General features: G+C 39.5%; 2 protein-coding genes and 1 non-coding gene across 5 annotated transcripts; all 3 read right to left on the bottom strand.

Annotated features, from left to right (window-relative positions):
* Positions 1-54,586: 54,586 nt before the first annotated feature.
* Positions 54,587-85,462, bottom strand: LOC138905946 (uncharacterized). The gene is made up of 5 exons (XM_070194460.1): positions 85,150-85,462; positions 84,766-84,946; positions 84,366-84,465; positions 56,060-56,245; positions 54,587-55,051 (listed from the first exon to the last, which is right to left on the bottom strand). Exons 1-5 carry the CDS (start codon positions 85,460-85,462, stop codon positions 54,587-54,589), a joined length of 1,245 nt encoding a protein of 414 aa, XP_070050561.1.
* A 4,773-nt stretch (positions 85,463-90,235) lies between these two features.
* On the bottom strand, positions 90,236-109,808 carry LOC104118747 (cation-chloride cotransporter 1). 3 transcript variants are annotated; one of them, XM_009630083.4, is made up of 13 exons: positions 109,405-109,808; positions 107,162-107,308; positions 106,639-106,717; positions 105,262-105,353; positions 104,543-104,657; positions 104,289-104,389; positions 104,112-104,173; positions 103,588-103,815; positions 99,013-99,127; positions 98,624-98,818; positions 97,247-97,647; positions 95,454-95,615; positions 90,236-91,509 (listed from the first exon to the last, which is right to left on the bottom strand). In XM_009630083.4, exons 1-13 carry the CDS (start codon positions 109,590-109,592, stop codon positions 90,431-90,433), a joined length of 2,964 nt encoding a protein of 987 aa, XP_009628378.1. In that variant the 5' UTR covers positions 109,593-109,808; the 3' UTR covers positions 90,236-90,430. The 3 variants fall into 3 exon arrangements, with proteins under 3 accessions (XP_009628378.1, XP_009628379.1, XP_009628380.1); XM_009630084.4 differs by lacking the exon at positions 109,405-109,808 and having other exon boundaries at positions 107,155-107,295; XM_009630085.4 differs by lacking the exons at positions 107,162-107,308; positions 109,405-109,808 and having other exon boundaries at positions 106,627-106,709.
* On the bottom strand, positions 94,240-94,342 carry LOC117273077 (U6 spliceosomal RNA). The gene has a single exon (XR_004503038.1). It is a non-coding gene; the product is annotated as a U6 spliceosomal RNA (small nuclear RNA).
* Positions 109,809-144,179: the final 34,371 nt, after the last annotated feature.

The raw sequence follows: 144,179 nt of genomic DNA, 5'->3' as shown, positions 1-144,179 counted from the left end.
CACATTTGGAACACATAACCACCCTTGGTACCGTAGTGTACCATCATCCAAGCCGAGAGAAAAAGACAGTCTTATGTTTGTGAATACCCTCTTTCAACTGTGCTGACAATGGATCATTGTATTGCTTCTCTTTGACTTCCACAACAAGCGATGATTCAACCCTATTTTACACAATTACCCCTCCTTCACTAGAGTCTGCAAGACGAACTCCTAAACTAGCCAATCGGTGATTTTCCATGGCCAATGGCCTTTGGTATGCCTCCAAGTGTGCTAAGCTACCCATAGATTTTCGGGTAAGAGCATGCGCCACAACATTGGCTTCCCCGGAGGATATAGAATATTGATATCGTAATCATTACGTAACTCATGACATCTTCTCTACCTTAGATTCAATTTCTACTATTTATAAATATATTGAAGGATCTTTTGGTCCGTGAATATGTCCACCTGGACCCCATACAATTAATGATGCCAAACCTTTAATGTATAAATCACAGCCGCAAGTCCTAAGTCATGTGTTGGATTATTTTTCTCATGACTCTTGAGTTTACTTGAGGTATAAATGATCATCTTGCCATATTTCATCATTAGTGGAACATCTATATCAGATTTCTCTTTCCTATGACCTCCTAGAAATTGAGTTCTACAAAAATTTCCTTGATATGGTTACGATCTTATTAGTACTTGCAACTTATTTTTCCAAATATTTTTCAACAAAAGACATTACTAGGCCAGTTTTCTTATGGGACCATCTGTTTCAAATGAATAACATCTACTAGCTTGCACGCACACCCTGATAACATCAACCTGCATGGCATTGCCTCAATATGTGAAGTAACATCATGCTCGGACCTTTCTTAGCCATCCTCTTTCCTCATTATAAGTCTTATAGGATTTTAAGAAACCACTATACTTCCCTGATGAACATTCTCACGATTCCTCTTTACTGCTAAACATTTCCCAAAATACATATCGATACCCTTCATATATATTTAACCCGAACAGGGCCTTTTCTGAAACTTGAGATCCTCCTAAATTCTTCAATTTTGACTTCTTATTTTCCTTATAAGTGTAGGACTTAGTCCACCTGATTCCATCCTCGATGAGTAACTCACCTTATTCCCCATATTGTAGTTACCAATAGTGTTTCCTGGTATTGCAGCCTAAGAGCTATCATGTTAAACATGTTTAGTTTGTAACAAGTGTTCATCCTCTCTTAATCTGTTTCAAACATTTCCCATTTGGTCTAGACAATATGTTGATACTATATTTCCTTTGTGACTAGAGCATTTACTCCCATCCCATTTTGCCCTTAATTCATAGTTGACAACCTTATTGTGCCACACACTTGTTTACCTCCCATGAACTCGTAGTATCAATGTGTCTGGTTTGTTGAGTTTATCACACCACCACTTCATCACCAGTAGTCTCACTTTCCAATGTAATATATAGACATGAACTCCCTTTATATCTTTTAGTTGATATTTGGCGTCACTCAAGTCGGCTGCATTACAGTTGATCCTTTATATCTTCTATTAACACTTGTGCTCTAGGCGAATCCACCATTCTGATATGAACTATTTTGCAATAACCATGACCATCTCAATTTATAGATTTTCTTCCAATTTTGCTCGCCTCATTCTCCCTAGTTATTGAATAGCTATGCGCCCTTCCATACGTTACGTGGTCTTTTCCCTTAGTTGGGAATTCATCTTGCTCGCCTCTCAACACTTATTGGGATATCCGTGGGAAAGTGTGTTCATCCGTGTATCACTTTATTATCGCGCAGTGCTAGTGTAAATGGTAGGGTGCTTATTTATGTGTTGTGACAATGAATGATTCAGGAGGAGGATTATTTGGCTCATGATTAGGAAGTTTGGTATTCATTCCAGCACTAGAAGGGAAACTGGTCTATGAATGCTCAGGTTTTGGTTGACGAAATAGCGAGATTTGATATTTCCAACTTGGTGGAATTCTCGTTTCTGATGTGATGTCGTTGTCCTTGTTGGAATGAATTTAAGGCTCATCGTTGTTATGGTCTCCTTTGAATTTCCTTTGGGGAAGGGTGTTGTGGAATGGTGCCTAAGCAACAGTTATCAGGGATGGTGGTGTATGGTGGATTCAGCGTCAAATTGGTGTTTCTAGTGTTGATGGCTCGAGAGAGATGATCTTTATGAAGGCTCAGAGTTGGTGGCAATTTATCCGTTCGGGTGCTACAGAGATGGATTATGATTTGAAGTAGTATTTTGGCGGTGAAGGAGGAGAAAGGACATGGTGGGAGGTTTCTCATGGTAGTTGAATTTCTAGTAGGTCAAGTATGAACAGCAGAGGCCGAGTAGTTGCTTAAGGAGAAGTGGGAGTGGAAGGGTGGCGTATGGATTCTGTGGTAGGATAGCCACATGTTTTGAGAACGTTTAGAGCGAATTGGGGATCATGGTTGACAAATGACTAAGTCTATGAATTTTATTTGGGATGGTGGCTACTTTAATGAGGACGGTTGAATATGATGGAAAGGAGTTTGCTTGGAATGAAAAGGGGTGTTCGAGTTTTGGAACGTGTAGTTGGGCCTTCAGTTGATACTAATGGGGAATTAACGGACTCTTACAGTTGGTGGACAAGCCTGGGCTTAGGAGGGTTTACTGATTTCGTGATAGCTATAACCAGAGCAATGTTGTTGCAAGATGTCGATGTGGAATTACATAGGTGGGTTATCTCATGTGAGCAGGTTAGCAGTTGCATGATTTTTGATGAAGTTCCTATGAAAAGTTCTGCTTTCTACTCAGTGGGAGGCATGTACTGCTATGCAAGCTTGGATCGCTTGAAGATGATGGTACGACTGTCAGGAGGTCGAGTGTGCGATGGTGGTTGATAATTCTGAATTTTTTATGAAAAGCTTAATAAGATATTGCGAGAATTTGGCAGGTAACGGTGCGAGATCATTGTAACTGAGGAGGAGGAGGAGTTATTGTGGGTTCTGAATTTATGTGATTGTAGCTTAAAGCTAAGTGAGGAATCTCGCCATCTATGATTGGGTCACGTGTTTATGTGCCTTGATAGTATCGGGTTATTGGTACATTGGTGGATCAGTTATAACTAAGGAAAGAAAATATCAAGGGAAATTCGGGTAAAGAACTTGATGAATGTGTGCTACATTTCTCCTTATCAATTCATGTGCAGATTTTGGATGTGATGTGCAAGGAAAAGAATTCGTCTGGTTGCTTTTTTGAGAGTGTTCATGTTCTAGCGGAGCACTAGAATTTGGTTATATTCTGGACCGGGTCAGAGTTGGTGACTCTTAGTAATGGTTCTAGTGGGTTCAGGAATTAAGTGCGGTGTCTAAGGATTTTGGGTCTGTTGTGTGGTGAAGGATTGAGTTTTTGCAGCGGATTATGAAAGGGGCTTAGAGTGTTTCTATGTTAACACCGGGGTCTGTGGTGCGATGTTAGAGAGATAGAAGGAAACAACTTCGGATTCGCTGAAGGTCTTTCAGAACGGGTGTATTAGTTGGAAATACTATTGAGTGCATGAGGAGGGTATGAGATGGCTCATGGGTATTGAGATGATGTGTTCTCGTGATTTGGGTCACTCGAGATGAGTGTTGTTTGAGGTCTGTTATGTGTTTTAATAGAGCTATTAATATTTCGAAAGCAAGTCAAGAGTAAATTTGAAGATGTTGGGTCAGTTAGTAATGGTTTGAATTAGCATGGTTGTGGAAATGATCAGTTCCTTCAGTGTGTTAAACTATACAGGTGATTTGTGGATGTACATGTGGGCTTGACATCCATCGTAATTTGATTGATTTGGAGTTATTTGATTCTGATGGCCTTATTATGTGTAAATGGACCCCCGAAGAGTTATGGCGATTTAGACTACGACTTAAGGTTTGCATTGTCTGTGGTTATGGGAATTCGGTTGCGTGTTGCAATTGTTCTTCCGAAATGAGTTGAGTGAAAAGGGTTCTAGCAGATGAAGTCTTTATTCTCTTGGTGGTTCAGGGGTTATGATGAAACTATTGTACTCTCGCGTAACGGCATGATAGGTGCAATAGGTAGTAGTGAAATTAGAAGTTGAGGATCAAGGTTGCAGTTCAGTTTTGATAAGAATGTCACGAGATCGGAGGAGCAGGGGAGGATTTCAGATGTTCAGAGTATGTTGGTACTATTTTCGGGCAGCCGGGCGATGGTCCGTTTTGTGGAAGAAGTGTTGGGTATTGAATGTAAATGCTTGACTAGCATAATAGAAATAGCACGGTCGATGGTCATTGATGTTCAGATTTTATTACCTGGTGCGGAAGGTTATGGGAGTACATCCCACGGGAATGTTGTATAAGTATGACGTGTTAGTCATTTGAATGTTAGAGATTGAAATCAGGTATGGATATTTTGGTATTATCGCCAATTAGAGAGGTTATGACTGAGAGGTTCTCTATTTCTTTGGTTGTGGACTATGGGAGTTTGTTACGAATTGGACGAGTGCTCGTATGTGTCATAAATAGGGTCAATGTGGGTCCTTGAAAGGTTATTGACCCAGTATGGGATGATCGGAATTGGCTTGAGGTCTGTTGGTAGACCTAAGGTGAATGTATGCTCTACATCAGGTCGGATGAGTTCATTCAGCATAGCATTGCTTATGGAGGAGTCTTCGGGCGTTAGATGTTATTCCTGTCGTTAGCTATTCTATGTACTACTCTATTATGCCGTGTAGGTGTGAGACGAATTGATTATTTGCACATGTGTTGTGATTCCGTGTAGCTAGTGGTGTTAATGATCAAGATGGCTCTCGAGATGCAGGTCGTTTATTGCACCTTAGTCGTGCTTGAATTTTTGTAGTGCATGGCGCTATTCTTCTCCCCCAGGTTTGTATTTATACAGTTGAAGTGCTTATGGTCGATATTCGGGCATTTCATGGGTATGAGCATTATGGCTTGACGGGTATTTCATTATTGATTATCATATGTGGATTGGGTGTCATACCGCCACGAGTATCATATTTTGATAGAGTTGCATGCCGCAACGGTACACGCCGCAACTTATACCTATTTTGTGTGCCATGTTTCTCATCTCTGAGATAGGTTCATAGAATTTGTTTGACCGTTTTATTAGTTATGCGGGCTGGATAATTCCTTACCCGAGTTCGTTTTTCCTTAATTGGTCATATTTGAGTTGTGTCTTGTTGACGCATTGATGTCGTCGTATGAGATTTTAGGTGGTTTTTGATGTGGCTTGTCTGTCGAGCAGCTTATACTGTGAGAGACGATCTTTTCAAGCTTGAAATCAGTGCAATGGGATTTATATAAGGTATATTAGAGGGAAACTATAATTGTTCTATTTAGAATGAGGAAAAGACTCTTGTTGAGCGGAGGAATTCCATAAATCATTGATTTGGCAGGTGGTTATGAGTTTCTACACATCGCTTTCATCATTGTAGCATTGCAAGGGTCAGAACCGGACTTATATGTGTTATGATCTATACTACGGGCATCAGATTTGTGAATTTGCAGCTGTTATGGTTAGAGGATGTTATATTTGGAATATGAATTATGTGGTGCAATGTGTGATTACAACATGGGTGGATGATCGTGTTTTGGGTTCAGCATCTTAAGATTGATACGATGTTTGTATGTTAGAATCAAGTCTCGTAGAGGATTCCGGGTGTTGGAATTTGGTTCTAAGGCTTGTGGGCTAAGGTAGCAGGAAGGATCTTCAGTATGGCTCAATCTAATGTGCTCACATGGGTGGTGGTGGCACGGGTAGGCGCGCGTGGTGCCAAATAGTGATTTTGGGCAATTCCGGAGCGGTTCTTGGCACTATGTTTAAGTGGGGGAGAATGTAACGACCGAACTGGTCATTTTGAGCTCTAGTGCGTCGTTTGGAGGTTTGAGTCCTTGAGTAGCTTCACTTTATGTTTTATGACCTGTACGTGTGGTCGGAATTGAATTTCTGGGAGTGCGGAGTTGATTCGGATGGAAAATTCTCAATTCGGAAGCTTTAAGTTGGAATAGTTGATCAAGGTTTGACTTTGAGTAAACGACCTCAGAATCATAATTTGTAGGTTCCAATATGTTTGTATGATAATTTTGGACTTGGGCGTATATTCGGATTGAGTATTGGATGGTCCGGGAGCGTTTCAGCGCTTAATGTGAAAAGTTGGCATTTTGAAGGTTTTAGAATTTCCTATGTTTTCTTTGAAGTGGACTTTGATGTTATTGATGTTCGTCTGGAATTTCGAGCCTTGGAATAGGTTTGCATTATGATTTGTGACCTGTACATAAAGTTTGGCGTCATTCTGGAATGTTTAGATATGGATCGGACGCATTAGTCGAAGTTTAAAGGTTTGAAAGTTAAAAGAAGGATTTTGATCGTCGATTCGTAGTTTGAATGTTGTTTGGTGTGATATAAGGCCTCGAGCAGGTTTGTGACATGTCTTGGGACTGGTTGGTGTGATTGGACGGGTTCCCGAGGGAAGATAATGGCAGATAAATCCATAACATGTCATTATAAATCCACAATTTCCATAACATTTTATATATAAATCCATGAATACATGTCATGTACTTGTGTTGCAAATACATGACCCTTAATTCGATAAGTTTTCTTCCTTTCCTATGGATCGTGTCGAACGCCTCTATAGTATATTGAGATGCATCTCTGGCTCGAGCCGGTCTACCCTCGACAGTGTACACACCACTCTGGATCGGGTCGTACGACCTCGGCATAATCGTGCGTAATACCGCTAGGAGTCCGAATATTCATTAGACTCCCCTTTGATTGAGACCTGGCACTTATATAGTATTCCTTATCCAATTAATATTGCACTTGACATTTCTGATCTTCTATGATAGCACATGAAATTTGACAGATTTACATCAATTAAAGAAATGTTGGAGAATTATGTGAGTTATAGTTTTTACCACACTGTTACTGTTATGTTTCTTATTTGTTGTAATTTATTATACTATTTTTTACTCGATCACTAGTAAGTGTCGATGTCGACCCCTCGTCACTGTTTCTCTCGGGTTAGGCTAGATACTTACTGAGTACGCGTTGATTTACACATGCATGCTACACTTATGCACTAAATGTGCAGGATCCGACAGGTTCATTTAGAGGGCGTCCTAGCACGTAGGCGCGGCTGCTGAGGGTACTTTATTGTGAGCTGCATTTCATGCTACGTGTCACAGCCCATAGAGTTTTCATCATATTTATTTGCTTTGTCTTGTCTAATTTACATTCCAGAAAGATGTTGTATTGTTATTGTACTCCTTAGCAAATGCTCGTACACTTGTGACACCGGATTTTGGCATACTCTAGTGGATGTTTATGGTTAGGCTTTGTCACGCCCCAAAACCGAGGAGGGCGACCGGTGCTCAGCGGAGTGAACCCGGCCGAGCAATCCTGTTAGACACATTCTACCCGACTCACTTACGATCAAGAGAAGACATGATTTCATAAATTATATAGCAGGAAGTTCATACATACGATGCCAAATCATTTGATTAGCCATTGCGCCTTTAAGTCTCAAAATACATAATTCGTATAGTTCGAATGGAACAAATGATCAAACACAACATAAATGGTTTAACATTCCCAACACCCATATACAACCCAAATAGTGTGTATGTAGCCTCTAAAGATTCAAAGGAGAGTGAAGATGGTGCCGGCAACAAGGCCCCGGCTATACCTCAAAAAGTGACCACAATATAAACAAAAGGTACAATATATGACCCCGTAATGAAATGGGGCTCACCGAGTCCGCTGGGAAAATGATGATGTACCACTAACTGCGATCAACATTGTCTGCTATGTAATAACCTGCATCCATTTAAAGATGCAGCGCCCCGGCAAAAGGGACATTAGTACCGTCGAATAGTACTAGGATGTAAAGCTAAAATACCATCTCAATAGAATGGACAATAATACAAGGAGGAAAACAGTCATGAGTTCAATAAGAGCTTCAAAACAATACTAAAATATCAAGTAAGGATCACACAAGTTCTCAAGACAATTTCCATCTTATTAGGTTGGGTAATCTTTAGTGCCATATGCCATAATCCACAATACCACCGTGTTCTTACACGGAGTCCGGTCTCGACCCGATCGGCTAGGTCATCTTATTTGAGACATCAACCATACATAATTTCAATTAGCATTTCCAGCATAGTTACCACCATGTGTGCGGCATGGCGTCCGATCACGGCCCGATCGGCTAGGCCATCTCACTTGAGACATCATCCTTTTAATTGTTCAACTCAATTCACATTTCGTTCCCATCTTTCATTACATGGCACGAGTAGCCTCATTTATTAAGTCATTCTTGGCACTTGGCCATATCTTACAATTCAAATCCTTCCCTTTTTATACATTCAAATAACAGTATAATCCACATCAATAAGTCCTATCATATAGGCATTGCACACGTAAGGGAAAAAGCTTGGAAAATCTTAATCACACGGAGGCTTTTCATACAAATTTGGTTAACAAGCTTTATTCGACTCTTGACATGAATTCTTAACCTTTCTCAACTCATATTCCTCATTTCAAACACATTCTCAAATAGCATGATGACACGATAAACATTTAGAACAATTATTGAACATAAATCTTTCAACACAACATATTAAGGCAACCAATTCTAGTATGATCAAGTTAGGAACTTACACCAAATACTCGAACACCAGGGGTTCGATTCTAAGAAGAAGAGAGTTTAGCCATACATACCTCAATTAAGCTTCCTTAAACTCTACAATGTTCCAGAATTCTTAGCTACCTCAATCTATTTTGAAAATATAACAATTTGAAACAAAATTAAGAAGATGATCATGATTCTAGCTCATTTGAGTATTCTATCAAACACTAGGTGCGCATTAAGTCTCTAAGGTCCTTTTATAGAGGATTTCATCAACCCACAACCCATCCTTCACCATTTTTGTCTCAACAATGCTCCTATACCCGTGATAGCACATGCAAGCAAGATAACAACTCCAATACCCATGAACTTTCTTGTTAATTGCCCATCTTTTGGTTAGAATTAGAAATTAAGGGTTAGGATGTAGAATCTTACCTCAAGGATGAAGATGTTACACCCTATATTTTCATACATAAAAATGCATCGTAAGCAAACTAATGTAGGACCAAAAATGAGATAATATTTAAAAGTATATAAATTAATTTAATCATGTTACCTCTGAGGTTACAAATATTGAAGATCATGAACAAAAAGTACAAAGAGGGTTGGACGGTTCAGAAGCTAAAGCAATTGAAGAAAATAATATTTCGTCGAAAGTCGACAAGTTGGGAATGTTATAACATATACCTTTGGGGTGAGACTAGGGTGCTTAACATGATAAGGAGATTATGTTATGATTTATATTAGTCGTATGACATCCGTGTGTTATGTTTTGAAGTCAAGAGAGTTGTGGAACAAAAGTCGATGAAAGTCATCACAAGTTACATTCATAAGTTTTACTGAAACTTTGGGTCAAATGTAACTGCGATTTTCTCCCAATATACTTAGAGTTATGGGGTGTTCCACCCATAAAATTAAAGATCTATGAGTCTATTTTCCAACGCATTAAACCGTTTGTCAATACGACATTGGAGTAGAATGATATGGGCATTTGTGCGATACTGCACAAGCTGCTAGGTGACAAGTAGGTGTGTCACCTACTTGCTTAAATGAGAGCCCAAAAAAATGGGCCATTTCGGGTCGTCCAAAGAGGCCTTTTAAGGGCCTATTTTCTTCATATATTAGACTTAAAATAGAGCATAATAACCAGACATAAGCTCTGCAAAGAATCCTCCCAAAAATTTCCCACAAACCCTAATTGATTTTCTCTCCCTTTCAAGTTCCAATTGGAGGTAAAACTTAGAGCTGAGTTATCCAACAAATAAGGTGAGTTTACTTCTCTCTTTCATCCAATTTTTCTTCTGTAAATTCATGGTAAGTCGTTCTATACTTGTAAGAACTCACGGGACGGTGATCGGAAGCCGTGAGTTTGAGTTATTCACTTGTAGCGGACTGTTTTGTGGACTGTTTTGTGTTGCTGTTGGGCTGCGTGTTTTACTACTATTTTGTGGAGTTTTGGAGGAGGAAGGGGGTTTATAAATACCATATAAATGTAGGGTGGTTGGCTGGTCGTTCGTCATAACATTTTCGGGTCGTTTGACACTACTACGGTGGTCGTTTTGTGTACGAAGAGATTGGGGTGTGTTGGGCTGTTTTGTAGTATTTGATGGTGTATATAGGGCTGGAAAATGATGTATATATGTTGTTATTGTTCTGTTCTTGTATTGTTGGTGTTATCTTGAATTTGGAGGAAGTAAGGATTATAGGGGAGATGCTGCCCGTTTTAATACAAAATAGGTTTGTCGTTCGTTGTGCGATAGTTGTACATTTCGTAACTTAACGATAGTATTATTATCATTCTTGTAGATTAAGGTGCGAAGAGGTGAGTTCAACTTGGTGATTGGAAAGATTGTGATAAGGTATGTTAAGGCTAAGCCTTCCTTCATTTTGGCATGATCTCGTAGCTACATGTGTTAGTAATGAGACAAAAAGAGAAGTTCATATTCATGAATTTATTCACACTATTCTAGTCTCATAAGTTACAATATTATTCCTTATCGAGACTCTATATTCAATTTTAGTATTGTCTTCTTCCAGTCAAGAGAGCAGCAAGCCTATATATACAGTATTACAGTATTTTCATTACCATCGAGCTATAATCGATGGGCAGGCCCCTATTGGGCAACCTCTGATCAGATGGAAAGTTATATACCGAGCCTACTATGGCCGAGTGCCTATGAGCGAGCCTACTATGGCAGAGCAGTTATATATACCGAGCCTTATAAGGCCGTACAATTATTTTACTTACTATATTGAAGGAGTTGAGTCAGTATCAGCAGGTAAGTATATCTCCAGATCATCTTTGACTCCCAGTTACTTCCAGTTATTATATTATCAGTTCAGTTTCGATTTTCAGTTATGTTATTGCCTTACATACTCGGTACATTATTTCGTACTGACGTCCCTTTTCCGGGGACGCTGCATTTCATGCATGCAGGTTCAGATAGACAGACGAGTAGATCTCCTCAGTAGGTGTTTCCCGAGTTCAGCCTGATCGGTAAGCTCCACGCCTTTCGGAGTTGCCAGGTCTAGAGTGTTGTGTACATCTTATGTATATCTGTATATATGTTATGGGTAGGTCGGGGCCCTGTTCCGATCATAGTACATCTATCAGTAGAGGCTTGTAGACATATCCTGTTGGTTAGTGCAGTATGTTGGATTTGTAGGCCTGGTATGTATAATTTGGTGGTTTGTCAGCTGTAGTAGCTATGACGGCCTTTTCAGCCTAGCTTTATATTGATGTTTAGTTAGCGCTAGTTTCCATTCAGTTTTATATTTTGCTTCGCAAATTATCTTGCAAGGTGGCCCCATTGCCAAAGTATGACATTATGTGTTCAGAGTCCCTTAGTCGCAATTTGGTACGCCAGGTTAGGTGAGGCACCGGGTGCTTGTCTCGCTCCTAGGTTCGGGGCATGACAAACTTGGTATCAGAGCAGTTCTATCCTAGGGAGTCTACAAGCCGTGTCTAGTAGAGTCTTATTTATAGATGTGTTGTGCACCACATTATATAAGCAGGGCACTACAGGGCATTTAGGAGTTGGTTACCCTTCTTTGAAATCTAAATCGTGCTACAGAACTGAGTTATAGGAAATTTGAATTAAACTTATGTGTTGGTGTTTGCATGCACAGATGACGGTGACTAGGAAGACTACGGCTAGCCAGAGGAGAGATACAGCAGTAGGTGAGGGGACCAGCAGGGTACCCCCAGTAGATGGGGCCCAGTCTGAGGCTCAAGGTGAGACCCCTACTCAGCCATTACCGGCTCCTCCACCAACTACGGAGATTCCTAGGGAAACCGCACATCCAGTTCCCCCTCCACTTCCATCAGATCAGGACTTGAGGAGTGCGGTGCATTTGTTGACACAGTTGGTAGCTACCCAGCAACAGGCTAGGGCATCAGCTAGTGCAGGAACTTCTGAGGGGTCTGGGAGTTCAAGGGTCCGAGAGTTTATTGCTTTGAGTCCCCCAGAGTTCACGGGGACAGATCAGAGGGAGGACCCACAGGATTTCATAGATCAGCTTCACAGGATCTTTCGTGTTATGCATGCCACGGAGAAAGAGGCAGTTGAGCTAGCAGCTTTTCGACTCCGAGATATAGCCATCCTTTGGTATGAGGGATGGGAGAGGTCCAGGGGACGTGATGCACCTCCAGCTATTTGGGAGAATTTTTCAGATGCCTTCCTTGACCAGTACTTACCACGGGAGATCCGACAGGCTCGAGTCGATCAGTTTCTAGCCCTCAAGCAGGGTAATATGAGTGTTCGAGAGTATAGTCTCCGTTTTGACTCATTGGCCAGATATGCACCATCCATAGTTGCTACTATGCGGGACAGGATTCACAGGTTTATAGCACGGTTAGCCCCAGAGTTAACCGAGGCATGTGCCACCGCTGGATTGCAGGATAGTATGGATATCTCCCGGATTCAGGCATTCGCCCAGAATATAGAAAGGGGTAGGCGTCGGCAGCAGGGTACAGAGAGGGCTGAGCAAGGGCAACGTAAGAGGATGAGATTTCCCAGGTCTCAGGAGAAAATATCAGGGTAGTTATAGGACCCAGTACTTCGGACGGCCACCTAGGCCTCTGCCACCTCAGTTACAGGGTTACAGGTATGACCGCTATACTCAGTCAGGACCAGGTGAGAGCTCATGGGCGTCGGGTTTGCAGCGACAGCGAGGATCTGCGCAGACATGGTCATTTCCTCCACGGTGTGACATCTGTGGTAGAGGACACTTGGGCCAATGCCGAGCAGGTTCTGATGCTTGTTATACATGTGGGCGTCCAGGGCATATGATGTGGGATTGCCCAAATAGAGATTCGGGGGGAATGGCATAACCAGCGAGTTCAGCAACAGGATCATCTATGTCCGTGCATCCTTCAGGGCGCGAGTCTCAGTCTTCGGCTGGTAGAGGTCGGGGCAGAGGTAGAGGTTCCAGTTCAAGTGGTAATCAGAACCGTATCTATGCTTTAGTGGGTCGACAGGACCAGGAGTCTTCACCAGATGTTGTGACAGGTATATGAACTATTTGCTCTCACGATGCTTATGCTTTGATAGACCCAGGATCTACTTTATCGTATATTACCCCATTTGTCGCGAGGAAGTTTGGTATAGTGCCTAAAATACTAAGTGATCCTTTTGCGGTATCTACACTGGTCGGAGAATCGATTATTGCTAGACGGGTTTACCGAGGTTGTACGGTGACAATTTGTAGTCGTCAGACCTCAGCTGACTTAGTTGAGCTAGAGATGATGGATTTTGATGCTATCATGGGCATGGACTGGTTAGCAGCTTGCTATGCCACAATTGATTGCCGAGCAAAGGCAGCCAGATTTCATTTTCCGGGTGAGACAGTCCTTGAATGGGTAGGTAATACACCAACACCCAGAGGTAGTTTTATTTCCTATTCGAAGGCGATGAAAATGATCGCAAAAGGGTGCATTTATCATATTGTGCGAGTTAGAGATGCAGATGCTGAGATACCTACACTTCAGTCTATTCCCGTAGTCAAAGAGTATGCAGATGTGTTTCCAGATGAGCTTCCAGGTATTCCTCCAGAGCGAGAGATTGATTTTAGCATCGATTTGCTTCCAGGAACTCAACCAATATCCGTCCCTCCGTATAGAATGGCACCTGGTGAATTGAAGGAGTTGAAGGAGCAGTTAAAAGATTTGCTGGAGAAAGGTTACATTAGGCCCAGTACCTCACCTTGGGGTGCACCGGTACTATTTGTGCGGAAGAAAGACGGCTCGCTGAGGATGTGTATCGATTATAGGCAGCTGAACAAGGTAACTATTAAGAATAAGTATCCACTTCCAAGGATCGATGACTTGTTTGATCAGTTGCAGGGGGCTAGATGCTTTTCAAAGATAGATTTGAGGTCGGGGTACCACTAGATTAGAGTTCGGGAAAAAGATATTCCGAAGACAGCCTTCAGGACCTGATATGGCCACTTCGAGTTCCTTGTCATGTCCTTCGGGTTGACTAATGCACCCGCTGTATTTATGGACTTGATAAATAGCCTATTCTGGCCATTTTTAGATTTGTTCGTGATAGTATTTATTGATGATATTCCGGTTTATTCCCGTTCAGAGGATGAGCATGCAGACCACCTACGAGCGGTACTCCAAACCCTCCGTGATCATAAGTTGTATGCTAAGTTTTCTAAATGTGAGTTCTGGTTGAAGTCTGTAGCATTCTTGGGGCATATTGTATCAGATGAAGGGATAAAGGTGGACACTCAGAAGATTGAGGCCGTGAAATCTTGGCCTAGACCTACCACTCCGACAGAGGTTCGTAGCTTTCTAGGCTTAGCAGGATACTATCGGAGGTTCGTAGAGGGTTTTTCTTCCCTTTCGGCACCATTGACGAAGTTGACACAGAAAGAAACTAAGTTTCAATGGACAGAGGCTTGCGAGCGGAGTTTCCAAGAGCTTAAGAACAGGTTGACCTCAGCTCCAGTTCTAACACTTCCAGAGGGTCTAGAGGGTTATGCCGTGTATTGTGATGCATCAGGTGTCGGGTTAGGATGTGTCCTGATGCAACATGGGAAGGTAATTGCGTATGCTTCAAGGCAGTTGAGGAAGCACGAGAGGAATTATCCGACCCACGACCTCGAGTTAGCTGCGGTTGTCCATGCACTTAAGATATGGCGGCATTATTTATATGGTGTTCATGTTGATGTATTTACTGATCATAAAAGCCTACAATATATCTTCAAGCAGAAAGAGTTGAATTTGCGACAGAGGCGATGGCTTGAGTTATTGAAAGATTACGATGTTAACATTCTCTACCATCCAGGGAAAGCTAATATTGTAGCAGATGCCTTAAGTCGCCGATCTATGGGTAGCTTAGCACATGTAGAGCCCGAGAAAAGACAATTAGCTAGAGAGATTCATCAATTGGCTTCGTTGGGGGTTCGGTTAGTAGATTCTGAGGATGGTGGAGTTGTACTCCAAAACACTGCAAAATCATCCCTCATAGCTGAAGTCAAGGAAAGGCAGTACGAGGACCCAGAGTTGGTCGAGTTGAGAGAGCGAGTTCCGCAGCAGAAGAAGCCATTGTTAGAGCTCAAGGGAGATGGGGTTCTCAGATACAGGGGTCGTTTGTGTGTTCCAGATGTAGCAGGGCTACGAGACAGGATTATGTCAGAGGCACATTATTCATGGTATTCCATCCATCCTGGATCGACGAAGATGTATCATGACATTAAGGATGTGTACTGGTGGAACGATATGAAGAAGAACATTGCTGAGTTTGTCGCCCAATGTACTAGTTGCCAGCAAGTGAAGGTAGAGCACCAGAAGCCCGGAGGGCTAATGCAGACTATAGAGATCCCGACATAGAAATGGGAGGCGATAAACATGGACTTTATCATGGGTTTACCTCGTTCTAATCGTAAGTTCGATTCCATATGGGTGATAGTCGATAGGCTCACGAAATCAGCTCACTTCCTACCGGTCAGATCTACATATACAACAGAAGATTATGCAAAGTTATATATTAAGGAGATAGTGCGGCTACACGGAGTACCGGTTTCTATTATATCTGACCGTGGGGCTCAGTTTACAGCACATTTTTGGAGGTCATTTCAGAGAGGTCTAGGGACTCAGGTGAATCTCAGCACAGCTTTTCATCCACAGACTGATGGACAAGCCGAGCGCACAATTCAGACGCTCGAGGATATGTTACGAGTATGTGTGTTGGATTTTAAAAGAAGTTGGGATGAACATCTACCTCTTGTCGAGTTTGCATATAATAACAGTTACCACTCCAGTATTCAGATGGCTCCGTACGAGGCTTTGTATGGGCGTAAGTGCAGATCTCCTATAGGGTGGTTTGATGTTGGGGAATCTGGGTTATATGGGCCAGACCTGGTTCAACAGGCCATAGAGAAAGTAAAGCTTATCCGGGAGCGACTGTTGACAGCTCAGAGTCGTCAGAAGTCATATTCTGACGTGCGGCGACGAGACTTAGAGTTCAGGATTAATGACTGGGTATTCTTAAAGGTATCACCTATGAAGGGCGTGATGAGGTTTGGCAAGAAAGGCAAGCTTAGCCCACGGTATATTGGGCCTTATAGGATCATTCGGAGAGTGGGCCAAGTAGCTTATGAGTTAGAGTTGCCCTCAGAATTGGAGTCTGTCCATCCGGTTTTTCACGTATCTATGCTACGGAAGTGCATTGGCGATCCTACCCGAGTGGTGCCCACAGATGATGTACAGATTATAGAGGACTTGTTATATACGAAATAAGGAGGTAGCTTCCGTAAAGGTTTTATGGAGGAGCAAGAATGTAGAAGAGATGACGTGGGAATCGGAGGAAGAAATGAAGTCTAAATACCCCCACCTATTTCAAACTGAAGATATGGCTCGAGATGGGATGCTACAACACAGCTCTATTCAGGCTAGCAGGTCAGTAGGTAAGCTTTTATTTTTCACTTTTAGTATTTATGATTTACGGTTGGTGAGGCAAAGTGTTGCTATTTATAAACATTGGCCATGTGTGGCATGCATAGTATGTTTTCTAGCTACGTACAGGTTGGTTTTAACCTAGTGTACGAAGGATACTCTGGCAAAAGTTTCCAAAGTCTCTAAGAGTAAACATTCGAGGACGAATGTTTCCAAGGGGGGAATGATGTTACACCCTATATTTTCGTACATAAAAATGCATCGTAAGCAAACTAATGTAGGACCAAAAATGAGATAATATTTAAAAGTATATAAATTAATTTAATCATGTTACCTCTGAGGTTACAAATATTGAAGATCATGAACAACAAGTACAAAGAGGGTTGGACGGTTCAGAAGCTAAAGCAATTGAAGAAAATAATGTTTCGTCGAAAGTCGACAAGTTGGGAATGTTATAACATATACCTTTGGGGTGAGACTAGGGTGCTTAACATGATAAGGAGATTATGTTATGATTTATATTAGTCGTATGACATCCGTGTGTTATGTTTTGAAGTCAAGAGAGTTGTGGAACAAAAGTCGATGAAAGTCATCACAAGTTACATTCATAAGTTTTACTGAAACTTTGGGTCAAATATAACTGCGATTTTCTCCTAATATACTTAGAGTTATGGGGTGTTCCACCTATCAAATTAAAGATATATGAGTCTATTTTCCAACTCATTAAACCGTTTGTCAATACGACATTGGAGTAGAAAGATATGGGCATTTGTGCGATACTGCGCAAGCTGCTAGGTGACAAGTAGGTGTGTCACCTACTTGCTTAAATGAGAGCCCAAAAAAATGGGCCATTTCGGGTCGTCCAAAGAGGCCTTTTAAGGGCCTATTTTCTTCATATATTAGACTTAAAATAGAGCATAATAACCAGACATAAGCTCTGCAAAGAATCCTCCCAAAAATTTCCCACAAACCCTAATTGATTTTCTCTCCCTTTCAAGTTCCAATTGGAGGTAAAACCTAGAGTTTGAAGAACCAAGATAAGAGCTGAGTTATCCAACAAATAAGGTGAGTTTACTTCTCTCTTTCATCCAATTTTTCTTCTGTAAATTCATGGTAAGTCGTTCTATACTTGTAAGAACTCACGGGACGGTGATCGGAAGCCGTGAGTTCGAGTTATTCACTTGTAGCGGACTGTTTTGTGGACTGTTTTGTGTTGCTGTTGGGCTGCGTGTTTTACTACTATTTTGTGGAGTTTTGGAGGAGGAAGGGGGTTTATAAACACCATATAAATGTAGGGTGGTTGGCTGGTCGTTCGTCATAACATTTTCGGGTCGTTTGACACTACTACGGTGGTCGTTTTGTGTACGAAGAGATTGGGGTGTGTTGGGCTGTTTTGTAGTATTTGATGGTGTATATAGGGCTGGAAAATGATGTATATATGTTGTTATTGTTCTGTTCTTGTATTGTTGGTGTTATCTTGAATTTGGAGGAAGTAAGGATTATAGGGGAGATACTGCCCGTTTTAATACAAAATAGGTTTGTCGTTCATTGTGCGATAGTTGTACCTTTCGTAACTTAACGATAGTATTATTATCATTCTTGTAGATTAAGGTGCGAAGAGGTGAGTTCAACTTGGTGATTGGAAAGATTGTGATAAGGTATGTTAAGGCTAAGCCTTCCTTCATTTTGGCATGATCTCGTAGCTACATGTGTTAGTAATGAGACAAAAAGAGAAGTTCATATTCATGAATTTATTCACACTATTCTAGTCTCATAAGTTACAATATTATTCCTTATCGAGACTCTATATTCAATTTTAGTATTGTCTTCTTCCAGTCAAGAGAGCAGCAAGCCTATATATACAGTATTACAGTATTTTCATTACCATCGAGCTATAATCGATGGGCAGGCCCCTATTGGGCAACCTCTGATCAGATGGAAAGTTATATACCGAGCCTACTGTGGTCGAGCGCCTATGAGCGAGCCTACTATGGCAGAGCAGTTATATATACCGAGCCTTATAAGGCCGTACAATTATTTTACTTACTATATTGAAGGAGTTGAGTCAGTATCAGCAGGTAAGTATATCTCCAGATCATCTTTGACTCCCAGTTACTTCCAGTTATTATATTATCAGTTCAGTTTCGATTTTCAGTTATGTTATTGCCTTACATACTCGGTACATTATTTCGTACTGACGTCCCTTTTCCGGGGACGCTGCATTTCATGCATGCAGGTTCAGATAGACAGACGAGTAGATCTCCTCAGTAGGTGTTTCCCGAGTTCAGCCTGATCGGTAAGCTCCACGCCTTTCGGAGTTGCCAGGTCTAGAGTGTTGTGTACATCTTATGTATATCTGTATATATGTTATGGGTAGGTCGGGGCCCTGTTCCGATCATAGTACATCTATCAGTAGAGGCTTGTAGACATATCCTGTTGGTTAGTGCAGTATGTTGGGTTTGTAGGCCTGGTATGTATAATTTGGTGGTTTGTCAGCTGTAGTAGCTATGACGGCCTTTTCAGCCTAGCTTTATATTGATGTTTAGTTAGCGCTAGTTTCCATTCAGTTTTATATTTTGCTTCGCAAATTGTCTTGCAAGGTGGCCCCATGGCCAAAGTATGACATTATGTGTTCAGAGTCCCTTAGTCGCAATTTGGTACGCCAGGTTAGGTGAGGCACCAGGTGCTTGTATCGCTCCTAGGTTCGGGGCGTGACAAACTTGGTATCAGAGCAGTTCTGTCCTAGGGAGTCTACAAGCCGTGTCTAGTAGGGTCTTGTTTATAGATGTGTTGTGCACCACATTATATAAGCAGGGCACTACAGGGCATTTAGGAGTTGGTTACCCTTCTTTGAAATCTAAATCGTGCTACAGAACTGAGTTATAGGAAATTTGAATTAAACTTATGTGTTGGTGTTTGCATGCACAGATGACGGTGACTAGGAAGACTACGGCTAGCCAGAGGAGAGATACAGCAGTAGGTGAGGGGACCAGCAGGGTACCCCCAGTAGATGGGGCCCAGTCTGAGGCTCAAGGTGAGACCCCTACTCAGCCATTACCGGCTCCTCCACCAACTACGGAGATTCCTAGGGAAACCGCACATCCAGTTCCCCCTCCACTTCCATCAGATCAGGACTTGAGGAGTGCGGTGCATTTGTTGACACAGTTGGTAGCTACCCAGCAACAGGCTAGGGCATCAGCTAGTGCAGGAACTTCTGAGGGGTCTGGGAGTTCAAGGGTCCGAGAGTTTATTGCTTTGAGTCCCCCAGAGTTCACGGGGACAGATCAGAGGGAGGACCCACAGGATTTCATAGATCAGCTTCACAGGATCTTTCGTGTTATGCATGCCACGGAGAAAGAGGCAGTTGAGCTAGCAGCTTTTCGACTCCGAGATATAGCCATCCTTTGGTATGAGGGATGGGAGAGGTTCAGGGGACGTGATGCACCTCCAGCTATTTGGGAGAATTTTTCAGATGCCTTCCTTGACCAGTACTTACCACGGGAGATCCGACAGGCTCGAGTCGATCAGTTTCTAGCCCTCAAGCAGGGTAATATGAGTGTTCGAGAGTATAGTCTCCGTTTTGACTCATTGGCCAGATATGCACCATCCATAGTTGCTACTATGCGGGACAGGATTCACAGGTTTATAGCAGGGTTAGCCCCAGAGTTAAGCTTGTACGCCACCTCACCGATCCTCTGAATGATTTTGTATGGTCTGACATACCTCGGACTCAATTTCCCTTTCTTACCAAATTGCATTACGCCCTTCATGGGGAAAACTTTCAAGAATACCCAATCATCTTCATTGAACTCCAAATCCCTATGACGAACATCCGAATAGGATTTCTGAAGACTCTAAGCAGTCTTCAACCACTCCTTAATGATTTTAACTTTTTCCATGGCCTAATACACGAGGTCTGGCCCTATCAACTCTGCTTCCCCAATTTTGAACCACCCAATGGGAGATCTACATATCTTACCATATAAAGCCTCGAACGGTGCCATCTGAATGCTGGCATGATAGCTATTGTTGTATGCAAATTCTATGAGTGGTAAATGATCATCCCAACTACCTTTGAAGTCTATAATGCAAGCACGCAATATATTCTCAAGCGTCTGAATAGTCCACTCTGCCTGCCCGTCAGTCTGCGGATGAAAGGTTGTACTAAGATTTACCTGAGTACCCAAACCTTGCTGAAATGTCTTCCAAAAATTAGCAGTGAATTGTGCTCCTCGATCGGAAATGATGGAAACTGGGGTGCCATGCAACCTGACTATTTCTTTGATATACAACTGAGCATACTGCTTCGCTGTGTCGGTAAACTTAACTGGCAAAAAGTGTGCTGATTTCATGAGTCGATCCACAATCACCCAAATTGAGTCAAACTTGTGCGGAGTGCGCGGTAATCCTACCACAAAGTTCATATTAATTATTTTCCACTTCCATATTAGAATTTCTATGTTCTGTGCCAAACCACCGGGCCATTGGTGTTCAGCCTTCACTTGCTGATAATTTGGACACTTCGCCAAAAATTTTGCTACATTCCTCTTCATATCATTCCACCAATAGATTTTCTTAAGATCATGATACATTTTTGTAGAACTTGGGTGCACGAAATACCTAGAAGTGTGAGCTTCAGTCATAATTATTTCCCGGAGGCCATCCACATTTGGAACACATAGTTGCCCTTGGTACCTTAGTGTACCATCATCCATGCCAAGAGAAAAGGCCATGGTATTATGTTTATGAATCCCCTATTTGAATTTCACCAATAATGGATCGTTGTATTGCTTCTCTTTGACTTCCACAACAAGCGATGATTCAGCCCTATTTTGCACAATTACCCCTCCTTCACTCAAGTCCGCAAGACGTACTCCCAAACTAGCCAATCGGTGAACTTCCTTGGCCAATGACCTTTGGTATGCCTCCAAGTGAGCCAAACTACCCATATATTTCTGGCTAAGATCATATGCCACAGCATTGGCCTTTCCCGGATGATATAGAATATCAATGTCGTAGTCTTTTTATAACTCAAGCCATCTTCTCTGCCTCAGATTCAATTCCTTCTACTTGAAAATATATTGAAGGATCTTATGGTCCATGAATATACAACATGGACCCCATATAAATAATGACGCCAAAATTTCAACGCAAACACCACTACTACAAGTTCTAAATCATGTGTTGGATAGTTCTTTTCATGATTCTTTAGTTGCCTAGAAGCATAAGCTATCACCTTCCCATGTTGCATTAATACACACCCAAGCCCGATTATTGAAGCATCACAATATACCACAAATCTATTTATACCCTCTGGTAGAGTCAACACCGGCGCCGTAGTCAATCTTGCTTTTAACTCCTGGAAACCCTTTTCACAAGAATCCGACCATTGGAACTTAATTGCCTTCTGCGTCAATTTAGTCAATGGAGAGGCAAGAGTAGAAACCCCTTCCACAAACTTTCTATAATATCCAGCTAAGCCTAAGAAACTGCAAATCTCTGTTGGAGTTGTAGGCCTCGGCCAATTCCTCACAGTTGAAATTTTCTGAGGATCAACCTTAATTCCCTCACTAGAGACTACATGACCCAAGAATATGACAGATTCAAGCCAAAATTCACACTTTGAAAACCTTGCATATAACTGGTGCCGATGTAGGGTTTGCAGAACTACCCTGAGATGATCGGCATGGTCTTCTCGACTTCGTGAATATACAAGAATATCATCAATAAACACTATCACAAAAGAGTCTAGGAATGGCTTGAAAACTCGATTCATAAGATCCATGAAGGCTTCTGGGGCATTTGTTAGCCCAAAATACATCACCAGAAATTCAAAATGCCCATACTAGGTCCTAAAAGTTATTTTCAGAATATCCTACTCCCTGATCTTCAATTAGTGATACCCGGATCTTAAATCAATCTTAGAGAAGTACCTGGCACCTTGCAATTGATCAAACAAGCTATCTATCCTTGGTAGTGGGTACTTATTCTTGATTGTGACCTTGTTAAGATGCCCATAGTCAATACACATTCTCAATGACCTGTCTTTCTTTCTTACAAAAAGGACCGGTGTGCCCCAAGGCGACACACTTGGCCGGATAAAACCCTTTTTTCTAACAAATCTGTCAATTGTTCCTTTAGCTCCTTTAATTCTGCCGGTGCCATTCTGTAGGGTGGAATAGATATAGGATGAGTGTCTGGGACCACATTAATCCCAAAATCAATCTCCCTGTCTAGTGGGATCCCAGATAGTTCATCCAGAAAGACTCTCAGAAATTCATTCACAAGGGGCACAGACTCAAGCGTAGGTGCCTCAGCATCGGTGTCCGTAACTCACACCAAATGGTAAATACATCCCTTATTGATCATATTTGTGGCCTTAAGGTAAGAAATAAACCTACCCTTCGGCACTACATCATCACCCTTCCACTCAATAACTGGCTCATTTGGAAATTCGAACCTAATAGTCTTGGTTCGGCAATCAAGCTTGGCAAAACAAGAATAAAGCCAATCCTTCCCCATTATCACATCAAAATCGACCATTCTCAATTCAATAAGATCGGCCACGGTGTCCCGACCATGCAACGTGACAACCCAATCCCTATAGACCCACACGGCCAAAATAGACTCACCAACCGGAGTAGATATAGAGAACGGCTCATAAAGTTGTTCCGGTTCTATCCTAAATTCCATCGCAACATAAGGTGTGACATATGACAGAGTGGAACCGGGATCAATAAGAGCATATACATCATGAGATTGGATAGTCAATATACCTATGACAACATCTGGAGAAGCCTCTGCACTCTGGCGACCACTCATAGCATAAAAACGGCTGGGTCCTCCTGAAACATGTGCACCACCCCTAGATGCACTATGCCCTGTTAGTGCTGGAGTGCCTCAAGCTGGAGGGGGTGCTAAAGATGTAGCAACTGCAGAACTGGATGGTTTTTTTGTGCCCCTGCTCGTACCCTAGCGGGATGACGACACTTCCTCTGAATATGACCCCTCAATCCACACCCGTAACATACTGGCAGGTCCATGTAGCAGATTCCCAAATGCATCCTCCCACACTTAGGGCATGGGGCCCTCCGTTACTGCTGGGATCTCCCTCCTAATCGGCCCTGCTGGTGGGGTCCCCTGCTGCCTTGATTGGGCCTTAAACGACTCACCTGCTGCTGACTAGCCCCTGCTGGCGGTGCACTGGCTGAAGACTAAGCAAAATACTGGGATGGCCGTGATGACCCTCCCTTGAAAATTTATCTTCCCCCACCAAATGACTCCCCAAAGGTGCCCGCGGACCGGGCCTTGCTGGTATCCTCTCGCTCCCTTCAATTCTTCAACTTACGGTCCTCTATAGCTTGAGCAAATACTACCATTTTCCCATAGTTCATATCTGAATTCAAGGAAGTTATAGATCCTCATTGATAACCAAAGGGCTAAGACCCTGCACAAACTGGCGCACTCTAGCCTCTATAGTAGGCAACATTAGAATGGTGTATTTTGACAGGCGCGCGAACTCCATGTGACGCTCCCACACACTCCTACTCCCTTGCTTAATATTCTCAAACTCTGAGGTACGAGCTGCCCTAGTCTCGGCCGGCAAGAAATGGTCCATGAAAGCGTCAGCAAACTCGCTCCACCTCGCTAGAGGGCTCCCCTTCTCCCGAGTGTCCTCCCACAGCTCAAACCAAGAATAGGCCACCCCTTTCAAGCGGTAGGCGGCCAACTCCACTCCCTCCGTCTCAGTAGCGCGCATAACTCAGAGAGTCTTATACATCTCATCAATGAAGTCCTGTGGGTCCTCCTCGGGATTAGCACCCATGAACACCGGAGGATCCAACTGAAGAAACATGTTCACCCTGGAACCACTAGAATCCCCTTGTTGTCTAGAAGAAGTGGGTGGAACATTTGATCTATGGGCTTGAGAAGCCACTATCTATGTCAGCATCTGGATAGCTCCCCTAAGAACAGCATCAGAAACACTAGAATCGAAAGCTGGGACTGGAGGTGGAACTGGTATATCAGTTGGAGGGACCGTTGTACCCTCAATATGTGTAGGGGCAGGTGCGGTCTGATCAGTTGTAGTATAGTCAGGCAGTGTAGTAACTGGAGGAATATTCACACTCCTAGGGTGCTCACCCGCATCATCAATTATAGGATCAATTGTCACTCTTGGGGTGACATTGGCTCTTTGGCCAGTTCTTGCCTTCTTCTTAGGTGCCATGTACTGAAAGTTAAAGTAAAGCACGAGTTAAAGGAGGAACAATCTTACCATCATCTTTATCGCACGATCGAGAACATGAAAGAAGAGTATTATTCCTAAATGCCCATGTAGCATCCTAATTATAGATGTAGTCGAAATCGCACCGATAATAATGACTCTACTAGACACGGCTCCGAGACATCCTAGACCACTTTAAAACCTTAGGCTCCGATACTAAGTTTGTCACACCCCAAAACCGAGGAGCACGACCGGCGCTCAGCCGAGTGAACCCGTCCGAGCAAGCCTGTTAGACACATTCTACCCGACTCACTTACGATCAAGAGAAGACATGATTTCATAAATTAAACATCAGGAAGTTCATAGATGCGATGTCAAATCGTTTAATTAGCCATTGCGCCTTTAAGTCTCAAAATACATAATTCTTATAGTTGGAATGGAACAAGTGATCAAACACAGGTTTAACATTCCCAACACCCATATACAACCCACATAGTGTCTACGGAGCCTCTAAAGATTCAAAAGAGAGTGAAGATGGTGCCGGCAACAAGGCCCCGGCTATACCTCATAAAGTGACCACAATATAAACAAAAGATACAATACATGACCGCGGAATGAAATGGGGCTCATCGAGTCCGCTGGGAAAATAATGATGTACCACTAACTGCGATCAACATTGTTATGTAACCACCTGCATCCATTTAAAGATGCAGCGCCCCCGGCAAAAGGGACATTAGTACCGTCGAATAGTACTAGGATGTAAAACTAAAACACCATCTCAATAGAATGGACAATAATACAAGGAGGAAAATAGTCATCAGTTCAATAAGAGCTTCAAAACAATACTAAAATATCAAGTAAGGATCACATAAGTTCTCAAGTCAATTTTCATCTTATTAGGTTGGGTAATCTTTAGTTTCATATGCCACAATCCACAATACCACCGTGTTCTTACACAGAGTCCGATCTCAACCCGATTGGCTAGGTTGTCTCATTTGAGACATCAACCATATCCATAATTTTAATTATCATTTCCAGCACAGTTACCACCATGTGTGTGGCATCACGTCCGATCACGGCCCAATCGGCTAGGCCATCTCACTTGAGACATCATCCTTTCAATTGTTCAACTCAATTCACATTTCGTTTCCACCTTTCATTACATGGCACGAGTAGCCTCATTTATTAAGTCGTTCTTGGCACTTGGCTGTATCTTACTATTCAAATCTTTCCCTTTTTATACATTCAAATAACAGTATCATCCACGTCAATAAGTCCTATCATATAAGGCATTGCACACATAAGGGAAAAAGTTTGGAAAATCTTAATCACACGGAGGCATTTCATACAAATTAGGTTAACAAGCTTTATTCGACTCTTGACACGAATTCTTAACCTTTCTCAACTCATATTCCTCATTTCAAACACATTCTCAAATAGCATGATGACACAATAAACATTTAGAACACTTATTGAACATAAATCTTTCAACACAACACATTAAGGCAGCCAATTCTAGTATGATCAAGTTAGGAACTTACACCAAATACTCGAACACCAGGGGTTCGATTCTAAGAAGAAGAGAGTTTAGCCATACATACCTCAATTGAGCTTCCTTAAACTCTACAATATTCCGAAATTCTTAGCTACCTCAATCTATTTTGAAAATATAATAATTTGAAACAAAATTAGGAGAATGATCGTGATTCTAGCTCATTTGAGCATTCTATCAAACACTAGGTGCGCATTAAGTCTCTAAGGTCCTTTTATAGAGGATTTCATCAACCCACAACCCATCCTTCACCATTTTTGGCTCAACAATATTCCTATACCCGTTGATAACACATGCAAGCAAGATAACAGCTCCAATACCCATGAACTTTCTTGATAATTACCCATCTTTTAGTTAGAATTCGAAATTAAGGGTTAGGGTGGAGAATCTTATCTCAAGGATGAAGATCTAGTATGTTTTCCTTGTTAATCTTCAAAGATTTGTGTAAGAATTGAAGGATGATTTGGTAAAGATCACTCTCTCACTCTAGGGCTCCTTCTCTCACTCTAATGCATCAGGTTTCTGCTAAAAATTGACCCACTGCGTGTATTTAATGAAGTTGGGCCGGGTTATAGTGATAAAAGAATTGATACTCCGAAATTCCGAATCGGGCTACAGACCTGGCCTCGCCAGGCTAAAGCCTGGTCTTTGCGTGCTACAAGCCTGGCCTCGCCAGGCTAAAGCCTGGTCTTAGCGCGCTACAGGCCTGGCCAATGCACTGTTCAACCCAAAAACTCCGAAAATATAATATATTAGCCTACCTTGGCACCACAAAACCTTAAATTACTTAGTAAAATTTTTCGGGGTCTTACAAGCTTGATATCATCATCTTTTATTTTATATCTTACTAATATTGTATGTATTCATGATTTTTAAATGCATTAAATTATTTACTTAATAAAACTTATGATTTCAAAGTAATAAAATGAATAGTTATTTAGATGATTTACCGTTGGCTTGTATAACAACGACGTTGGGCGCCATCATGGCCTATAGTAGATTTTGGGTCATGACAGATGCAAACTCTATTTTAAAGGGTAAAAAAGCGAATTGAATGACATTTCGCTAATGATCATCGTGCTTTTATTATAATATATATGAACTCCATTTTAAAATATAAAAAAGGCGAACGACATCTCACTAATAGCCTTCGGGCTTTTAGTCTTAGTCTGCCCATGTTGCGCGTATACCCTATCAATGAGTATATATTTTCTTAACATTTCATAAATATTAAATAATGTATGGGAGACCTAAAATAAAGATTAAAGAAAAAATTTAAATCTCTGAATATGAAGAAGGTTAATGATATTTAACTACTAAACAAAGAATGGTAATTTACTCTTTATTCTATGTTTAGTCACTTGTTTTTAATAAAGCGTACCTTCGATGACATGAAATTGGAGGAATGTATTGTAATTTACTTCTTCTTTTTTTATGTATGGTCAAGTTTTCTAAATAAAACTGTACTTCTTTAAACAAGTATTCGTAATATTCCTTAAAAATAAGAAAAGGTAAAAGAAAACATTCTTAAGTTCTTAACATAAATTAATAAAAAAAATATACATCTAATAATAAATCATATTGTCTGGTTATTTTGTGTATGAATATCTAACATTTAAAGGTTTTACTATACTAAGATTAAAGAAAAAACTTAAATCTCTGAATATGAAGAAGGTTAATGATATTTAACTAACTACATAAAGAATTATAATTTACTTTTTATTCTACGTTTAGTCACTTAATTTTAAATAAAGTGTACCTTCGATGAAGTAGAATTGGAGGAATGTATTGTAATTTACTTTTTATTTAATCATCAATTTTCTAAATAAAAAGTATTTGTAAAGTTTCTTACCAAATAAAAGAAAAGGTGAAGGAAACTATTCCTAGAGTTCTTAACATAGGAAAAAACACATCTAATAAGAAATCATATTATCTGGTTATTTGTGTATGAACATCTAACATTTAAAGGTTTTATGTATTGTCTGAAGAAAAACTTAAATTAATGCTATTAATTTTTAATTTTCAAAATAATTATCAATAAATAAATAATTAGGGCAAGAGACATGAAAATAAAATTAAAAAAGCCTTTTAAAAAAATTCAATATTTAAAATTGCACAAAATTGAATAGTTGAAGTAAAAATTTTATTGCTACAGTTATTATGGGCAACCTCTTTAAAAGGAGTACCAAGGTACATTAAAATTTTGAAATCTAAGAAAAAGATATCATCATTAAATATGTGTCACGACCCAAAATCCCAACCCGAGGGGTTGTGATGGCACCTAACACTTAGCAAGCCAACACATAACAGAAATACGAAAGAAATGAAACTATCAATCAACAGCAAAATGATAATGTAGTGTAATAGTAACTCAGAAGTATACATGATGAGTCTAAAGATGTCACGATCCGGAATTCTCACCGTCGGGACCATGATGGCGCCTAACATTTCACTTGCCAGGAAAGCCAACGTTAGATAATCATTAAGCCACTTCTTACACATTTCAGTAAATAACAGCAAATATGCTATAACGAGTTTAAAATAAGTGCGGAAATATATAATAGCCTCAATATATATATACTACTACCCGGATCTGGAATCACAATTTACTAACTTCTAATATTTTTCTACAAGTAAATGTATGAAAGAAATACAACTATTTTCGAAAGGAAAGAAACAGTAAAAATACAATGGCTAGAAGGGGACTCCAGGGTCTACGGACGCCGGCAGATCTACCTTGGGTCTCCTGTCGGATGAATCCAGCAGCTAACCTCACGATCAGCTCAGACCAGCACCAAAATCTGCACAGGAAGTGCTGAGTGTAGTATCAGTACAACTGACCCCATGTACTGGTAAGTGCCGAGCCTAATCTCGACGAAATAGTGACGAGGCTAAGGCGGGTCACTCACACTACAACCTGTATGCAGTATATATAATAAAAGCAGAATAGGAAAAGCAAAATAGAAGAAAGCAAGAAATTGCAAGAAATGCAACAACTCCCGGAGATATATCAACAGTGCAGAAATTACCGATCCTTAAGTGCAAAAGGGAATACCGTAAGGCGAACATAGCTTAGGGAAACATAAACACATAGGTTGTTGCGGTGCGCAATCCGATCCTACCATATCACAATAACACAATCATAATTCACCCTTATTCCACCAAACAATCCACCCTTATTACACATGTTGCGGCGTGCAACCCGTTCCCACCATACAGTATAAATTCACCATTATTCCACCTCAATATACCACCCTTATTCCTCTTGTTGCAGCGTTTAACCCGATCCCACCATATCAATATTAATTACTCAGTATGTACAGAAATTACACAATTTAAATCATAGAAACCCTTCACAATACTTAAACTCCAAACCGAAACAATTAGAAAACTTGTACACCATGAAAATTCACATAAGCAATACTACACAGCAAGACTAATTCAGAATCTACAACAGAAAGGTACCAGTAAACCATCTTAAGCAAATAACAGGAGATAATGAAATTATGGAAGAACTAATATCATTAACCACAGGAAACAATGTCTAACACGTAACAATTAGGCATGGGAACAAAAGTAGAGTATATAACAATTAAGGCAGTGAAAGAGACAATATGAGAAAAATGGGAGAATCAGGTAAAACAGATGAATTGGGGCCGCATAAGTACTCGTCACCTCACATATAAGCCGTTCACATGAATTTCATATAGCAAATAGTCTGAGGGTTCCTAATTCCCTCAAGTCAAGGTTAGACACAACACTTACCTTGCTCCAAAGGCCACTCAATGTTCAATTACCGCTTTTTCTCTAGAATCCACCTCCAAACCACTCGTATCTATCCACAAACAACTCAATAGTATCAAATATTACTAAAGAAATCAATTACAATGCATAAATTTAGATTCCCCAAACTTTCCCCCAAAAAGCCAAAAATCGACCCCGGGCCCTCTTGGTCAAAACTCGAGGTTCAGACCAAAATCCATTCACCCATTCACCCCCGAGCCCGATTATATAATTTATTTCGAAATCCGACCTCAATTCGAGGTCTAAATTCCAATTACGCAAAAATATGTAATTTTACCCAAACCCCCAATTTCTACCATGAAAAACCTAGATTTTAGGTTAAAAACTCATGAAATGTAATGGGTAATTGAAAGAAAGTAGGTTAGACTCACTTACCAACGAATTTGGGAGAAACTCTTATGGAAGAATCGCCTCTAGGTCTTTTAGTTTTGAAATTTTTGAAAGAATGGCAAGAATCCTGTAATTGAGACTGTTTTATCACTGGGCGTCAGTGTTCATCGCGTTCGTAGGAACACTGACGCGTTTGCGAAGAGCAGAGCCCTAGTGGCTTACGCGATCGTGGGGGACACCACGCGTTCACTAAGATATAGCCCGCCTCACCTTCGCGTTCGCTAGACAGGGCTCGCGTTCGCATAGAGTCACCTTAGGGCCCCTGCCCAGCCTAGCTAAAGCTACGCGTTCGCGTATGACGGGTCGCGTTCGCGTAGAGCAAACCCTCCAATGCTCCGCGTTCGCGGAAATGGTCTCGCGTTCGCATAGTGAAAAATCCTCCACCAACCCAGATCACCTTCGCGATCGCGAAGCACAACGCACCAGAACACCAGCTGCAGCAAAACGCCAGATTTTTCTAAGTCCAATTCACCCTGTAGCCTATCGAAACTCACCCGAGCCCTCGGGGCTCCAAACCAAATATGTACACAAGTCATAAAATATCATACGAGTTTTCTCACGCGATCAAAATACCATAATAACGCTTAGAACTACGAATCAGACACCAAATCAAAGGAAATTTTCAAGAAGACTTTAAAACTTCTATTTTCACAACCGAACGTCCGAATCACGTCAAATCAACTTTGTTTCTCACCAAATTCGACAGATAAGTCATCATTATTATAGTGGACCTATACCGGGCTTCGGAACTAAAATATGGACCCGGTATCAATAAATCCAAATATCAGTCGATTCTTAAATATCATAAATCTTTCAAACTTTCAATTTTCATGAAAAATCAATAACTCGGGCTAGGGACCTCCGAATTCGATTCCGGGCATATGCCCAGGTCTCAAATTACGATACGGACCTACCGGGACCGTCAAAATACGGATCCGGGTCTGTTTGCTCAAAATATTGACTAAGTCAACTTAAATGAATTTCTAAGTCAAACAAATTTTATTTTTATCAGTTTTTAACATATAAGCCTTCCGGAAGAACACCCGGACTACGCACGTAAATCGAGGAAGGCTAAAATCAAGTTTTTTTAGACCTCAAAACATAAAATTAGATTCTAAAATATAAGATGACCTATCGGGTCATCACAAAAGATCTACACTAACGTTCAACCATCGCAAGACGTGGAGTCACACTACTAAAAAACTGCCAAAACGCGTCGAGAAAAACTGACCGAAATCGATCGGAATCCAATAAAAACCGACCGATTTCCAACCGACTTTAATTCATCGAAAAAATAATTGTCGCTAACGTTTGGCGACCGCAGACGGTCGATATTTCCGACTGAAGTCGGTCGATAATTTCAACGCACCTTTGACCGAATAATCTGACACAAATTAAATATACCAACCGAATTCGGTCGGTATTCTAGAAAATAATTTTTAATTATTTAATAAATTAGTAGCCGATATCTTTTGGAATCTTAATTATTTATATTTTAAAAAATTGTACATTTTCGACCAAAATCGATCGGTATTATTAAAATATTTAAAATTTAAAATAAAGAATTCAGACCGATTTCGGTCGGTATTATTTTATCAATTTCGACCGACTTCGGTCAGTAGGTGGTCGGTTTTCTGTGTAAAATATTAGCAGAATACAGCTCCACCACCAGCCAACAACAAATAACCTATAACTCAACCAATAATAATAACAATAACAATAATAACAACTATCAAAACTATATTAACAGTATTTATAGAGTTTGAAAAAATCCAACAACAAAACATTTTACAAGTTAAACGTCGACATGGTTCACAAGTATTTGTGAGTGTTTTATACTACATCATCTCCATCTCCACTACTAGAAGCTTCATCGTCGACATGGTTCGAAGGATCACGATGAGAAGAATTAGCATCCGGGGAAGACTCACGAGACCAGGAAATCGGAAAAGCACCATTATCAAGAAGATTGGCTAGCTGACCTTGAAGGACATTAAATTGTTTGTCCTTCTTTTCTAGTTGACCTTGAAGGGTATCAAATTGTTTATATCTCTTTTCTTCTCTAGCTTTTTCTTCTTCAAGATCTGTTGATAGCTTTGCGATCTTCTTCTCCATAGCCGAGAGAATCGACCTATCATTTGCCTCGCCCTAGGCAGAAGTCCTTATGCCTTGTAATCCAGCTCTGTAGCGTTGAAATGTTCTCTCTGGAAGGCCATATGATATCCCCTTTTTAGGACCACCGACAATATCCAACCATATCTTCTGCGCTTCTTCGTCATAAATGGAAGGTCGCTCGCCTTGCTCATTCAGTGGCAAGCTGACTGTACTCCTCCATAGTAGTCTTGTGCGACCATTTATTTAGAAGATAAAAAATTATTAACTATATAATATTATAAACATTAATTTTAAGTTATATTAGTTATGAAACTTATATATGTAGTCTCCGCCCGGTTCTCAACCCATCTAGTTGGATCTGTCGGTGCCTTCTTCTTCCGGATGTGAGTCTCCAAGAAGAACTCATCATGAGTCATCTTCCTCCCATATTTTTTTCCTACAAATATAATAAAACATGTTAACTAAATTAAAATATATAAATATATTTTGATATTAATAGATTTAAATATTTTACGAAATTCCAGTAGTCTCCTCGCAGTCGGTGCAAGGAGCCACCCTTCTCATATGCTCGGGCCTTCTTTCCATGTTCACTCCTCTTCTAGAATTTCTCAGTGGCCCACTACCTCAACAAATCCTCCCATAAATGTGGTAGAACCCATTAAGGCTTCTTGTTCTTCTTACGAGCAGAACAGAAGGAATTAGATAGTCTCTTACTCTCTTTGAACTCAAAATTTACAAGAATGGAACTGTTATGCCGGTCCTCCTAGGCACACTTAGTACGTAAATGAAGTGTGTAACGTTAGATAAAAATATTGTTAATACAATGCTTAAATAGATAAGAATTGTTAAAACCTTAAATTGATTGAAAATTTGCTCCACGAGCTCCGATGGAAAATCACTCCAAGTCACATAGGGTGCATCATACAACCGGCCAAGAGCTTCAGTGATTATCTTTGTAGTCTGATGACTAGGTATGAACCTGCAACATAGCAATTACATTAAATAAACAAGACTAGCTATTATAATTCAGCAAAAAGAAAGAAGTAATAAATAAATCTTACCCATTGCCCTTAGGCCTGATGATCGTCCTATGATAAGATCATACCACACTTCCTCTGGATCATCATCCTCCGGTGTATCTGAAGCGTGCGTAGAAGGGGAGGCATCTGGCTTAGTGCTACTATCCTGAAGGCAAAGTCTATAAATGCTAGGAGATGAACTCTATGCAAAGGCATACAGGGTCACTGATGAAGATGTATGCGATCTAGACACCTGCTGTGATCCAGAACACTGCTGCGATCTAGACCCATGTTGCGATCTGGGTGGTTGTAATCTATATGGATGTGATCCAGCTGGTGGTAAAGCAAATGGAGCAGATGACGGGCGTATCACCACATGGCCCTGTGACTCAGTGTACCCATGTAACTGTATGCAGGATTATGTAGAGGAAGCAGGGTATAGCCCAGTGGTGGATAATGGTAAGAATGCTGCTTGGAGGGCTAATGGTAGGTAGTCTGATGAGTAGATGGATGTGGTGGAAAAGATGTGTTCCTAGAAGATTGATGTCCGCCATCAGCAGCGGAGGGATGCAAGTGTGGAGTGGAAGGAAGCGAGGGTGTAACACTATCCTCATGATCAATAGGCCTCTTATCCTTCCTAGACCTATATCGACCCCTACCGGTTATCTGCATATATTAGAATTGAGAATATAAATCTATATAAGTTGAGAGCACTTGAAAAAACTAATATGCTAGTCGTCTTCGAAATATCCTTCCTCGTCCAAAAATTCTTCCTCTTCACTTATTTCATTTTCATCAGGTGATTCTTCGTCCTCATTTTCTATGATTGTTATTTCCTCTATATCAACTTCTTCTAATACGCGTTGCGGATGCTCCAAGTCATTTTCTAACTGATCATCCACCATTTGGTTAACACTTGAGGTATCGTTTTGGTAAGCAACATCTAGCACATTCTCAACTTCCACCCTACAAACAGGCTTAGTTTTTATTACAATCAATCAATCAGCCTTATCCCTCCGCAATGGATATGGAGCATAATACACTTGCCTAAAAGTTTCTGCAATTATAAAAGGATCATAGCGATCATACTCCCTCTTTTTAATAACCTCAATTATGTAGTAATGCGAGTGTACATTTGTACCTCTTCTAGGTATTAGGTCAAACCACTTGCATCGGAAAAGTATGATCTTCTTATTTGGCTAACTTGAATATGATAATTCTACAATCTTTTTGATCACATCATAATAATCATTTCCCCCATCTTGGTTGCCTTCACCACCTTTAACACACACCCTATTGTTATTGCTTTTTTTATACTTGGAGCATTCCTCGGTGTGAAATTTGTAACCATTCACAAAATACTTAGACATAGTTGTAATCGTAGGTGCATGTCCCCAAGATATATCTTTCAAATATTGATTAACACCGTTGTTCGGATTATTAACCTACATGTAGTGTTAAATCACAAGTGAGGAAGTATATTCACAAGTGACCAAGTATGTATATTCACATGTGAGAAAGTATGTAAATTGCCCATACACACTCTTTATGTCATGCCTCAAATGTAGAACATACAGCATCATGGACAAATTGACTCACGAAGTCACTGAGCGACACATTGAAAATTTTGTTAGTTGCATCAAACTAATTAAATAATAGTTCATGTAAAATAATCTTACGTCAAGACTTACTTAAGAAAGGGTTGAACTTCCAGACAATTTGTACTCCATACTACTTATGCCCCTTTTTGATCGATCTTTAGAACCTTGGCCTGGTTGATTGAAGATGGACACTGGTGGATATAATGGATTATTCTCAATCACGAAATTATGCCGATTGGGCCTATTTCTAGCACATGGCACATTACTATCGAAGTAGTAAGAACAAAAATGGGCAGTTTCCTTTGCAAGATAGGCTTCACATATGGATCCTTCAATCCTATTCCTCTGTTTAACAAATAATTTACACTTGTCGATAGTCCTATAAATTATCATATTAGACGAAAATGTTAAAGAAAATTATAAGAATGAATCAAGGTTTGATCATTACCTCTCAAATGGATACATCCACCTTCATTAAACGGCCCCCCAAGTTGTGCCTCATGTACAAGGTGAATTGGAAGGTGTTCCATTACATCAAAGAAACCACATGGAAAAATCCTTTCCACCTTATTACTAATTACAGGAATATTCCGATTCATTTGAAATAGGTTTTCTTCCCTTAATGTGGTAGAACATAAGTCTTTGAAGAACAAACTTATCTTTGTGATGGGTTTCCAGATATTTTCATGTAAACTACAAAATGCAATAGGGATTAAAGTTTCCATGAAGATATGACAGTCATGACTTCTTATATGAGTCAGCTTTCCTTCAACCATATCGGCACGTTTTCCCCCGTTCGAAGCATAGCCCTCAGGCATCTTTAGGTTTGTAACTCACTCACAAATTTGTCGTCTTTGTTCCAAAGTGAATGTATAGTTGGCCTTGGGCTTGAACACCTTACCATTGTTCGCAAACTACAAATGTAATTCAGGTCACCTACAATATTTTTGTAAGTCCAGTCTAGCCTTCGGGTTATCTTTTGTCTTATTCTTATCATCCATCACTATATTGAACAAATTGTCAAAATAGTTCTTCTCAATATGCATGACATCAAGATTGTGTCGAAGAAGATTATCCTTCCAATATGGCAACTCCCAAATATGCTTTGTTTTGTCCAGTTATGAGTAACACCATATCCAGAAAATCTAGAAGGTGGGGCCTCGGTAACTTTAGTGAAGTTTTAAACCCTCTCCCAAATTTCCTCATGGGACAAAATTGGAGGTGGAAAATCATGTTCAACTGTATTCTTTTTGAATACATTCTTCATCCTTCTGAACTCATGATCAACTGGAAAGAACTGAGGATGACAATCAAACCATGACTTCTTTCGTCCATGTCTTAAAGTGAACGCTTTGCCCTTTTCCATGCAATAAGGATATGCTAACTCTGCAACAGTCATCCACCCAGACAACATTCCATACGTAGGAAAATCATTAATGGTCCACATTAAATTAGCACGCAAGTTGAAATTTTGCTTAGTTGATATGTCATATGTCTGACCTCCATCATACCACAACTATTTTAGCTCATCTATCAGAGGTTTCATATATACATCAATCAAACTCTTTGGATTGCGGGGACCGGGAATAACACAATTTAAAAAAAAATATGGACTAGTCATATACATTTCAGGCGAAAGATTATACTGCGTAATAAATACTGGCCAACATGAATATGGTGTTGTAGAAACAGAAAATGGCATGAAACCATCAGCACACAAACCCAACTGAATATTCCTCGGTTCATTAGCATAATCCGGATATGTGCTATCAAAATGCTTCCAAGCTTCCCCATCTGAAGGATGACACATAACACCGGGCGGCCTTCTATTTTCATAGTGCCATCTCATATGATGAGCGGAACTCATCGATGAGTACAACCTTTTTAATCTGGGAATAAGAGGTAAATAATGCATCGACTTCACATCAACCTTATTCCCGCTGGAAACCCTCTTAAAACGAGGTTTTTCACAAAATTTATAACTTTATAAATCTGCATCACTCTTATAATACGACATACAACCATCTTCATAACAATAGATTCTCATAGAAGAGAGCCTAACTTAGAAACCAATCTTTTAGCCTTATAGATATCTTCAGGTATGTTAAACGTTGGGTCAACTAGTTCACTCATAAGGTGTCACGACTCGGAATTCCCAACCTAGGGACCATGATGGTGCCTAACATTTCATTTCCTAGGCAAGACAATGTTAGAGTAGTTTTTAGCCATTTTTAACAATTCGAATTAAATAACAGCCAAGAAACTAAATAAACTAAAATAGAGTGAGAAAATCATAACAACCGCTATATCTAGATACAAGCCCAAACCTAGTGTCACAAGTACACGATCGACTAGAGTCATACAAATAATGGTCTAAATGAAAACATGACTGTCTGAAAAGAAATAAACAGCTAGAATAAGGTAGAAGGGGACTTCAGGGCTGCGAATGTCATGTAGTTGTACCTCAAATCTCCGTCAGGCAATCAATCCGAGCAATCTACTAACCGCCGCTAGGACCGACTCCAAAATCTGCACAAGGAGAGCAGAGTGTAGTATGAGTACAACCGACCCCATGTACTCTTTAATTGCCGAGCCTAACCTCGACAAAGTAGTGACAAGGCTAAGGCGGGTCACTTACAATAACTTGTACACAGTATAATTATAATAACAAGAAAGGAACACAAAAATGATAAGGAAGTTAACTCATGAAAATAAATGCAATCCTCGAAATCAATAAAACCAGAGACATCAGTCCTCAGAATCGCGTATGAAAACACTAAAAGCTAACACAGTGGAACAATAAATACAAAACACACAATCTGTTACGGCACGCAACCCGATCCCCCCGTACAAACATAATCCTCCCGTATTTCACCATATCAATATCAAGAATAACATGTAAAATCCATTGCGGCATGCAACCTGATCCCACCATATAATCAGAATCAGTATCATAATCCTCCCTTATTTCACTATATCAAAATCACATATAAAATCTATTGCGGTGTGCAACCCGATCCCACCATATCAATATCAATTCTCCCTTATTCCACCCGTTGAGGCGTGCAACCCAACAAAATCAATAAATGTAATCAATTCAAAAACTCAACTCACATGAATCTCTATGATTAAAGAATACGAAAGCAAAGCCATAAAGGAACCTCGTACCAAATCAAGAAAATGCTACAATTAATACAAAGCAACAAGTCAAGCCAAATATATGTCAATTAAAGTGTACAAGTAAGTCAAGTAAGGCAATTATCAATTAATCATGGAATCATGGAATCATGGAAGATACGAGCAATTCAATACAAGAGTAAATAGATGAAAAATAACAAGATACGGCATAGAAAGCAATTAAGATATGTACAAGTTAAGACATGGAAGGAGATAATTAATGAAATACGGAAAAACATGAAAACAACTATTTTGACGGCGTATATACACTCGTCACCTCGCATATATGCCGCTACACATGTAATTCACATAGCACATAGCTCAAGGGTTCCTAATTCCATCAAATCAAGGTTAGACCCAATACTTACCTCGCTCCGCAAGCAAATCAAGGCTCAATCGGGGCCTTTCCTCTATAATTCGCCTCCAAACCAATCGAATCTACCCAAAATCGACTTAATATCAATAATCAATGCTAGGAAAATCAATTACAATGCATAAAGTTAATATTTTTACACTTTTTTCAAAAAGTCAACAAATGTCAACCCCGGGTTCGCTTGGTCAAATTCCGAGATTCGGACCAAAAACCGATTTCCCATTCACCCCCAAGCCCGATTATGTAATTAGTTTTGAAATTCGACCTCAATTCGAGGTCTAAATCCCAAATTTACAAAATCCCTAATTATATCCAAATCCCTAATTTCTACCATTAAATCCTATATTTAATATTGAAATCTTATGAAATGTAATGGGTAATCAAAAAGAAATAGATTAAAGTCACTTACCAATGAACTTAGGAAGAAACTATTTTAGAAAAATCGCCTCTATGGTTGAGAGTTTGTGAAAAATGAGCTAAATCCATGTTCTCAGCTTTTTATCCAGGCGCAGATAATTGCGACCTAGGGTTCGCAATTTTGAAACCCGTAAATGCGAGAAATTTATCGCAATTATGAAGAAGTTGCATCTCTGCTGCCATCGCAAATGCAATGGTTTTATTCGCAAATGCGAACATGGGCATTCCGCAAATGCAACCAATTTGATCGCAATTGCGAACCAGCTCCCCCCAGCCCCCAATTGAAAATGCGATGAATTTGTTCGCATATGCGAACCTATCGCAATTGTGATCCTAACCTCGCAAATGCGAGGACAGATACTTGTGCACAAAACCAGCAAAGTCCTACTCTTTCAAACACTCCGCCATTCGTCTGAAACTCACCCGAGCCCTTGGGGCTCCAAACCAAACATGCAAGTAAGTGTAATAACATCATACGAACTTGCTCTCACGATCAAAACAAAAAAATAATACCTAGAGTTACGAATCAGACACCAAAACGAATGAAATTTTCGAAGATACTTGAGAACATGAACCTATACTAAGTTCCGGAACCAAAATCTGAACCCTGTAACAACAAAGTCAACCAATGGTCAAACTTAAGAATTCATTTAAACCTTTAAATTGCTAGTTTTCAACAAATTACATTAAATCAAGTTAGGGAGTTCCGAATTCGATTCTGGGCATATGATCAAGTCCCAAATCACAATACAGACCCACCGGGACCGTCAAAACACTGATATGGGTCGGTTTACAAAATACGTTGAACGTAGTCAACCCAAATGAGTTTTAAGGCAAAATTTCATCAATATTTCACATAAAATGTTTCTAGAAAAAGAAAAAGACTATGCACGCAAATCGAGGAAGGATAACTCTTAGACCACGTGGTTGCCTCGATCGGCTGGCCTCTCCACTGCACTCAAACTGAAGGATAAGTCTTAGACCTCAACTTTCGGACCTGCCGAGCTAGAATAGCCATGGCTCCTGCTCATAAGTCAAATCCTTATCCAATTGGACTGAGCTGAAATCTAACACATGGGACAGATCGCCGTGATACTTCCAAAGCATGGACACATGGAACACTGGATGGGCTGCTGATAAACTAGGTGGCAATGCCAGCCTTTAGGCCACCTCACCCACTTTCTCAAGAATCTCAAAGAGTTTGATATACCTACGGTTCAACTTCCCTTTTTTCCAAACCTCATCACACCCTTCATGGGTGAAACCCAGAGCAATACCCTCTTTCCAACCATGAATGTACCATCATGAACTCTAAGGTCGACATAACTCTTCTACCTATACTGAGCGGTGCGAAGTCGATCCTGAATAATCTTGACCTTATCCAAGGAATCCTGAACCAAATCGGTACCCAAAAACCGAGCCTCTCCCGGCTCAAACCATCCAACTGGCGAAAGGCACCGCCTCCCATATAATACCTCATAGGGAGCCATCTGAATGCTCGACTGGTAGCTGTTCTTTTAGGCAAACTCCGCAAGCGGCAAGAACTTATCCCAATAACACAAGCACGAAGCATATCCTCTAATATCTGAATAGTGCGCTCGGACTGTCCGTCCGTCTGGGGATGAAATTATGTACTCAACTCAACTCGTATGCCTAACCCACATTGTACTGCCATCCAGAAGTGCGAGGTGATCTACGTACCTCAATTAGAAATGATAGACACAGGCACACCGGGAAGACGGACGATCTCGCGGATGTAGATCTCAGCTAACTACTCTGAAGAATAGGTAACTGCCACTGGAATGAAATGTGCCGACTTGGTCAACCTGTCCACAATGACCCATTCCGTGTCGAACTTTTTCTTAGTTCGTGGGAGTCCAACAACAAAATCCATAGTGATACGCTCCCACTTCCACTCAGGAATCTCTAGCCTCTGAAGCAAACCACCTGTCCTCTAATGCTTGTACTTTAGTTGCTGACAATTCATACACCGAGCTACATATGCCATTATATCCTTCTTCATCATCCTCCACCAATAATGCTGCCACAAGCCCTGATACATCTTGGCGGCACCCAGGTGAAAAGAATATCGGGAACTATGGGCCTCCTCAAGAATCAACTCACGAAGCCCATCCACATTGGGCACACAAATACGATCCTGCATTCACAAAACCCCATTATCCCCAATAGTAACCTGCTTGGCACCACTGTGCCACACCGTTTCCTTAAGGACAAGAAAAAGGGGGTCATCATACTAACGCTCTCTGATGCGCTCATACAAGGAAGACCGAGAGACTGTGCAAGCTAGAACACGACTAGGCTCTGAAATATCTAATCTTACGAACTGATTGGCCAAAGCTTGAACATCTTCTGCAAGCGGACTCCCAGTAACTAGAATATACACAAGGCTACCCATACTCACATCTTTTCTACTCAAGGCATCGACCACCACATTGGCCTTCCCGGGACGATACGAAATGGTGATATCATAGTATTTCAACAGCTCCAACCATAACCTCTGCCTCAAGTTAAGATCCTTTTTCTTGAACAAATATTGTAAACTCCGATAATCCATGAATACCTCACACGACACACCGTAAAGATAGTGCCTCCAAATCTTCATCGCATGAACAATGGCTGCCAACTCTAAGTCATGAACAGGGTAATTCTTCTCATGAACCTTCAATTTCCACGACGCGTATGCAATCACCCTGCCATCCTGCATCAATACTATACCGACCCTAATACGAGATTCATCACAATACACCGTATAGGATCCTGAACCTTTGGGCAACACCAACACTGGCGTCGTAGTCAAAGCAGTCTTGAGCTTCTAAAAGCTCAGCTCATACTCATCCGACCATCTGAATGGGGAACCCTTATGGGTCAGTTTAGTCAATGGGGATGCGATGGATGAAAACCCCATCACTAACCGACGATAATAACCCGCCAAACCCAGGAAACTCCGGATCTCTATAGGTGAAGTAGGTCTAGGCTAGTTCCAGAATGCCTCATTCTTCTTAAGATCAACCTTTATGCCCTCTGCCGATACAATATGCCCCAAAAGGTGACTGAGTCTAACCAAAACTCACACTTTGAAAACTTGGCATATAACTAACTATCCCTCAGAGTCTGAAGTACAATTTGAAGATGTTGCTCATGCTCCTCTCGACTGCGGGAGTAGATCAAGATATCATCAATGAATACAATCACAAAAGAATCCAAATAGGGCTTGAATACCCGGTTCATCAAATTCATAAATGTTGATAGGGCATTTGTCAACCCAAATGACATCACTAGGAACTCATAATGCCCACATAGAGTTCAAAAAGCTGTCTTAGGTATATCTGATGCCTTAATCTTCAACTGATGGTATACAGACCTCAAATCAATCTTAGGAAATACCTTGGCACCCTAAAGCTGATCAAATAAGTCATTAATCCTCGGCAATGAATACTTGTTCTTGATAGTGACTTTGTTCAATTGTCGATAGTCTATACACATTCTCATCGACCCATCTTTCTTCTACACGAATAACACGGGTGCACCCCAAGGCGAGACATTGGGTCTAATGAATCCCTTATCAAGAAAATCTTGCAACTGCTCCTTCAATTCCTTCAACTCCTGTGGGGCCATACGACATGGTGGAATAGAAATGGGCTGAGTGCCCGAAGATAAATCAGTACATAAGTCAATATCTCTGTCGGGTGGAATCCCCGGCAGATCTATAGGAAATACCTCTGGAAACTCACGCACAACTAGTACTAAATCCATGGAAAGAACCTCCGCTATCGAATCACGAACATAGGCCAAATATGCTAGACATCCCTTCTCGACCATACGTCGAGCCTTCACATAAGAAATAACCCTGCTGGTAGAATGGCCAGGAGTCCCTCTCCACTCTAATCGAGCCAACCCCGACATGGATAAGATCACCATCTTGGCATGATAATCCAATATAGCATGATTAGGTGACAGCCAATCCATACCCAAGATAACATCAAAATCTACCATATCAATAAGTAGAAGATCTACGCTAGTCTTAAGACTCCCAATAGTAATCACACACGAGCGATAGACATGATCTACAACAATGGAATCTCCCATAGGCGTGTACACAAACACAGGAGCACTCAAAGAATCACGAGGCACAACCAGATAAGAAGCAAAATAGGATGACATGTACGAATAAGTAGATCCCGGATCAAATAGAGCTGAAGCATCTCTATGGAAAACTGGAATAATACCTGTGATAACCGCGTCAAATGACTCGGCCTCAGGCCTAGCTGGGAAAGCATAAAATTGGGGCTGGGGCCCCACCACTCTTACGTACGTCTCTAGGACGACCTCTAGTTGGCTGGCCTCCACCTCTAACGGCCTGACATCCACCTCTAACGGCCTGACCTCCACTTCTGGCTGCCTGACCCCTGCCTCAAGCTGGCTGAGCGGGCGGTGGAGAAATCTGTGCCGGGACTATGGTACGAGAACTCTATTGTGGCATGCCACCCAACAATCTCGGATAGAACCTCTTGATGTGACCAGTACCTCTACACTCAAAACACCTATCTTGTTGTTCTGGCTGCTAAAGCTGAAGCTGACCCAAACGGGCCGGATAACCACGGTGATATCTCCGAATCAGAGGTGCAATGATAGGAGTTGATGGTGCACTGTAGGCTAGCTTCCCAGAATGAGATACATAAGGACCACGGCAATTTGAAGTACTGTGAGATGCCTGAAGCGCTGACTGAAATGACCTGGGAGGATGGCCTCTACCAAAAGTACCACTGCCTCTAGATGAGGCACCACTAAAACTACAGGAATGACGAGTCCTCTTATCAAACACTGGCTCCCTCTCCTAAGCACGAACTATGTCGAACCGTCTAGCAAGATCTACAGCCCTATGGAAAGTAATATCATCACCAGTCTTCGTGGACATCTATAGCCTAATAGTGAAAGTGAGCCCACCAATGAATCTCCTCACTCTCCTCCTCTCAGTAGGGAGCAAGATGATGGTGTGGTGATCTAGGTCCACAAATCGAGTCTCGTGTTGGGTAACACTCATACTACCCTGCTGAAGATGCTCAAATTGCCTGTGGTCATCCTCTCTCATGACAGGGATGAAATTCTCTAGAAATAGTTGTGAAAACTGATCCCAAGTAAGTCCAGGCGAACCAGCTGGTCTAGTCAACATATAATCTCTCCACCATCTCTTGGCGGAACCAGTCATCTGAAACACTGCAAAATCAACCCCATTGGTCTCAACTATACCCATATTCCGCAACACCTCGTGGCAGCGGTCTAGATAATCATGTGGGTCCTCAGAAGGTGCACCACTAAAATGAACAGGAAAGAGCTTGGTAAACTTATCCAACCTCAACAAAGCCTCAGTACACATAGCAGGCCTATCACCGGCATGTATCGCAATAACCGACTGAACCACCCAAACTAGCGGGGCTGCTGGAGTTTGATACTAGGGAGCCGCCTACTCCGGGGTATGAGTAGCGGGAGTATGTGCTCCTCCTCCAGCCCGAGAGATGGTTGGTGCCACCGGGAATGAACCAGTCCGGGCCACACTCTCCATAAGGCCCATCAAATGGACTAGAGCGTCCTGAAAAACTAGAGTGGCTATTAACCCCTTTGGGACCTGAGTTGGTACGATGGGTATAGTCTGAGCTGGAACCTCCTCCTCGTGATCAACCTGAGGCTCCACTACTGGTGTTGCTGCTTGAGCTCTAGGCTAAGGTCTGCCTCTGCCTCTGCCTCTGCCTCTGCCCCTGGTCGTTGCTGCCACTGGGGGCTCCAGCTCATGCCCGGCTATATATGTTGTGTAAGTTCTTGCCATCTGTGAGAGAACAAGAATAGAATGGTTCAATCATCAATTATAGAATAAAATTGCACGATAGAGAAGGAAAGAAGTGAAAATTTCCTAAACTCCATAGCCTCTAGAAGATAAGTACCGATGTTTCCGTACCGATCCTCCAGACTATACTAAGATTGATCATGACTCATGAGACCTAGGTAATCTAGTGCTCTAATACCAACTTGTCACGAACCGGAATTCCCACCCTCGGGATCGTGATTGCGCCTAACATTTTACTTGCTAGACAAGCCAACGTTAGAATAGTTTTTAGCCATTTTAAACAATTCGAATTAAATAACAACCAAGAAACTAAACAAGCCGAAATAGAGTGAGAAAATAATAACAACCGCGATATCTAGATACAAGCCCAGAAGTGGTGTCACAAGTACACGAGCGACTAGAATAATACAAATAATGGTCTGAATGAAAACATGACTGTATGAAATGAAATAAACAACTAGAATAAGGTAGAAACAGACTTCAGGGCCACTGCCGCCGTGTAGTTGTACCTCATGTCTCCACCAGGCAATTAATCAAAGCAATCTACTAACCGCTACTAGGACCGACTCCAAAATCTGCACAAGGAGTGCAAAGTGTAGTATGAGTACAACCGACCCCATGTACTCTTTAAGTGCCGAGCCTAACCTCGACAAAGTAGTCACGAGGCAAAGGTAGGTCACTTACAATAACTTATACACAGTATAATGATAATAACAGGAAAGGAACACATGAAAAGTAAGGCAGTTAACTCATGAAAATAAATGCAATCCTTGGAATCAGTAAAATCAGAGACATCAGTCCTTAAAATCTCGTATGAAAACACTAAAAGTTAACACAGTGCAACAATGAATACAAAAGACAAAATCTGTTGCGGCGGGCAACCCGATCCCACCGTACAAACATAATCCTCCCTCATTTCACCATATCAATATCAAGAATAACATGTAAAATCCATTGCGGAACACAACCCGATCCACCATATATAAGAATCAGTATCATAATCCTCCTTTATTTCACCATATCAAAATCATATATAAAATCCGTTGCGGCATGAAACCCGATCCCACCATATCAATATTAATTCTCCCTTATTCAAGCCGTTGCAGCATGCAACCCGATCCATAAACAAAATCAATAAATGTAATCAATTCAATAACTCAACTCACACGAATCTCTATGATTACAGAATATGAAAGCAAAGCCATAAAAGTACCTCGTACCGAATCAAGTAAATGCTATAGTTAATACAAAGCAACAAGTCAAGCCATTATATGACAATTAAAGTGTACAAGTAAGGCAAGTCACAATTAATCATGGAATCATAGAAGATACGAGCAATTCAATACCAGAGTAAATAGATGGCAATTAACAAGATACGGCATAGAAAGCAATTAAGACATGTACTAGTTAAGACATGGAAGGAGATAATTAATGAAATACGAGAAAACATGAAAACAACTATTTTGACGGTATATATATGCTCGTCACCTCGCATATACGCCGCTACACATGTAATTCACATAGCACATAGCTTAAGGGTTCCTAATTCCCTCAAATCAAGGTTAGACCCAACACTGACCTCGCTCTGCAAGAACATCAAAGCTCAATCGGGGCCTTTCCTCTATTTCATCTCCAAACCAATTGAATCTAATAAAAATTGACTTAATATCAACAACCAATGCTAGAAGAATCAATTACAATGCATAAAGTTAAGATCTTTACGCTTTTCTCAAAAAGTCAACAAAAGTCAACCCCGGGCTCGCTTGGTCAAAAACCGAGATTCATACCAAAACCCGATTACCCATTCACCCCCGAGCCAGGTTATATAATTAGTTTCGAAATTCAACCTCAATTCGAGGTCTAAATTTCAAATTTACAAATATCCCTAATTTTACCCAAATCGATAATTTCTAGCATGCAAATCCTAGATTTGTTGTTGCAATCTTATGAAATGTAATGGGTAATTGAAAATTATAGATTAAAGTCACTTACCAATGAACTTAGGAAGAAAATCTCTTGGAAGAATCGCCTCTAGGGTGTTTAGTGTTGAGACTTTGTGAAAAATGAGCTAAATCCCATGTTCTCAGCTTTTTGTCCAGGCGCAGATATCGCAATTGCAACCTGGGGTTCGCAATTGTGAACCCCACAAATGCGATAAATCTATTGCAATTGCGAAGAAGTCGCATCTTTGTTGCCATCGCAAATGCGATGGTTTTGTTCGCAAATGCGAACTTGGGCATTCCGCAAATACGACCAATTTGATCACAATTGCGAACCATCTCCCCCCAGCCCCCAATCCAAATGCAAAGACTTTTTCGCAAATGCAAACCTATCGCAATTGCGATCCTAACCTCGCAAATGCGAGGTCAGGGACCTGTGCACAAAACTAGCAAAATCCTACTCTTTCAACCACTCTGCCACACGTCCAAAACTCACTTGAGCCCTCATGGCTTCAAACCAAACACGCACACAAGTGTAATAACATTATATGAACTTGCTCGTGCGATCAAAATACCAAATTAACACCTAGAGCTACGAATCGGACAGAAAAATGAATGAAATTTTCAAAGAGACTTAAGAACATGCAAATTTTACAAACGGGCGTCTGAATCACGTCAAATCAACTTCGTTTTACACCAAACTTTGCAGACAAATCAAAAATACTGAAATGAACCTATACTAAGTTCTGGAACCGAAATCCGAACCCGATAGCAACAAAGTCAACCTATGGTCAAACTTTGGAATTCTTTTAAATCATTAAATTGCTAGTTTTCAACAAAATACGTTACATCAAATTAGGGACTTCCGAATTTGATTCCGGGGATACGCCCAAGTCCCAAATTATGATACGAACCCATCGGGATCGTCAAAATATTGATCCGTGTTCGTTTATACAAAACATTGACCGTAGTCAACTCAAATGAGTTTTAATATAAAATTTCCATTTTCATCAATTTTTCACATATATATTTTCTGGAAAAAGACACGAACTGCGCACACAAATCGAGAAAGGATAAACGGAGCTACTCGAGGTCTCGGATCACAAAAATGAAGGCTAAAACTGAAATTGACCTATTTGGTCATCACATAAGTCCAATGAAAGAATCCATTCCCTCTTGAGAAATATTGGTATTTGATTTGATACTTAATAATCTAACCGCAAGAGACAATTGAGAGTGCATACTCCCTTCACTTAGTAGATGACTAGAGGCCTCTAACTGTTCATAAATATATTTTTTCTCTTTATGAGGAGCTTGTTCAACACTTTCATGGGGTTCAAACTCGTAGTGCATCCCAAAAGCATCCGCAACCATTTCATGGTATCTACGATGTTGAACGGTATCCCCCTCCCCCGACCTACTACTTTTACCAATAACTACGTTATGAAATACACCATCAGTACCATCAACCTCTCTATGACTAGTCCATAAAAATAATTATCCATAAACCTCTTTCTATAAAGATGATTCTTAACATCCTCTGATCCCAAAAAATACAAACACTTGCACTTCACAAGGACACCTAATCATCCCTCCAAACTGAAATTGTTGAAGTGACATTGCATGCCTAAACAATTCATTAACCCCTTTTATAAATTCCTCCCTCAAAAACCGACTATTAGGATAATTCCTATTATACATCCAACTACGATATTCCATCTACACAGAGAACAAATAAATTGCATGTTATATTATAGTTTAAGTTACATAATAGCCTTTAGTAACAATATAGTAGATTTAAATAATTTGAGTGCTTATTAATTTGAAAGTTCACATATATCCCTAAATAAGGTCTTTTAAAAATTATTTAGACCATTAAAGGGCAATATAATTAAAAGAATTAAAATTAGCTAACCCTAGAATTAGTCATAATTAGACTACCACATTCAATTAGAATAGATTAAAAATACTATGTGACCCAATAAAAATACTTTTGAAACATTTGTTGCACCCAAGTGGCGCTAGTTACTATTTTAGATTAATTACTCTTTTCATTCAAATATTATTGCCTCTTTCTACTTTTAAAGGATTTACAATCTAATTATCTTTGTCTTAAGTCATGCATATAACTTTGTGCTTAAAAGAAAAATTGAAAATTTAAATATTTAACGAAATCTATCATAAGTTGTAACCCTAGCATAATCATAATCTTCTAACATAGAAAATGATAGCATAAACATAATCAATAGGAGTAAACCCTAACTTTAATTAAACATTAACTAAACCTTAATTTATACAATTGAAATAATTAAAATTACTTAAATTAAAAAATATAGATAACCTTGAAAGAGAAGAGAGGGGGTATGATTTTGGGTGGCGGAGGATGAGCAGTAGTTGGCGGTGCCGGCGGAGCAGTGGTGGCGGAGGAGGAGAGGGCGGCATTTGGGTGAGGAACAGTGGCGAGGAAGAGGAGAGAGACTTACCAAGAAAGGAAGGCCTGTGATCTGGATCAGGTGAGGTGTATAAAAGACGAGGATGGTAGAGTTTTGATGGATGAGGCACAGATTAGGCAGAGATAGCAATCATACTTCCATAAACTCTTGAATGAAGGGGGGATAAGAATATTGTTTTGGGTAATTTGGAGCACTCTGGGAGTCATCGGGATTTTGAGTACTATAGGAGTATAAGAGTGGGGGAGATCGAGGGGGTGATCCATAGGATGCGCAGGGGTAGAGCGACCGGGCCAGACAAAAATCCCTATAGAATTATGGAAGAGTATGGGTAAGGTAGGCTTAGAATGGCTCATTGGGTTGTTTAATAGTATTTTTAGGACAAAGAAGATGCCTGAAGAGTAGAGGTGGAGTATAATGATTCCGTTGTATAAGAGCAAGGGAGCATCCAGAGTTGCAACAACTATAGGGGTACCAAACTGCTAAGTTGTACGATAAACTTTTGGGAGAGGGTGGTAGAAGGGAGAGTGAGGAGAAGTGTATCTATTTTCGAGAAAACGTTCGATTTCATGCTAGGCCGTTTGACTACGGGATCCATTCATCTGGTGAGTATATTGGTGGAGAAGTATAGGGCAATAAAGAAGGACTTACAAATGGTGTTTATTGATCTAGAGAAAGCATACGACAAAGTTCTGAGAGAGGTTCTATGGAGGTGTTTGGAGGATAAAGGTGTGTCTGTAGCTTACATTAGGGTGATTAAAGGCATGTACGATGGAGCTAAGACACGGATGAGGACAGCGGAAGGAGACTCAGGACACTTACCGATTGTAATGGGGATGCATCAGAGATAAGCTCTTAGCCCGTTTTTATTTTCCTTGGTGATGGACGTATTGATGTGGCATATTCAAGGGGAGGTGCCATGGTGTATGTTATTTGCGTTATGATATAGTTCTAATTGACGAGGCGCGGGTGGTGTTAATGAGAGATTGGAGGTTTGGAGATATACCCTTGAGTCTAAAGTTTTAAGCTGAGCAAGACTAAGATGGAGTACTTGGAGTTCAAGTTCAACAACGTTACCCAGGACATGGATGTGACACTGGATGCACAAGTCATCCCCAAGAGAGGAAGTTTTAAGTACCTTGGGTCAATAATACAAGGTGATGGAGAGATTGATGACGACGTTACATATCGTATTGGATCAAGGTGAATGAAGTGGAATCTCACTTCATGTGCTTTGCATGATAATGTAACTGAAACTTAAAAGTAAGTTCTACAAAGTAGTGGTTAGACCGACCATATTTTATGGGGCAGAATGTTGGCCAGTCAAAAACTTTCATGTCCAGAAGATAAAAGTAGCTGAGATGAGGATGTTGAGATGGATGTGTGGGTATAGAAGGTTAGATAGGATTAGAAATGAAGTTATTCGTCGAAACGCTCCCAGTCCACCCAATACTTTATCCGAACATACGCTCCCGGTCCACCCAATACTTTATCTGAACATACGTTCAGGTCCAAAATTATCATACGAACCTATTGGGACCTTCAGATCTCAATTTCAAGAAAGTGTTGACTCAACTCAAATTGTCCACCTTATGCCACTATTATGGAACTAAGTTTTCCGAATTCAACCTGAATCCTTCCAAACCAACCGCCCCCGCAAGTCATATAACAGGAAAAGCACATACGAGAAGTATTAAATAAGGGAATAGGGACCTAGAAAGCAAAACTACTGGTCGGGTCATCATATTCTCCACCTCTTAAACAAACGTTTGTCCTCGAACGAGTTTAGAATCATACATAAAGTGCCAAATAAATGTGGATATCTGATCTGCATGTCCTCCTCGGTCTCCCAAGTTGCCTCCTAGACTGGTTGGCCCCTCCACTGGACCTTCACTACTGAAATCTCCTTAGATCTCAACTTGTGGACCTACCTGTCAATAATGGCAATTGGATCCTCCTCATAACCCAAGCTCTCATCTAGCTGAACTATATTGTAATCCAACACATAGGACCTATCGGCTTGGTACCTCCGGAGCATAGACACATGGAATACCGGATGAACTCCCGATAGACTAGGAGGCAAAATAAATATGTATGCAACATCTCCAACTCGCTCCAACACCTAGGATGGACCGATGAACCTCGGACTCAACTTGCCTCTCTTTCTAAACCTCATGATACCTTTCATTAGCGAGACATTCAAAAGGACCTTCTGGCCTACCATAAATGAAAAATCATGTGCTTTCTGATATGTGTTACACTTCAGTCTGGACTGAGCTACGCGAAGTCACTCCTAAATCAACTTTACCTTATCCAAGGCATCTTTTACCAAATTAGTACCATATAACCTAGCCTCGCCAGGCTTAAACCAATCGATGGGGGAATAACATCATCGACCATACAAGGCCTCAAATGGAGCTATCTCGATGTTAGACTGATTAATGTTGTTATAAGCAAACTCATCCAACAGTAAGAATCTATACCATTGCCCTCCAAAGTCAGTCACACATGCTCTGAGAATATCCTCCAGAATCCGAACCGTCCGATCCGACTGCCCGTTGGTCTACGGATGAAAGGTTCTACTGAGCTTTACCCGGGTACCCAACTCACTCGGTACAGCTCTCCAGAAATTCCAAAGGGCCCGCCCGGTCAAAACCTGGGTCATATGGTAGATTTTGTCTACCCATGATCCCACGAGTTCATATATGTGATTAGTTTCAAAATCTGAGTCCAAATCAACTCTCGAAACTCAATTTCTTATTTTTCAAAAACTTAGCAAAGTTTCACTTTGATTCACATGATTTTGGCAAAGTGAACTGAGTGCCTCTATCTGAAATGATGGAAATAGGCACGCCATGCAACCAGACGATTTCCTGAATATAAATCTGGGCCAATCTCTCTGAAGTGTATGTAGTCATCACCGGAATAGTGTGTAGACTTGTTCAATATGTCAACAATGACCCAAACGGCATCAAGCTTCCTCAACGTCCGCAGTAAACCAACCACGAAATCCATAGTGTGATGTGCTCCCACTTTCGCTCTGGTATAACCATCTGCTGAAGTAAGACACTTGGCCTCTAGCGCTCGTGCATAACCTTCTGGTACTTCAGACATCTCGCCATATACTCAACTATGTCCTTCTTCATTCGCTGCCACCATTAATGCTGCCTCAGGTCACGATACATGTTCGTGGCACCTGGATGAATAGAATAACGTGAAATGTGTGCCTCTTCTAGAATCGTCTCCCTCAGTACATCAACATTAGGAACATATAAGCAACCCTGGAGTCGGTAGAATACCATTATCACCGATAGTAACCTCCTTGGTGTCAACCTATAGCACTGTCTCTCTAAGGACCAGCAAGTGCGGATCATCATGCTAGTGAGCCTTGATCCGCTCGAATAAAGAAGACTGAGCCACAACACATGCAAGAACTTGGTTGGGCAATGAAATATCCAACCACACAAGTCAGTTAGCTAAAGACTGAATGTCCAAAGCCAATGGCCTCTCCTCTGCTGAAATGAATGCCAAACTACCCATACTCTCAGCCTTTCTGCTCAAGGCATCTGCGACCACATTCGCTTTGCCTAGATGATAGATGATAGAGGATGGTAATATCATAATCCATCAGTAACTCAAGCCACCTGTGTTGCCTAAAATTAATATCCCTCTACTTAAACAGATGCTGCAAACTACGGTGATCGGTGTAAACCTCACACGACACTCCATATAGATAATGCCTCAGATCTTAAGAGCATTGACTATCGCAGCCAACTCCAAATCGTGCACATGGTAGTTGTTCTCATGGGGATTCAACTGACGTGAAGCATATGCAATCACTCGCCCCTCCTGCATTAACACACAACCCAAACCAATGCGTGAAGCATCACAATGCATATTACAAAATCCCTAACCGGAGGAAAAAACCAACATTGGTGTCGTAGTCAATGTGGTCTTGAGCTTAGCTGCAATAGATAAGAAGCCCTCCATAAATCGACAATAATAACCTGCTAGCCCCAAAAAACTCCTGATCTCCGTCGTCGTGGTAGGACGAGGCAAACTCTGAACTGCCTCGATCTTCTTGGGATCCACCTTAATACCCTCACCTAATACAAAATGCCCCAAGAAAGCCACAAAATCTAACTGGAACTTGCACTTGGAGAACTTAACAAATATTTTTTGTTCTCGTAAGGTCTGAAGCACTATCCTCAAATGCTGCTCATTCTCCTCCATATTATGCAAGTAGATCAATATGTCATCAATGAAGACAATGACAAACGAGTCAACATATGGCGTGAACGCCCGATTCATCAAATCCATAAATGATGTCGGGGCATTAGCCAAGTCGAAAGACATCACTAGAAACTCATAGTGCCCATATCTTGTCCAGAATATCGTCTTCGGAATATCTTAAGCATGAATCCTCAGCTGATGATACCCAAATCTCAAGTCAATCTTCGAGAACACTCTAGCACCATGTAGCTGATCAAACAGATCATCAATGTGGGGCATTGGGTACTAATTCTTGATGGTAACTTTGTTCAGCTGGCGGTAATCAATGCACATCCGCATACTCCCATCCTTCTTCTTCACAAATAATATTGGTGCACCCCAAGGCAACACACTCGACCTGATGAATCCCTTCTTGAGCAACTCCTGAAGGTGCTCCTTCAACTCTCTCAAATCCACTGGAGCCATGCGATAAGGCAGAATGGATATAGGTTGGGTGCCTGGTGCCATATCAATGCCGAAATCGATATCACGATCTGGTGGCATACCTGGTAGATCAGCAGGAAATACATCGAAAAACTCCCGCACCACATGCATTGAATCTATCGTGGGAGTTTCCACATCAGTATCACAAACAAATGCCAGATAGGCCAAATAACCCTTCTCGGCCATATGTCGAGCCTTCAAGAAAGAAATAATCCGACTAAAAGTACTAATAAATGAATCTCTCCACTCCAACCTAGGCAACTCTGGCATCGCTAGGGTAACAGTCTTGGTATGGCAATCGAGAATGGCATGGTACAGAGACAACCAGTACATGCGCAGGATAACCTCGAAGTCAATCATATAGAGCAATAGAAGATTTGCCCTGGTCTCATAACCATATAAAGTCACTACACATGACTAGTAAACTCGATCCACAACAACAGAATCGCCCACGGGCATGGACACATATAAAGGAGCACTCAAGGACTCACGAGATACATCCAGATAAAGAGCAAATAGAGAAGAAATATAGGAATAGGTAGACCCTGGATCAAATAGTACTGAAGCATCCCTACAGCAGACAGAAATAATATATGTGATCACTATATTGGAGGCAACTGCCTCTGGTTCTGTTGGGAAGGCATAGAATCTAGCCGGAGAGCCACCTGACCGGCCTCCACCTCTAGGGTGACCCCTACCCATATGCCCTCTGCCTTTGGCTGTCCGGATGGGTGGTGCGGCAGTTGGTGCGATAATCATAGGTCGATGGACCTGCTGCACTGCCTTACTCCGAAGTCTGGGACAAAACCTCTTCACATGGCCCAACACCCCGCTCTCAAAGTAACCTCTCTGGGTGGAGAACCATTGACTCTTAGTCTGACCCTGATAACCAGGATACCCATTGGAGGAACCCTAAATAGCTGGCAGATGGTAAGTACCCTCTGGAATAGCGCCGCAGTAAGGTCGCGCTGGAACACCCCGAGTAGGCTATGATGTTGAATGCATGGGCATGCTAGGATGGCCCCTTATGAACTGACACCTGACTCGAGATGGGGCGCCACTTAATCCACCAAAATGTCGAGGCCGCTTGTCCCTAGACATGAACTCTCTGTTATGGTTGCAAATGCGCTCAATGCTCTGAGCTATCTTCACAACCTGGAAGAATGGAGTCACCATCTCTACCTCTCGGGCAATAAACCTCCACACTCTCTCTACATCTATGGGGAGTATGATAGCCGCATGACGAGACATGTCAGTGAATCTCGTCTCGTAGTTGGTCACATACATATGACCCTATCGGAGCCGCTTAAACTAACCCCGTAGCTCCTCTCTCTATGAAGGTGGAATATATTTCTCCAAGAAAAAGTGTGTGAACTGATCCCGAGTCAAGGGAGGTGAATCTGCTGGCCTTCTCTAGAGATAATACTTCCACCATCTACAGGCCTTACCCTCTAGATGAAATATGGTGAAGTCCACCCCGTTGGACTTCACAACTCCCATGTTATGCAGCCTCTCCCTACAACAGCCAATGAAATCCTATGGGTCCTCTGACTACTCACCGCTAAAGATAGGAGGATAAAGCCTAGTCCATCTATCCAATCGCTTCTGCTCCTCAACGGTCGCGGTTAGTCTAGCCTCTGCTCTAACCGCTGCAACCGGCTGAATCCCGCCTATAGGTAGTGCACTTGTATTCTGATACACAGCAGCAGCCTACCCTAGTGAATGAGCGGTAGGGATATGTGCTCCCCCTCCCGTATGAGATATGGACGGATCTACTGGAAATAGCCCAGCTTGGGTCATAAAATCCATGAACTGCACCATACGGCCCATAACCTCCTGAAAGCCCGGTCCGGTCATAAAGTTTGTTGGGGCTGGCTCGGCTACAGGTACCTCATCCTGCTCCTCAATAATAGGATCCTCCACAGGATCCACTGGAGGTACCACTAGAGCAACTATAGGACGCCCTCGTTCTCTAGCAGGAGTTGTGGCCCCCACTCGGCCTCTTCCTCTACCTTTGACGGCGAGGAGAGCAGCCCATCTGCCTTCGGGTACTGTCGTCGCGCACGTTCTCACCATCTGTGAGAGAATAAGAGAAAGATATTTAGCACAACATCAGTTGCACAATAGGAGCTGAAGAAAGAGAAGTTTCCTAACACCCTATAGCCTCTCGAAGAAAAGTATGGACGTCTCTGTACCGATCAGCAAGACTCTACTAGGTCTGCTCATGACTCGTGAGACCTATGTGAACCTAGTACTCTGATACCAAGCTATCACGACCCAAATCCCATAATAGGCCATGATGGCGTCCAACGATATTGTTAGGCAAGCCAACGCATGTGCCACAAAATTAATTATTTATTTTCACTTTTAAAGTCATGAATTTCATCAATAAATAGAATTAAATCTAGGACTCATGAAAACATACGTTCTTCTTTACCAAATCACCGAGTATGAATAATACATCAAGCAAAGTGATAACACTATTAGGTTCAACTGTGAACATCTAATAGAAACCCCTAAAATTAGGTGTCATAAGTGCATGAACAATCTAGTAGAATACACAAAAAATACTACAGCTACTGTCTCAAATAAAAAAGACAAAAATAATAAATATGATAAGAAGGAGACTCTGGGTGATGCAGATCGAAATACGGAAGGAAGCTCACCACTAAATCCTCGTGTAGTGCATCTATGCACCCGTATGACCACATGAAGTAACTATCTCAGTACTTGCACAATTAGTGTATAAGTGTAGTATGAGTACGTAAATCAATGTGTACCTAGTAAGTATCTAGTCTAACCTCGAACAAGTAGTGACGGGGGGTCGACTTTGACACTTACTAGTGGAATAATAAATAAATAAATAAATAAAGTAGACAGATATGGAATACAACAAGTAGCAACGAGATACATAACCATTAATAATAATTTTTCTAACATGAATTATTAAGAAATCACTAAAAAGCCATAACCTGCCTCGAAGGCACAAGATCAACTAATATCGATACCAAATCAAAACTCAAGTGTTACGTAGGAGTCTGCTGAGGTGAATGGCCCGATTCCATAAGAATTGTCACGACCCAAAATCCCACCACAGGCATCGTGATGGCACCTAGTCTTTAAGACTAGGTAAGCCGATTTCAATTAAATTTTGAAGCTATTTTTTAAAAAAAATAAATAATCAAAACTGACAGCGGAACAAATATGAATATGCAACTTCCCAAGACTGGTAGTACTGAGTCACGAACTCAAACTGGATACATAGAATGATCACAAGGACTGAATATACAATACTATTTGATTACAAGTTAACAGTACAATGAAATGAAATGACTACAAGGAACTGCGACGACCAAGCAGCTCTACCTTGAATCCTTACGATCCCGCTTTAAATCCGCTCAATTCTGTTATCTTCAATACCTGGCTCTGCACAAAAATGTGCAGAAGTGTAGTATGAGTACGCTACGGTCGGTACCCAGTAACTATCAAGACTAACCTCAATGGAGTAGAGACGAGGTACAGTCAAGACACTCACTAGTCTAATAATATGTACAATATTATATACAAAATAATAGGAAACAAATAATAATAAGGGCAGAATAAAGCAACCAGTTATATGCACAACAGACAACAAGAATACCATTAATATCACTCAATAATTAATAAACACAATTACACCCAATTAAATCAAGTCCTTCGAATAAATATCTTTCTCATATAATTCTTCCAGATAACTCTCTTTTAAATATAATTTTCTCAAATAATTATTTTTCATATATAATTCTTTCAATAAATCTTTTCAAATATAATTTCCTCAAATAAATATCTTTCAAATACAATTCTTTCATATAATACTTTCTAAGTAAAAATCCTTCCAAATAAATATTTTGAATATAATTCTTTCAATTAAAAAGTCACCATGTGACACCTCATTTCATAATCATAAAAATACGGGGCCCATCCCATTTTCATATTTCCACGGCACCTCGTGCCCAAAATTAAATCATCATATTTTTCCGGCACCTCGTGCCCTCATTTCATATGACAACTCCACGGACGATTCACGTGACAATTATCATTATCATTTCATAAACACAAGAAAATCAAAACATCACATGAAATTTATCAACACCACAACCCCACATCATCACATATCGTCCCTGACAATAGTCACCCTTATCGCTCCTATTGCCACCCTTGTCACTCCTATAGCCACCCTTATTGCCCCGCCCAGACAATATCAATAGCCACCCTTATCGCTCATATTGCCACCCTTATTGCTCCGCCCAGACAATATTCCAACAAACACAAAAACAGTGAAATGCCACCCTTATACCCACATAATATCAACGGCGAAATGCCACCCTTATCTCCCCAAAATAACAACTCACACAACACAACAATTTATACGGGAAATTATCACAGCAACATAACAAAAATCAATTCATATCACAATTTTTTTCAATGGCCACAACCAAATTCCAAAGCTACAACCAAGTCAATTAATTTCACAACAAATAGCCAAAAGCTCCACACAATGCGTACAACACCCAAAAACAATCAATAGAGAAAGAAATTACTCAGCAGAAAGCAAAGTCTTCATAAAAATCAATTTGTCAATAATTATATAAACACCTATTCTTAAGCTCATTTAATTAATTGTTAGCAGGGGAAATACAAAATGAAATTAAATTCCACTAATTATCAAACCAGCAAATGCACGAAATTTCATAAATAATCAAATAACAATCACATCAAATTGTCATATAACAACAGAGTCAACAACAAGGATTTAGGCACGACAAGTAGATGATTAAATATATGCCAACAATTATCCAATTTACTACACAATATGCTCAAGACTTAAACTCAATAAATTTTGCACATATAAACCAAGTACAAACGCGTCACCTCGGGTACATAGTTTTCAATAACACAAATTGCACATAAGACTCAATGCCTAAGGGGAAATTTCCCCACTCGAGGTTAAGCAAGACACTTACCTCTTTGAAGTTATACCGATATTTCAAAATCGCTTTCTTGCTTGAATTGACCTCCGGGCCGTTCAAATCTATCCAAATTAATTGTATACCTTGATTAAAATTCATCGGAAACAATTCCGGATAATAATACGTCGACTTAAAATTTTATTCCAAAACGTCAACAAAAGTCAACGCGAGGCCCGCCTCTCGGAACCTGACAAAATTTTCATGAAATTCGAACACCCATTCCGATACGAGTTCAACCATATCAATTTTATCAAATTCCAATACCATTTCGTCCCTCAAATCGTGATTTTTCATTTTGAAAATTTTCTTCAAAAACCACCCTTTTCCTCAACTCAAAACACAATTTAAACGATAAACATAAAGATAGAATCATGGAAATAAATAGATTCTAGGTGAAGAACACTAACCCAATCGATTTGCTTGAAAAACCCACAAGGAATCGCTCAAAATCGAGCTCTACAAGTCAAAATGTGATAAGAATGGCCTAACCCTCGATTTGGAAAACTTATAACCTGCCCAAGTCTGAAAGCATCACGAACGCAGAGAAAGGCTCGCATTCGCGAAGAAGGAAGGTAAGGCTGTCCAGAAAAACCCTTCGTGAACACGAGGGAAGGAGTTCGAACGCGAAAAACAAGGGATGGAACCAACGTGAACGCGACACGTTGAACGCGAACATGAAGAAGAAATATGAGGCTACCATGAAGAGCTTTGCGAACACGAGTGGCTAATCACGAACGCGATGGAGGAAAAAGGCAAACCTTCACGAATGCGAGAGGTTGAATGCGAAAGTGAAGAAGAAATATGGGGTGGTCAGAAATAACACTTCGCGAACGTGAGATACTCTTCGTGTTCGCGAAGAAGAACACCAGAAGACAGAACAGCAGTTCAAAATAGGAGGGAAATGACCCGTAGCCCATCCGAAACTCACCCGAGGCCCCCGGTACCCCATCCAAACATACCAACAAGTTCCATAACCTAACATGGAATCGCTCGAGGTCTCAAATCACATCAAACAATGTTGAAACTACGAACCGCACAATGAATCGAACTCATGAACTTCAAAAACTCGTGCTAAAACCTATCAAACCAACCTGGAATGACGTCAAATTTTGCAGGCAAATCCCAAATAATATAACGGAGTTGTTCTAACTCTCGGAATCGCATTTCGACCCCGATATCAAAAATTACACTTCCGGTCCAAAACTCCAAAAATTCGACTTTCGCCATTTCAAGCTTAAATCAGCTACAAACCTCAAATTCACAGTCCGGACATGCTCCTAAGTCCAAAATCACCCAACGGAGCTAACGGAACCGACGGAACTCCATTCCAGAGTCGTTTTCACACAATTCTGACTACGGTCAAAATCCTAAGACTTATGCTTGTGTCTTAGGGACTATGTGTCCCAAATCACTCCGAATCATCCGTAAATCAAACTCGACCACACGCGCGGGTCATAATACATATTGCGAGGATTCTCGAGACCTTAAGTCACTGAACTGGGCGTAAATTCTTAAAACAACAAGCCGGGTTGTTACATTCTCCACCTCTTAAACAAACGTTCGTCCTCGAGCGTGCTAAGAATTATTTTGCGGTTACCAAATTGATGATTTTACTTTTACACATATACTCACGGTTGATCCCACGTTACTGCATTTGAGATAATCCTGACAACATCATCTCATTTGAGATTATTTCTTTTATCCATATTTGTAAACTTTAAGATCAATTTCTTACACTCCAACATTTCAAAAGGTCTGCTTTTTCACAACAACGCACGGTATTAGTCTCAACTGGCTATAGCAACTCGTGCCTACGCACACATCAATTTTCTTGATAGTGTTGAAGTACTTCAAAACTTTCTCTGGGTTGCTACATTTTTCCCCCGCTTAGGTTCATTCACCCTCAAACACATAACATATTTATCTCTTCCTTTGCAATTCTCAATACTTCAAATTTTACTAACTCCCAAATTTTTTAGAAATTTCGGCAGAGTCTCCCCTGTAATTGGGCCTATCCACCTGCCAGAGTAACACCAAAACAACTCCTAACAATACATCCACAACCCAACAAAACACCACAAGGTATATATCAATAACACCAATCTCAGCATTACAAGCACTGCATTAACATAATGATATCAGAACATGAAGCACATCATATGTATGCTCATCACCACATCTCTGATCTTAAAAGTTGTTCATAATTAATTCCAGCATCATCAATTAATATCATATTAACCACCACCTCATTTCGAATTTTCACAACACTGACAACAGAATGTGAGGCATGAAGACCTCATGATTGCTTACTCGGATTAATGAGTCACATTTAACGCCACCTGGGCACTCATCTCATAGGTTAAAACTCAATATTTACAGCACGGAAATGGTTGAATATGCACAGAAAAATATACAAGAATTATCAAATAAGCCTAACAGGCATGACTCTCTATTAATACTATTGTACAATTAAATTTCACAAAGGGAAAATTTTTAAACTCATAAATATTTCACCACAAGGACCTCGTCCTTACATAACTTCCACCGCGGCTTGCAGCCCGGTTTAAATATTTCACATCATGAAAAAATGCGAGGATCTCATCCTCAACTCCGAATCACAAATATGTTGCACATTGTGCCAACTAAAATTTTCAATTTGCTTTCTTTCTTCTTTTCAATATATTTCATAAATAATTTTCACAACATATAATGAACCCTCATACCAGTAGAACATATAATTCATAAAAATTGGAATCAATTATTCCGAAACACATTTAAGCCGTTGTAATGAATAATAAAAATTACTTTTGGGCTTATAGCCCTCAATGGTGTACCAAAAATAAAATGACATACACGGTCTCACATCTTTAAATCTCTCCACAGGGATAAATATATAAGTGGGTCACAAATTTACGAAGCTCACCCATAAGTGGAGCATAATAGGAGGACTCACCTCAATATTCAGAACCGAATCAAATTAAGGAAAATATCCTTTTATAATAAAATCAGGACCGTAACTATAACAACACCATCTCATGTATTGGCCTCAGCCAAAACATAGCGATTATATCAACGGGTCGAGACTCCACCTCTTAGGTGCCCACTACCCGTCTGTCCTCCACCTCTAGATGACTGTGCACGTGGAGTATCAGCTGGAATAAAGCTTGTAGCTGGAGTGTTCTGATGAAATCCGCCCCTCCCAAGTCTGGGACAATCTCTCATGATATGCCTAGTATCACCACACTCATAACAACCCCTCTAAGGTCGCGGCTGCTCGTAGTGAGTCTGTGCCAAATAACTGGAATAACCACTGTAAGAATCTCGTGTCGGTGGTGCACTATAAACTGGAGCACCCTGAGTAATCTGATGTGCAGACTGAGATGACCGGCTGCTCGAGCCTCCACTATAATGGGTTCTAGCTGAAGAGTAAAATCCACTGAACCCTCCAGATCTTCGAGACCTTTTGGCCTCCTTAGACTCCCTTTCCTCGCCTAAAACACCCTCAATCTTCCTTACAATCTCCACTACTTGTTGAAATGGAACATCAGTTTGCAACTCTCGAGCCATACACATTTTAATATCATAATCGAGCCCCTCAATGAATCTGCGGACCCGTTCTCTGATTGTCGGATCTAAGATAGGTGCATTGTTGCGACCAAACACACTCACGTAAGTATACGCGGTCGTCAAGTAATCAAGTGACTAAAAGTCGGATGTCGAACCCACGAGGACTTATGATTAACTATTAACTAAATTAGACTATCCTAATTATCTAAACAAGAATTAAACCTAAAAATATTTTATTCTAAACTAATTAAATAAAAAAATATAAATAATAAACTTTGAACAGAGAAAGAGCAGATTTTTATGATATCAATGTAATGAAAACGATCTAGGGTTATGGGCTATCTAACAATCCTATTGTATTCTTCAATTGAATTGACCGACTAATTTATCTAGCTTATTGGTTGACAGGGTTAATATTGCTCATAAGAATCTGTCGAGTTCTTACTCGCCTATTCAAGCTAACCTAACGCCTATATGTCTATGGAGTTAGAATCAACAAGAACGCATTTATAATTCCTGTAAATCAACCAAGCAAGGCAATTAGGTATATGTCTATCCTAACCACGAATCCGTTCCCCGATGCCCGAGTTCAAGAACTTGCCCTACTCAATCCTATATGCAATATAGAATTCCCACTTTCGAGTTCAATTCTAGATTCGTAGATAATATTCAATTGGTGATCAAGCAATTAAATAATTAAGTGCAAGATTGAATAAATAAACTAATATGATAAATCAAGAAGTCAAAATCAATATCCGAATAACAATAGTCATGAAAGAACCACAACCCTAGAACGTGAAGTTTAGCTCCACATAGACATGGTAGCCAAACAACAAATCATATAAAGAAACATAAAAATTACTAAGTTTGGTGGGAGAAAGAAGAAACTTGATGAATTCCGGCCTCCACAGCTTTGTCGTGGCTTTTTCCCTCTTCCCAATATGTTAGATGACCTAAAAGAGGCGTTTTTGGCTTATATATTGCGTACCAAAGTCGTGGGCCAAAGTTCTCCTATTTCTAATCCAAATCAGCTTCAGGGATTGATGCTAGGGTGGATGCGTCGCATCCACCTCGTCCTCCACTTCTCAGCTTCGGATGCTACGGTGGACGCTATGGGCCGACTTCACTGCTAAGGGTGCACGAAATCTGATCTTTTTCTAGATTGGATGCGACGCATCCAATCTCTCTTCCTCTACCTAGAGCACCTTTTATTCATATTTTTGCACTCCAAACACCCTAATTCACCACACACAACTCAATTAGTCATAAAACCAATAATTAAACCATGTTGGGCATTTTAAAGATCAAATAACATCAAGAAGCAGTTAAAACATGGGTAAAGTAACATCAACACATATCGAAATATGCCAAACATCACTACCCCACACTTAAACCTTTGTTCGTCCTCGAACAAACCATCATATAGTAGACGAAACAAAATTAAGCTCTTATCATTCAAAGCACACTGCACCTATGACCATGGTTATTTGCAACAATTAGGCTCTAGACTATGCATCACATACACTTCCCTTTACTTATGCCCTTCTTTAAACATATTCGAACAAAGACAACATGCTCACAACAACCCTAACCTCAAAAACCGACTCAATGTCACTATGTACTCATGGCTTGAACACCCAACATCATAGAGAAGTCTAATAACGTTACCTATCCCTCGTGAAACCATGTGCCCTCACAACAAGAACAATAGAGCGAGTTCAATCCACACATTCGAATCTCATGATCAAATATATTTTAATGACTCACATATATCAAAGAAAATCGCTCACTCTCACAAAGAAGTCACATGCATGAAATTAGTACCATAGGCTTGCCCTTAATGTAAATCTCTACTAATGTAAGCTCGCTCGATCTAAAATCAATTAGGACTTTTTCATGGTTGTAATGTGGGCTAAGGGACGGGTAGGATATATTTAAGGAATAGTGACTCACCCTCCTAAGCACTTTAATACATCACAAAATTACTTTAAGCGCAAATTTTTCAACACCACTTCAATTTCACAAACAATATCACCCCCAAAACAGTCCCCTTTTCTTTAAGCACTACTTTAATTCATACCCACTAGCAAGAACAAGATAACAATTTATTCATTTATATTTTTCTTTCTTTTTTTTCCAGATTTTTCTCTTCTTTTTTTTCTTCTTTTAATTTCCGCTAGTGGTGTATTATTTTACAAAATAAGTGCACCCTTCTTTCTTTCATTGGTTCCACTCAAAAGTCACCCCACACTTAGTCCCTTCTTACTTCTTTTAGCGCTCATCTAACAATTAAAGTGCTTTAAGAGGTAAAAGGATCAAAACAATGTCAATTAAGAATAAAAAGGGTATAGGCTTGTAATGTGGGTACCAAATAAAAGGTCTACAGGCTCAAAAGGGTTAACTAGGGATAGATTTTATTTGTGATAAGCAATAAGCTCAAAAAGATCAAAGAAAGCCTAAAATTATTTTTCAAACCGAGCATCACCTAAAATTTTGCTTCAACTCACATACCGGGCAAGTTCTAGACACAAGTACAATACATGGACTACACAAAAACCTCACCACACATGGCACATGACTCATTAAGGACGGTTACATTCCGACTCTCAAGTAATGCAAGTATTCACGGAGCCACGAGATATTAAGCATTAAGCGCAAAGTGAACACAAGTCAAGAAAATGAGAAATAAGCGCCACAAAACATGCTATCCATTTTAACAAGGCATCATCAATAATTTCAAATCATACAGAAGATACTACACATGCGAAAGTATAAATATGTTACTATCAAACAAGTCAAGGGCGCCTAGGTTCATCATTCTTGCTCCTTTTATTCCCTAAATTCCTAATCTACTCGGAAAGAAAAAAACTACCCGGTTCAAACTACATCCCATGGAAAAGAACCGAGGCACAAAGAAAAACCACAGGGGATTATTACTACCTAAAGAAAGCTAAAAGATATATTTTGGATTTTTTTTTAGACTTTAATCCCTCAAGAAAACTGTCTAGGAGATCAATCGTCGGGAAAAGTCCAATTTTTCTAATTTTTCATTTTATTTTTTTTTTCCTTCACAAAAGCTACTACACTTAAGAATGAGTACTACAACTAAGCTAAAATAGCACAGAAACTTATCCAAACGATCTCCTCACCCCACACTTAAAATTTTGCAATGTCCTCAATGCACATTATAAATAATAAAAGGGTAAACGAGACTCCCTGGTAGGCCAAAGGCCGAAGCAATAGCGGCTCACGAGGTACTCAGACTTCCCCAGGCATCGTCCTTTGTGTGGGCACCCCACACTTAGTCCTCACCATCTAGCTCGCTTTTGCACTCTTCTAATGGCTTTGCTTCCTATGCTCATAATCCTACAAAACAAAAATAAATACTACAAAATAATAAAAATAAAATAAAATAAAAAGTAAACAAAAATAAAAGAAAGCAGTAACGCTGGGTTGCCTCCCAACAAGCGCCTGATTTAACGTAGCGGCACGACGTGAACCACTTTTTGCCTCCACCTCGAACTTATGAATTGAGCCCCTAACATGGCATCCAGTTTGCGGCTATGCTCCAGTGGTGGGGCTACAAAGATAACCAGGCCAAGTAATAAATTTTTCACTCTACACTTCTCGGCCTTTAGATGAGGAATGTATTTTTTGCTTTTTGGCATGACAAATTCAAAAATATAGGCATCATGTTCCTCTTCCATTGACTCCTCCAAAGGCTTAGATGACTCGATTTCCATGTCATCATCCAAATACAATGTCGAAAAATGTTTAGAATGAGGACCAACACGCCCCAACTTTAGAATTGTATTACTATTTATATCCTCATATGTGCACACATTAGAGTCTTCAAATATAACATTATCTGCTACCTCGCATGGCTCTAGTGTACTTTTCTCAACATGGGCATCATCAACAGAAATATGCTCGAATGATTGGCTCTCCACTTTTAGCTCCTCAATTTGGCGTATAAGCTCCTTTTCAGCTTCTGACAACTCATTACTATTTTGTTGGGCGATAGACGCAACAACCTTTGCATTTAATTTATCTTGCAAGTCGTGAATAGTAGTGACAAATTTATAGATCCCTTGTCCCAGTTTAGATCTTCCCTCTATAAAGTGTCTCATCCCATCAGTAAGTTCCTCATGTTGAGCTTCATATATTTCTAACTTTTCAGCCTGTTCTGCCTGCCAAGTTTGGCTCAAAATCTCCTCTTTTTCAAAAATTTTCTCTTGCTGGTACTCGATCTCTTCATTCAATTCTTCCATATTGGCCTTCATTCTTGTGATTGCTGCCCTCATTCTTTTCATATCTTTTTTGAGTTCATCCTGTTGCTCTGCTACTTGCCTCAGAATATCCCTAATATATGCATCAGGCTCCATATCCTGCACTTCATTGCCCCTATCAAACTCAGAAATATCATTAGAAAGATCATAATAAGGGCTCAGAGAAGGATGAACAAAATTAGGACAACCATCCCAATGGCCATCTTGACCACCACACATATTACAAATATTCCACTCAAAGGATTGAGATTGTGCGCACAACTCGCTCCTGGGAACATTCTGACAATTTTTCCACCAGTGGGGTCCTCCACAATATGGACAAGGATCATCAAAATAAGAATAACCATCATTCGAACAATTTTTATTCCAAGATGCCATGCTAAAATAAATAAAAAATACTAACTAAAATAAAATAATAAAAAAAAACATGAATAGATAAAAAAAATGTCTAATCTAGAAAAATAGCAAATTTCTAAGTCCCCGGCAACGGCGCCAAAAACTTGTTGCGACCAAACACACTCACGCAAGTATACGCGGTCGTCAAGTAATCAAGTGACTAAAAGTCGGATGTCGAACCCACGAGGACTTATGATTAACTATTAACTAAATTAGACTATCCTAATTATCTAAACAAGAATTAAACCTAAAAATATTTTATTCTAAACTAATTAAATAAAAAAATATAAATAATAAACTTTGAACAGAGAAAGAGCAGATTTTTATGATATCAATGTAATGAAAACGATCTAGGGTTATGGGCTATCTAACAATCCTATTGTATTCTTCAATTGAATTGACCGACTAATTTATCTAGCTTATTGGTTGACAGGGTTAATATTGCTCATAAGAATCTGTCGAGTTCTTACTCGCCTGTTCAAGCTAACCTAACGCCTATATGTCTATGGAGTTAGAATCAACAAGAACGCATTTATAATTCCTGTAAATCAACCAAGCAAGGCAATTAGGTATATGTCTATCCTAACCACGAATCCGTTCCCCGATGCCCGAGTTCAAGAACTTGCCCTACTCAATCCTATATGCAATATAGAATTCCCACTTTCGAGTTCAATTCTAGATTCGTAGATAATATTCAATTGGTGATCAAGCAATTAAATAATTAAGTGCAAGATTGAATAAATAAACTAATATGATAAATCAAGAAGTCAAAATCAATATCCGAATAACAATAGTCATGAAAGAACCACAACCCTAGAACGTGAAGTTTAGCTCCACATAGACATGGTAGCCAAACAACAAATCATATAAAGAAACATAAAAATTACTAAGTTTGGTGGGAGAAAGAAGAAACTTGATGAATTCCGGCCTCCACAGCTTTGTCGTGGCTTTTTCCCTCTTCCCAATATGTTAGATGACCTAAAAGAGGCGTTTTTGGCTTATATATTGCGTACCAAAGTCGTGGGCCAAAGTTCTCCTATTTCTAATCCAAATCAGCTTCAGGGATTGATGCTAGGGTGGATGCGTCGCATCCACCTCGTCCTCCACTTCTCAGCTTCGGATGCTACGGTGGACGCTATGGGCCGACTTCACTGCTAAGGGTGCACGAAATCTGATCTTTTTCTAGATTGGATGCGACGCATCCAATCTCTCTTCCTCTACCTAGAGCACCTTTTATTCATATTTTTGCACTCCAAACACCCTAATTCACCACACACAACTCAATTAGTCATAAAACCAATAATTAAACCATGTTGGGCATTTTAAAGATCAAATAACATCAAGAAGCAGTTAAAACATGGGTAAAGTAACATCAACACATATCGAAATATGCCAAACATCATGCATGACGGGCTAACTCACTGAACCTGATAGCATATTCTGACACTGTCATAGTGCCCTGACACAACCGTTCAAACTCTATGCGCCACGCATCTCTGAGAGTCTGGGGAACAAACTATATCAAGAACATTTTCAAAATTTGAGCCCAAGTTGGTGGTGTGACATCGGCTGTTCTACCTTCTTCATAGATTTGCCACCACCGATACACCACGCCTGACAGTTGAAATGTAGTAAAGGCAACTCCGCTCACTTCCACAATACCCATGGTACGGAGAATACGATGACAATTTTCTAGAAATCCTTGGGCATCCTATGTAGCTGTGCCACTAAAAGTAGGTGGACTATACCTCTTAAACCTTTCAAGTCTCTTTTGTTCTTCTTCTGATGCCTTTGGCCTAACCTCAGGCCAAACCGGAATAACAGGTTATACCGGTACTGCACCTGGAACCTGACCAACGTGAACCTGTTGCTCTGGAGTTGTGGTAGAAGTCTGAGCTACTCCCCCAATCTGCGGAATGTTTGGTGCAACAGAGATCAATCTCGCCTGAGTTAATGTACCAAACATACTCAGGAACTGTGCTAAAGTCTCTTGAAGTCCTGGGGTAACAACAGGTGCTTCTGGTACCTATCCCCCAACTGGAGCTATTGGTGGCTCCCCAACTGTTGTTCTGGCAGGTGCTCTAGTCGCAGCACGTGCCCTTCCTCGACTTCTACCTCAGCCCCGGCCTTTTGCAGCCCTAGCATTATGAGCGGATGTCTGCTCAGCTAACCTGGTAGCACGTGTCCTCACCATCTGTGAGAGAATAGAGATACAAAGGCTCAAATTCCAAATTCAACAAATTTCGCACGATGGGAATAAAAGAAATGGAAATTCCCTAACAGTTTTGTAGCCTCTCGAAGATAAGTACAGAATTCTCCGTACCGATTAGACACGTTCGTGACTCTACTAGACACGTTCATGACTCGTAGAACCTATGAACCTAGAGCTCTGATACGAACTTGTCACGAACCAAAATCCCACCACATGCGTCGTGATGGCATCTAGTCTCTGAGACTAGGTAAGCTGATTTCAATTACATTTTGAAGCCATTTCTTTTTTAAACAAGATAATCAAAACTGACAGCGGAACAAATATGAATATGCAACTTCCCAAGACTGGTAGTACTGAGTCACGAACTCTAACTGGATACATAGAATGATCACGAGGACCGAATATACAATACTGTTTGATTACAAGTTAACAGTACAATAAAATGAAATGACTACAAGGGACTGCGACGACCAAGCAGCTCTACCTTGAATCCTTACGAACTCGTTTTAACTCCGCTCAAGTCTGGTATCTCCAATACCTGGCTCTGCACAAAAATGTGCAGAAGTGTAGTATGAGCACGCTATGGTCGGTACCCAGTAACTATCAAGACTAACCTCAATGGAGTAGAGACGAGGTACAATCAAGACACTCACTAGTCTAATAATCTGTACAATATAATATACAAAATAATAGAAAAAAAATAATAATAAGGGCAGGATAAAGCAACCAGTTATATGCACAACAGACAACAAGAATAACATTAATATCACTCAACAATTAATAAGCACAATTACACCCAATTAAATCAAGTCCTTCGAATAAATGTCTTTCTCATATAATTCTTCCAGATAACTCTCTTTTAAATATAATTTTCTCAAATAATTATTTTTCATATATAATTCTTTCAATAAATCTTTTCAAATATAATTTCCTCAAATAAATATCTTTCAAATACAATTCTTTCATATAATACTTTCTAAGTAAAAATCCTTCCAAATAAATATTTTGAATATAATTCTTTCAATAAAAAAGGCACCATGTGACACCTCATTTAATAATCATAAAAATACGGGTCTAAGCCCATTTTTATTTTTTCACGGCACCTCGTGCCCATAATTAAATTATCATATTTTCCCAGCACCTCGTGCCCTCATTTCATATCACAACTGCACGGACAATTCACGTGCCAATTATCATTATTATTTCATCACAGCACCTCGTGCCCACATTTCATATCACAACTGCACGGACAGTTCACGTGCCAAATATCCTCATTATTTACTCACGGCACCTCGTGCCCACATTTTATTTTATAATTCGCCTGGCAACAGCCACAGGCTCTCAATTTCAACATAAATCATATTGTTTATCAATTTACCAACAACAAGACAAATTGCACAAGGTATAAAAATAAACACAAGAAAATCATAACATCACATGAAAATTATCAACACCACAACCCCACATCATCACATATCGTCCCTGACAATAGTCACCATTATCGCTCATATTGCCACCCTTATTACTCCTATAGCCACCCTTATTTTTTCGCCCAGACAATATCAATAGCCACCCTTATCGCTCTTATTGCCACCTTTATCGCTCCTATAGCTACCCTTATCGCTTCGCCCAGACAATATTCCAACAAACACAATAGTGAAATGCCACCCTTATACCCATATAATATCAACGGTGAAATGCCACCCTTATCTCCCCAAAATAACAACTCACACAACACAACAATTTACACGGAAAATTATCACAGCAACATAACAAAAATCAATTCATATCACAATTTGTCCAATTACCACAACCAAATTCCAAAGCTACAACCAAGTCAATTAATTTCATAACAAATAGCCAAAATCTCCACACAATGCGTACAACACCCAAAAATAATCACATTTTACTATAATTAATTTCAAATTTTTAATAATTATATAAACACCTCTTCTTAAGCTCATTTAATTAATTGTTTGCAGGGGAAAAATCTAAAATGAAATTAAATTCCAATAATTATCAAACCAGCAAATTCACGAAATTTCATAAATAATCAAATAACAATCACATCAAATTGTCATATAACAACATAGTCAACAACAAGGATTTAGGCACAACAAGTAGATGATTAAATATATGCCAACAATTATCTAATTTACTACACAATATGCTCAAGACTTAAACTCAATAAAATTTGCACATATAAACCAAGTACGTACTCGTCACCTCGCGTATATGGTTTTCAATAACACAAATTGCACATAAGACTCAATGCCTAAGGGGAAATTCTCCCACTTGAGGTTAAGCAAGACACTTACCTCTTTGAAGTTATGTCGATATTCCAAAATCGACTTCTTGCTTGAATTGACCTCCGGGCCGTTCAAATCTATCCAAATTAATTGTATAACTTCATTAAAATTCATCGAAAATAATTTCGGATAATAATACGTCGACTTAAAATTTTATTCTAAAAAGTCAACAAAAGTCAACGCGGGGCCCGCCTCTCGGAACCCAGCGAAATTTTCATGAAATCCGAACACCCATTCCGATACGAGTTCAACAATATCAATTTTATCAAATTCTGATACCATTTCGTCCCTCAAATCGTGATTTTTTATTTTGAATTTTTTCTTCAAAAATCACCCTTTTCCTCAACCCAAAACACAATTTAAATGATAAACATAAAGATAGAATCATGGAAATAAATAGATTCTAGGTGAAGAACACTTACCCAATAGATTTGCTTGAAAAACCCACAAGATATCGCTCAAAACCGAGCTCTACAAGTCAAAATATGATAAGAATGGCCTAACCCTCGATTTGGAAAACTTATAATCTGCCCAGGTTTGAAAGCATCGCGAACACGGAGAAAGGCTCGCATTTGCGAAGAAGGAAGGTAAGGCTGTCCAGAAAAACCCTTCGCGAACGCGAAAAACAAGGGACAAAACCTACGCGAGACGTTGAACGCGAACATGAAGAAGAAATATGAGGCTGCCATAAAGGGTTTCGCGAACGCGAGTGGCTAATCGCGAACAAGATGGAGGAAAAAGGCAAACCTTCATGAATGCGAGAGGTTGAACACGAACGCGAAGAAGAAATATGGGGTGGTCAGCAGCAACACTTCGCGAACGCGAGATACTCTTCGCGTTCGCGAAGAAGAACACCAGAAGACAGAACAGCAGTTCAAAATAGGAGGGAAATGACCCGTAGCACATCCGAAACTCACCCGAGGCCCCCAGGACCCCGTTCAAACATACCAACAAGTTCCATAACCTAACACGGACTTGCTCTAGGTCTCAAATCACATCAAACAACGTCAAAACTATGCACCGCACCATGAATCGAACCCATGAACTTCCAAAACTTCCAACTTCTAAAACTTGTGCCGAAACCTATCAAACCAACCCGGAATGACGTCAAATTTTTCAGGCAAGTCCCAAATAACATAACGGAGTTGTTCCAACTCTCGGAATCGCATTCTGACCCCGATATCAAAAAAGTCCACTTCCGGTCCAAAACTCCAAAAATTTAACTTTCGCCATTTCAAGCTTAAATCAGCTACAGCCCTCAAATTCACAGTCCGGACACGCTCTTAAGTCCAAAATTATCCAACAGAGCTAACGGAGCCGACGAAACTCCATTCCAGAGTCATTTTCACACAGTTCTGACTACGGTCAAAATCCTAAGACTTAAGCTTCTGTCTTAGGGACTAAGTGTCCCAAATCACTCAGAATCATCCGTAAATCAAACTTGACCACACACGCGGGTCATAATACATATTACGAGGCTGCTCAAGGCCTTAAGTCACTGAACGGGGCATAAATTCTTAAAACGACAAGTCGGGTCATTACAAGAATAATGTTTCATAATACAGCCGAGGCGAACGACCCGATCCTATAAGAGTAACTCACTATACTGCCAAGGCGAAAGTCTCAATCCCATGAGAATAGCTTACGATACTGCCGAGGCGAACGACCCGATCTCATAAGAGTAGTGTTACAATCATGCTGCCGAGGCGAACGATCTGATCTCATAAAAGTAGAGAAACTCTCTGACTCGCCATGATACCTGCGATTCGAGAAGACACAAAACTACCACTCACCAATTATTTCACAAAAATCTCAAGTAAGATGCCCAGTCAGTTTATTTATTCTTGTCTCACTCTCGGTCATAAATTCAAATAATTAAACAAATAAGTTGAAGTCCAATAGTGCATTTAAGGCATGGTGTGGATTTAATTCTACCCGGACATAAGCATGAGTCTAGCTACGCGCGAACTCTCATCACCTTATACATACATAGCACCTATAACAAGTAGCACACAACAATTAAAGTACCTACGGGGATAATTCTCTCTTACAAGATTAGACAAGAGACTTACCTCGCTTCCAAGCTCACTACTTGGCTTTCAAACCTCACTAGTAGCCTCAAATCGATGCCGAGCAACCCAAAACTAGACAAAGGTCGTACAAATCAATCAATATAAGCTCAAAAGTTCATAATTAACTATTAGAGTAATTTCTAAACCCAACTCGGAAAGCCCACAAAAGTCAACCCCTGGCCGACATGCCCGAATTTCGGAAATTTTCGAAAATAAATACTACACATGACATTACGAACTCAAATATATAACTTGTTCTCAATTCCATAATCAATTTCGTGGTCAAATTTTATTTTACTAAACCCTAGGTTCTTCCATAAAAATTCCAAAAGTTCCACAATTTCTATATTAAATCTACCCATAATCTATGTATCTAACTCATAATTTGTAGAAATCACTTACCTTGTGATGCTTGAAAAAATTTCTCTTCAAAAGAATTCCAAAAATTGTCCAACCCAAGTGAAAAGTGAGAGAATGAACCTATGTCCCGTATTAAATTCATGTCCTCCCAGTGATTTCTTCACAGCGATCGCAGAAAATCCCTCGCGACCGCGAAGCCCAAACTGTCGTAGCCCAAGTTTTACTCTATGCGTTCGCGATGCACAAGTCCCCCCAAGCCTCCGCATTCACGGTCCAAGAGTCGCGTTCGTGAAGACTTACGCCTGCCTGGCCTATCCGCCCCCTTTCCTTCTTCGTGTTCACGAAAGAGAGCCAGGTCCTCCCTCGCGTCCGGGAAGAACAAATCAGCTACTCCTCCAAATCCTCCTTCGCGATCGCGAAGCACACCAGCAGAAATCTACCAATTTCAAAAATGCTTTGGGTGATCCGAAACTCACCCGAGCCACCCGGGACGCCATCCAAATATACCAACAAGTCCATAAATATATTACGAACATACTCGAAGTCTCGGAACAAATAAAATAATATCAAAACCATGAATCACACCTCAAAACCAAATTAATCAACTTCAAACTTCCAACTAACTCCGAATGCGACGAATCATACTTAGACAACTCGGAAAGATGCCAAATTTTACACACAAGTCACAAATCACTATACGAACCTATTTCAAGGCTCGGAATCCCTTACTAACATCGATAACACCAAAGTCTACTTCAAATCAAACTAAAAAACTCTAAAACCTTCAAGACGCCAACTTCCAACAATAAGCACTGAAATGCTCTCGGTCCACCCGAAACTCGATCCGAACATACGCCCAGGTCCAAAATTATCATACGAACCTATTGGGACCTTCAGATCTCGATTCCGAGGTTGTTTACCTAAATTATTGACTCAAGTCAAACTTGGCCACATTAGGCCACCATTATGGACCTAAGTATTCCAAATTCAACTCGAACCCTTCCAACACCAAACCAACCGGTCCCGCAAGTTATAAAATAAAAAAAGCACACACGGGAAGTCTTAAATAGGGAAACGGGAACCTAGAAAGCAAAATGACCGGTCGGGTCGTCACATTACAATAGCAAAGAACTAGACTAAAAGTGCAAACGATCAACATGTACCATAAAACTTTAGAAACTTTGTGTAAAGATATGCATATACAGTCAAACCTCTCTATAACAGCCTCGTTTGTTCCGAATATTTTTGGATGTTATAGCGAAGTGCTGTTATAGAGAACATATATTATAACATAACATAAATATTGGTTCCGGAAAAGCTTGGCTTTTATAGTGAAGTGTTGTTATATAGGAATGTTGTTATAGAAAGGTGTGACTGTATATAGATTTAATAATAAATTTTAAATACTTACTTCTATAATCGGTTTGGTTCGATTTTTTTTGATTATTTCTCTATTAAAATCAAAACTAAACCAAATTGGTTCGATTTTTAAAATTTAAAATCAAAACCAAACTAAATCAAAAAAAATATCGATTTATTTTTATCGATTTGGTTCGATTTTCGGTTTGGTTCAATTTTTTAGATTTTTATGAACACCCCTACACTCCACCATCAATTTCTCTGCTCATAAACTACAATGCAACCTCACGCCCCTAACTTCTCCATTAGTCTTATATCTGAAATTTAGTTTTCCGTCTACCGTCCCTTCACCACAATATAACTTCCACAGCCACTTATCTATAATAGTTTCTTCAGGAGAACATCACCGACCTTCATCTTCAAAACCACTTCAGAAATTCAAAATCATAGGAAGGGAATTTTTTTTCTCTTCTTTAGCCATGACGTATTTTGACTGTGCCCTAGAGGAATTGTTTTTGGGTATTTTGAGTTATGAAGCTGCGTTTCTGTGGTAGTGTAGCTAGATGGTAAATTTATATGCTACTTTAAATAATTAGAGATTAATCTATCTATATCTATACTTTATTAAAAGCACGAAAGCCCTTAGCGAAATGTCGTTCGATTTTTTTACACTCTAAAGATAAAGATAGAGGGTAAATAGTCATTTAATTATTTTCTTAAAATTTTGGTCTTTGAAATCAACTAAAAATTTATTTATTAAATACTTCCTTATTTTAACTATGTACAAGATCCTAAATATTAGGATTCTTCTTAAGTTTCCAAGTTGTTTTTTAAACCATGCCGTTAGGCAAAATAGTTCATACTAGATAAAATATTATTTAATTATTTCCCTAAAATTATGGACTTTGAAATCAACTAAAAATTTATTTATTAAATACTTCCTTATTTTAACTATGTTCAAGATCCTAAATATTAGGATTCTTCTTAAGTTTCCAAGTTGTTTTTTAAACCATGTCAGGAACCGTTAGGCAATTTGTTTCCAAGTCTTTGGCCTTTTCATTTTGATAAAATATAATTTAATCATATTTAGTATCAAACTTAGATAGTTAAATATAATAAAATTCTATATTTGTCCAAATTCCCGTCAGGCATATTTATTTTTCAAGTCTTTACCCTTTTTGTTTTGTTATAAATAATATAAATTATGCTTGAACTTAAATAGTTAAATATAATAAAATTTCATCGTTGGTCAAATCCAAATTATACATAAGTTTTACAACTTTTTAGTCTATTTCTGTTAAACTTGTCGGCTAATTTGGTAACCAAAAGGGAAAAAATAGGCAAAATAAGTTTTTTAACAAATTGTTGTTTTGAATTTTGGTTTCTTCTCTCTCCGTTTATTGAAATATTACGATAACATTTTGACATATTTAATTAGTCCCAAAATATCATAACCATATTTGGTGTATTTGGAGCAATTGTACATCTCATTAGAGCATTAAAATTTATATTTATCTATCTATTTGTACTATATTAAAAGTATAAAAGCCCTTAGCGAAATATTATTCGCCTATTTTGCCCTTTAAAAATAGATTTTATACTAGATAAAATAATTATTTAATTATTTTTCTAATTTTAAAACTTTAAAATCAACTAAAATTTTATCCTTATTTAAAGCCCATTAATATTAGAGTTGTATTGAACTATTCCTATAAGATTCTTTATTATTTAAAACGTTAGTTAGCAAAATTCTGTAGGAGTCAAACACACAACGAATTCTAAAAACATTAAACATTCAAAACATATGATTTTTCTTACTATTTGAAAATCGAATTCTTATTGGAAAATTATAATTTTTCTCAAATATTTAAAAATTAGAATGAGCAAAATATTCAGAATTTGAATTAATAAAAATTAAGTTATTTCTTTTAATGTTAAGAACAAATAACTAAGTCGTTGAATTAACTAATTGGCAAACGAATCCAATTCAATTATTTTACAAATTTATCATATAAGAAATATTATTTGTTAAATTTACCAAACACTTAAAGTACATAAATTTTATTTTTGTAATAAGAGTATCGACAGTGAAAACAATCATAAAAGTTAGCAAAATTAATTATAATAAAAAATAAAGATTCAAATCAGTGAAAAAATAAATTTAAGCAATAAGGTAAAATTATAGAAGGCAACTAGATTATAAATGAGTTATCATTTGTTTCTTTTTTGCATTCAGCCCAATAAATGAAAATATCTCGCTATAATTTTTATACTAAGTTTTTTCTTGTAAAATATTTGTTCAATATTAGTCATTCTTTAAACTTTACATTGTCACTATCAAATTTTTAGAAGGTATAATGCCAATTATTTTTCATTCGCAATTTTTTAAAAGACCAAGAGATCGATCATAGTGGTTGATGGCTCTTTCAATCCGCCGAAAATGAACGCTTTGACGTGTACCAAAATGGAGAATTTGGGTCAGAGAAAAAGTATTTGGCCGAAGGAAAAAAGAGGCCTTCAGACTGTCACGACCCGAAATTCCCACCTTCGGACCGTGATAGCGCCTAACATTTCACTTGTAGGCAAGCCAACGTTAGAATAATATTAATCAATTTTTAAATAATTTTAAAATTTATTAATAACAAAGAACGATTGCGGAAGTAAAATTTTAAATATAGTGAATAATTCGTAAAAATAACGGTATCTAAATACCATCCCAGAATTTGGTGTCACAAGTGCACAAGCTTCTAGAATAATACAAATAAGGGCCTGAATAAAATAAAGCTGTCTGAAAATAAACACACAGCAAAGGTAAAGTAGACGAGGATTTCAAAACTGCGGACGTTGTGCAGTTATACCTCAAGTCTCCTCTGAGTAGCTGAAATCCGAGCAAGTCTATGGTACACTGATGGGACCAACTCCGAAATCTACACAAGAAGTGCAGAGTGTAGTATCAGTACAACCGACCCCATGTACTGGTAAGTGCTGAGCCTAACCTCAACGAAGTAGTGACGAGGCTAAGGCGGGTCACTTACATTAACATGTACGCAATATTAGTAACAACAACAAATAATAGAAATAAATCAAGTAACTTATTTATAATAATTGAAGTCAACTCAGCAGTCATAACCAATTATCATTTTCATCAATTTCCGTTGCAGCGTGCAACCCGCTCTCACAGTATATTCACATTCCATTCTGTTGCGGTGTGCAACCCGCTCCTCTAATATATTCATTTTAATTAAGTCTGTTGCGGCGTGAAACCTGATCCCCCAATATGTCTATTTCAATCAATTCTGTTACGGCGTGCAACCCGATCCTCCAATATATCCATTTACCAACTCTTATAGAAGAAATTTTTCCAATAAAAGCAACAATTAATATAAAATTATAAGACAACAAGCATACAATAATTATGATTTAATTATGAAACAAACAATGACAAATAGCAAATTATTATGGAAATTAGGAGGAAAATAGGCAGTTTAATATTTAATATGTTAAATGTTAAATAACAATTAAGACACATAATTCAAATAGCATGTAACAATTAATGCAAGAATTCAAGAATTAATATTTGACAAAGAATATGAGAGAAATATTATTATAATAATCAATTCATGATTTAAAACGATTTATGATTTTTCAAGTAATTATGCAAACAATTAATTTGACGACGTATAGACACTCGTCACCTCGTCTATACGTCGTTCACATGCATTTCACATAACAAATAGTTTAAGGGTTCTATTCCCTCAAGTCAGGGTTAACCACGACACTTACCTCGCTTTGCAAATACTAATCAATTATTCGACCACAGCTTTTTCTTTTAAATTTGTCTCCAAAAGCTTCAAATCTATTCATAAACAATTCGATATATTCAATACGAACCATAGGAATTAATTCCATATGAATTTACTAATTTTCCGGATAAAAATCTAAAATTTATTAAAATATTCGACAGTGGGACCCACGTCTCAAATCTCGAAAAAAACTTACAAAATTCGAACACCCGTTCCGAGACGAGTCCAACCATACAAAATTTATCAAATTCTGATGTCAAATGGACCTTCAAATATTAAATTTTCGTTTTTGGAAGATTTTATAAAAATCTGATTTTTTTTCCATAAATTCACGGATTCATGATATAAATAAGTATGAAATCATGAAATATAATTAATATAGGATAAGAAATACTGACCCCAATGTTTTTCCGTGAAAATCGCCCAAGAATCGCCTTACCCGAGCTCAAAAATTAGAAATTATTGGAAATGGGTCGAAACCTCATTTCCAGAACTTAAGTTCTGTTTCTGGGATTTTTACCCTTCGCGAACACGGTCAGTGCCTCGCGTTCGCGAAGCACAAAATTTGTGCTGCCCAATTTTACTCTTCGCGAACTCGAAGCTTGCCTGGCTTGGCCTTCGCGAACGCGAAGGCAATTTCCTGGTTTGCCTCTTTTCCTTCGCGAACACGAGGCTTCGATCGCGAACGCGAAGCTTTGCACCTCAAGCCTTCACGAACGCGGCCCCCTCTTCGCGAACGCGAGCCCCCTCTCGCGAACGCGAAGAAGGATACCAGAAGCAGATTTCTGCAGTTTTTCCCTAGTCCAAAAATGGTCCGTTAATCACCCGAAACCAACCCGAGCCCTCGGGGCTCCAAACCAAACATGCACCCAAGTCCTAAAATATCATACGAACTTGCTCGCGCGATTAAATCGCCAACATAACACCAAGAACTACGAATCGGATACCAAATCAAAGAAAATTTTTAAGAAAACTTTAAAACTTATATTTTTACAACCGGACGTCCGAATCACGTCAAATCAACTCCGATTCTTACCAAATTTGGCAAACAAGTCATAAATATTATTGTGGACCTTTACCGAGCTTTGAAACCAAAATACGGACCCGGGGTCAATAAATCCAACATCATTAATTTCTTAAAAATTATTAAGTTTTCATGCTTTTAATATTTTATCAAAATTCCATATCTCGGGCTAGGGACCTCGGAATTCGATTCTGGGCATACGCCCAAGTCTCAAATCACGATACGGACCTATCGGAATTGTCAAAACACTGATCCGTGTCCATTTGCTCAAAATATTGACCAAAGTCCACTTAGTTGAGTTTTAAAGCTCTATTTCATATTTTAATCCATTTTTCACATAAAAACTTTCCGAAAAATTGTGCGGACTGTGCACGCAAGTCGAGGAATGATAAATGGTGCTTTTTGAAGTCTTAAAATACAAAATTACTTATTAAATTTAAAGATGACATTTTGGGTCATCACATTCTCCACCTCTAAAACAAACGTTCGTCCTCGAATGAAGTTAGAAAAAAAAAATACCTGAACTGGTGAATAAGTGTGGATATTTACTCCTCATGTCCGACTCGGACTCCCAGGTAGATGTCGCTACCGGATGACCTCTCCATTGTAACCGAACTGAAGGATAACTCTTAGACCTCAACTGACAGACCTGCCGGGCTAGAATAGCCACCGGCTCCTCCTCGTAAGTCAAATCTTTGTCCAATTGGACTGAGCTGAAATCTAAACACATGGGACGGATTACCATGATATTTCCGGAGCATAGACACATGGAACATCGGATGATCTACTGATAAACTAGGTGGTAATGCAAGTCTGTAGGCTACTTCACCCACCCTTTCAAGAATTTCAAAGTGTCCGATATACCTAGGGCTCAACTTGCCCTTCTTTCCGAACCTCATTACACCTTTCATAGGTGAAACTCGGAGCAATATTCTTTCTCCAACCATGAATGCAATATCACGAACTTTACGGTCGGCATAACTCTTTTGCCTAGACTGAGTTGTGCGAAGTCGATCCTGAATAATCTTGACCTTAACCAAGGCATCTTGTACCAAATCGGTACCCAATAACCGAGCCTCTCCCGGTTCAAACCAGCCAACTGGCGAACGGCATCGCCTTCCGTATAATGCCTCATATAGAGCCATCTGAATGCTCAACTGGTAGCTATTATTATACGCAAACTCCGCAAGTGGCAAGAAATGATCCCAAGAACCTCCAAAGTCTATAACACAAGTGCGAAGCATATCTTCCAATATCTGAATAGTACGCTCTGACTGTCCGTATGTCTGTAGATGAAATGATGTACTCAATTCTAACCGCGTGCCTAACTCACGTTGTACAGCCCTCCAGAAATGCGAGGTAAACTACGTACCTCGATATGAAATAATAGACACGGGCACACCGTGAAGGCGTACAATCTCACGAATGTAAATTTCAGCTAACCTTTTTGAAGAATAGGTAACTGCCACTAGAATGAAATGTGCTAATTTGGTTAACCTGTCCACAATGACTCAAACTGCGTCAAATTTTCTCTGAGTCCGTGGGAGTCCAACAACAAAATCTATAGTGATACGCTCCCATTTCCATTCAGGAATTTCTAACTTCTAAAGCAAACCACTAGGACTTTGATGCTCGTACTTAACTTGCTGACAATTCAGACACCAAGCTACATGTGCAACTATATCCTTTTTCATTCTCCTCCACAAATAATGTTGCTGTAAATCTTGATACATTTTAGCGGCACCTGGATGAATAGAATACCTGGAACTGTGTGCCTCTTCAAGAATTAATTCACAAAGCCCATCCATATTAGGCACACAAATACGACCCTGCATTCGCAGAACTCCATCTTCCCCCACAGCAACCTGTTTAGCATCACCGTGCCGTACCGTGTCCTTAAGGATAAGTAAATGAGGATCATCATACTGCCTCTCTCTGATACGCTCATATAAAGAAGACCGAGCGACTATGCAAGCTAGAACCCGACTGGGTTCTGAAACATCTAACCTCACGAACTGATTAGCCAAAGTCTAAACATCTGCAGCTAATGGCCTTTCACCACCCGGAATATACGCAAGACTGCCCATACTCATAGCCTTTCTACTCAAAGCATCGGCCACCACATTGGCCTTTTCGGGGTGATACAAAATAGTGATATCATAGTCTTTTAATAATACAAACCATCTTCTATGCCTTGAATTAAGATCTTTTTGTTTGAATAGGTACTGAAGGCTACGATGATCAGTAAATACCTCACACGAGACATCGTAGAGGTAATGCCTCCAAATCTTCAACGCGTGAACAATGACTGCCAGTTCTAAGTCATGAACAGGATAATTCTTCTCGTGAACCTTCAACTACCGCGATACATATGCAATCACCCTGCCATTTTGCATTAATATTGCACCAAGCCCAATGTGAGATGCATCATAATATACTGTATACGATCCTGAACCTGTGGGTAATACCAACATTGGCGCCGTAGTCAAAGCAGTCTTGAGTTTCTGAAAACTTAACTCACACTCGTCTGACCATTTGAATGGGACATTTTTCTGGGTCAGTCTGGTCAATGGGATTGCTATAGATGAAAACCCTTCCATGAACCGATGATAATAACCTGCTAAACCCAGGAAACTCCAGATCTCTGTAACTGAAGTAGGTCTAGGCCAATTTTGAACAGCCTTAATCTTCTTAGGATCCACCTTTATGCCTTTTGCCGATACAACATGCCCCAAAAAGGCAACTGAGTCTAACCAAAACTCACATTTTGAAAACTTGGCATATAACTGATTTTTCCTCAAAGTGTGAAGCACACTTCGAAGATGCTGCTCATGCTCCTCTCGACTGCTGGAGTAAATCAAGATATCATCAATGAATACAACCACAAAAGAATCCAAATAAGGCTTGAACACCCGATTCATCAAATACATAAATGCTGTTGGGGCATTTGTCAACCCAAATGAAATCACTAGGAATTCGTAATGCCCACACCGAGTCCGAAAAGCTGTTTTAGGGACATCAGATGCCCTAATCTTCAACTGATGGTAACTAGACCTCAAATCGATCTTCGAAAATACCTTGGCACCCTGAAGCTAATCAAATAAGTCAGCAATTCTTGGCAGCGGATATTTATTTTTGATAGTGGCCTTGTTCAACTGCCGATAATCTATACATATCCGCATAGAGCCATCTTTATTCTTTACAAATAATACCGGTGCACCCCAAGGCGAGACACTGGTTCTAATGAATCCCTGATCAAGCAAGTCTTGTAACTGCTCTTTCAATTCTTTCAACTCCGGCAGGGCCATACGGTATAGTGGAATAGAAATGGGATGAGTGCCCGGTGCCAAATCAATACATAAGTCAATATCTCTGTCGGGTGGCATCCCCGGTAAATCTGCAGGAAATACTTCTGGAAATTCACGAACAACTGGTACTGAGTCCATAGAAGGAACATCCGCACTGGGATCGCGAATATAAGCCAAATAGGCTAGACACCCTTTCTCTATCATACGCCGAGCTTTCATATAAGAAATAACCCTGCTGGAAGAATGACTAGGAGTTCCTTTCCACTCTAACCAAGGTAACCCCGCATGGCTAGAGTCACTATCTTGGCATGACAATCCAATATAGCATGATAAGGTGACAGCCTATCCATACCCAAGATGACATCAAAATCTACCATATCAAGAAGTAGAAGATCCACACTAATCTCAAGATTACCAATAGTAATCACACACAAATGATAGACATGATCTACTATAACAGAGTCTCCCACCGGTGTAGATACACACACGGAAGCCCTCAGAGAATCACAAGGCACAACCAAATATGAAGCAAAATAGGAGGACACATAGGAATAAGTAGATCCTGGATCAAATAGAACTGAAGCATCTCTATAGAAAACTTGAATAATACATGTGATCACAGTATCAGATAACTCGGCCTTAGGCCTAGCTGGAAAAGCATAAAATCGGGGCTGGGCGCCGCCACTCTAAACTTCATCCCTGGGATGGCCTCTAACTGGCTGGCATTCACCTCTAACGGTCTGACCTCTACCTATAATAGCTTGACCTCCACCTCTAGCTGCCTGACCCCTACCTCTAGCTGGCTGAGCAGGCGGTGAAGCAACCGATGCCGGTATGATGGCACGAGAATCTTGTCGAGATCTGTTACTCGCCAATCTAGGGCAATACCTCCTGACGTGACCAATGTTCTCATACTCAAAACACCCATCCTGATGTCGTGGCTGCTGAAGCTGACCCAAATGGGCCGGATAACCACTGTAGTAACTCTGGAGTGGTGGTGCACTGATAGGAGCTGAATGTGCATTGAATGCTGGTTGCCCAGAGTAAGGCATAATAGGACCATGACTCCCTGAAGCACCGGGATATGCATGCAGTGCCGAATGAAATGGTCTAGGAGGATAACCCCTACCAAATTACCACTGCCTCCAGACGAGGCACCATCGAAACCATCGAACTGACGAGGCCTCTTATAAGACCTCTACCCTCTCTCCTGTGCAAGAACCATCTCGATCCTCCTTGCGATATTAGCAACTGCCTGAAAAGAAATCTTACTTTTGGTCTCCTTGGCCATCTGAAGTCTGATAGGGTGAGTGAGTCCCTCAATAAACCTCCTCACTCTCTCTCCCTCCATAGGTAGTAAAAGAAGAGCATGAAGGGCCAAATCCACAAAACGAAACTCATACTGAGTAACAGTCATACTGCCCTGCTGTAGACGCTCAAATTGCTTGCAAAATTCCTCTCTCAGTGTGATAGGGAGGAACTTCTCCAGAAATAGCTGAGAGAACTGCTCCCAAGTAAGTACAGGCAATCCGACTGGTCTGGTCAATGTATAATCTCTCCACCATCTCTTGGCGGAACCCGTCATCTGAAATATAGCAAAATCAACCCTATTGGTCTCAACTATACCCATGTTCCGCAGCACCTCGTGGCAGCGTTCAAGATAATCATGTGGGTCCTCAGAAGGTGTACTACTAAAGTGAACTCGAAAGAGCTTAGTAAACTTATCCAGTCTCAAGAAGGCTTCAAAAGACATGGCGGGCCTATCACCGGTCTGTGCTGCTACAACTAGCTGAACTACCCCAACTGATGGGGCTGCTGGAGCCTGATTCTGGGGAGCCACCTGCTCCGGAGCGGGAGTAGTGGGAGTTTGTGCTCCTCCCCCAACCTGTGAGACGGCTGGTTCCACTGGAAATGTACCATTCTGGGCCATGCCCTCTATAAGACTTACCAAACGGACTAGAGTGTCCTGAAGTACTAGAGTGGCTATGAATCCTTCTGGGGCCTGAACTGGTCCAACTGGTACATTCTGAACTGGAACTTCCTCCTGAAGATCCACCTGAGGTTCTATAACAGGTGCAGCTACTCGAGCTCTGGACTGAGCTCTACTTCGGCCTCGGCCTCTAGCACGACCTCGACCTCTACCCCTGGCCATAGTTGTCACCGGGGGCTCTGGTCCCTGTCCATCGGTAAAGGTATTGCGTGTTCTCACCATTTGCGCGAGAATAAGAGTAGAATGATTCAATCATCGATGATAGAATAAAATGCACGACAGAATAAGAAAGAAGTGATGTTGTTCCTAAACTTCATAGCCTCTGAGAGATAAGTACAGACGTCTCCATACCGATCCTTCAGACTTTACTAAGCTTGCTCGTGACTCGTGAGACCTATGTAACCTAGTGCTCTGATACCAACTATCACGACCCGAAATTCCCACCTTCGGACCGTGATGGCGCCTAACATTTCACTTGCTAGGCAAGCCAATGTTAGAATAATATTAACCAATTTTTAAATAATTTTTAAATTTATTAATAACAAAGAACGATGCAGAAGTAAAATTTGAAATATAGTGAATAATCCATAAAAATAACGGTGTCTAAATACCATCCCAGAATTTGGTGTCACAAGTGCACGAGCTTCTAGAATAATACAAATAAGGGCCTGAATAAAATAAAGCTGTCTGGAAATAAACACACAGTAAAGGTAAAGTAGACGAGGACTTCAAAACTACGGACGTTGTGCAGTTATACCTCAAGTCTTCTCCGAGTAGCTGAAATCCGAGCAAGTCTATGGTACGCTGCTGGGACCAACTCCGAAATCTGCACAAGAAGTGTAGAGTGTAGTATCAGTACAACCGACCCCATGTACTGGTAAGTGTTGAGCCTAACCTCGACGAAGTAGTGATGAGGCTAAGGCGGGTCACTTACATTAACCTGTACGCAATATTAGTAACAACAACAAATAATATAAATAAATCAAGTAACTCATTTATAATAATTGAAGCCAACTCAGCAGTCATAACCAATTATCATTTTCATTAATTTTCGTTGCAGCGTGCAACCTGCTCTCACAGTATATTCACATTCCATTCTGTTGCGGCGTACAACCCGCTCCAATATATTCATTTTAATCAAGTCTGTTGCGGCGTACAACCCGATCCCCCAATATATATATATATATATATATCGACTTTTAAATAAGTTTGTTGCGGCGTGCAACCCGATCCTCCAAAATGGACTTTTAATAAGTCTGTTGCGGCGTGTAACCCGATCCTCCAATATGTCCATTTCAATCAATTCTGTTGCGGCGTGCAACCCGATCCTCCAATATATCCATTTACCAACTCTTATAGAAGAAATATTTCCAATAAAAGCAATAATTAATATAAAATTATAAGACAACAAGCATACAATAATTATGATTTAATTATGAAACAAACAATGACAAATAGCAAATTATTATGGAAATCAGGAGGAAATAGGCAGTTTAATATTTAATATGCTAAATGTCAAATAATAATTAAGACACATAATTCAAATAGCATGTAACAATTAATGCAAGAATTCAAAAATTAATATTTGACAAAGAATAGGAGAGAAACAATTATTATAATAATTAATTCATGATTTAAAACGATTTATGATTTTTCAAGTAATTATGAAAATAATTAATTTGACGACGTATAGACACTCGTCACCTCACCTATACGTCGTTCACATGCATTTCACATAACAAATAGTTTAAGGGTTCTATTCCCTCAAGTCAAGGTTAACCACGACACTTACCTCGCTTTGCAAATTCCAATCAATTATTCGACCACAACTTTTCCTTTTAAATTTGTCTCCAAAAGCTTCAAATCTATTCATAAATAATTCGATATATTCAATACAAATTATAGGAAGTAATTCCATATGAATTTACTAATTTTCCGGATAAAAATCTGAAATTTATTAAAATATTCGACAGCGGGACCCACATCTTAAATCTCGAAAAAACTTACGAAATTCAAACACCCGTTCCGAGACGAGTCCAACCATACAAAATTTATCAAATTCCGATGTCAAATGGACCTTCAAATCTTAAATTTTCATTTTTGAAAGATTTTATAAAAATCTAATTTTTCTTCCATAAATTCACGGATTCATGATATAAATGAGTATGAAATCATGAAATATAATCAATATAGGATAAGGAACACTTACCCCAATGTTTTCTTGTGAAAATCGCCCAAGAATCGCCTTACCCGAGCTCAAAAATTAGAAATTATTGGAAATGGGTCGAAACCCCATTTCCAGAACTTAAGTTATGTTTCTGGAATTTTTACCCTTCGCGAACGCGGTCAGTGCCTCGCGTTCGCGAAGCACAAAATTTGTGCTGCTCAATTTTACTCTTCGCGAACGCGAGGGCTACTTCGCGAACTCGAAACTTGCCTGGCTTGGCCTTCGCAAACGCAAGCTGCCCTTCGCGAACGCGAAGGCAATTTCCTGGTTAGCCTCTTTTCCTTCGCGAACGCGAGGCTTCGATCGCGAACGCGAAGCTTTGCACCTCAAGCCTTCGCGAACGCGAAGAGTAATTTTTACCTGCCTCCAGTTTCTACTTCCCGAACGCGAGCCCCCTCTGCGAAGAAGGATACTAGAAGCAGATTTCTGCAGTTTTTCCCAAGTCCAAAAATAGTCCGTTAATCACCCGAAACTAACCCGAGCTCTCGGGGCTCCAAACCAAACATGCACCCCAGTCCTAAAACATCATACGAACTTGCTTGCGCAATTAAATCGTCAAAATAATACCAAAAACTACGAATCGGACACCAAATCAAAGAAAACTTTCAAGAAAACTTTATAACTTATATTTTTACATCCGGACGTCCGAATCACGTCAAATCAACTCCGATTCTCATCAAATTCGGAAGACAAGTCATAAATATTATTGTGGATCTTTATCGGGCTCCGAAACTAAAATACGGATCCGGGGTCAATAAATCCAGCATGAGAAATTTCTTAAAAATCATTAAGCTTTCAAGCTTTTAATATTTTATCAAAATTCCATATCTCGGGCTAGGGACCTCGGAATTCGATTCCAGGCATACGCCCAAGTCCCAAATCACGATACGGACCTACCGGAATTGTTAAAATACTGATCCGTTGTCCGTTTGCTCAAAATATTGACCAAAGTCAACTCAGTTGAGTTTTAAAGTTCTATTTCACATTTTAATCTATTTTTTCACATAAAAACTTTTCGGAAAATTGTGCGGACTGCGCACGCAAGTCGAAAAATGATAAATGGTACTTTTCGAGGTCTTAGAACACAGAATTACTCATTAAATTTAAAGATGACATTTTGGGTCATCACACAGACGAGAAAGAAAAAGTAGAAAGATAGGTTTTCCATCGCTCTTTCCTTTGCCCTTCCCCCCATTTTTTATCCGGGAACTATCAATAGCAATTGTTGCTACTTATGCCTGGTTCCGCTCAACTCTCCCTTCAAAGCTGCCATTGCCTGATCGCATCCACTTTTGGAGCCCCTCTCCTCTGAGGCCTATCAGATCCGCTTTTGGAATCCTTTTAATTTGTGTTATTTGATAAATCTCTAAAGAATTATAAATATTAACAATTTTCATAAGTTTCGATATAAGTCTCTAAAAAATAACGATAAGGCATCTAAATAAAATTCCTTCATTTGTTAAGCTAACTAAATGAGAATAATATTTATTATTTTAAAAAAATCTTAAATTATATTTTATAACTCAAACAAATTATCTAATAATATGTATGCAATTTTTAAAATTTGTATATTCATTAATGTAGGTACACGCGCAAAGCGCGTACCCGAAGACTAGTTAATAATAATAAGGAAAAGGTCCAAATTAGCCGTTATGCTTGAAAGTCTAGCTCAACCGTCTCCCCTCCGTTAAGTGACTAGGGGCATTTTCGGGCCGCATTGCTTAGCCAAACTTCTAATGAAGGGTAAAATTAGACCTTTTCGCAAAAATACAGGGACAAATTTAGATCCTTTTCTCTTTTTTTATTTATTTATTTACATTTATTTAAATTAATTTTAAGCAAAATAGATTGAACTTTGTCCAACAATTATCATTATTTTGAGCATCGCAACTGAAATACCCCATTAAAAAGGCAAAATGAGAGTTGCAAAGCACCTTAATAAAATCTGTCCAAAAGGTAAATAAGTCATGGACTGCAAGACAACTATGCTAGATTGAGGCAAGATATGATTAAATTTAAGCAAGAATTGCAAGGTAGCTGATAGTCATCATAGAACAACGTACTTTAATCATCTTGAGATTCATCAGATAGCAAAATTTTCTATCTCAACGTATTCTAAAAGACTAATCATCAGCTTGAGATTCATCAATAACAAAATTTTCTTTCTTCAAATATCCTATTAATAAGAATCAATGATTACAAAAACTATATTGTACACCCACCTCGAGGAGAAAAAAGAAGGAAAAAAAAGGAAGAAAAGGTAACGAATTGAATTGAAACCATTGAAATAAAGCAACAAATAGAGGGGAGGTAAAAGGGAAGATTAACAGAACCAACTATGTAAACAAAGTGACAACATCTCTACGATATCCACGAACTATCAAGAGCCTAGGTACATTTTCAACCAACAGGTCCATGTATTCCATGTAGAAGAATGCTGGATGATTGGCAGGAGGAGGAGGTAGACTTACAAACACAACTGCAGCCATCCTCGAGTATTTTAGAATTGTCGAATTCAGCTTCAAAGTGGTGTAGAGGAATTTCTCGACTTGTTGCTCGTTGACAACCACTGGCTTTCCATCAGCCATCAAAGGACTCTTGTCCCTCTGCGCTCTCTCTTTCATCTCTCCCAGATAACTAGCTATTCTGCACTGAGCAGCACTAAATGCTTCAATGGATTCTTGCTGCTCCCCTTGGCCTTCCCATGACTTCATGGAAATGACAATCACTTCAGCTTGCATCCGGAGGTCATAAAGAAACTTTTTTACATCAGCCTTGAGTCCCTCTGCATCAGAGTCTTCCTCGGCAATGCAGAATACCTGAATCTTACAGCCCTCAAAGCTCTCTTTTGTGAGAAGCAGTTGAGAGAGCAGCAGCATAAGACCACCATCTCTCACTATCCAGTATAAATCAATGGTACCATACTGTCTTTGATACTCATTAGGCCATTCATCGAGACCCTTTACAATAACTACTGCCTTGTTTGCAACAATGCAGTCATTTATTATTCCAACAAAGGTAGCAGGAATTTCAGTTAAATTTTCACGCCGCCATATCTCAGGGTACCGCATAACAATTATGTTTGGCTTGAGATTCCCAAGGCCCATAGTCTGAACAATGCCTCTAAAGCCCTCTGACATGTTGGGAGCAACAACTATTTCTGCTACACCTTCACATTGCTTGTAATCGATATACGTGCTTAGCTGCCTGCAAGCTGTCTTGGCATCCTCAGCACGTTCATGATAGTCTCCATCTATAATAGAAATAAAGATGGACATTCCTCTTCCTTTTTTCTTCATACAGTTGGCAAAGTCTGCAAGCTTAGGATGGCAAGGTACATTTTCTGGAAGCTTGCCCCACGGACGACAAAATATGAGAGGGATAGGGTACCAATTTTTGGGATGTACCTGACTTGCTGCATGTACAATTGGATGTTTATTGCAGGTCATTTTGGAGGTCTACAGCCAATATATAAGATCACAGTATAACCTTTTCATTCTTCAGAAAATCGAAGTTATTGCCAAGCCAACAATAAAGATGCAAATTCTAAAGGATGATGGTTCTACTATATGATGCCTAGTGAACAGGAGAAAACATATAATCCCGTGTTTCTCTGTGCTTCAAATTATTACTTATTTTACTAATGCTTATATTGCAATGAAATAAGCGAATTATACTTCAAGTTTCATATTTCCATTACACCCATCCTTTGCAGCAATAGGATTACAAACTATTTACACGGTTACAGACAATTTGCTAAAAGATAACTCAATTAGATCCATTTAAAAATTGAAACTTCTCTTAAGTTTGATCTCCTGATTACACAAAAATATAATTCATGATGCCAAAAACAATAACTGAAAATCCTACTAGGACCAACCAAATAACTAAATTGAACTTTTTGATTGAGCTAGAAATTAACTGGAGTGCGCTCCACTAATTAGCTAAATAAAATTTGTATGACCACCAAACAAGTTTCAGTTAGCTTCGAAAACTTCCAGAATAATTCTCATCACCTCCAAACAAGATTTGTCATCCACGTTTGAAATAGAACAAGAGGAGTCAGAATTATAACTCAAATTCAGCAGCTTCAACTTTCTGTATCTTCTCTTTGTTTTTCTTATCCAGTTCGTACGGTTAATTTACCAGAAATTTAGCCGGGGTAACAAAGCCAATAGAATGGATAAGTTAACTTTTAATAGGTATAAGAATCTTTAAGGACCCATTTGAATTCCAACATCAAAATAAGATAATCCTCGCACAAGACTCAAATTGTTAATACAACATTCAGTTACCATCTTCCTTTCCTACACAAATTCTCCCACAATCTATGTACTATTTCATGTGTAGAATGTGAATTAAGATTATTTCTACCTGGATAAAAGTACCTAATATGGAAAAATGCCCTCAAAGTTAAAGAAATTGGCTTAATTTAAAGAAACATGCCTTGCTATAAACAAAAAAAAATTAAAATCTTCTTTATAATAAAAACAAAAACATAATTATATTATATAGGAGGAATTCGTATAGAAAGAATACCTAAGAACTTTGATTTAAAATGAAAGTTTATTCAAATGAAATTTGCACATCCATACTAATTAGTAAAGCTAATTCTTGACTTTGGTATCACAATCCTTTAAGGTAAAAACAAGAAGTGGGGCTAAGGAGTACGTTGTCGAAAATAAATGTAAGAGAATTTTGAGACAATCCCTAGGAGTGTTTGATATCGTGAAAAATGCTTTGCGACGAAAATGGTTTCCTTGACGAAATCATTTTCCCCATGTTTGATTATTTCGAATTGTTGAAAATGTTATCTGCAAGGAAACTATTTTCCACCAAAAGAGTAATTTTCTTGATGAAATCATTTTTCCATAGTTGGTTTCTTGGATTGTGGAATATGCTATCTCCAAAAAAATTATTTTCACCAAAAGGGTATTCCTCGTTGAAATTCTTTTGTCACGTTTGGTTACCTTGAATAGTTGAAAATGTTATCTCCAAAGAAATTTTCCATCGAAAAAAAAAAAGAAAGAAAATAACTTTCATTGCTTATGGGGGGACATGATTTTCCTTATAAGTGTCACAACTTTTATTTGATACTACTCATTTCAACCAAAACTTAGACATTGTAGTCACTTGGTAATATTCAAAACATCACGAAAGCACTATTATCATACCCCTATCCAGAAGCAGAGAAGATAATGGTCATCAATGTGGGACATATATGGGAGGATGTGAGGAGGTATTCTGCAGTGTGTTCGACATGTCCAGGGTCAGGATCCACGTGAATAGTGGGGAAAGAATTTCAGCATTGACGGTGGTTGAAGGCGGAGAACGAGGGTACAGAGTTTGCATGTACCCAAAGTTTTGCACAATGGTTATATAGGAGAAGAGGGCCGACGGAGATAGGGAGGACAAGATGAAAGGAAGAGGGGAGAAGGTGGTGGTAGAAGGAAAAAGGAGCGGGGAAAGAGTTGGGAAGAGGCGAGAGGGAGAAATGGGGCTAGAGTGATGTTACCGCTGGATACCATGGCAGCAGTGTCAATTACGACTAATGGGAAGGCAGTTGACATAGAGGAATTCTATTTTGCTAGGATCGAATACTACTGACAACCAGAGTCGACACAACATGACACCAGTACCGTATCGAATTTGATCAACATTCGACAGGCACTTTGAGAAATTCCACGTCTCCCTGAATGGTCATGGGCAATCCTCCTCCTTATTCTTCTTGTTTCCAGTAAACCCGCAAGAAATTCCACAGATTGACTTCCTTTGAACTCACAAAGAAACTCCACAAATTGACATGGAGGAAGCTAACGTAGAGGGCTTCCTCCTGCTTCTTCTTCTTTCCTTTGAACTCATAAGAAACTCCCCAGATTGACAGGGATGAAACTGCCATATGGGGATGCTATGTAAGGAAAACTTTCCTGCCAGGCTAGTCTATCCAGTTCCTCCTCCTCCTCCTCCCAGAGGAACCCACAGATAGACAAGGATGTGTGAAGTTGCCGTCAAATTCAGACGGTGAAGAGTGAATGTGCCAAAGTTAGGAATTATCTGCATTATACTAATGGAGATAGAAATGATGCAGTTGGAAGGAGAGTGCCGGAATATGAGAAGTTCTCAGCAAGCAGAGATGCTGGAGATTATCTTTAATGGACCATTTTCAACTTGTGCTTGTCATTCTTGTGCAGCGGTCATGTTAATCGTCTTTGTATCGTTCTAATTTTATCAGAAGTCTCCTAAGGGATTACAGGGGATTATCTTTTTGTAGGATAAGCGAAAGATGGATATTATAGAGTTCAAAATAGGAATGAATTCCATTGCATCACGATTTAGGAATACAAGAAGCAGCATATTGAGTGGGGTTTGGAGGAGTATATGTGCTAACGGAAAGGATCAATGACAGTTCTAAAAAGACTGAGAGGTAAGTAATAGAATATGGCGGTAATCTGATACAATAAGGTTCCTGAAGGATAAGAAAGCAGCTTATACTAGGAAAACGCAGAAGTTTTCTGTATTCATTAGCAATTATCAACTTGTCGATCATCCTTTGACAGATATAAAACTCACATGGTCTAAGGAGGATGACTGCAAAAATCAAAATTCACATTGTCCAAGAGGGAGGAATCAAGACCCAAATCGAAACTAGATAAATTTATAATCTCAACTACATGGGAGGGATTGAAATAAGACATGCTTCAAACGCCCTTGCCTAGACTTGCATCCGACCACTTGCCATAATGTTACCAAAGCAGATTGAGAAGTATCCAGACACCAATCAGATTTAAAAGAAATGTGGTTAAGAGCAACAAACTTCGGTAAAAGAGTGAGGCAACATAAAAATGAAATCTTTCTGAATGAATATGGCAGTCAACCATCTGATGCACTTTTTCAGAATAAAAATGTCTATGAAAGGCACTGACATACAAATAAGTGTTGCAGAACAGTAAGTAAGGTTAATGGTGTAAGAAACAACAACAACAACGACGACGACGACGACCCAGTAAAAGAAATTACTGGTGTAAGAAACAAATGAACTATAATAAGAAATTAATACCTTCTTCAATTGTAATAACCAAAAGAAAAGCAACAGAAGATCCAAAAAAGAAAAAGAAAAATATGTTTGCACATAGACAAATGCTAGATAAATCAGCAGTCACAATTGAAGAAACTGTGATCCTGCAAAGGCAATCCCAAATTGTATTTCTCTCTCTCAACATTTAAACAATTATAGAATACACATAAGAGGAGCAATCAGATGTTTTAAGACAAGGAACGGACAGTACAAAAGGTCTGATTTATGTTGTTTGCCAAGAAATGTAAATGAATAAACAAATACATAAATAGACAAATACATACCTCCCAAAGATCGTAAACTACGAAGAGCAAGCTGAAAATATGCACTCTTGAAACCATCACCCCAGTCTCCTGCTTTCCCCTTGATACTCACATAATAATAGATGAGGCTTGCTAAGGCTAGTGATACCACAGTGAATGCCCAAGAAATCAAAAACATGATCACTGAAAAGGAACAGCAGAAAGAGAACATCAATTACTCTGAAATGCAGGAAGAGATCAAATGATTGAAAAACTTAGAGTCTATTAAGGTTAGGTAAATAATATGGTTTGCACCCTTGCTTAGCCAAGACTCTGAGTAGATCACAGGAAGTGCTACATAGGATAGAACCTTGTGCATAGTACTTTTACCATAGTCTTGCTATTTTCTATTGTTTGTTTTTTGGGCGGGGGAGGGAGTGGTCTAAAATGCGACTCCTTTAGGGCCAGGATGAGATGATAAAGATTGGACTCATTAGCAGTGCTGAATCATTACCACTATTCAGGCAACGAAAGAGGCCATCCTACATCTGGACATCAGTACTTTCATAAACCAAAATTCTCACTCTTCCAAATATTAGAGAAAAAAAATTACTATTTAATGTGATTGTCTACACTGGAAAGGAATCCTAGAAAAGAAAAAAGAACAAGCCTCAGCAAACAGTACTAATGACACGTTTGGTTATAGTCACCTATCCCATTGCCAACTTATGTAATAAAGATGTCATAGAGTTAGCCAAGCAAGATTGGCATGTCGAAACATAAAAAACAACCAGGAGCACATTTCCACAAGGTAAATCCTTCTTTTGTTTCTGGTAATCTTTTTAAACCTTTATTTCTTCTTCTCTTGAACTGATTTCTTTTTAGATTAAGCAAAAAGTTTTGAGTACATATTTTGCAAATCTTATATTGTCAAATAGATGGGAAGCCTTGGCGTAACTGGTAAAGTTGCTGCCATGTGACCAGGAGGTCACGGGTTCGAGCCGTGGAAACAGCCTCTTGCAAAAATGCAGGGTAAGGTTGCGTACAATAGACCCTTGTGGTCCGGCCCTTCCCCGGACCCCGCGCATAGCGGGAGTTTAGTGCACCGGGCTGCCCTTTTTTTTTTTATATTGCCAAATAATTGTAATTCATTCTTAGTTATCTTCTTAATTTTTTAATTGTAGTTTCTATGAAGACGCAGTAAAAATCAAAGAGAATACATTCAACCCTTCAACCTATCAAATTAAAATTGGTAACAAAAGCCTAAAGTAGCTGAATATTGTCAAGTCCCATAGTGGTTGAGGGAATGGGTTGTAGTCTTTTTATATGATATTGGACAATCCTTCCATCATCAGCTAGCTTTTGGGGTTGGGTAGGCCCGAGGTCCATTTCTTCACAATGTATCGGAACCAGACCCGTTGATCCCTGTTGTTGTGTTTCTCAATGTTGGACCCCATGTTATGTTATTCATGCTCCAATTGTTCAATCTTGGGTTGAGTTAGGCCAAGATCCATTTCTTCACAAATATAAAATCAGACTAACGAAAAACTACCCTGGAAAATATTACCAAATTCTATCAGAAATAGGCTAAAGAATTTGTGGCACGTATTGGGAGATGCAATATATTGATAATTAAAGGTCCTCAAGTCAAACTACGGAAGTTTCAAACTCCTCGACACTCACTAATCTGTAACGGTTGCACCAAGATGATGGTTTTCTTGGGAATATGAAGTGAATATTATGATGAACATAGAAAATTTGTTTATTACCACCCGTATCAACCAAAACAGAGAGATAAAACCAGTTGTCCAACAGCAAAAAGCAGAAGAAAATACCTATACAAAGTAATGCTCCAACAAGAGAGAAACTCCAGTGGTGGAATTTCCACCGAGGTCGCCAGCTGGGAGCATCCAACAGATCTAGAAGGAAGCAGGATAAGTTCACACCAGCATAGCATAGGAGGTAAAACATTGTTATAGTTGGTGAAATAAGATCCAGATTCCCAATTACAACACATCCAATACAGATGAAGGCAGTGAAGAAAGTAGCCACATGAGGCTCACTTCCATCTACCACTTTAAAATAGTTGAGAACTGGTAGAATATCATCATTTGCAATCGCAGCAAGGAGACGTGGTGCACCAGTCAAGCTTTGAAGGGCTGCCCCCAATGTTGAAAGGATGATACCGATATAAACAATTGCTGGAAATGGCCAAGCAATTGTAGCAGTCAACAACCTGCACGAAAACATTAGCCAGGCACTGTAAATAGATTATGAAATACCATTTAATACAATGAAATAATCTCTTTCATAAAAAGTTATTGGCTTGTGGGTCAAATACAAGTCATTAAACAAAGATATGAAGTGATTTTTTTTTTTTTTGCGGGGGGGTTGGGGAGTAATTACCATGTTTGAAGTAAGTACCCAAAATGGTGTTGACTTGTGCCATTTAATTAACTTTTCTCATGATAATAATTGATAAAAAGGGGGAAAAGAACTATCCTCAACATCAAAACGAACAAGACCAATACAACAAATTCTTGCAATAACATGGCATATCTATTGATGAGTTATCACAGAACCTTAGAACTAGGCACCACAAGGAAAAGGAACGCTGGTCCATCCCAAACTCGCAATATGTTGGATTCAAGGAAGGAGAGGGGGGAAGACTGGTATACTTTATCTATTCTTCCCCTTGGTAATATTAAAAGGGAAGTAAAAGAGATTTTTCTTCTCCTTCTCCCCAGTTTTTGGAAAGTTGAAGATAAATTCAGGAGGGTTACACCCTTCCACTTTTACTGCCACTCCTCTTTCACTTCCTAAACAAATGGACACATTTATCCTTCCTCATTTGCTTTCCCACCTCCAACCTTACCTCTACAACCCCACCCCCCACCCCCAAAAAAAACAGAGTATAACACCAAATACAGAGAAGTATAGGTCTTAATGAATCACATCCAGATCCAGCCATGTAACTGAAATTTGAAATAAATAAAGAGCGTTCTTCATTATTCCACAGATCAACTTTCCGAAAAGGAAGTCTTGAGAGTTGGTATTCTTGATCTTCCGCTACATACAGTTTGTTGACCCACTTCACCACCACCTACTCAAAATTTGGGAAGTAATTGTGTACATCAACATAATTGAGTCTAAATTTACAAAGCATGCCACTCAGACCACTGTATTTCATTTAGCATGTAATTTAGATGTACCTGTCAGTCAGAAGCTTATCTCGAGTTGCAACGGACCCAAAGAATAGCACTGAAACTAGATATAAACCGCTAGTTGTCAAAGTTGCTGCTAATGTACCAACAGGAATCGAACGTTGAGTATCCTTTAGTGATGCTGAACGGTTTGAACCTGCCATGATTCCAGTCACAGCTGGAAAAAAGAGACCTACCAACGTACTTACATGGAGAAACAAACAAATGTTAAGACCCAATTTAACACACTTTGAAATTATGCATCACGAAGTAAAAGGCAGAAAGAAGAATGGACTTATTACTGGCAAAAGTATCATGCATAATGAAAAAATATCATGCATAATAAACAAGCACGCATGAGAAAGAGAGAGAAGCAAGCAAATATTTGCATGTCTTACTTGAAATTCCAGTATATTTTTCCATTAGGATCTGGAATTCCAGCATTGTTAGTCCTCTGATAAGCAGGACCCCAGTTCTCCTTGAAAGATTCCGAACTCAACCCCGTGATTCCAACTGTATCATGCATAGCAACACAAAGTAATGAGACCTCCATTATATATTCAAACAAAAGGAAATTATGTTTAAATATAAATCAGGATAAAGTTTCATGAGCAGTTTGCATACTAGGATGGAAGCTATAGCCTATACCTCTGCTTCCTCTTAAAATGATCATGAAGTAAAGCATAGAGAACTTTTAAATTTTGTCTAACTCTCAGAAACTTATGACAATAGAATCCACCCCATAAAGCAAATAAAGAAATTAGCAAATGAAGATCCAGGCCTTCATTTTAGAAAGTCTAGTTCCTCCATTCCCTTTGCATGTCCTTGTTTTTATCTAGTTACTCCACTTGGAAAGGAGCACTACATGCTTTCGCAATTGAACAGGAAATCTGCCTCAATTTGAACAATTAGTTGGGACATACTCAAATGTGTGCAAAGTTGTAACCAGGATATACAAGAAAGCAAATGTAATATCTTGCCGCACGCGTGCTTTAAGTATCGTTGAGGCAACGTTTTGAACTCCGAGGATGAGATATTAAGTAACTGCGAGAAAAATAATCTTTTTTTTTTCTTTCTTTTGGTTTCTTACAAGAAAAAAAATGATATGTACCTTTTTTCTAACTTGGAAGATAATGGCACGATAAATGTGCTCTTCTAAGATTAGATTGACAATAAGAATTTGGTAAATTATGTTCTTGAACTTTTTACTTTTTCAAACATGCATAAAGAGTGAGTGAGGTGCATGAAGTAGCAGTAATAAATTAATAATAACAACAACAACAACAACAATAACAATAGCAACAACAATAACAATAAAGATAACGATAATAATAATAATAATAATAATAATGAAAAATAAGTTTAGTTAATGGCCAAATTGCAAAAGGAACCTTAGTATTACTTTACTTAGTGTGAAGGACTTCTAGAAACCCTAAGTCTAGTTGCCTTAACTAGTTAGAACAAGGGGAACATTCAAACCAGGAACCTCACATTAGATTCTCACTAAGTTGCTTCGACACGGCAGTTTAGGTACTGCACCCGTGTTGACACAACACTAGTATGGGTTTGGGTATGGGATCCATACCGGATCTGGTCAAACAATTTTGGGTACTTTGACCACGACGGACAGAAAAATACCAGACGAAATACAATTTGATTCCCCAAATCAGAACCAAAACTAGGGTAAATTTGAAGAAAATAGCATACTTTATCTAGGAAATCAATCCTTTACTTATCTACAACTTGAGAATAAAAATGAAATCCACACTTTACAAGCTATACTTAAGTATTCCACAAAATTTCTCATAATTTAGAGATATTTTTCTTTTTTTGAATTATTTTTAGTCGGATCCCCGCACCCGTATCCGTCCTAGGATCCATATCCCCGAATCTTAGAATTTACATCTTGAAGGATCCGACCTCTAGATCCGCACCCGTGTCTGAGCAACTTAGGATTCTCATCATATACTTCGCTGCCCACCTTAGCTCAACTCACTAGATAATTCATTGCCCACTTAGCTAACTCCTTGCCTACTCTTTAGCTCTTAAAGCATTCAAATTTGCTGAGAAAACCACAAAAAATTTCTTCAGATTTTTGTTAGAAGCAAGTTGTGAGATCGAGTATTAACAATGTTAACGATCTACAATGAGTAGTAACTTTCCTGTATTTGGCATTTTCCAGTAACTAGCATCATTTTACTAAAGTGTGCATGTTTATATAAACAAAAATGAGATTTCAAATTATCAAGTATAATCAAGATAACGCCCAAGTCCATTATGGCTCTACCGCAACGTTACATGTGCGGGCACAGGTAAATGCTTGTGTTGACATGTTTTTGGCTTCAGCATATGAATTGGAAGCTACATTGAAACTATACTTAGATATAATGCATATTCTAATTTATTCAATTTATTTGGGAAAGAATGATTTAACTATTACACAATGTTGTAAGATAAATTATTTGAGAACCTTCACTAACTTCAGAACAGAGCAATGGGCTGCATAAATTATTTGTTCTGGGAGGATAATTGTTCGGGAAATGACTGTCTAATGGTGATGTTCCCTGATCTACATGGTTTGAGTCTACAACAGGGGGCCACTTTACAGGAGGTTTGGTCCACACACGGATGGAATCCAACTTTCAGAAGATTACTTCAAGATTGGGAAATACCAAGGACAACAGAGTTTTTTAGTACTTTAGAACAGAGCAATGGGCTGCATGAGGGAGAAGATACACTTAGATGGCAAAGCCATTGTAGTGGCAACTATACAATTAGCTCAGCTTACAAAGATCTAAACCAGGTAGGATCTCAGCTCACATTTATGCCCTGGAAACATATCTTGAAAGTCAAGGTGCCATACAAGGTGGCCTGTTTCACTTGGTTAGTAGCAAGAGAAGCTGTTTTGACTCAGGATAATCTCATAAGGAGGGGATTCCAACTCTGTTCAAAATGCTACTTGTATGGGCAGGAAGCAGAGATAATCAACCATCTGTTTTTACATTGTAGAATTACTAGCCAGGCTAGCCAGCTATGGGACTTATTCATTAATCTCAGAGGAATCAGATGGGTAATGCCTGAAAGAACCTCTGATGTGTTGACATGCTGGAACAAAGGAGGAAACTGTACCATGAACAAAGAGAGATGGAAAATTGTCCCAGCAAGCATTTGGTGGACAATATGGAAGGAGAGGAATTCAAGATGTTTTGAAGATAGAAGCAGCCCTTTACAGAAAATCAAGATGAATTGTATACTTCTTTTCAGTTTTTGGTGTAAATCTGAATACATAGAGGATCCGAGGCAACTCTAGATGTGTTAGATTCCTTGTAAGAAGAACAAGGACCTTTGGGTTTTTTTTCTCTTTCTCGTCTAATGAACTGATGTAACCTTCTCATTTTGGCTTCCAGCACAATCTTTGTGCTGATGATTTATATATACATGTTACCCATTTTTTGGAAAAAAATAATTGAGATTCTTCTATGAGTTTCAAGATATTACGCTTTTCTGTTAAACTATAAGCTTAAGATGAGAAAGTAAATTTTCGGAGAAAGCTCAAAAGATTCGAGTTGATATCGTCTCCTCGTAAGGCATCATCACATAACGTTACACTCGTGGCAGCATTAGTTTTTTTTTTTTTGTAAGATAAAAGTATTTATTAAGCTGGTAAAAGGTACAATGTGACAGCATTAGATTAGGAGCCAGATTTAGATTGTGCAAGTACTACTGGCTAACAAGGGTGGTATCAAACCCCCTAAAATAATGTACACACGATGCGCATGGATACCTAATTAATCAGGTTGAATTCAAACCTCTGTAACAGCATTCATGGTGAGCATGGTTTTCAGATTCCGGTAATCTTGTGTGTATGTGTGTGTGGGTGTGTGTAGATTGACGATATTAAGATAATATATGCATATACTCGCAATAAATTTAGATAAGAGATGAGCAGTATATACACAACATCAGACAGCAGTTTGTTTACAGATATAGAAGATTATATTCGTACTTAATCTCATATAAAGATGATAGCATATGATTTATTTTATAAACTTCGTGTCCCAACAATTATGGATTTTATCTATTCACTGGGTTAGTGGACTCACCACTCACCTATCATCTTACAGAGTTAAAGGTAGATCTGGTAGCTTAGGAGTAGCAGCTACCATTCCAGCCTGTTGGTCAACCCATTGTTCCATCATGGGTGCTTAGCTACAGTTTATTTAATGATACTTTTGACAATTTTCAGTTGTAAGAGTTGAGAACTCATAGTCAGCTTCATGAACTCTGTATTAGCATTTTGGTTGTGTTTAGTTGAACTACAGATCTTGTCAGATTATGGATGATATAGGACTTATGGGTTATTTCTAGTTATATAAAGTGTGATTTATTCAGTTTTCTGCCTATTCTATGCATGTATCTAGTTACAGTAAGAAGCTCAGATATAGCTGGTTCGCTTGGTGGACAGGCCCACCAAGTGCCAGACTGCCAGTCAAGACTCCTGGTTTGCAGTTGTGGCAGCATAGTGACCTCTTTAATCAGGACAACGATATACATTATTCAAAGCAAAGAAGCACGTCCTACGAGTAGTATACATCAAACCTAACTGTAAATTTAGAATGTCCTAAACGAAGGACGAAGGAAGCTAAATACATCAAGGAAATAGTAATGGCCACCATGAAGCAATATAAAATGCTGAAAATTGCAGATGTTGACTTATCAAATTCAGATTGACTATTACAGACCAGCTTAGCAATAGCAATAAGCCTCCACTCTTCTCAAGGGCCAGAACCATATGAATTGGTTGACAGCTTTCTACTAAGAAAGAGTGACAAGGGAAAACCGTACACCATCAAGCAAGCATTTTTTCTTATATATATTTTAATTTTAAGTGTGTAACATACTATGTCTAAGCAGCAGAACACTTTGCAAAGCTTTCAAAAAATTAAAGAAAAGAAGGCATAGACAACATAAACCTGCGGGGCGATCATGCCTTGCCAAAAGGATGCCAGAGAATATGCAGATCAATGAGAATACAACAGGTACAAGGAATGCCGGTGCGACACGATTAATCATTTTTACACCACCAAAAACTATGAAGCAGAGAAGAATAGTCACGACAATCCCATAAATTTGCAGATCGTGCAAACTTGGCCTTGTAATGGGCTCCGCAATAGCTGTACCATTAACTTTTGTGACAGTTTCTGCATATATGACAGTAAAATTCAGCAATACAAGTAAGCTGACAAAATAGTGTATTACCTAGTAAAGAATCAACCAAAAAGTACTCATTGAATGTATGAAGCATAATGCCAAGGAAGAGAGCAGATGATCATCAAACATTCAAGCTTGCCCATACAAGTAGACCCAAAATAGAATTACTCCTATCAAAGAAGCCAAGATCCAAGGAGCACTCATAGCGAAAACATGATCTGCAGTCTTCTTGAAATACTAAATTCTAAACAATAAATCGAGTGTGACAATCTCACTCAAGAAATACCTTTAAAAATACCAGCAGCTGGTACAGCATTTAAGAAGGTTTCCACAGCTCCCAATACATACCTAGAAGACAGGCATGTCACAGCCAGAGAGCATCAGCTCAAACTGTTAAAGATAGTGTTAAAAGCATTGTAACCTCATTTGCTAGTGTCAAATGATGAAAGCGATGTATACTCACATTGCTCCAGCAACTGCATTTCCCAGGAAAAAACACAGCCCAATGCTAACACCAACTTCTGGACCCAAAGCACGACCAATGAGATAGTAAGGTCCTCCACCCTAATTTAGAGAAAACAAATCAAGGACATTATTGACCATCTAAGTTACTGGGAAATAAAGAAAGTGCATGTGTCTAATACAGGAAAGCAAAATAGAGAAGCTATCTCCTTTATCTTCATTTACATTCTATCTAACGATCAAATTCCTCTTCACCTTCATGGCACCATTGGTAGCAATAGCACTTAATGATATTGTGGTCAGGAAAGTACAAGATCCACAGAAAGCAACCAGCAACAACGACTCACCAATCCCAGCCATACCAACAATCCTACAGAGTAGAAGGAAACAGAGCAAATATATCACAGCATGTCAAATGGAAAAGAATATCACGTGACTAACAAAAATAGATCAATTGATCAACACTCCCACCCAGTCATCAGCACTCCCACCCAGTGCATCTTCCCCTTTCCTCCTTTTATACTCCTTCCTCCTATATTCATAGATCTTTTATCTTCCTCCTTTCTTAGATTACACTACCTAAGAAGTGCTGTATCAGGAGAATGCCAGAGATAGAAGGAAGATCAGCTCACCTTGAGTATCTCACAGAACCATTGTGAAATATCAATACCAAAACATACTTCTGACGTGAGTAGATCACTTAATTATACTATAGGAATCACTCTGCGTTATAATTTACCCGCTCAACATAACAATTAGTGTGGGGTACTTATAAAACCCAGGAGTTACAACAGAATGCCGAAGTATTGGAAATGAAAGGAAGTTATTCACATCCAGAATGTTGACCACAGTTTTTAAAATGCAAGTTTAAGGAGCCGAGACTTGATCACCTTTTGATAGCTAAAGTATTATAAAACTTGACCACAAAAAATTCCCAAGAGAACACGTAATAGATTGGATATGATGCAACTTACCAAGAAAATCTAATATAATAGATGATTCCCATAATATTTTGCAAGCATGGCACGAAGACTCCCATCAATGTCCCAGACTTGACAGCAGTAGGCTTCAACAATATTCACAAAAAAGAGACTATTAAAAAAGCATTCAAAGCTTCATTGATCAACCCATCGTTACAGAATTAAATTCAGTACGACATGCAAGCTGCAAGTTATGATCTATGTCTAAACATTTCAAATCTGAAAAGTGCATGTTCTGATGAATGCACAAGTGAAGGTCCATAATTGTGAGAATTTAATAATAAAACAAGAGAAGAAGTAGGAGAAACCAAACAGGCAATTGGAGAAGTGTAATACAATATCCACCAGACACTCTTCCATGCTGATCAGAAATAAAACTCAGTAGACAAACTTCAAAAAATGAAGTTGGAAAAGAAGGGGAGAGAGGACAGCCCTGAACTGTTGATATTTGTATTTCAGGTAGCCAGTTAAGAATACATGAACACTCACTCTACCACATATTGGACAATTAATAACACAACTACTCAATTAGATTTATCTTTTATCTTGCATGTAGCTTATGTGTAAAACTGAGATAGTGAGTAAAGCAAATTCATTAACACCAATAAATCCAACAAAGATTTTACTGAGGATCTCTCATGCTTTAACCTTTTGAATATTCTGTTTATACTCTATCTACTTTTGTCACAATTAGGAATGGTGTAAGAGGGTGAAGCTTAGTTTAAAAGTAAATATGAACGTCCAATGAAGATTTATCAAGAATATTAGTCAACAATATATTGACTTACTATGCATTTACTTTAAACTAAGCTTTTCTACACTTTTGTCTTCTTATAACCTTCAGTCTACCCTTTAGCCACCTTCTTGCCCACTGTTCACCGTTTATTCAAAGATCCAAAAAAAAATATATTTAACCACACCCCATTGGCTCCCCCAAAAGAGACCGAGGAAGGCATAAAGAGGATAACCAAAATAAGGAATGATTCTCCAAAGAAAGGAGAATCCCATGAGATAATCTCCACTGATAGCACGTTCCGTGTTTGGATTAAAAGAAAAGAGAATGATATTTCGCTCTTTTGGTTAGGAGGTAAAAGTTAGAGAGGATAAAAATGGAGTATGCCACCCATCCATGTCAACTTTTTCAGTCTCACAAGAAATGAACAGAAAGGTGCACGTCTTTTACTTCTCTTCCAGCTGTACAAAAACCACCGTAGATAGGTTAAATAATTAATTTATGGAAATAGAGTAATACGGTTTCCTCCCCCTTTCTCTTCAGTCTCCCCCTCCGTTAAACCAAACCATATTGTTAATGGGGCATGACATGAAACTTTTAAGGAAACAGAACGGATGATTAAGAACCTATCACAGTACCCTGGGCCGCTCAAGGGTGATAGTTACATCCCCACCATCTCTTGGACTAGGTGGCGCTTGAATTTGATCCCCTGTCATGCTGAAATAGCAAGATTGATTAGAACCATAATACTATTCATGCATCAAAAACTGAAAAGGAAAGTTGAAGTTCAAGATGATCAATTTTGATAACACAAAAATGATCAGTCTATAAGGACATGTGTCAAGTCTTACACAATTAGACATCAACCCCAAGCCAAAAAATACCCCAGAGAAAAGCTCTAGTACTTCCAATGTTGTTCACAGTACTACTGTTTTTAGGCAGTTCTTAAGGGGAAAAGGTGAGTGAGTGAGTGTGAGTGTATGTGTGTGTGTGCGTGAGAGAGAGAGAAGAATGAAATCAAAGCTAAACCAACCAATCAACCACACCTCAATCTGGAACAAGTTGGTGTCGTGTTCATTAATTTATTTAATCGACAAGATAGAAGGTTTGTAGGCAAGAAGTAAATAAAATGAAAAGGACCACAGAATGTTTACCTCTTACCTCTTGAGACCCAGAATATTTACAAGAGAATCAAAGCCAAAGAGTTCCAGTTTGGATTCTTTCTGAGGACCGTTGACGCTGTGATTTGGCATTGAACCTTCTATTTCTTCGGAAGCCACATCTGGCTGCATACTCACTTTCACTTTCCTGATAAATTGGGTAAATCAGAATAATGCATAAAATTATAATATAAGAGACAAAATTTCTTTAAAGCATGAACTGAAAACAAAATCCTTAAAAAAGAATGTTGGACATTCCAATAAATCCAACTTTGAGTTACTAAGTGTTGAAATGTGTGGTCATCTCCTCCAAAAGTTTAAATTGTTAAAAAGAGCACATTTTTGTTTACTTAATTATTCTCTTCAACACGCCCCTGATTCTTTTTCATGGCCAAGCACGTCGAAACTCCCTTTGATAATGAATGGCTGGTGAGACTCGAACCCAAGACCATTTAAAAGCTTAAGCTGCTCTAGAGAGCACACTATTATTTACTTAATTATAAGAATTCTGAGTACGAAAAATCGGACAGAAAAGGTCGACAACTTAATTTCAGTAACTCACCCACAAGAGTAAAAATATCTGTTAAAATCATGCGTAAATCCACAATATCTATTAATTGTAAAGATTTTGAGAGACCGAAAAGTAAGCATCTCATTCGGGAAAGAAATAAAAGTTTAAATGTTTCCCCATTTACTAACCAAAAAAAAGTGGTAAGGACTAAGAAACAATCATTCATCCAATAGGCTTAAAAAGCACTACTCAGACAAACAGATTTCGCTCAGCAGGAGACAAAATCTTTTTTCCTGGAGAGTCCAACATCTCTATAAAACCATGTAGTCTCCCCGACATGATAAAGCATCATCTACCAGTTTCAGTATGGAGAGAACTTTAAGCCTCGGGAAGTCCACTCTAAAAATTTAGTAAAAGAAAACCATGTAGTCTCCCCGACATGATAAAGCATCATCTACCAGTTTCAGTATGGAGAGAACTTTAAGCCTCGGGAGTCCACTCTAAAAACTTAGCAGAACAAAACATCAACATAGTTCCTCAAAATGCACGGCGAAGCTTAAAACTCTCCTCTCTCCTCAACCCCCACTCCCCCCCCCCCCAAAAAAAAAACCCACAAAGTTTGGAGACAACTTACAGCACCATATATCCCTTTTTTCCTGCAAAAGTGCATAACCATGACACGCACTTCGAAGCTTCACTTTTATCCGCCACAAAATGCTTCCAAGATCCCTACACTTTCTCCTTCTCAAACTAAATTCTCACAATTTCTCCTTTACCAAAACCCAGTTTCTCAAAATTTGTTGAACAATCGCCCAATCTTTAGACGTCTCATAATTCATACTCAATAAGTTTGCCAGCATCCTGTACAGTTCCTTTTACATGACTCTTCCAATTATCTCTATATATAAATAGAAAGGCTTCTCAGGACTCGACATCTACCATGAAGAACAAGCTTAATTATCAAACTTTCGTCAACTTTTGAAGCCTCAATGAAATTCCTCATAGCATTGAAGGTATTCTCTAGACTCGAATGCCTACTTCTACTTAATATCTTCGCTCGACATTCATCCTGAAATGACATTCAAATCATAAACCTTCCAAGGCAGCTTACATGTTTTCTTTGAACTGTGACATGTCAAATTATATTTATTCCCTCAATTCAAACAAGAAAATTAGCATAACAAATAAAAGAACAACTTAAGCTCAAAGCTACACCAAGAAATAAACCTACATCAAAAGTTGTCCCATTTCCCTAAGTTCCTTTTTCTGTAACCCATTTCCCTAAGTTCCTTTTTCTGTCAACCCTCTAGCGGATACCATTTCCTTGTAGATCACACAGACCCTCATGTGAGAAACTATTAACCTCAAGGAAGTGGCCCAACAGTCTGAATAGTTAGATTAAAAACCTGGAACGAGGTTCCAAAACCCATCAAAAGTCACACGAGGTGAATTCTTTTCATTTACCTAAACCTCAGTAGGCAGAATTATCTGGTACTAATGTAGACGGAATGCAGCCGGTACCCAATTGATTAGTCAAGATACTTAGTCTAGACGCGCACAAACTAACATCATCACAGAAATTATCCGAAAAAACTATATTTTACTACAAAATCAATAGAACCCCGGAGCTAACAAGTACATAATGGATTTGTAATACAAATGTAAGCTGATCCGAACACCATGATTAACAATAAATTTACTTAAAATCTGAGAGAGAAAAGACAGAGTAGTACTTGAGATCTTGTCTAGAGGATCGAGGATCAATGGAGGACATCTCCAAAACGGCCCGATCATTATCGTGCGCCACCACTGGACTGTACTTTCGTCCACCCCTACTACTACCTGGTGCGAACTCATTCTCATCCGCGCCCTCAATTTCTCCTCCACCGTCCATTTCCTCCTTATCACGATTTGAATGCATGGAATTCGCACAATGTGAAATGCAAGATGCCCCCAATTGCACGAAATTTAAATGAAATGATTCAGATCTGATTCAACATAGAAAGAGATCTGACAATTCAAATATTGAATATTAGTATTTGTATTGAAGATGACAGATAAGGCGGGCGGATTTCTTTGAACAGAGAAAGGGGAAGGGGAAAAAAGTGTGTTTAGTTTCCTTAATGGAGCAGTAGCTATTTTTTAACAGAGTTTGTTAATGTTAATTAACACGCAAATAGGAAAACGCGTGCGATGTGCGCCTCAAGGACCCAAACCTCGCCTCACCCGGCACCTGGTTAAGAGGTGTTATTACTATGCTTCTTGTAATTTTAAATTTAAGAAAATAATCTTTTTAGATCTATTATTATGTATAAAATATAAATTTTTTACGTGTAAAAGTAAATCTCTTATATATAAAAAAAAAATAGAATTATAAAACTAAAATTAAGTTTATAAAGAGCCAAACTCTATTTTGGAAGGCATGAGGATTTTTGCTCTTTTTTGTTTTTTTGTTTGGATGGTGAAACTTAAAACTGTCATGAACAATGAAATTTTTAGCCAAAAATTCTATGATGTGGAAATAAAGGAAAATAAAGTTTTCACCCTATAGCCAATGAAATGTTGACATGTAAGCAAGTTTTTTTTGTTAGTACATGAGATATTTCCAGAACGCAATAAAGGGTATTTGAAGATACAAGTAATTTTGGACGCATTTGATCGTATCAACTAATTTATTGTTATTGACCACCAATTGGCTATAGCAATCCTATACCAAGAAATGAAAATATAAAGAAAAGATCTCACATTAAGTACATAAGGTGTTTTGATCTTCCTTAATATTATTTCCTTTGATGGAATAAAGATGCAGGGGAAATGTCCTCGCACTATTCATAGACATAATGACATCTAATCATACATGTGTTTCACTATTTCTAAATATTTTCATTGTTTTTGACTTTTTTCCCTTTCACTCACATTGGTAATTTCTTTGATTTGTTCTTCACATTTCTCCCGGTTCGCCCGGTTCATTAAAAGATGGTGTGAAACCAGGGGCAGACCCACGTGGAGTCAACGGGTTCATATGAAGCAAAGAAAATAACAATATATATATATATATATATATATATATATATATATATATATATATATATATATATATATATATATATGATTATGTATATGTATATATGTATGTATATCTTCTCTTTCTCCGAAGATATTTCGTTATAAAATTTATTTTGAACTCATATAGTTCAAGGAAAGTGTCTCAATGTTGAAGTGGGTTTTAATTTTTAGAAGAGTTTTGAGTTCGAAACCAATCAGCACCATGATGTGCATCTACTATTCTTTTTTCCTATATTAAGTTACAACGACACAAGTCATTTTTTTCTCTATTTTTAGACTAGGAAAGCTTTTTTATATATACACAATTAGAGAAAAGGAACTACACCGTTTTACTTCTTTGCCTTAATTAGTTTGTGATTAGATTTTTATTACTAATCTAGAATTATTACTTTTTTTAACAATTTGTGACTTTCAGTAAATAAATTGGATGTCATTCTTATTTAATTAGTTTATGTTGAGCCGTTATAATTCTATTCCATTAACTTTTTTTCTCAAGTTTCCATCAATTTGTGTTTACATATTTTTCTTAGTGACATAAATTGCCTTTTGCCAATTAATCTAAGTTTTAATTTATTTACAAGGAAAGTATCATGAGGTTAATTAAATTTGAGTTTAGTTTAATTCTTGTTTGTGATTCTTTAAGTTTAAATATATTTATTAAATTATTGTTCTAATTTAAATTTTTAATATGATAATCAAATTTAAAAATTTCATTACGAGATTTTAATCTCCAGTATCTTCCAAGTTGCCGCAATCAAGTTCATACTCTCAAATTTCTCCTCTCATGGAAGAAATTTTGAACCAATTAAAATAACAACTCTATTCCTCTAAAAAAACAAAGGCAAAGAGTAGATCTGAATTCTTTAAAGACTGGTCCAAAAGAAAAAATATCCATTAGAGACTATCATCCAAGTGAGTTTGACGAGATTAGAAAAGCATACCTCTGAAAAAGTCCTTACCAATCCCGAAACGATAAATTTCCTCAAAGAAAATAGCTTTAACAATATTTTTTAATTTTTAATATTAATAACAATTTATTTTGTTGAGTTCTTAGTACATTTTTTCTTCACATGTTGAACCCTCTTGGGTCTGCCACTGTGTGAAACTAGTAATGATTTAGGTGATTTGGATGCATGTGTAGAGTCGTATTCAGAATTTAAAGTTCATGGGTTTTTACAATGATCTTAAGTTAATAACTGGATTCATAGTTCAATATTTATACATATTTAATAAAAAGTTTGATACATATATAAGGTGTGGGGCAAAAGCTATTAAATTCACGGGAACCGCATCTTAGCCTTTAGATCTACCAATGTGTATGTTATTGTCTTAAAGACCTTATCGAACATCAATTGGACAGAAAATATGATACGAAGATCATGTATATAATAAAATAGTCACTATGTTCTTACATCAACGATAACTTATGGCTCAGTTGCTAATGTTCGTCTTGTTCTTTAGCTTGGTAAGTCAAGATTGATAGTGCATAGGCTCATGCAGTTGGTATGATGATACGTCATGTTTGTTGACATGGTGACATCGTTATATCTGGCATGTCTGATTTTACCTTGTGTTAGGCAAATGATGATTTAATCTCAACTAGTTTATGAGTGTTTATTTTAAAATCAGATAACAATTGAATTTATAAGTAATTTTAAGGATACGTAGATTAAATTGACACAAGGCGATAAATTAAATTACAATTAGGATAAAGTATGATAAAATAAATTCAAACCATACGAATTAGACGATAACATCCTTGGAAGGAAGGCCCTCCTTGAACAGGATGCACTTCGATCACAGTTGAATAAGAACTTAAAGAGAAATAAGAGTATATTGCTTTTGAATGATTGTTACATGTCTTTTACAAATAATCAGACCCCTTTATATAGTAAGGGAGTCCTACTTTAGGTACAATTCTATAAAAGGTAAAAATCATATGATCTGCTAATTAGCCGATTTCCTATTGATACGTGCCGAGATTCTCGCCGTGATATCCGTTCGGTTAAGGATATTTCGGCCTTCTGTTATCCGATCTAACAATGTTTACTCGAGTTCATTCGGTGTCAGGGTCGGTTTCGGGGTCATGGACTCGATGTCCTTGAAGACGGGCATTCTGACCTCGTGTCCTAGTTCGATGGAACCCGAGGTCAATCTTCAACCGTTCTCGTTTCAATCCCGATATGTCATCCAATAGACGAGACCGATTTCGAATGTATACAGATAGTCCCCTCGTTTTTCAGAGAGTAAACGATGAGAAACGATATGAGTTCCCGATTCTTGTCTCGATACCTCGCGTTAGAAACGACAAAATGAGCGAAACGTCTCGTCAGTCACATCTTGATGGCAATGCTCGTCAGTTGCTGATCGGTCACTCTTGGTTTTGAACCGTCATTTGAAAATTATAAATACTCCCTCCTTCATTCATTCAAACTTTATATCCAATCTTTTCCAATTCTTGTTCTTAAAAAATCTTTGCATTTTCTAGTACTTGTACCCAGATTTCTTGAGAGCTTTGTAAGAATTCCCGCTCTGTATGAACCATTAAGTGTGCCCTTTTAACTCCCTCTTCTTCATCTTTATCCAAAAGAAAAAATGACGAAGACTTCTAAGACAGTCCCTCAAAAAGAAATCGATTCTTCTTCCCGGCTGGCGGGGAACCAGCGGCGGAACCTCCTATGGATGCTTTTATTCATGGCGGGTGCTCGGTGACTGCCAACTTCAAGGTTGACAAACCTTCACCGGTCCCGGGCCAGAGTGAAAAGGTATCGAGATATATCTGCTCGATCACCGAGGATATACTCCCTATGGTCATAAAGGACTACAACTGGGTCGGAAAAGACGTGGTGATTCCCGGGCTCGAAGAAGACATCACTACCCACGTTAAGGGATACTTAAGTATTTACACTTATCCCTTTACATTGGGCCTATTGGACCTGGTGATCATCTAGTTCTGCAAAAGGTACGAGGCGTGCCTTGGTTAGATCCACCCCTCATTCTAGAGGATAGTCATTCTCCTCCGATTCTTGGTGAGTAAGATTGATAGATGCCCATTCACCGTTGATCATTTGATGCACCTCTATAGTACCTGATTCTTCCGGGGGACTAATCAAACTTGCGCGTCGGGCCACCAAAGCCCTATTCTCAAGTATCGATGAAGATCGAGACCGAGGTTGGCTAGGCCGATTTGTCCGAGTGTGGACCTCAGACCTGATCCCGGCCGAGGACATACCGTTCCCCGAAGAGTGGAACACAAAACGTAAGTAAAGTTCTTCTTTTCCTAGAATTTAATATTTTTTCTCCCTTTTTCCCTTTTCTCACCGATGTTTGGTGGCGATGCAACTGTTGCTCGGGTTCCAGATGCAGTTCCTTGACTCAAGGAGTGGGTCGAGGACATCGAATCTAAGAAACCGTACTCCGAGTGCGCATGGTGCGAACTTTCGAAGGGCCGGTGGGAGGCCCGTTCTCACGGTGAGATTCCTTCTTAGAGTGGACAACAGTTGGGCTTCTTCTGTGCTGCCTTACTCATTTCTTTTTTCTTTGTAGGCCTTGGGAAGGATGTTGCAACGAGGCCTCCATCCGGCAACGAGGATAGCCCCACCGAGTCCCCTGCTCTGAGGCAGGGCGAGGAGAAGAAGAGGAGAAGGCCTCCGAGTTCTCCAAACTCGGAGAAGAAAAAACTGAAAAGGAGGCTGGTGCGCAAATCCAAGGAAAATACGAGCGCTCGAGAGCTCCCATCGGACTCAGTACACCGGCTGAGGGATGAGTCCGAAGAAGAAGAAACTTCCGAACCGGTGGCCCGCGTGTTATGCAACATCGTATTGCCTCAAACCGGGGGGGCTGTTGAGGAGGCAGTGGCCGAGGCCTCCGAACCAGAGAGGGGCGAGGCCGTTTTACCCCAAGTCAGGGAGGCCGACCAAGACATTGCAGTTGGTGCTTCTCAGGCAGAGGATAATGCCCCGAAGGATTCACTCGGGGTGATAGACCTTTCCGAGTCACCCTTATTTACCGACTCTATGATTCACGATGCCCAAACGTTAAAAGGACGCCCAACTGAGGGGCCCCAAGGGGTGGCATACCCCTTTAACCACTTCTTTGATGGTTTAGATTATTCCGCCTCGGAGGACGTCACCGGGCTGGGTGACTTACTGATACCAAAGAAGAGTATGTCTTTGAGAACCAGCGGGCCTTCCTCAAGTCCGAAGCTAGTGAACCGGTTCCCCAGCTCCGAGTGCAGATCCTAGTCGGAAAAGGTCAATCATTATGTCTATTCCGGAGGATGCCCGGGTCCTCTCCGCCCCCGTGGGGGTTATAAGTTATCTTCAGTGCCTGGTGACCGAAGAGGATCAAGCGAAGATGAATGAGGTAGAAGCGCCCTACCTGTTCAACGAAGCCCAACAGGCGTTAAACCGGGTAACTTCGAATGCCTCTTGACGCCTTTTTATTATGTACTTAGATTAAGCCGTAAATAATCGTAACCCTTTCCTTTTTTGTTTTTAGGCCTCGGTGCTCCATCACGAGACTTTTCTCTGATACCAAGAAGAATTAAACCACCACGAGGCCGAGACCCGAGATCTCATCGAGAAGAGAGATGCTTACAAGTTTCTTAGTGAGCAACGTGAGAGGGAGGTCAAGAAACTCCAAGCTGAGCTGGAGGCAGCCCAGAAGGAGCATGCTAACCTGGTCAAGCAGGTAAGAATAGTCTTTGAGGTTAGTGACGATGAGTCAGATACAATGGCTGATGGTCCGAACCCGCAGGTCCAACAGAAGCTTGACCAGATCAGACAGCTTCGGGAAGAGGTAGATGCGGTAAAGGCCGAGGCAGAATAATGGAAAAAGAACATGGACCGCCTGGCCTCAGAAAAAGGAGATCACCCGAGCACAACTAGCTTCGGCCGAGGTTCAGCTTCGGTCTTTAAAGGAGAAGTCCACGATGCAGGCCAAGAAGATCGAGGAGCTCCAGTCCCAGCTGAATTTGGCCGTCTCTGATCCGGAAAATCTAGCCAAGGATCTCGAAACGGTCAAGTCGGAGGCCAAAGTAATTAAAGTTGATGCCGAGGAAATGGTGGCCATTTATAACGATGGTGCAGAGGTGGATCAGGTTCGAGCAAAGGACATCATTGAGCATGCTAAGTGGCAATCTCGAAGGGAGGCCCTTGAGGAAATTCATGCTCGGGGCTTTGACTTATCAGCTGAGATCGAGAGTGCCAAAAAGCTCGAAGCCGAGGCCAAAAAACTGGCCTATCCCGAAGACGACAAGGAGTCTGAAGATTTGGGCGAGTCCGAGGGTGGCAGAGATCCCGAAGGTGATGATGTTGCCCCCGACGAAGACTAGGACACTTAGGCCTTTAGATGTTTTTGTTTTTTGTATTTTTATTGAGGTCGTTTGGCCTTTGTAAAAATTTTCATTAGGCTGTTTAGCCCTTGTAAAAAGAATTTTTGATTATGAATATAAGGCTTTTTCCCTTCAACAGCTTTCGATTTTCCTCTTTGCCTTATTTGCAAAGATCTAAATGCTTTTGCATGAAATAGTTGGGTTTTGTTGAGAGATTCGAAGAAACCTTGCCTTCAACTTTATTTTATTTGAGGGGTTCGGTGTGACCAAACGTTTTTTTCCACAAAGTACTTAGACTTTTTTAAGTCATAGTCTATCGCGGGTAGTCTTTAGAACCGGTTAAGAAATTTTAAGGCCTTGTTATTTTTGTTACGGGCCTCGGACGTCTCCGAGCCGTGTTTATATGGTCGTAACCTTTATAGTTTGGGTGTTGTCCTGTGTTAATGTTATTATCCCGAGTTATCCGGGCTTGCCTAAGATGACAGTCCCCGAGTGGGGGTGGCCTTAGCCTTTAAAATTCGGGCATAACCTAATAGGACTTATGCCCTCAAGCTCTGATAACGTGGACCATCCGAGTTTGGTTTTGGACAACAGTCCTCGGGTGGGAGTGATCGTTTGAACTCGGACTAGAGCGGCCCTTGGGCTCGATACCTTTAGGAGATCGGAAGTAAGGAATTTCTTTAAGAAATGCAAGAAAAACTTAAAAAGACAACGATACTTATCCGCAAGGAAGAAACTTCTTTTTATTCTTGTGCGCCATAATTACACATGTGTACAAGCTTTGTATCAGGGCTCGAGCAATCTATGCGGGCACGGTTCATTTGATATTTTTGCCCTTACAATAAATCCTATCGATCTAGACCCTTCGGTTACGAAGTTTCTTCCCTTGCTAAAGTCGATATCTAAGGTTAATGTCCCCCAGTTGTGATGACCCAAAAGGTCATCTTTAAATTTGATAATTAATTCTGTGTTCTAAGACCTCGAAAAATACTATTTATCACTCCTCAACTTGCGTGCGTAGTCTATATAACTTTTCGAAAAGTTTTTATATGAAAAATTGATTAAAATGTGAAATAAAGCCTTAAAACTTAACTGAGTTGACTTTGGTCAACATTTTGAACAAACAAACTCGGATCAGTATTTTGACAGTTCCTGTAGGTTTGTATCATGATTTGGGACTTGGGTGTATGCCTAGAATTTAATTTAGAGGTCCCTATCTCAAGTTAGGACCATTTAACGGAAACTAGAAATCTGGTTGCGAAGCGAGGTAAGTATCGTGGTTAACCTTGACTTGAGGGAATAGAACCCTTAAATTATTTATTATGTGAAATGCATATGAACGACGTATATGCGAGGTGACGAGTGTCTATACGTCGTCAAATTAATTATTTGCATAATTACTTGAAAAATCATAAATCGTTTTAAATCATGAATTAATTGTTATATTTATTGTTTCTCTCATGTTCTTTGCTCAATATCATGCCTTGAATCTATGCTATAATTGCTACATGCTTATTTAATTTATGTGACTTAATTGCCACTTGATATTTAGCATACTAATTATTAAAATGCCTATTACATCCTTAATTTCCATAATTAATTGTTACTTGTCATCACTTATTTCTAATAAATTATAATTATTGTATGCTTGTTGTCTTATAATTCCATATTAATTTTTTCATTTATTGGAGTAATTTCTTTTATAAGAATTGGTAAATCATATTATTGGAGGAGCGGGTTGCACGCTGCAACGGAAATGAAAGTAAAAATATATATTGGGGGATCAGATTGCACGATAACAGACTTATTTAAAAGTCTATATTGGGGGATCGGGTTGCACGCCGCAACAGAGTTAATTAAAATGAATATATTGGAGGAGCGGGTTGCACGCCGCACCAGAAGTGAATATGAATATATTGTGGGAGCGGGTTGCAGGCTGTAACGGAAATTGATTGAAATGATAATTAGTTATGACTGTTGAGTTGGCTTCAACTATTAAAATGAGTTACTTGATTTATTTATATTATTGTGGTTATTACTATTATTGCGTACAGGTTAATCTAAGTGACCTACCTTAGCCTCGTCACTACTTCGTCGAGGTTAGGCTCGGCACTTACTAGTACATGGGGTCGGTTGTACTGATACTACAATCTACACTTCTTGTGCAGATTTCGGAGTTGGCCTCAGCGGCGTACCATAGACTTACTCGGATTTCAGCTACTCAAAGGAGACTTGAAGTATAACTGTACAACGTCCGCAATTCTGAAGTCTCCGTCTACCTTATTTTAGCTGTGTGTTTGCTTTCAGACAACTTTATTTTATTCATACCTTTATTTGTATTATTCTAGAAACTCATACACTTGTGACTCTAGCTCTGGGATGGTATTTGGACATTGCTATTATTATGGATTATTCACTATATTTCAGACTTTACTTCCACATTTGTTTCTTTGTTATTAATTAATTTAAAATTGTTTTAAAATGGCTAATATTATTCTAACATTGGCTTGCGTAGAAAGTGAAATGTTAGGCGCCATCATGGTCCCGAAGGTAGGAATTTCAGGTGAGTTATATTCTAATTGCTCGGTAGTTGTTCGTCGTTCATCGTTCCGAGATTATAAGACCCCTTTCCGATGATTTTGATTATATGGTATGGCCCTTACCAGTTCGGCCCCAAGTTTCCCTCGTTCGGGTTTCGTGTGTTCAGCATGACCTTCCTTAATACTAAGTCCCCAATATTGAAGTATCGAAGGTTGGCCCTTCTGTTGTAATATCTCTCGATCCGTTGCTTTTGGACAACCAACCTAGTAGGCATGAATCTCTATTAGTACTATAGTACAAATTTAATTTTCACAAGGGAGAATTTAAACACAAGAATTTTTATCACAAGGATCTCGTCCTTATATAACTTCCACCGCAGCTTATAGCCCGGTTTAAACATATCAATTTATTTTAAAATACGAGGACCTCAGCCTTAGTTCTGAATCACAAGTAATATGCACATCTTGCCAATCGAAACTTTCCATTTTCTCCTTTTAAATAACTTTCGTTAAACAAAATCACAACACATAATGAACCCCACACCGGTAGGGCATATAATTCACAATTTGTAAATAAATTATCCGAAAATACATCAAAACATACTAAAATAAGTACCAGAAAGGCACCTTTAGCCTCACAGATCTTATTAGAGTCCATCATGGAATAATAGGTGTAGTTATCTCCATAAAACCTCCCAACAGAAGTAAACACATAAGTAGATTATAGAATTACGAAGCTCACTCATAAGTGGAGCACAATAGGAGGACTCGTCTTGATACTCAGAACCGAATCAAGTTAAGGAAATTATTCCTTTATTTTAAATCGAGGTCGTACCTATAACGACACCATCTGATGTAACGACCTCCACCATACCATAAAATAAATATAACAACGGCTGGGTCTCCACCTCTAGGACGCCTTCTACCCGCCTGTCCTCCACCCAACTGATCGTGTGGGTGGTGTAGTAACTGCAATGGGGCACGTAGCCTGAGTGCTTTGATGAAATATGCCTCTCCCAAGTTTGGGACAATTTTTTCATGATGTGCCTAGTATCGCCGTATTTATAACAACCCCTTTGCGGGTTTGGCTGCTCATATTGAGTCTGTGCCAGATAACTGGAATAACCATTGTAGGAAACTCATATCAGTGGTGCATTAAAAGAACTTACTGGAGTACCTCGATTAATCAGATGTCCGAACTGGGATGGCCGACTACCCGAGCCCCAGCCATAATGATTTATACTCGTAGAGTAGAATCCACTGAATGCCCCAGAACCTCGAGACGTCTTGGTCTCCTTAGTTTCTCTTTTTTTTCCTCACCCCGAACACGTTCTAGTATCTTGGCAATTTCTACCACTAGTGGAAATGAAGTATCAGTCTATAGCTCCCGAGTCATACAAAATTTACGATCATAATTAAGTCGTTTAATGAGTCTGTGGACTCGCTCTCTGGTTGTAGGAAGCAAAGTAGGAATATGACGGGCTAACTTATTGAACCTGATGGCATATTACGACACCATCATGATGACCTGACGCAATCGTTCAAACCCTATGTGCCATGCATTACGGAGAGTCCGGGAAACAAACTCTTTCAAAAGTATTTCTGAGAACCGAGCCAAGTGGGCGGTGTTGTATTGGCTGGTATGCCCTCTTCATAGGCTTGCCACAGACACCTTGGGAGAATTATCTCTCCCAAGGCCAATTTCTTCTTTTGTTATGCTGACTCAACACTGTTGAGCTGACCCATTTCTTAACATACTCTTCGATTCTTCTTTGGGGTAAACTTTACCCCTATTTATATACAATAATCACAAAAGTAGAGATCCATACAGAATATTCTTAGTCCAGAATCTCGTCAACCACTGTACTTCCTCCGAAGCACCCCAAAATCCGCAACCCTGATGTCCACGCTGAGTAGACCTTCTGTAAATTTAATGTTGTTTCTCTAACTCCTTTGGTACTGAAGTATAAGATTATTATGGAGGCGGAAATACCGCAAGTCCCAACCTTATCCTCTACAAAATCTCAGGCCTTAAACACATGTTAATTTGGGGAGAACCTTTCAGTATCACATATATACATTTCAGGCCAAAACTGATATAACACATGACTCGCAATCCATTCATTGATAGTGGACTCCCCCACTAGGCGCGAAGTCATAGTTCACCACGTTCGATGGTCCAAAATATTAACCTTCACAACTCGTATAAATCAACTAGATGCCAAGGTACGTTGCACCCCCCACATTATTCACTGGGTGATCTCTTTATACGTCCGCATCTTCAGTCGGAATCACACATTGAGGCAATGTTTGAGCATCTCTGGCTCCCTCGTAGTTCATCTGCGGCATCACGAACCATCGACGCACAACTGATACCGAGTGCGCAATGTCATACACGAGAAGATACAAAGGAATGTGAGATATAGGTTTCAAGCAAAATCAATACCGCACGATAAGGAATGAAAGAGGTGATATTGTTCCTAAACTTCATAGCCTCTGAGAGATAAGTACAGACGTCTCCGTACCGATCCTTCAGACTCTACTAAGCTTGCTCGTGACTTGTGAGACCTATGTAACCTAGTGCTCTGATACCAACTGTCACGACCTAAAATTTTCCACCGACGGGACCGTGATGGCGCCTAACATTTCACTTGCTAGGTAAGCCAACGTTAGAGAATCATTAAACCAATTCCTTATTTCTATTCAGTGATTAACAATAATTAACTAAGATAAGATATAATAAGTGCGGAATATCATAAAACTGTATTAATTACTACCACCCGGATCTGGAGTCACAATTCACGAGCATTCTAGAATTTACTACAAGTAATAATCTGAAAGAAATACAACTGTCTAAATGAAAAAAACAGTAGAACAGAAAAGATAGGCGGGGGATTTAAGGTCTGTGAATGCCGACAGATCTACCTTGAGTCTCCGGACAGCGGACCAATAGCAAAATCTCGATCAAACTGAACTGGTATCAAAGTCTACACAGAAAGTGCAAAGTGCAGCATCAGTACAACCGACTCCATGTACTGGTAAGTGTCGAGCCTAACCTCGGCGAAGTAGTGACGAGGCTAGGACAAGACACCCACATATAACTTGAACAGTATAATCATGCTAGTGGCAACAACAGTAAATAAAGAAATAATGCAGAAATAATGGGAAGGGAACATACAGTGGAGAAATACAACATAAAGAGTGAGAATAATGAAAAGATAGAATTAAACCGAAAATCTTTAAACGAATTGAGCAATTAAAACAGCAAGGAAAACTGCACGACATCACCCTTCGTGCCTTAACTCTCAACCTCACCAAATAAATAATTAGAACGGCACGGCATCACCCTTCGTGCATTAAACCTCTCATAATATACACGACATCACCCTTCGTGCTTTAAACCTCTCATAATATACACGACATCACCCTTCGTGCTTTACACTCTTCCTCACAATTCACAGAATCAATAACAACGGATAGAGAGAAGTTTCACAAAGAAATCAATATTTCATCAATGATTACTTTCACAATTTAACATCTCAACCTCGAATCAATATTCACAATTTTATAAACCTTGGTGGAACTGGATACAAGTCTATCAACATTTCAACAACAACAATAAGCATGGATAACAAGATTTAAGACTACAAATTTGCAAGAATGGAATTTCACTCGCATGCTATGACTCGACCACAACGCATAGATGCTCGTCATCTCAACTATACATCGTATTCAACAACAAAACACGTAGCAATTACTCACATAATACCTATTCCCTTAAGCCAAAGTTAGACACAACACTTACCTCAATTTCGCAAGCCACTCACTCAAGTACCGCTTTCCCTTTAGAATTCACCTCCAACTCACTCGTATCTAATCATAATTAGTTTAATATCATCAATTGTCGCTAAAGGAATCAACTTTAGTGCATAATTACAGTTTTCCCAACAAAAATAAAAAATTGACCCTGGGTCCGCTTGGTCAAAACCCGAGGTTCGGACCAAAATCCATTTACCCATTCACCCCCGAGCCCGAATATGTAATTAGTTTTGGAATCCGACCTTAAATTGGGGTCTAAATCCTCAAATTTCCGAAATTCCTAAGTTCTACCCAAAAATCCTAATTTCACCATAACAATTCTAGATTCTAGGTTGAAATCTTATTATAAGATGTAAAAGATTGAAAGAAAAGAGTTAGGAATCACTTACCTATGATTTGGGGAAGATTTGGTCTTTGGAAAATCGCCTCTTAAGGTTTAGGGTTTGAAAAATTGAAGAATGAAATGAAAAATCCCGTCTAAGTCCAAAGTTATCAGCTGCGAACGTCGCATTTGCGACATGAGCTTCGCAATTGCGAAGCTCGCAAATGCGAAGGGGTCATCGCAAATGCGAGATCCTTCACATTTCCTCTGCCTTCGCATTTGCGAAGAATATATCGCAATTGCGACAATTGGCCCATCGCATTTGCAGGAAGAAATTCGCATTTGTGAACATACCCTTCCCCAGACCCCCATCGCAATTGCAAAGAAAATCTCGCAATTGCGAGAACATGCTGGCCCGAGCCTTCTTCGCAATTGCGATAGATACCTCGCAATTGTTAGGCCTGCTTATTTCGCATTTGCGAAGCCTTATCTCGGAATTGCGAGATCAGAGGCCTGCAACAGGTTCAGTTATACCAGCAAAAGTTTCTAAGTTCAAAACATCCCGTAGCCTACCCGAAACTCACCCGAGCCCTCGGGGCTCCAAACCAAACATGCACACAAGTCTAAAAACATCATACAAACTTGCTCGCGTGGTCAAATCGCCAAAATAACACCTAGAACTACGAATTTAGCACCAAATCAAATGAGATTCTCAAGAACACTTTAAAATTCATATCTTCTCAACTGGACGTCCGAATCACGTCAAATCAACTCTGTTTCTCACCAAATTTCACAGACAAGTTTTAAATATCATAATGAACCTGTACCGGGCTCCGGAACCAAAATACAGACCCGATACTAACAATGCCAAATATCAATCAATTCTTAAAAACAAATAATTTCCACACTTTTATGTTTCATAAAAAATTCATAACTCAAGCTAGGGACCTCCGAATTCAATTCCGGACATACGCCCAGGTCCCATAATTCAATACGGACCTATCGGGATCGTCAAAGCATGGATACGGGTCCGTCTACCAAAAATGTTGACCGAAGTCAACAAAAATTAACTTTTAAAGAAAAGATTCTTATTTTTATTAGTTTCAACATAAAAGCTTTTCGAAAACCTGCTCGGACTGCACACGTAAATCGAGGAGGGTAAAAATGAGATTTGTAAGATTTAAGAGCTCAGATTCGAGTTCTAAAACATAAGATGACCTTTTGGGGTCATCACATTCTCCACCTCTAAAACAATCGTTCATCCTCGAACGGATATAGAAAAGTACCTAAGCTGGTGAAAAGGTGGGAATATCTACTCCGCATATCGGACTCGGACTCGGACTCCCAAGTAGCTGCCTCAATAGGCTGACCTCTCCACTACACTTGAACTGAAGGGTAACTCTTTGATCTCAACTGGCGAACTTACCGGGCTAGAATTGCCACCAGCTCCTCCTCGTAAGTCAAATCCTTGTCCAAGTGGACAAACCTGAAATCTAACACATGGGATGGATCACCATGATATTTCCAGAGCATAGACACATGCATCACCGCTGATAAACTAGGTGGTAATGCAAGCATGTAGGCTACTTCACATACCCTTTCAAGAATTTCAAAGGGTCCGATATACCTAGGGCTAAACTTGCCCTTCTTTCCGAACCTTATTACACCTTTCCTAGGTGAAATCCGGAGCAATATTCTTTCTCCAACCATGAATGCAATATCACGAGCTGTACGGTCGGCATAACTCTTTTGCCTAGACTGAGCTGTGCTAAGTCGATCCTAAATAATCTTGACCTTATCCAAGGCATCCTGTACTAAATCGGTACCCAACAATTGAGCCTCTCCCGGTTCAAACCAACCAACTGGCGATCGGCATCGGCTTTCGTATAATGCCTCATATGGAGCCATTTGAATGCTCGACTGGTAGCTATTATTATAAGCAAACTTTGCAAGTGGCAAGAAATGATCCCAAGAACCTCCAAAGTACATAACACAAGCGCGAAGCATATCTTCCAATATCTGAATAGTGCACTCTAACTGTCTGTCTGTTTGTGGATGAAATGTTGTACTCAACTCCACCCGCGTGCCTAACTCACGCTGCACAGCCCTCCAGAAGTGTGAGGTAAACTGCGTACCTCGATCTGAAATAATAGACACCGGCACACCGTGAAGGTGGACAATCTCACGAATGTCAATTTTAGCTGACCTTTCTGAAGAATAGGTAACTGCCACTGGAATGAAATGTGCTGATTTGGTTAACCTGTCCACAATGACCCAAACTGCATCAAATTTTCTCCGAGTCCGTAGGAGTCCAACAACAAAATCCATAGTGATACACTCCTATTTCCATTCAGGAATTTCTAACTTCTGAAGCAAACCACCAGGTCTCTCATGCTCGTCCTTAACTTGCTGACAATTCAGACACCGAGCTACATATGCAACTATATCCTTTTTCATTCTCCTCCACCAATAATGTTGCCTCAGATTTTGATACATTTTGGCGGTACCTGGATGAATAGAATACCTGAAACAGTGTGCCTCTTCAAGAATTAATTCAGAAGCCCATCCACATTAGGCACACAAAGACGACCCTACATTCGCAGAACTCCATCTTCCCCCATAGCAACCTGTTTGGCATCACCGCGCCGCACCGTATCCTTAAGGACAAGTAAATAAGGATCATCATACTGCCTCTCTCTGATGCGCTCATATAAAGAAGACCGAGCGACTGTGCAAGCTAGAACCCGACTGGGTTCTAAAACATCTAACCTCACGAACTGATTAGCCAAAGTCTGAACATCTGCAGCTAATGGCCTCTCACCAACCGGAATATATGCAAGACTGCCCATACTCACAGCCTTTCTACTCAAAGCATCGGTCACCACATTGGCCTTTCCGGGGTGATATAAAATGGTGATATCATAGTCTTTCAACAACTCCAACCATCTTCTCTTCCTCGAATTAAGATCCTTTTGTTTGAACAGATACTGAAGCCTATGATGATCAGTAAATACCTCACACGATACACCGTAGAGGTAATGCCTCCAAATCTTTAGCGCATGAACAATGGCTACCAATTCTAAGTCATGAACAGGATAATTCTTCTCGTGAACTTTCAATTGCCGCGACGCATATGCAATTACCTTGCCATCTTGCACTAATACTGCACCAAGCCCAATGTGAGAGGTGTCACAATATACCGTATACGATCCTGAACCTGTGGGTAATACCAACACTAGCGTTGTAGTCAAAGCGGTCTTGAGCTTCTGAAAGCTCAACTTACACTCGTCTGACCATCTAAATGGGGCACCCTTCTGGGTCAATCTAGTCTTAATAGTTGTTCATAATCAATTACAGAATCATCAATTAACTTCATGTTAACAAAAATCTCATTTCAAAACTTCACAATACTAATAACGAGATGCGAGGCATGAAGACCTCATAATTATTTACCTGAATTAATGAGTCACATTTAACGCCACCTGGGCGGGCACCTACCTCGTAGGTTACAACTCAATATTACAATATGAATTTGGCAAGTATGCACAAAGAATTTCATACAAAAACTTTTCAAATAAGCCTGGCAGTCATGACTCCCTATTAGTACTATAGTACAAATTTAATTTTCACAAGGGAGAATTTAAACACAAGAATTTTTATCACAAGGATCTCGTCCTTATATAACTTCCACCGCAGCTCATAGCCAGGTTTAAGCATATCAATTTATTTTAAAATACGAGGACCTCGGCCTTAGTTCTGAATCATAAGTAATATGCACATCTTGCCAATCGAAACTTTACATTTTCTCCTTTTAAATAACTTTCGTTAAATAAAATCACAACACATAATGAACCTCACACCGGTAGGGCATATAATTCTCAATTTGTAAATAAATTATCCGGAAATACATCAAAACATACTGAAATAAGTACCAGAAAGGCACCTTTAGCCTCACAGATCTTATTAGAGTCCATCATGGAATGATAGGTGTAGTTATCTCCATAAAACCTCCCAACAGAAGTAAACACATAAGTAGATTATAGAATTACGAAGCTCACTCATAAGTGGAGCATAAAAGGAGGACTCGTCTTGATACTCAAAACTGAATCAAGTTAAGGAAATTATTCCTTTATTTTAAATCGAGTCCGTACCTATAACGACACCATCTGATGTAACGACCTCCACCATACCATAAAACAAATATAACAACGGCTGGGTCTCCACCTCTAGGACGCATTCTACCCGCCTGTCGTCCACCCTTAACTGATCGTGTGGGTGGTGTAGTAACTGCAATGAGGCACGTAGCCTGAGTGCTTTGATGAAATATGCCTCTCCCAAGTTTGGGACAATTTTCTCATGATGTGCCCAGTATCGCCGTATTCATAACAACCCCTTTGCGGGTTTGGCTGCTCATATTGAGTCTGTGCCAGATAACTGGAATAAACATTGTAGGAAACTCATATCAGTGGTGTATTAAAAGAACTTACTGGAGCACCTCGATTAATCCGATGTGTGAACTGGGATGGCCGACTACCCGAGCCCCTGCCATAATGATTTATACTCGTAGAGTACAATCCACTGAATCCCCCAGAACCTCGAGACGTCTTGGTCTCCTTAGTTTCTTTTTTTTATTTCCTCACACCGAACACATTCTAATATCTTGGCAATTTCTACCACTAGTTGAAATGAAGTATCAGTCTGTATCTCCCGAGTTATACAAAATTTTACGATCATAATTAAGTCGTTTAATAAGTCTGTGGACTCGCTCTCTGGTTGTCAGAAGCAAAGTAGGAATATGACGGGCTAACTTATTGAACCTAATGGCATATTATGACACCGTCATGATGACCTGACGCAATCGTTCAAACCCTACGCACCATGCATTACGGAGAGTCCGGGAAACAAACTCTTTCAAAAGTATTTCTGAGAACCGAGCTAAGTGGGCGGTGTTGTATTGGCTGGTCTACCCTCTTCATAGGCTTGCCACATACACCTGTGGAGAATTATCTCTCCCAAAGCCAATTTCTTCTTTTGTTATGCTGACTCAACACTGTTGAGCTGACCCATTTCTTAACATACTCTTCGATTCTTCTTTGGGGTAAACTTTACCCCTATTTATATACAATGATCACAAAAGTAGAGCTCTATACAGACAATTCTTAGTCCAGAATCTCGTCAACCATTGTACTTCCTTCGAAGCACCCCAAAATCTGCAACCGTGACGTCCACGCTGAGTAGACCTTCTGTAAATTTAATGTTATTTCTCTAACTCCTTTGGTACTGAAGTATAAGATTATTACGGAGGCGGACATACCGCAAGTCCCAACCTTATCCTCTACAAAATCTCAGGCCTTAAACACATGTAAATTTTGGGCGAACCTTTCAGTACCACATATATAGATTTCAGGCCAAAACGGATATAACACATGACTCGCAATCCAATCATTGATAGTGGACTCCCCTACTCGGCGCGAAGTCATAGTTACCACGTCCGATGGTCCAAAATATTAACCTTTACAACTCGTATAAATCAACCAGATGCCAAGGTATGTTGCACCCCCCACATTATTCACTGGGTGATCTCTTTATACGTCCGCATCTTCAGTCGGAATCACACGTTGAGGTAATTTTTGAGCATCTCTGCTCCCTCGTAGTTCATCTGCGGTATCACGAACCGTCGACGCACAACTGATACCGAGTGCGCAATGTCATACACGAGTAGATACAAAAGAATGTGAGATATAGGTTTCAAGCAAAATCAATGCCGCATGATAAGGAATGAAAGAGGTGATATTGTTCCTAAACTTCATAGCCTCTGAGAGATAAGTACAGACGTCTCCTTACCGATCCTTCAGACTTTACTAAGCTTGTTCGTGACTCGTGAGACCTATGTAACCTAGTGCTCTGATAACAACTATCACGACCCGAAATTTTCCACCGACGGGACCGTGATGGCGCCTAACATTTCACTTTCTAGGCAAGCCAACGTTAGAGAATCATTAAACTAATTCCTTATTTCCATTCAGCAATTAACAATAATTAACTAAGATGAGATATAATAAGTGCGAAATATCATAAAACTGTATTAATTACTATCACATGTATCTGGAGTCACAATTCACGAGCGTTCTAGAATTTACTACAAGTAATAATTTGAAAGAAATACAACTGTCTGAATGAAAGAAACAGTAGAACAAAAGATAGGCGGGGACTTCAAGGTATTTGAACGCCGACAGATCTACCTTAAGTCTCCGGATAGCTGACCAATAGAAAAATCTTAATCAACCGAACCAGTATCAAAGTCTGCACAAAAAGTGCAGAGTGCAACATCAATACAACCGACCTCATGTACTGGTAAGTGTCGAGCCTAACCTCGGCAAAGTAGTGATGAGGCTAGGACAAGACACCCACATATAACCTGAACAGTATTAATCATGCTAGTGGCAACAACAGTAAATAAAGAAATAACGCAGAAATAATGGGAAGGGAACATACAGTGGAGGAATACAACATAAAGAGTGAGAATAATGAAAAGACAGAATTAAATCGAAAATCTTTAAACGAATTGAGCAATTAAAACAGCAAGGAAAACTGCACGACATCACCCTTCGTGCCTTAACTCTCAACCTCACCAAATAAATAAATAGAACAGCACGACATCACCCTTTGTGCATTAAACCTCTCATAATATACACGGCATCACCCTTCGTGCTTTAAACCTCTCATAATATATACGACATCACCCTTCGTGCGTTACACTCTTCCTTACAATATAAATAATGCATGCACGGCATCACCCTTCGTGCTTTACACTCCTCCTCGCCATATAAATAAATCACGTACAACATCACCCTTCATGCTTTACACTCTTCCTCACAATTCACAGAATCAATAACAACGGATAGAGAGAAGTTTCACAAAGAAATCAATATTTCATCAATGATTACTTTCACAATTTAACATCTCAACCTCAAATCAATATTCACAATTTTATCAACCTTGGCAGAACCGGATACAAGTCTCCCAACATTTCAACAATAACAATAAGCATGGATAACAAGATTTAAGACTACAAATTTGCAAGAATGGAATTTTACTCGCATGATATGACTCGACCACAACGCATAGATGCTCGTCACCTCAACTATACGTCGTATTCAACAACAAAACACGTAGCAATTACTCACACAATACCTATTCCCTCAAGCCAAAGTTAGACGCAACACTTACCTCAATTTCGCAAGCCACTCACTCCTCAAGTACCCCTTTCCCTTTAGAATTCACCTCCAAACCACTCGTATCTAATCATAATTAGTTTAATATCATCAATTGTCGCTAAAGGAATCAACTTTAATGCATAATTACAGTTTTTCTAAGTTTTTCGAACAAAAGTCAAAAATCGACCTTGGGCCCTCTTGGTCAAAACCCGAGGTTCGGACCAAAATCCATTTACCCGTTCACCCCCGAGCCCGAATATGTAATTAGTTTTGGAATCCGACCTCAAATTGTGGTCTAAATCCTCAAATTTCCGAAATTCCTAAGTTCTACCCAAAAATCCTAATTTCACCATAACAATTTTAGATTCTAGGTTGAAATCTTGTTATAAGATGTAAAAGATTGAAAGAAAAGAGTTAGGAATCACTTACCTATGATTTGGGGAAGATTTGGTCTTTGGAAAATCGCCTCTTAAGGTTTAGGGTTCGAAAAATTGAAGAATGAAATGAAAAATCCCGTCTAAGTCCAAAGTTATCAGTTGCGGACGTCGCATTTGCGACCTGAGCTTCGCAATTGCGAAGATTGCAAATGCGAAGGGGTCATCGCAAATGCGAGATCCTTCACATTTCCTCTGCCTTCGCATTTGCAAAGAATATATCACAATTGCGACAATTGGCCCATCGCATTTGCGGGCAGAAATTCGCATTTGCAAACATACCATTCGCTAGACCCCCATCGCAATTGCAAAGAAAATCTCGCAATTGCGAGAACATGCTGGTCCGGGCCTTCTTCGCAATTGCGATAGATACCTCGCAATTGCCAGGCCTGCTTATTTCGCATTTGCGAAGCCTGATCTCGGAATTGCGAGATCAGAGGCCTGCAACAGGTTCAGTTATACCAACAAAATTTTCTAAGTTCAAAACATCCCGTAGCCTACCCGAAACTCACTTGAGCCCTCGGGGCTCCAAACCAAACATGCACACAAGTCTAAAAATATCATACAAACTTGTTCGCGCGATCAAATTGCCAAAATAACACCTAGAACTACGAATTTAGCACCAAATCAAATGAAATTCTCACGAGCACTTTAAAATTCATATCTTCTCAACTGGACGTCCGAATCACGTCAAATCAACTCTGTTTCTCACCAAATTTCACAGACAAGTCTTAAATATCATAATGAACCTGTACCGGGCTCTGTAACCAAAATACAGACCCGATACTAATAATGCCAAATATCAATCAATTCTTAAAAATAAATTTTTTCCACACTTTTAAGTTTCATAAAAAATTCATAACTCAAGCTAGGGACCTCCGAATTCAATTTCGGGCATACGCCCAGGTCCCATAATTCAATACAGACCTACCTGGATCGTCAAAGCATGGATACGGGCCCGTCTACCAAAAACGTTGACCGAAGTCAACAAAAATTAACTTTTAAGGCAAAGATTCTTATTTTTATTAGTTTTCAACATAAAAGCTTTCCGGAAACCTGTCCGGACTGCGCATGCAAATCGAGGAGGGTAAAAATGAGATTTGTAAGGCTTAAAAGCTCAGATTCGAGTTCTAAAATATAAGATGACCTTTTGGGTCATCACAGATATGCCTACAGAACTTCTGGTAGGATCTCCTTCCATTTTCCTTTGGCATCGGTCAACCTCTTTTTAAGGTTCTGGAGTATGATTTTGTTGGTCGATTCGCCTTGTCCGTTCCCACTAGGGTCGTAGGGTGTTGATACTATCCTTTTGATCTTGTGGTCTTCAAGAAATTTGGTTACCTTGCTACCAATGAATTGCTTTCTGTTGTTGCACATGATCTCGGCCAGCATTGTGAACCGATATATGATGTGGTCCTAAATGAAATTGATGACATCCTTTTCCCTGACCTTCTCGTATGCCTGGGCTTCTACCCACTTAGAAAAATAGTCAGTCATAAATAAAATAAATTGGTCCTTACCGGGTGGCCATGGAAGGGGACCGACGATGTCCATTCCCCACTTCATGAACGACCATGGCGACAAAACCGAATGCAGCTGCTCCCCGGGTTGGTGAATCATCAGAGCATTACGTTGGCACCCATCACATTTTCGTACGAACTCTTTCGCGTCCTTGTCCATGTCGATCCAATAATAGCCTGCTATGATCACCTTTAGAACCAATGATTCGGCGCCCGAATGTTTTCCACAGGTGCCCTCGTGGATTTCCCTCAGAACGTACTCGGTATCTCCTGGTCCTAGACATATTGCCAGTGGGCCATCGAACATTCTTCTAAACAAGGTTCCGTCTTCGGAAAAGCTAAATCGGGTTGCCTTTGTACGCAGGGACCTCGATCCTTTTTGATTCGAGGGCAGTTTTCCAGTCTTCAGATACTCTACGTATCTGTTTCTCCAATCCCAAGTCAGGCTTGTAGAGTTTATCTTGGCATGACCTTCTTCTACCACCGATATCATGAGTGGCACGACTGCCCCCGAATTAAGATCATCATCTTCGACTGATGACCCTAAGTTAGCAAGGTCATCAGCCTTGCTGTTTTGATCCCGGGGTACGTGTTGTAAGGTCCACTCCTTGAACCGATGTTCTTCTCTGACCTCGAATGTTCCATTAACTTAGTTTACCACAAGGAGGGAATCGCACTTAGCTTCGATCACCTCCGCCACCAAGCTTTTGGCTAGTTTGAAACCTGTAATCATGGCCTCATATTCGGCCTCGTTGTTAGTCAATTTTACAGTCCTAATAGATTGTCTAACTACATTGCCTGTTGGCGGCTTCAACACGATGCCGAGTCCGGACCCTTTTGAGTTCGAGGCGCCGTTCGTAAAAAGGGTCCAAATTCCCGAGAACGTCCTCGAATTTACTAGTAACTCTCATTCGATCTCGGGTATTAGGGTCGGCGTAAGTCGGCCATAAAATTTGCCAAAATTTGAGATTTGATGGCTGTTCGGGGTCGATACTCAATATCATACCCACTGATTTCCATGGCCCATTTGGCCAATCATCCCGAGAATTCGGGTTTATGCATAATATTTTGCAATGGGTAAGTTTTCACAACACATATGGGGTGGCATTGAAAATACGGTTTCAGTTTTCTAGAGGCGCTTAGCAAAGCAAGCGCCAATTTTTCCAGGTGAGGGTACCTAGTTTCGGCCTCACCTAGAGTCTTGCTGACATAGTAATTTGAAAATTGCGTACCTTGTTCTTCTCGGATCAGGACTCCACTTACCGCTATTTTCAATACTGCCAAGTACAGGTATAGGTGTTTGCCTGACTTCGGTGTGTGAAGCAGCGGTGGGCTCGATAGATATCGCTTGAGTTCCTCCAGGGCCCGTTGACACTCCGGGGTCCACGAAAAGTTGTTCGCCTTCTTGATTAGCGAGAAGAATTGGTGACTCTTATCCGAGGACCTCGAGATGAATCGTCCCAGGGTGGCTATGCGTCCGGCTAATCTTTGTACGGCCTTCATGTTGTCCATGACTGTGATATCTTCGATGGCTTTATTTTGTCGGCGTTGATCTCGATTCCTCGGTTGGATACCATGAACCTGAGGAATTTACCGTATCTAACTCTGAACGCATATTTCTTCGGGTTTAGCTTCATATTGTACTTCTTCAATATGTTGAAGGTCTTTTGCAAATGTTTTAAATGGTCCTCTGCTTGCATGGATTTAACCAACATATAGTCAATGTAAACCTCCATCGATTTTCCTATTTGTTCCTCGAACATCCAGTTTACTAGGCATTGATAAGTGGCACCGATGTTGTACCCGATCATCCGGGTCCATCAGTATTTTGTTGTACCCGAAATAGGCAACGAGAAAACTGAGGATCTCGTGGCCGACCGTGGCATCGATCATGCGATCGATGTTGGGAAGAGGGAAGGAGTCCTTGGGACACGCTTTGTTCAAATCCTTATAATCTACATACATTCTTAATTTGTTCCCCTTTTAGGTACTACCACTACGTTTGCTAACCAATCCAGGTATTTAACCTCCCTAATGGACCATATTTTAAGGAGTTTAGATACCTCGTCCTTAATGAAAGCATGTTTGACCTTAGACTGGGGCCTCCTCTTCTGCTTGACCGGATGAAATTTTGGGTCCAGGCTTAGCTTGTGAGTGGTGATCTCCGGTGGGATCCCTGTCATATCAAGGCAGGACCAAGCGAAGTAGTCTATGTTAGCTATAAGAAATTGTATGAGTTTTTTCCTGAGCTCGGGGGTTAACCCCGTGCCCAGGTATACCTTCCGATCGGGTAGGTGCTCGATTAATATGACATGTTCCAGCTCTTCGACCGTTGATTTAGTAGTGTCGGAGTCATCCGGGACTATAAAAGATTGGGGAACCCCGTAATTATCGTTTTCGTCAGTCCCCTGCTTATCCGGTTGGGTCGTGGCCGGTATTGGTGATTTCTATTTGGCTTCTTGCTTTGCACTCGAGCTTGGTTCCTTTGTTGTTGCGATTGTCGATGTCAGAATCATTTCTTCGACTGTAAATATTTCTTTTGTGGCCGATTGTTCTCTGTAGATTGTCTTAATCCCTCATGGCATTGGGAAGTTTAACACTTGGTGAAGATTTGAAGGCACCACCCTCATGTTGTGGATCCATGGCCTCCTGAACAGGGCGTTGTATCTCATGTGTCCTTTGATCACATAAAACTTGGCCTCCTGGATGGTCCCGGTGGTGTTAACTAGTAATGTTATCTCCCCTTTAGTGGTTTCACATGCCATATTGAACCCGTTCAGAACTCGGACTGTAGGTACGATTTGATCTTGAAGACCGAGCTGTTCTACGACTCTCGGTCGGATGATATTGGCCGAGCTACCTGGATCAATTAAGAGATTTATTTATGAGTACAGATATTACTAGTGCATCGTTGTGAGGTTGCACGATCCCTTCCGCATCCTCGTCGTTGGAAGAAAAGGTTCCTTCTGGTATGTAATCTCGAGTCCGTTTTTCTGAAATGATTCTTGGCTCGGTCGCTCAGAAATTCTCGAAGGTGCCCGTTGTTGAATAACTGGGCTACTTCCTCTCTCAACTGTCGGCAATCCTCTATCCTGTGGCCATGAGTGCCATGATATTTGCACATCTGGTTGGGATCTATTTGGGCTGGATCAGATTGTAAAGGTCGAGGCCATTTGATATCTTTGATGCGTCCGATAGCTGATACGATGGTAGCCGCATCAACATTAAAGTTATATTCCGATAACCGTGGTGCTTCTTTAAGTCTGATAGGCCTGTCGAAGCCGTTCTTGCTCATGAGTCCTCGTGTGCTCTGACCTCGATGACTTCTCCTTTAATTTTGCGTAGAACTTCGCCCGGACCCACTGCGTCTTTAATCTCCATTATATGGCTGGTACCGATCTCTGTTTGACCTTGGTTCACGGTTGATATCTCTCTTGATTCTGTCGACGGGGTCTGACAGGATAAACAGATCCGGAAGGAGCCCCAAGTTGATCATCTTCGACTCTAATCTTTGATTAATACCAGTTATGTACATCGGCCCAAGTAATAGCTGGGTACTCTATGAGATTCTGCTTCAACTGCTGTGAAGCCACCGAGCTTCAAACATTGAGTCCTTTGGTGAAAGCTTGAACGGACCAATCGTCAGCGACCGACGGTAGGTCCATTCGTTCCATTTGGAATCGGGACACGAACTCTCTGAGCATTTCATTGTCCTTCTGCCTTACTTTTAAAAGGTCTGACTTCCTGGTCTTGACCTTGATAGCCCCGGCGTGTGCCTTCACAAAAGAGTCTGCAAGCATAGCAAATGAGTCAATAGAGTTAGGCGGTAAATTGTGATACCATATCATAGCTCCCTTCGACAGGGTCACTCCGAATTTCTTCAGCAAGACAGATTCGATCTCATCATCCTCCAAGTCATTCCCTTTGATGGCACACGTGTAGGAGGTAACATGCTCGTTCGGGTTAGTCGTTCCATTGTATTTATGAATTTCGAGCATTCGCAACTTCTTAGGGATCGGCTTGGGAGCCACGCTCGGAGGAAAGGGTTTCTACACGAACTTCTTAGAGTCCAGGCCTTTCATTATCGGCGGCGCTCCTGGGATTTGATCGACCCTGGAATTGTAGGTCTCCACCTTCTTGTTGTTTGCCTCGATCTTCTTCTCTCCCGACTCAATCCATTTTGTCAGTTCCTCGAGCATCTTCATGATTAGCGGATTGGTCCCCAATTCCTTCTCATTCGATCTCCTTGAGGCCGATTCAACTCTGTGAACGACTTCCTGGGATGGTTTGGGCTCAATACTACTTGGCGGGCGGCTCTGGTTCTGGAGCTGGGCTATCGCTGCTTGTTGAGCCTGTAAGATTTCAAAGATCACCTGCAGGTTGATTCCATCATCCTTGCCGTCGTGTGTGCTTTGTGCGACCTATTGAACATCCCTATGAATGCTACCCTCAGGATCGGTGGGCAGATTTGCGTTGATGGCCACATGCGAGCTCATATCGATGGGCTCTGCAGCCTGGACTCCGTCGAGATCGGCCGGGGGCACGTCGATCCCGGGCGCTATGTTGTCGTTTTCGCCATGGTGGCTGAACTCATTATCAACATGTAGGGGGGCTGATTGGGAGTTCGACATTTTCATCCTGAAATCAGAGACACTTCAAAGAACAAGTGTAAAATAGTGTGTGTTATGGAAATTTATATCAAATAACCACTATTATCCTTAGCCCCACGGTGGGCGCCAAATTATTTACCGTCAAAATCATATAACAATTGAATTTATAAGTCGTTTTAAGGATACATGGATTAAATTGACACAAGGTAATAAATTAAATTACAATTAGGATAAAGTATGATAAAATAAATTCAAACCACACGAATTAGACTATAACAGACTTGGGAGGAAGGTCCTCCTTGAACAGGATGCACTTCGATCACAGTTGAATAAGAACTTAAAGAGAAATAACAGTATATTGCTTCTGAATGATTGTTACGTGTCTTTTACAATTAATCAGACCCCCTTTATATAGTAGGGGAGTCCTACTTTAGGTACAATTCTATAAAAGTTAAAAATATCACATGATTTGCTAATTAGCCGATTTTTCATTGATACGTGCCGAGATTTTCGCCGTAATATCTGTCCGGTTATGGATATTTCGGCCTTCTGTTATCCGATCTAACAATGATTCCTCGAGCTCATTCGGTGTCAGGGTCTGTTCCGGGGTCATGGACTCGATGTCCTTAAAGACGGGCATTCTGACCTCGTGTACTAGTTCGATGGAACCCGAGGTCGATCTTCAACCGTTCACGTTTCAATCCCGATCTGTCATCCAATAGACGAGCCCGATTTCGACCGTATACAACGTGTATCCCATGTATATTTAAAAGTAATTAAAATATATCTCTAAAATATTTGATTGAACTATATATTAAAAATAAACAAAAGAGTAATCTTTTTTTTTTGTACAAGATTAATTATTTATCATGCCCTCAAGATCCCATAAAATATGTACAGACAAAGACAATAAAAAATAAAGAGAGAACACTTTTTTAGCAGCAAAACCATAGGATAGGATTTCTAAAGTTGAATGGCTCGTCTTCCTTGAAGAAGAATGAATAGTAAACAAAATAATATCTTAAATAGGGTCAGGGAATCTAAATTTTCTAAACATTCATTAGTAAGTATAACATTCAAGTAGTTCATTCTTGAAATACATGGATCAAAGCATGATTTTAATAGGTGCAACTCGGATCTCTTTGTGATATCTGAACTGCAAAATAATCATTATGAATAAAAAACTTTGAACTAAGTACTAATCAAGAAAAAGAGTGGAGACACTAAACACAATTACAGCCAATAAGAAAAAAGGTAAACACTTACCGGGTTGACTTGAGAAAACAAAAAATTGCTTGGGTAGAAACACAATGAGGGTAAAAAAAGGAATTTTTACCTTCCTATACACTATTTGAAACTTTATTACCCTCTCTACTCAAGTTTCAATTTAATTATATAGGCATATACAATTTACCAATTATATATATTTTAGAAATTAAATGAGTATCCCTTTATATTAGGAATTGAATAAGGAATCAATTATTTCTCATCCTCATTCTCTCTCCCTCCTGCTCTCTCTCTCTCTCTCTCTCTCTCTCTCTCTCTCTCTCTCTCTTTCTCCTGCCCTCTCTCTCTTCGTTTCTCTCTATCTCTCAATCTCTCAGCAAAACCAAATAAACTCTCAGCAAAAGCAATATCAAAATTCATGAAAAATAGCAGATGGCATGTAAGCCGTGAACACAAACTTAAGGCATCAATTATTCGTCTGATAGACTCATTTTCACTAGCCAAATTTAGCAAAGCATTCACCAAGCAATTAGACTAATTCCAAGAACGTTAAACAAATTGCACCACATAATTATCACATATTAAATCTAAAGTAAATAATTGAGAAAAGGTTAGAAACAAAACCTCAGTTGCTTGTATCTAAAAAGCTTGAACTCAAATAAAATTATTTGAATTCGAATTTGGGTTTTTAAAAATTATTATTTATTTGGATTGGGTGTTGTTGCAAATAATTAGAAATATTGTTTGGAGTTTATATCTCAATTTTGAGGGTGTTTGGTGAAGATTAGATTTGATTTTAGCTGAATTTCAGATTGAAACTCGAAGAAGAAGAAGAAGAAGAAGAAGAAGAAGAAGAACACATGACATACCATATACTTACGAAATTATAGTAAAGTTGTATTATAATTGTATGTAAATTGTATTCTGTTATAGTTATATATTTTTGTTTATTTGAATGTTCTATGAAAGTTAAAAATTAGTTGTATAATGTATGAATTGTTGTATAAAATTTATATGTAAGTTATCAATACTATCTTTTTACATAAAGTTGTTGATATGTATCAAAATTATATTAGGAGCATAAGTTTTGATTGAAATTTTAGAGAGGAAGAAGCACACACCACAGACAAAATATATACAAATCAGATACAAAATATATATAAAAGACATATTGTATAAAATTTATATGAAAATTGTATTTAAGTTGTATGATATTGTAGTTGTATAAAACTGGGTAAAAATAATGTATGAAAGTTGTAGATAAGTTGTAAATAAGTTGTATAATATATAATTAATTATATGAAATTTATTTTTACTATGTATAAATCAAATACAAAATATACAAAAGATATATTGTATAAATTTTGTATAAAAATTGTATTTAAGTTGTATGATATTGTAGTTGTATTTAACTGGATAGAAATAATGTATGAAAGTTGTAGATAAGTTGTAAATAGGTTGTATAATATATAATTAGTTGTATGAAATTTGTTATTACTATGTATGTTGTTGTAGATATTCAAATTTGCATTAAATTTGTAAGAAATTTGTTTTTAATTTGTATGTTGATGTACCATATATTGTTCTTAGAGATAGAGATTTTATGTGTTTAGTTTGAATATAAATATGCAATGAAGTTTAGATTCAGCAGAAGTTCTCTTTTAGATTGTGCTGATGAACTCGGTAGAAATAATGTATGACACATGACATCATCATCATCATCATCATCATAATAATAATAATAATAATAATAATAATAATAATAATAATAATAATAAGAAGAAGAAGAAGAAGAAGAAGAAGAAGAAGAAGAAGAAGAAGAAGAAGAAGAAGAAGAAGAAGAAGAACACATGACATACAATATACTTACGAAATTATAGTAAAGTTATATTATAATTGTATGTAAATTGTATTATGTTGTAGTTATATATTTATTTTTATTTGAATGTTCTATGAAAGTTGAAAAATAATTGTAGAATGTATGAATCATTGTATAAAATTTATATGTAAGTTATCAATACTATCTTTTTACATAAAGTTGTTGATATGTATCAAAATTGTATTAGGAGAGTAAGTTTTGATTGAAATTTTAGAGAGGAAGAAGGACACACCACAGACAAAATATATACAAATCAGATACAAAATATATATAAAAGACATATTGTATAAAATTTGTATGAAAATTATATTTAAGTTGTATGATATTGTAGTTGTATAAAACTGGGTAAAAATAATATATGAAAGTCGTAGATAAGTTGTAAATAAGTTGTATAATATATAATTAATTATATGAAATTTATTTTTACTATGTATAAATCAAATACAAAATATACAAAAGATATATTGTATATATTTTATATAAAAATTGTATTTAAGTTGTATGATATTGTAGTTGTATTTAACTGGGTAGAAATAATGTATGAAAGTTGTAAATAAGTTGTATAATATATAATTAGTTGTATAAAATTTGTTATTACTATGTATGTTGTTGTAGATATTCAAATTTGCATTAAATTTGTAAGAAATTTGTTTTTAATTTGTATGTTGATGTACCATATATTGTTCTTAGAGATAGAGATTTTATGTGTTTAGTTTGAATATAAATATGCAATGAAGTTTAGATTCAGTAGAAGTTCTCTTTTAGATTGTGCTGATGAACTCGGTAGAAATAATGTATGAAAGTTATAGATAAGTTGCAAATAGGTTGTATAACATATAATTAGTTGTATGAAATTTGTTATTACTATGTATATTGTTGTAGATATTCAAATTTGCATTAAATGTGTACGAAATTTATTTTTAATTTGTATGTTAATGTACCATATATTGTTCTTAGAGATAGAGATTTTATGTGTTTAGTTTGAATATAAATATGCAGTGAAGTTTAGATTCAGTAGAAGTTCTCTTTTAGATTGTTGTGATTTAGTAGTGTAAGTGTTCTGTAAAATGCCAAGCTTAAAGTAATCCAACATGTCACTCATACGATGCAAGTATCATTAACAGGAAGTCCTATAAACAAAACCATGAGTATTGGACTATCATCTATTTTAGTTGGTTGCATACCTTACTGTCGAGGTTTGGGATCCTCATGTGGTTGCCACTTCATCGACATTATCGAAGTCTATAAAAGGGAAAGAGAGCAGCAATTCCACGCTTATTGAAATTCCAAAAGAGGAAGCTACGAGGCGGCGACGGATGTCATGTCACGACCCAAAATCCTCGAAAGGTTGTGATGGAACCGGACACAACTGTCAGGCAAGCCAACACCAATAATTAGTAAATTCTCATTTTAATATTTTTAAAATCATAGTTATTTCCCTCAATTAAATAGCAGAAGATAGAGTTTACAAAATACGTAATAATATCTGTAAAAAATATTTCCAATACAGTGCAACCCATAATCATCCCAAAATTCGGTGTCACAAGTGCATGAGCATTTACTAAGAATATAAAATAAAATACAACTGCTGCCCAAAATACAATTGGACAGGAAAAATGTAAGTACTCTGAAAGAGACTCTGTTGACTGCGGAACATTGTATAGAATGCAGCTCACCTAAGTACCCGCCATAATCGCGCCTCTGCGCCCATAAGGCCGCTAAACATATGTGTTACTGCACACAAAAATAAATGCAGCAAGTATAGTATGAGTACGTAAATCAACGCGTACCCAGTAAGTATCCTGCGTAACCTCGAAGAAGCAGTGACGAGGGATCGACTCGGACACTTACTATGGGCTATAATCAATATACCAATGATATGATAAATTATGGATTTTTTATGAGGCAACGGTAAACACAATAACATGAGACAGGTAAATAATTCTCTTGTTAATAGGGGATTTCCAAATTTATCTTCATCTTTTAACAATTTATATCTCCGGCCAATGACGCCATATCAATTATCAATAATTCCAAACAATCAATTAAGTCATGCGCAAATTATACCGAGGTCGTACGGCCCGATCCAACAAATATTTAAACTGTGCACTGCCAGAGGGTCGAATGGTGCAAACCATAGATGTATCTATGTAATTTGCCAAGGCGTTCGGCCCGTTCCACAAAAGATAAACATATTCAAACCACCAAATTAAGGATTTATTTAGGTTTGATGTTCAAAGAAATATCAATTCTCATTAACGGTCAAGTGACCCGTCTGAAACCCAAGTAGGTGAAGTTTAACCTTTTGAAATTCCTTTATCAAGTTCCAATATGTTTTAAATGGTTAAATTAACAAGTAGGATACAAGCATCGCAAATATAACGCAATTTGGGTCCTAGACTACCCGGACATAAGCATAATAGTAGCTACACACGGACTCTCGTCACTTCGTACGTACGTAGCCCCCTACAAGTAGGAGCACATATTGAATTATTTTACCTATGGGGTAAATTCCCTCTTACAAGGTTAGAAAGGAGACTTACCTCGCTTCGAAGTTCCATAACCGACTCCCAAGCCTTCCGACGACTCAAACCAATGCCCAACGCTCCAAAACTTGTCAATAATTATGCAAACCCATTAATATATACTCAAATACTCATTATAATCCTATTTACAACAATTCCCAACTCCGCTTGAAAAGTCGATAAAATCGTCCTCGGGCCCACGTGCCCGGATTCCGAAAATTTTCGAAGATAAATTTTGCCCATGATATCACGGACTCAAATATATAATTTATACTCAATTCCATGTCCAAAATTCGTGGTCAAAATCCAAATATACAAGATTCTAGGTTTTTCCACCAAAGCCCCAATTTCTACTAATTCCCATGTTCAAATCCATATAAACTCATGTATTTAACTCAAAATTGTGAAGAAAGCACTTACTCTATTATGATTGATGAAGATGGCACTCCAATGTGTTCCAAAATCGGTTCCCATGGGCGAAATGAAATGAGATAGAGCCAAACCCTCGCTTTAAAGAAGACACTGCCCAGCCCCGACTTCCACACTTGCGGTGCCTTGGCCGCAACTGCTGTCCTGCACCTGCAGAAATCCCATTGTAGGTGTGACTCCAGCTCGGCTCAACATTTTTGCACCTGCGCTCCATGCGGTGCATCTGCGCGTCCGCTCCTGCGTTGCTATCTTTGCACCTGCGCCTTCGCAGGTGCGCAAATCTTTCTGCCCCTATAGTTCTCAGCAGCCTGTCCCCTTCCGCTTCTGCGAGCCATTTTCCCGCACCTGCAGGCTCGCACCTGCGGCCCTCTTCACGCAGGTGCGGTTACACCAGATGCTCAGCTGCTTCAGCCCTTCTTCAAATTCAAACTTCGATCCTTTAACCACCCGGAATCCACCCGGGGCCCTCGGGACATTAACCTATTATACCAAAACGTCCCAAAACAGATTACGAACTTAGTCGAGCCTTCAAATCATATCAAACAACGTCGAATTCATGAATCGCACCCCATTCCAAGCTTAATGAACTTTAGAATTTCAAACTTCTACATTCGATGCCGAAACCTATCAAATCACATCCGATTGGCCTCAAATTTTGCACACAAGTCATCTTTGATATTACGGACCTGCTCTAACTTCCGGAATCGAATTCCGACCCCGATATCAAAAAGTCCACTTCCGGTCAAACTTCTCAAAAACCTTCAAATTTCTAACTTTCGCGAAACGACTCCAAAATGACCTACGGACCTCCAAATCCACTTTCGGATGCGCTCCCAATACCGGAATCACCATACGGAGCTATTCTCAGACTCGGAATTCCAAACGGACATCGATAACATTGAAATGCACTTCAACCCAAATTTATAAAATTCTTCCAAAATGCTAACTTCAACAATAGGTGCCGAAACGCTCCCGGGGTATCCAAAACCCAATCCGAACATACGACCAAGTCTGAAATCATCATACAAACCTAGTGAAACTTTCAAATCTCTATTCCGAGGTCGTTTACTCTAAAATCAAATCTTAGTCAATTCTTCCAACTTAAAGCTTTCGAAATAAGAATTTTCTTTCAAATTCAACTTCGAACTTCCCGAAATTCAATCCCGACCACGCGTACAAGTCATAATACCTGAAGTGAAGCTACTCATGGACTCAAACCGCCGAACGACGCGCTAGAGCTCAAAACGACCGATCGGGTCATTACATTCTCTCCTACTTAAACATACGTTCGTCCTCGAACGTGCTAAGAACTGCTCTGGAGTTGTCTGAAATCACTGCTTAACACCTCGTGCACCTACCCGTGCTATCACAACTCAGTTGGGCACATTAGCTCGAGCTAATATGAAGAATTTCCCTTTTACTTAGCCAAATAGGCCTTAAAGCCCAATTCCAACTTTCGGATTTCTCTGCTAGGCCTACTTCCATCATATTGACGCCGTATCAATCTCTATACGATGCACCAACACATGATTGCATACCTTTGCTCGATCCACACTACGCACTGCATAACTTACATGACCAATAA

The sequence above is a fragment of the Nicotiana tomentosiformis genome, chromosome 2 (genome assembly GCF_000390325.3).
Source record: "Nicotiana tomentosiformis chromosome 2, ASM39032v3, whole genome shotgun sequence".
In the NCBI taxonomy this organism is placed as follows: domain Eukaryota; kingdom Viridiplantae; phylum Streptophyta; class Magnoliopsida; order Solanales; family Solanaceae; genus Nicotiana; species Nicotiana tomentosiformis.
This window is presented reverse-complemented; position numbering and strand designations above follow the sequence as displayed.

What these genes read in the sequence shown, in the direction of transcription:
- LOC138905946 (XM_070194460.1), bottom strand. Translation starts at nt 85,462, where the DNA reads ATGACGGGTTCCGCCAAGAGATGGTGGAGAGATTATACATTGACCAGA. An exon ending in GTGATTCTCTGAGGGCTTCC is followed by an intron (nt 56,246 to 84,365) that starts GTGTGTGTATCT and finishes ATTCTCTCACAG; the next exon opens with ATGGTGAGAACGTGCGCGAC. An exon ending in TTATTGAGGAGCAGGATGAG is followed by an intron (nt 55,052 to 56,059) that starts GTACCTGTAGCC and finishes CCTGGTTATCAG; the next exon opens with GGTCAGACTAAGAGTCAATG.
- LOC104118747 (XM_009630083.4), bottom strand. Translation starts at nt 109,592, where the DNA reads ATGCATTCAAATCGTGATAAGGAGGAAATGGACGGTGGAGGAGAAATT. An exon ending in TCCTCTAGACAAGATCTCAA is followed by an intron (nt 107,309 to 109,404) that starts GTACTACTCTGT and finishes CCAATTTATCAG; the next exon opens with GAAAGTGAAAGTGAGTATGC. An exon ending in TAGTTTACGATCTTTGGGAG is followed by an intron (nt 91,510 to 95,453) that starts GTATGTATTTGT and finishes TTGTACATGCAG; the next exon opens with CAAGTCAGGTACATCCCAAA.